The 144,179-nt window shown below is 36.9% G+C and overlaps 2 protein-coding genes across 2 annotated transcripts in view; both read right to left on the bottom strand.

Annotated features, from left to right (window-relative positions):
- Nucleotides 1–16,920, bottom strand: part of LOC145990223 (bone morphogenetic protein 2-like) — a 34,536-nt gene extending 17,616 nt beyond the window's left edge. The window contains exons 1-3 of the mRNA XM_083125897.1: nucleotides 16,550–16,920; nucleotides 15,783–15,936; nucleotides 11,931–12,082 (exon numbers count right to left, since the gene is read on the bottom strand). Of these exons, the coding sequence (XP_082982023.1) occupies nucleotides 11,931–12,082; nucleotides 15,783–15,936; nucleotides 16,550–16,711 (468 nt within the window). The 5' untranslated portion in view covers nucleotides 16,712–16,920. The remainder of the gene's footprint in view (nucleotides 1–11,930; nucleotides 12,083–15,782; nucleotides 15,937–16,549) is intronic.
- Nucleotides 16,921–26,288: 9,368 nt separating this feature from the next.
- On the bottom strand, nucleotides 26,289–97,004 carry LOC145990222 (uncharacterized). Its single transcript, XM_083125896.1, has 8 exons — nucleotides 96,858–97,004; nucleotides 93,434–93,586; nucleotides 73,297–73,415; nucleotides 32,214–32,454; nucleotides 30,877–30,939; nucleotides 28,425–28,561; nucleotides 27,286–27,350; nucleotides 26,289–26,754 (listed from the first exon to the last, which is right to left on the bottom strand). Exons 1-8 carry the CDS (start codon nucleotides 96,928–96,930, stop codon nucleotides 26,607–26,609), a joined length of 999 nt encoding a protein of 332 aa, XP_082982022.1. The 5' UTR covers nucleotides 96,931–97,004; the 3' UTR covers nucleotides 26,289–26,606.
- Nucleotides 97,005–144,179: the final 47,175 nt, after the last annotated feature.

Below are 144,179 nucleotides of genomic sequence, written 5' to 3'. Positions count from 1 at the left end.
ATGCGAGAAAAGTAGGGAAGGCGATATGAGATAAAAGCAGAGCAGAAGGAGGGGAGAGAAGAAGGAGAAGGAGAAGAGAAGAACGGAAGGGACTGAAGAGAAGAGGTAGTTGCAGAACATATCGTCTCAGCGTCAAGAATTGATGCATTGGTCAAATTATCGACATGAAACACTCAATAACATTTTCAAATGTATTGGAGAATGTATTAAATCGGTGCGAAATGCCTTTTGGCTTAGTTCAGAGCAAGGTATAATCTTCCATGTAAGATCTTTGATTTTACCTGCGATTATACCACTAAAATATGAATGTAATTTTAATATTTATAAGAATTATCCAATTTTTGTTAACTTCTCGGTTCGTTGAAATGGAGACTTTGTAATTTAATATTTCCCGCCACCCCATCGTTAATTCCAAACTGAATCATTCCGTTTCACACGGTATGAACAATGAACACAATGGGATACGTCTAAAACTTACGAAAATTTTCTGCCACCGGAAGGTTTGAACCTACGACCATCAGATTGACAGTCCTGAACGTTAAACACTAGCCTACAAGCTCTCGCTCCTGAAAGTAAGTAGAAGGAACTGATCAATGTGAAATGTAGATGCAACTCCCCTCCTACATATATTGTGCAAACAATACTTGTTTGTAACAAAGAAAACGAAGGTAGTCCGACTCGGCGAAAACATTTAATGAAGAATTGCGCATGATGAGAACTTTTCATTCGATATTTGCGGAGGTAGCCTTGCATTGAACTGGAGTGGGAAAAGGTAAAATTAGTATGTCCTGAATTGCCACAAATATAAATAGTTATTTCATTAATATTTGTCAATGTCTTTGAAGCAGTACACAATTAGCGTTAGATTATCATAATTCACGATCTTATACATGAAAATATCCCTTTGAACGTGTGTCAATTCATTCATTTATTTATTTTTTTATGAATTCCATTTGCAGAACAATGTAGCTACTATACACTGCTATTACAAATAATGTTACCATGCTCTTGTTTGTAATACAAGGAGAATGTAAAAAAGAACACCTCCTATATATATATATATATATATATATATATATATATATATATATGAGAGACAGAGAGAGATATTACAAAATAGTTCAAGCGCCATTGAAAAGTCATGATAATTCTATGTTTAGAAAATAATATATTTATAAATTAAATGTTGCGTACTAAGAATTATTATTACAATAAAGAACATGTCTAATTGTGAGTTAAGAAAAAATCAATAACAAAGAGACATTCTCGCATCACGATTGCAGTTCGAAAAAGTCGGGACAGGGATTGAAAGTAACGCACTGTCCTAACGCACTGTCCTGACTAAATCGGTGAATCGGACATCTGCTAGCCTTGCATTATAAAACTAAAACCATCCAATATGCAGCCTGAAGACTTTTGCGCAAGAAACAGATGCATTTATGAAAGAACAAAATTGAAATTTTTACACATTTCTAAAATCGACGATGTTATTTTCGTAGTTATTGATAGGTTCACATTTAAATATTTCAGGGTTCGAGGAGGGCATGCCCCCCATGCCCCCCCCCCTGGGTACTGGCCTGGCGTAGACAGTGGGAGAGAAATTTTGGAGAATATTTCTATTATATTGATTATTTACAACCACCTTATGCTCTGATAGGTTTCTTCACAATCGTGAACTTTTCGTTATAGATAATATTTGGTTTTAAACGACGGGAGAACATTGGTCTAATTTCCTAACTTGCTCTTTTTAAAATAATTTATACTTCTACAATAGCAATCGCGTTCGGAAACGGTGAAAAAAATGACTTGGTTTTCAAAGGCAGACAACCTTTGTAGCGTAGCTTGCTCGCGTTCAAAGTGACTCACTCACGCTATTCAAGGCCGCATCTTATCGCTAAACACTGTGCGTCGATGAAGTGTCTGCACCCAGTAAGTTACAAGTGACCAGAGTCGAATTTTAAAGAGAATATGAAGAATGATAGATTTCATCAGAGGCGGCTAGGGTGGCACTTGCTCAACATGCAATAGTTTAAGTGATAATTTCTGACAACCAAGAAACCGTATTGAATAAGTATTGGGATATCCGCTCCTTTTTAACAATGTAAGCTCGAAGACAATCTGTATTCCATTTGTTTGTATTGGCAACTTGGTCAATCTGAGGTTATTATAAGGAACTATTTCCTAGATGTTCATGTAAACGTTATAAAATTACAAATAAAATATATTCACAAGCTTAGATATACTAACAACGAAGAAATAAATTCAGAGTTAATTTTCAAATGCATGTGTATAGTGTAATTCTAGAAGTACAGAGCTATATCAGAGTATTGAACTTCTTTTTGCAGGATAACGTTTACAATATTGACGCGGCGAATAATTAAGAAGTGTATTGGTTAGAGTTCTTGAAATCATTGATTGCGGTTCCAGGTTCGATCCTCCTTAGGAGGTGTTCTTTTTTTAATTCTCCTTTTATTACAATCAAGAGTAACATTACTTGTAATAGCAGTGTATAGTAGCTACATTTTTCTGCAAATGGAATTTATAAAAGAATAAACAAATAAATGAATTGACACACGTTCAAAGAGATATTTTCATGTATAAGATCGTGAATTATGATACTCTAACGATAATTGTGTACTGCTTCAAAGACATTGACAAATATTAATGAAACAACTATTTATATTTGTGGCAATTCAGGACATACTAATTTTATCCCTTTTCCAACTCGAGTTCAATGCAAGGATACCTCCGCAAATATCGAATGAAAAGTTCTCATCATGTGCAATTCTCCATTAAATATTTTCGCTGAGTCGTACTACCTTAGTTTTCTTTGTTACAAACAAGTATTGTTTGCACATTACATGTAGGAGGAGAGTTGCATCTACATTTCACATTGGTCAGCTCCTTCTACTTACTTTCAGGAGCGAAAGCTTGTAGGCTAGTGTTTAACGTTCAGGACTGTCAATCTGATGGTCGTAGGTTCAAACCCTTCCGGTGGCAGAAAATTTTCGTAAGTTTTAGACCTATCCCATTGTGTTCATTGCTCACCCCGTGTGAAACGGAATGATTCAGTTTGGAATTAACGATGGGGTAACGGGAAATATTAAAGTACAAAATCTCCATTTCAACGAACCGACAAGTTAACAAAAATTGGATAATTCTTATAAATATTAAAATTACATTCATGTTTTTAGTGGTATAATCGCAGGTAAAATCAAAGATCTTACATGGAAGATTATACCTTGCTCTGAACTAAGCGAAAAGGCATTTCGCACCGATTTAATACATTCTCCAATACATTTCAAAATGTTATTGAATGTTTCATGTCGATAATTTGACCAATGCATCAATTCTTGACGCTGAGACGATATTTTCTGCAACTACCTCTTCTCTTCAGTCCCTTCTGTTCTTCTCTTCTCCTTCTTCTCTCCACTCCTTCTGCCCTGCTTTTATCTCATATCGCCTTCCCTACTTTTCTCGCATCTTATCTCCATCCCACTCATCTCCACTCCTCGTACCTCCTTTCCTGTCTTAGATTTCCGACTCCACGCACTTTTCTCCTCTTCTTTTCGTTCTTCTCTCCTTTACTCTACTCTTCACTCCCCTCTTTTTCGTTTTCTCTTCTCTCATCTCGTTTTCCTTCTCTTTTCTCTTCTTTCCTCCATTTTCCTCGTCTCTCCTAGAATCTTTTTCCATTCTCCTCACTACATCTCCTCACCTCGTCTGTCCTCTCTTTCTTCTCTCCTCTACTTTTCCTCTTCTCCTATCGCTTTATCTTTCTCCTGTCCTTTGACACCTCTCGTTTTCTCTCACCTCTTTTCCTTTCTGTAGACTCATCAGCGATGAAATACTAGAAAACCTATTATTTTTCTTTCAGAAAGAATTTTGTCACTTGCGATATAATAGTGATATTTTTAATACTTTTATACACTAATACTTGTTTTTATTTCTTTCGCGTATTTTATAAATATTTATTGTGCATGTGGCAACCCTGAATTTGAGCCTAACTCTACACGCAACCCACCAACACCTTGTGTAAATTGGGTTGCCTAGTTTAAAATGTCGTTATCCTTAAACTTTTGAGAGACACTGTACATATTTTTGAGAATCCAACTATATCAGGATTTTTCTATGTAAGTATATACAAGGTGCGTCTGAAAAGTTCGGTGAATGGTCTCAGAAAATAAAGGAAAGAAGAGTTACAAACAAAATACCTTTACTGGCCTTCAGAGTAATCACGATTAGCTACAACACACGTCTCACATCGGTTGCAACGTCTGCGAAGCGGAAGCCTTTCAGGGCTAATTTAAGGCGGGGAAACAAAAAGAAGTCTGCGGCGCCAAATCTGGAGAATACGGAGTGTGTGGTAGAACAGTCACCTGGCGTTGGGCGAGAAAGTTGACCACGCGGATCGCAGTATGCGGACGGGCGTTGTCGTGGAGGAAAGTCCACTGTCCACTCCGGTACAGTTCTGGCCGAACCCGCCGGATGCGTTGCAGCAGCCGTTTCAAAACTCCCTCGTAAACTTCCGCGTTGACAGTTTGACCCGCTGGCAGAAATTCATGATGGATCAAGCCCTTGCTGTCGAAAAAGGCGAACAACGTCGTCTTAATCTTGGATTTTGTCAGCCGACTTTTTTGCGGAGGCGGGGAAGACGATGAACACCATGCCATTGACTGTCGCTTGGTCTACGGATCGTATTGGTAGCACCAGGTCTCATCTCCAGTAATGCTGGTTTCCAAAAACTGCTGTTTCCGGTCAGACATGTCGATGACATCTCCAGACGTTTCCATCCGAGTTTGCTCCTGCTCGTCTGTCAGCGTGTGCGGTACAAACCGGGCACAAATCTTTCGCTTTTTCAAATGTTCGTGAACAATAGTGCGTACACTGTCTTTACTTATCTGCAACTCTTCTGCGATCATTCTCAACGACAGTCACCGATCATCCGCAAGCATCCGTCGCTCTCGTTCGATGTTGACTGGGATTGTACTTGTCGACGGTCGACCCGAACGCGGCTCATCCTCGACACCTTCCTTTCAGTCTTTAAAGCGTTTAAACCACTCAAACACACACTTTTTACTCACTGCTTCAACACTGTACACTTGCACTAACATTCCATGAGTCTCCGTCGCCGTTTTCTCTAATTTGAAGCAAAACTTCATGTTAACGCGTTGCTCCATTTTGCGCTCCATGTTGCAATGACACGAGTTCGCACACTCACTCCGTTAGCTTGGTCGCAGCGTGCACCACTGCTTCACTTCGGTGATTTGCACGATAGGGGGAGCTTGTTGACATGTCTCTCAATGCGCATGCGCGGGCGCGTCATCCTAACCAGCGCGGCTTTTCAAATATGGGATCATTCACCGAACTTTTCAGACGCACCTTGTATTTATTGATTACTAACTTTAACAGACCAATCAGTAAACGACAAAATTCACTAAACTAAGTACTATAGTGTAGGTGATTGCATGAAAAGTAGAAATTATAACAAGCAAAATATTTCGCTTTTTGCTTTTGTGACTAATCGCGACGCTGGAGATGAATGGAAGGACAAAAATCTTAAGGACTGGATATATTTTACCACTACAGACACCTAGGTAGAAACACTAGAGTACTGATAGCTTTCAAAATTCTGGTTATACTGTACTGTTTCTTAAATATTTTGTGTTTGGCACGCTTAACAAGTTACACTTATATCCATTTCAGGACAAATATTGCTAAAACTCTCAAATTTACTATGTACAAGTTGATATTTCGGCTATCAGAGGAATTAACAACCCTATTTTACAAACAAAAGGTATTGTTTGCACTTTATTTACTTCAATCAGAGACTAATATTTTACAGTAATTGAATCATTCAGCCCTAGTCAATACTTTACTGCATCAGAAAGTAGTAGTAGTAATGTAGTATTTATGAGTATTAGTAATCCCAAAGTGCTGTTTTTTGGTGACCAAGTTCAGATGAGAGTCTGCTATGTGACTTTTTCATGGGATTGCATGTGAAGTGTATGCATATTGAGCATTATTGAGTGTGTTTGCTTCCAAGTTTTGCTGTTATTTTCCTATAATTCTGCGAGACTGTAGAGAGTTCTCCCTTTTCAAGCAGTTTTCTTTCATTGATTGGATACTTTTTGGGAACTTAGCAGTTTTTTATGTTATGAAGCAGGTTGTTGTAGAATATTTTGCATAGTCTTTTGAGATATTGAGTGTCTGCTGTAATGGTAGTAAGTATCTTTCCTTCTTGTGTTGTTGTTGTTTTGTAACTTTCCTATTTTCGGTCAAGTTGCAGTACTTAGAATAATCGCTATTGTCTTATTGATCTATGAAGCTCCTGGTAGGACAGTATTATTAACGTAGAGGTAAATTAGTTCGTGAAAATATGTATTTATCTGATTAACTATAGTCGCTTAGTTGTTCTACCAGGTATAAGTAGTTACTGCTGATGTTGTTAATTTCCTATTCGCAGGTGCTATGTATGATGTAGCTTATTTGGGTAATTATAATTCTGTACTGTAAATAGCCTTGGCTGTCCCTTTTATTCCTATGTTGTTGAGTTTCTCCATATGCATGCCCTGTTTTACTCTATTCTATGCCTTGTTGCTGCTCGAAATCTGAGGTATGTTGCTGCTTCATATCTGACTTAGCTTGTTTGACTACCTATTATTTTTGCTATGGCTGTGGCTATTCATGTCCCTTTCTGAATTCCATGTTGGTTTCTGTTTATCCTTTTTGCTGCTTGTTATCTGAGTTAGCTTGTTTAACTACCTATTATTTTTGCTATGGCTGTGGCTATTGATGTCCCTTTCTGAATTCCATGTTGGTTTCTGTATATCCTTGTTGCTGCTTGTTATCTGAGTTAGGTTGTTTGACTTCAGTGCTATCCTTTTTTAACTTTATTGTTGATTGCTTTTTGTTTATTTCCTTATTTGTTTTTATTTGTTTACTGAATCTATTTGTTTTGTGTCTTGTAATATTATTTACTATAGTAACAAAATTATTTTTAAAAATTGATATTTATCAACAAGCTTGTATATTTCTTGTTCAGTATTTGTCAAAGTTTAACTTATTCAGTAAACAAATAAAAACAAATAAGGAAATAAACAAAAAGCAATCAACAATAAAGTTAAAAAAGGATAGCACTGAAGTCAAACAACCTAACTCAGATAACAAGCAGCAACAAGGATAAACAGAAACCAACATGGAATTCAGAAAGGGACATCAATAGCCACAGCCATAGCAAAAACAATAGGTAGAATAGGCCGGAACCGGGTACCATAATATTATGCACTAATCGAAAACCCTTAAAACCCAGCTCCACGACTGTATAAATCGTCCGTGACTCATATACGGCTGAAACACATATAAAAAAAAGCATAAATGGGAGATGCAAAAGGCCGAAAACGGACTCGATAATAGTATATTTTGTGCACTAATAGAAAACCATTAATTCCAAGCTCCCACGCCAGCCTGAATTGTCCATGATTCATATCCGGCTGTAACGCGTATATAAAGTACAACAATAGTGTTAGGTTAGGGTAAAAAACGGGATACATCATACATCATAGTATCTTTTGTGTACTAATGGAAAACAATTAATTCCAAACTCACACGTGCGCATGAGGCACCCATGACTCATATCCGGCTGTAACGCATATATAAAGTACAAAAATAGGGTTAGGTTAGGGTAAAAAACGGGATACATCATAGTATCTTTTGTGCACTAATGGAAAACAATTAATTCCAAACTCACACGTGCGCATGAGTCATCGATGACTCATCTCCTTCCCCACCCCTGACACGTGGCGCTTGATTAATTAACATAAAAAACCCATTAATCATAATTAAAAATGACAGAATAACAATAGCCGAGCGTCGTTATGAATAAAGAAAATGACGTTAAGTATTTTCAATTCTACTGACAGCCACTAAACTATGGGAAAGACTCTTAACAACGTGTTTATGGAGTCGTGATTTTAAATCATGAATATATTCGCATATACTAATTATCTAGGACAATGAAATTATTACCAATCTTTCCTTATGGAACCAGAAGAGTCCAGGTGATGGAGAACCCAGATCAGAGTACGAAGTAACGGCATCTAGCCAATTGATCTAAGTATCCATGGAAATAGGGGGAAACATACATTCTGGCAAAGGAATAAAATAACAATAGCCATTTGTAACAAACACATTCCAAATGTAAACTTGATCATGCACAAAGGTCTGCACCGTTTCAGTAGTTGGTAAAATGATTTCCTAAGTGTTGGCAATTTCACTGGAGGCAATGTTCAGGCCTCGAAGGAAGACGGGAAGGTAGAATATCGTTCTGCCCATTTTTACACGCTCTTTACGCGAGCCTTGTGTTATACCTCTCCAAAGCTTAGGACCAGCAATTGGGTGCCAAATCTGGGGTGGAAAGGGGGGGCAAGAACAGTTTACTTTGTCTTGATATTCAAGGCTTAAAATTATAGTGCAGGAGCAAAACTAGCAAAAAGTGACAGGGGGTACAATTGCCCCCCCCCCTTTCGCCCCACCTCCTAATCGCCGCCACTGCTTAGGACCTTGTGTCGATCAGGTCGCGCCGTTCACAGAGACTGCCCGATTTGTTTCCATTTTCTCCTCTCCGGTGACATTTAGGAAACGATAAATTCTGACCCTACAACTTATAAGAGGTGGGTCGCTAGACTCGGTGAAATATTTTTTTAGAATGTTATCCTTTTCTGCAAAGTTGTGCAGTTGAATAAAAGTTGTAGTTATGTTTTCGTTCAGGTATTGACAATTTTGCTTCTTGAATAAACTAATGTCCGATGACAAATTAATCAGCAGGTCTAAAAGAATAAAAAAAAATCAAGATGAAACAGCGGAAGTTCGTATTTTGGGTGTAAGGGGTGACACTTTCTTAAGACACCCAAATGTCAACCTCACTTCCACGCAGTACACTCTGGACTGCATTTTGCACATTAACGAGGCTCTGGCGTCTGGATTCATGGCTATAAACCTGTATGGGAATTAGTTAGGTGTTGTCCATACGTGTTTGTGATTGTCCCTTCATCCCTTGTATGTTGTTACCATTCATACTCATCTTCGCGATTTGCAGAAAAGCGAAGTAAAATAAACTAAATCAATCAATCAATCAAGTAAGCAAGTTTGTATCTTATCATATTCATAATCCATGTTCATTTGTAATATCTGAGTTTAGCATGATATGTCATGATATATATAATTAGAAATGTGGTTTAGGTTTTTACACGCAGCGTATGTCCTACGTTTTAATTACAAATGCGTTTTACTTTGTCAAATTCTCTTATTATTCATTGAACAGCCAACGGCAAAGGTGGAAATATTCGAATTATCCATCACATTTGACAGAGGTTGAGAAGATGATAATGAAAATGTAAAGATAGATTGTGCTTATTGCTATGTGTAGATAGATTGTGTTTTGTCTCTGTTAATGTCTTAAATGGAATCTTTGTAACATGGAGTTATAAGTTACAATAAATTATGTTTAATGTACCGTTTTGCCTAATGTACGATATACTCAGCGATTTAGTTGCACCAGCAAAAGTGTCACACAAGACATATGAAGAATTATGTAGCTTGTTACAAGATCATTTTAAGCCTCAAAGGAATGTCATAGTTGAAAGGTACACGTTTGATTCATTAAAGCAAGAAGAGCAAACGTCAAAGTTCTTCAATCACTCTGTTTTCCGAAATATGGGAGCCTTGGATAGAAATGAAAGCTGAATGTCGCACAGCATATAATCGATTGATACGATCACAGTTGACAAATTGTCCATGGCTATTATTTTAACGAATGTGTTTGTGTTGATGCTGAAACTCGTACTGTTTTCTGCCTATTTACTGTAAATATTACCGTTCACTTTATTAACGTAATATTTTAACGTCATTTTTTCTATCCATTTCCAATTTGAATATCAAACTTTATTACTGTACTTATTAAAGTAGCACTCTTAGTAATATTCAATAATTATATTGTTAATAACATTCTTGTAATCTAACAAAAGTTCAATTCGAAAGAACGATTTTTAGAGAATATTTCATAACATTCAATAACAATCGCTATTTTAATCGCAAGAAGCTGAGGTGAATTAACATTCTTGCATTTTAACTTAACTTCTTACATTATGATTTTACACAATGGATTAATGAATAAGGCATATAATGTATTTCTGATTGACGTTAAAGTTTTCATTGTAGTAATTTAGTACAGTTTTAATCTTCCATATTTTTTTAAGTATGGGTCTCATATCTAACACTTTCTACAATTATTACCATGGCGTGGGCCTGGACTACTGTTTTATAGCCCTTCTCCTAATCAACCTTAGAAATCTGCTTGTCTATAAGGCTTAGTTGGCCAGGCCGTGTTCGAAGTCCGGCCTGGGCATGTGTGTTCTTTGTGTGTCTTCATCAACGAAATTAAATGGAACGGACGTTCAAAATGTTTAAAAATAGCACTATTTCCATAACAGATCATCAAGTATTTTTTACCATTGGCCCTAAGAAATATCTCAAACTGACAATGAACGTTCATTGAACTTATTTATGATCGACAGCTAAAAAGTCATTCATTTGCGTGGCTGGTTGATAATCTACCACCAGATAGAATTTACACAATATTTACCCAAAAACTTTGGGTAAAGTCACCTTCACCCCAAAAAAATCCCTTGGTAATGGACTATCGTGTTCTCACAAAAAAAAAAAGTTGTAATTTGGCACAATTTTTCTTTCGCTGGCAAACCTCTTGTAAAGGTGTACTTCAGTCTGTGCAATCAGCCCTTTCCATTTGTGAACAATATACTGGGGAAATCCACTGTCCTTCACTGTTGTCATTGCACTACAAACCCATCGTGATTTAGTATTAGGATATCGCGTAGTGAAGAACTGTTTACAAGCATCGCCCAAACCATTGATTTTCCCCCAAAACCTTTCTCTGCCTTCTTTTTTCTTTTCCTAGCTCTCAGCATGCGGTTTTCTTATCACTTGAGGAAGGGAAGACTGGCCGATTGTGAAAGAAAAAAGGGACGGCCGAGGAGTGAGGAGGGGGGTTCAATAGGAGCACCAGCGGTACAAAGGGGGAAACGGCTAGCGCGACCAGCTTAGAAAAGTCGAAGTTAAAATTTACATACATTGCTCTATATGTCGAAAAGCTACAGCCATTCTAAAGAAAATTCTGTAAGATCAGTTTCATTTCTTTGCTGTAGAAGAACAGTTGAAGCTTTCTTGTGCAATGTTCATTTAAGTTATTACATACAATTGGCGAGCAAGTGAATTTTACGAAATTGAGATAAGGAAAACTACGTAATAAATAATGTATTTAAAAAAAGGCTACGCGACATAACAAATTTCATATTTGATCTTTAACTCAGTAACATTTAAATGCCACACACTTGACTGTTCGAGCACAGAAGGTCGAGGCAAGAACCTATTTTTTCATGAAGCTGCTCATGAAACTTGGCTAACTGATTTCTTCAAATCAAAAACCATTTGTGCTGTGTACGGGGCTAATGCCATATACTGAAAACACAGCAGTTCTACAGCTGAGGCATGGAACTCCTTTGCAACGTTGGCAGATGGTCATTGACAATGAAGGCGACTACATTGCTGACCGAGTGAGTGTTGTTGTGACTGTGTATTGTTAGACTACAATAACAATGTTTCATCTTATCACCTGTGTACTTGTGTTAATTAATTATTGTATTCCTGTTAATGTATGTTATAAAACGCTACGAACTTATGCATCGACCCAATATTTAACTAGATTCGAGCGGATTTATGACATTAGATAAGTGTCTTCATTAATAGAATTGAAAATTAATGGATGTGTATATAAATTAAATGTAAAATGAATTTCATATTACCTGTAAGTCAATGAAAATCAATACTAGCAATACACTGTTTCTTGAACTTACCAAATACTGTGGCGATGATGAAGGAAATACTGGAGGATGATTAGCTCTGAGAGGCGTCCTCACTTTGTAAAGATGTAACTCAGCCTCTAACACGGTTTCAGCGTCCTCCAGACCCGATATGTTGAAGTAGAAGAAGTGAGACAGGGAATTGTCTGCAATGAAATAAATGTACATACGTTAACGTAGAAGAAAATAAGTCATATGGGCCAGATTCCCTCTATTTAGATGTTTAACATTGTGTTTCTGCCCATATAAACTAGTAAGTTAAATAGAGAATAAATGATGAGTAGATGGTTTCCAAAGTGTGTGCCGCGGTTCCCTCGGACGCCGTGGCTAGCTTACAGGGTCGCCGCGAAATGTTTCAATATTTTCACTGAAATGATATGATTGTTCCAAACATAGGAGTAACTTGGCGGGGGCAATGGGGGGCGCTTGCCCCCCCACCCAAAAAAATTAGGTTTATTCAAGGAGAAGCAAAGTAATAAAGAGTAATATTTCTGATCTTGCAAACGTCACAGTTATTTAGTAAATAATCCTGGACGCTGTTTATATGGGATGGAAAACTTTTCGAATCTCTTCCCCCAAAGTAAAGCCCCAGGTTTGATTCTACTTCCTCAAAATTAGGCCCAAGTTTAATTCTGCCCCCTCAAAATTAGGCCCCAAGTCTGATTCTGCCTCCTCAAAATTTGGCCCCAAGTCTGATTCTGCCCCCTCAAAATTAGGCCCCAAGTCTGATTCTGTCCCCTCAAAATTAGGCCCCAAGTCTGATTGTGCCCCCTCAAAATTAAGCCCAACTTTGATTGTGCACCCTCAAAATTAGGTCCCAAGTTACGGCCATAGTTCCAAATATGTGTTTATTTTGTACTTTTTACATATAGAAATGTTTCTGAATTTGAAATATGTGTTTATTTTTTTAACTTACGGCAACCAACCTAACCACACTAACTGACCGTTGTAAGTATTAGATAGGCTTACATTCTGACTTGGGCGCCGCGGCAAAATCTTGAAACACTAAGAGCGACGTGAAACGAAAAAGTTTGAGAACCCCTGGGTTAGATGAAATACCGGAAAGAGCAATAAAGTGGAACACATATGCTTCAATCGCGAGAGAGATCATGAATTGGGAAGTACAAAGACAACTCAAAGCGAAGAGATGGCACTGCCATAAAAGGCTGAAGCGCGGTCTCACAATAGCACAATTCCAGCTGAAGAAAAATTGGAGTTCCGTTTATGCCCCATGGGTACTAACCATAAACTCGCAATACAGATTCTTAAACGAACTAACTATATTTATTTATTTGCTTAAAGTTTCAGATACCGTACTCAAATACCATTTTATACTGAAAATGTAGCAAAATATCAACAACAGCAAAATTAAGGCAATAAGAGGTGACTCAGAAAAAAAAGTTATATGTGCATTCATAACGATTGTTGGAAACTGCGTTCTGACAAGAAAATATCAATATTTGCAGGCAGGTTATTACACAAGCGGGGAAGCGGGAGCCTTGGAGTGGGATTGTGAAAAATCTTTACGTTGAAGGTTTGCCATATGGGTACTCGTATATTTTAATAAACTAATATTTTGTTAGATTTTTTAGTGTCTTTGCATTTGTAGTGGTCTCCGAGTCGATAGGTATAGATTTGTGAATGAATTAGACAAAACAGGTAATGAAGAATATTTAAAATGCATCAAGTTTTAAATTATAGATTACTTAAATAATTTTAGTTATTCTCAGATATTAAAGACTGAAGATATGTTCATTGTTAAATTATTTATTGTTTGCCTCCAATGATACCAAACAGCATGTTTGGTACCATTTATGTTGAAGTAAGACAGTAAGTACCAGCTGCTTCACTAAATGTTATCTTTTTATATTTAATATCGAGTTGAGCTCGTGTTTAAGTCTACTTTATGTAGACAGTAAGGCTAATCGGGACTGGACGTACAGTTTAAAGTGGGATCCGAACCACTATGTGCCTCCACCGGGTATCGAACCCGGAACCCCTTGATGACAAGGCAACGGTGTTATCACTTAACCATAGGGAAAGCCAGACAAAGAGCCTGTGCAACGTACTTGCGTGGATTCATTATAAAATATACATTTCAAAGTTCGTGGCGTCGAAACGAGGCATCACGCAGAAAAGTCTATTGTGAAAGTTGTTTGCATTAATAGCTTCCATAAAGCTTGTGCAGTGACACGTTGCTTATACTATGCTTCTCGAGACTCGAGACGAGAACGAGAGATATTTACAACTCGAGACGAAATCAATAACAGAATATACTTTCTCACACATCCGATCGCCATAAGGGTAATGGAAATAATGCATTCTAGTAAGATCATGAAGCAAAATCAACCACTGGAAAATATCTAACATCAACTGTATTTGCTTTAATACATTAAAAATTGATGTCTCGTCGTTCACCATCTCCATTAGGTACGTCAACTGTTTTGTCAATATTTTGCTGTATTACCTCTCGTACAGATTCCGAAATCAGTTTTCATGAATTTATAATAGCTCTAATAATCTCTTTTGTTGGTTGTCTCCATGACAACGAAACACACTTCGTTTTACTTCGTTCAAAAGTTTTGAAAATCGATCTTGAAGGGTGCTATAAGATTGTCTTACTTTCAAGTTTCCTTCAATTAATTCAGTTCTTTGGTAAGTATAAGATAATGTAGTATATAGGAGTTTGTGTAATAATGGAATAATGAAGTTCACATGGATATATATCCGTGAGTAGACTCACTCTTAGTTAATAAAAAATATAATAGATGAGGTCACTACAGAAACTTTGGGAAAAGGTACTTCTGCATGGAATGGAAGTGGAAAATATTTCATCTTTAACTCGGTGCACTTATATTTGAAGTTCTAAATTCTGACTGATTTGTATTAATACACTAAGAGGGCGATTTTGGCAGTCCTCATTTTCACAGGTGCCTAGCAAAGTGTTTGTCACTCACAGCACTAAAACACACTAAGGAATTATTTTTCTCTTTCTAGTTAGCCTCTTTTGTTCCAACACTGACAATCAACCGACTGTGACGTAGTACAGCTAAATAAATACACACATGTTCGAGTTTTTTTTTATATTATGCTTATCGCATATGTCGCAGTAATAACCTTATCCTAGATTCCAGATTTTGTAGCTGCCTACACACGAATGCAAATATTTTTTAACAAGATACATATTTTAAAGGATTTTTAAAGAATATGTGGCCATAAACGCTGTCGTTCTTCTAGTCTCCGTATCGCTTTTTCTCAAACATGTCACAATATTTCTCACAGTACCAAGAAAGTACGAAACATTCAATGCTTTGATGTCAGTTTCGGCTTTCATTCTCCACTCTCTCTCTTCTCTCCAAAATATCTGAATGTATTCAGAAAAATATTCATTTTCGGTCTGCTACGTTCTGAGCAAGTTTTGAAAAGAAAATTATCGTTCGTCATGTTTTCCTGTGTAACAGTTAATCTCCTTCTTCTACAATGACTACTTAAAAGATGAAAAGATGGAAAAATATTTTTAAAATAAGAATTGAATTCGAACATTTATCTTCATTTTCAAGTAATTGAGATCCTTTGTTTATCACACGTAGACACGTAGCTATGTAAAATACAAATATCAGATTTAATATTTTCATTATTTGACTGAATATCCTCAAGTCAAGCTCGACTGAGGATATTAAAATAGAGCAATGGCCACCAACTATATCCGGTATGAACATTAAGAAATAAAGATTTGGTAAATTATAAGAATCATACTATCTTAAACCATACGAGGCCTAACCCTACAACTTCAATGAGTGTGAACTGCCCTTTTCAAGAATGATACTCAAGATAAAATTTTCTTACCTCTTTCAATAAAACTACGAACGACCTTCGCATTGTAAGGATTCTTCCCACGTGTAATTCCGTTGGAATCCGCGATTGTGTTGTAGAGCTCCATCATAAACTGCGGAGGAACTTGGTGTCGATGGTGCTCCCCTGGGTCTGGCAATCCAAACACCTGTCAATGGAAGACGATCATTAAGCTAGGGAACAAACACCTCATTTTGTAAATCAAGATCAATTGTCACGTTTTGTTCAAGTGAACAAAACTTTACGTGAATTACAGACGAAAAGTTACCAATATAAAGTGAATGTATTTAGGAAACATCTCCGGAAATCTGGTCGGGGATTTAAAATATGGCAATCAACCAATGTAACTATATAAAATTAATTCATCTCCCATATAGCCAACAGGGAAATTATTGCACGTTATAATCGTCTGCATCTCGGTTTTTGTCGCTATTTCAATATTTTTATGAAGATGAAATTATAATTTTGTTGACATACAGTTCTAGGAAATAATAATCGTTCGTTGGGTTAAACAAGGGTTAACGAATACAGCTTTTTCAGACAAAGGAACAATGTGTTTATGTAATGGCATTTACTATTTGATTATATATATATATCACATTTTATCATAATACTTATTACTTGGCTGCTCATACAACATAATATATACAACAACTATTTTCATCATTGTCATGTTTTAATGAAAAATCCTTCTGTAGTCACAACATACATAACTCAAATTGAAGACTAAGAACAACATTATCTTATAAGTTAGTACGAACCTCTTGCAATTTCTCCAGTGCCTTGTCTTTTATTTCTCTTTCCCTGATTTCGTTCAGCAGCTCCTCTTCACTGTCATCGGGCACCACTGAGTGTCGTCCGTGTACATACCCACAGATGCACAATACAACGATGGCAAATGACAATACACGCATTATTACCATCCCTCTAAACGAGATTCAGAAGCCGTTTGTTAATCTGCTCGAGATCTTGGAAGTAAGTCCAAATATAGAGACAGCACAGTCCCCGAGATGCCGGAGCAAATACCAATTCGACGTTCGGCTATCTTCGCAAAACTGTGGCGTGTCTTCTTCTTTAGAGGAACTTAAAAGAAGTGAGGTGGGTGCCGTGTGGCGAGGAACTCCCCCCTTTAGCACCAATCACGTATCAAATACCCTTATTTAACTGTGAATGGAGGGTACCATAGGAGGATGCCAACTCCGTCACCCCCGACAAGGGCTGGCATTAATCAAGACTCTGGGCTGCGTTCCGGCTGTCGACTGGGACATCGTCTCCTCCCAGTCTTGTCGCCGCGAGGAATGCTGCTTCCCCTTCCATATCCGTGAGATATGAGAAGCAGAGGGGCCTCCCGCCCGCGCTCTCAGGCACCGCACATACATCCGCATCTTCGGGACAGGTAATGCCGCCAGTCGCGCGTCTCTAAATAGCTTCTAAACATGGAATGATAACGCCCACGCGTGTATTGACAGGAACGTCTTCATACAAAAGTGAAAGCTTTGCTTGCATGCATGCTCCTTTGGTCCCAAATCCTGTTGATGTCAAATTGTGACACAGGGCCAGTGATTTAGAGAGGGGGCGAACGAGAGGGGGAGAGAGAGGACGTAGATTCCAAAGCAAACACATGTGTTGCCAAGTGAGTCGTGTGCAATGTTACTAATGAATGTGCTGTTTCTAGTTCTTACAACTGTTGCTCAGGGCGACAAATTTGTGTACTTTATTCAGACAAGCTTGTTAATCCATACGAAACATGACTGGAATTGATTTTCTAATATATTTGTCGCTTCTCCACTCATAAATCGTACAGCCATCAGTTATCGAAACCCATCGTTCCAGATTATCCATAAACAAATACTATTTTATTAAGGCCAGGCACGTATGTAGAAAAATGTTTCGGGGGGAGGGGCTCGGAACCAAGTGTCTCAGGAATAATAATAATAATAATGTATAAATTAAAATAATTATATTAAATCAAATTAACACTTATTACAATACATAAATTAATATATTATTATTACACGAGTAGGTAAAAAGACTGTATAAGAATAGAAATATAACAACGCATATTCATTACGTAGCTTACCTGTAGTTAAGATCGGAAGAATATACATAAAAACAAGTGCCCTGGCAATGAAATTAATGTCAAATAGATGAATATCGAATAACAAAAATTACGTTACATGTAGTTGGAGAAAAGTAAGTTTATGATTAAAATTTTATGCATATGATTTTGAGTAGTAGTGTACATAAATCATCTTTGTAATGTCATTTAAAGCCGCATGATCCCAATATAATCCTTGCCTTCTAAAAAGTTCAGAGGAAATTAATATCCATCGATTATGCAACAAATGCTATTATTTTCTTTACTTAATTTTAGTTTGGTAAGTTATTCGTTGGGGTCCGGACCCCTGGACCCCAACCAAAAAAAGTCCTTCAATGTCGTATGATCCCAATATAATCCTTGTCTTCCAATAAGTTCAGAGGAAATTATACAACAAAGGCTAAACGAATATATTTTTCATTATTTAATTTTTGTACGTGATAAGTCTTTCGGGGTGGAGGGGGAGGGGTCCGGACCCCTGGACCCACCCCCTAAATATGTCCTTGAGAAAGGCATAAATTGCATGAAGCCACATTCCAACTCTTCAGTGTTCGACCAACGATCTTGCAGCGAATATTTCCGGTTCGAGTCTTGGTGTGGACCTGGGTGTCGTGAATTTCACCCAATCTGCATTAGCCCATTTTGTTACAAATAACACGGCCTTGTGTTTCTGAAAAAAATGTCGGTTGTTTGCAAAACAAACGGTGATTCTGGAAGCATTTTGAATGCTGATCACAGAAATGACATCCATTTTTTCCTATCACGTCAGGAATTTTTCACATTTTTACAATCAAAATTCTCATATTCCCCATTCCATTACATTTATTGCAGAACGCTACGAAATAAATTTATGCAAGGGAAATGTCGGCTGTTTACAAACTAAAAGGTGATTCTGGAAGTGTCTTGAATGCTGATCACACACATGACATTCATTTTTCCCCATCACGTCATGATATTTCATTATTTCACAATCAAAATTATCATATTCGCCATTCCCTTACACCTATTACAGAACGCAACAAAAGATATTTATACAAGTGAAATTTCGGTTGTTTACAAACGAATAGGTGATTCTAAAAGTATTTTGAATGCTGATCACGAAAATGACATAAATTTCTTCCCATCACGTCAGGAATTTTTCTCTAAGTCAGGATTTTTCTGCACGTCGTTAAGTTCAATCAACCCATCATATTATAACATTGAGTATTGGACATGTTATGAATGATTTTTTCATGATGGATTTCGAAAATAAAACTATATTATCAAAATCCATACAATTTTCATGCCAATGTGTCACGTGAATGAGGATTAAATGTTTACTATTCGATGTGAAATTATAGTTCAGGATTAGAGGATTTGAATGTAAAAAAACAATATTTTACCACCATCTAAACGGAGCCATCTATTGGGGAAATGATGAAACTACACATTTTATTGTAAAATTAGGGCTGCTTTGTGAAAAAAACTAGATGGAATGGTAAAAGTGGATTTCATTATTCGAATCACCATGCTGAAATTATTCGGAGATAACAGTCATCTGCGAGACATCCAAACCCATGTCGACCTGTGTAATCTGAAGAGATATAAAGCGACTTAAAAAATTAAATTTCAATACATATTCGGAGTTTAGTGTTAAATTAGTTTGGTAAAACTTGCACGCATGAGATGGGTTTTGAAAAATAACGAATTCAAACTGCTTACTGTAAGTACAATAAAATCTTAACTCCTTCCTGTGTAACTTAGAATCATGACGTACATAATTTGAGGAAGTCAAGGAATGTAATCGCACAGTGAAACTGTTAGAGCCGCATTTACTACGTAACAGCGATAGCCTCCATGGGTATTTATCAGTGCATTGGCATACTGCAAAAATACTTATCAGCTGGCGGATCTGGACTAAGTTAACCTATGCGAATCTGCGAAAAAATTTGTAACGTGTAACCCTTCCGAGATCTATCGACGGTTCTATTCGGTATCGCAAGAACTCAACCCGAAGGCGATAGGTTTGCGAAAAACCGCCAACTAATTTTCAGCAGAGTATACCGGAAATAAACGTCTAAGTTCTTCCCTCTCAGTTGAAATTAATTTATTTATTGAAATTTCCAGTACAGCAGAAGCCATTTTATACCAGAAAGAAACAACAGCAAGACAATAGACTAAGATTAAAAGCACAAAAAAAGGATATCATAAAATAAACGAAAATAAACAAGCCAAAACAGTACCAAGGTAAACAGATCAGTTTCACAAAAGCATTACTTATGTACATTTTTTCCTATGTTGGTGATAAAAGATGAATATGAACTGAATATATCTATTTGTTTTGAGATGCTATTGAACTGATTCGGTAACTTATGGAATAGTGAACGTTGTATGAGTGAGAGCCTGGGAGTTGCAGTGTGGAAAGTTTCCTTGCTCCGTGATTTATGTCTAGGCACTCTGAGTGAGAGTTTGTGAAGTGGGATGCTGCATCTTAAGTTTCCATTTATGATCTTGTATAGCAATTTCATATCTGCAACGTATCTACGAGTTTCTGGAGTATTAAAGTGCAGATTTACAAGCAGATCTCTATTAGGCAGATGTCTCAGGGCAGGCACTCTATAACGAACGATGTGGAGAAAAAGGTTAGAACAATGTCGATCTTGGAGGTATGAGAATGGACAGCTATGTTCCAGATTGGTGAACAGTAGCTATTCTAGAATGGGGACATATTTTTTTTAAGTAAATGGGAAGTGCTTTCGGGTTATTGATTTCGGTGAATCTGTAAAGTACGCCTAGCATACGCATTGCCTTTTTTGTGATGGTTGATAGTTAGTTTTGAATCTATGAGGATACCTAGATCTCGGTGTTGTGCTTCTTTTGTTAGAGGGAGGTCTGTGAGTATATAATTACCTTCAAGAATGTTTTGCTTCAATGAAATTGTTATGTAAGAGCATTTAGAAGGGTCTGTGGACAGTTTCCATCGCTTACACCATTCAGAGAATCTGTTTATGTCATTTTGTAGAATTTGTATGTCTGATGGCTGTTTTATTTCTCTCATAATCTTGCAATCATCGGCAAACATTAGAATTGTGCTTGGGATGGGGGAATTAAAGAGGTCTGTGAGATCATCCAGATATAATACAGATAACAGAGGGCCAAGAACACTTCCTTGCGGCACACCAGATATAACAGGAAGCCAGTTAGAATGAGTTCCAGGAAGTATAACGCGTTGTTGTCTATTTCTTAGATAGTCTTTCACTAATTTTAACGTGTTTCCAGTGATGTTAAATCTGTTAGATAATTTATGCAGTAAATAATGGTGATTCACTGAATTAAAAGCTTTGGACAGATCAAAGTACACAACATGTAACTGATTACGATTAGTAATGGCGTTTATGGCAGAGGATTGCATAGAAGACAGATTGGTAAGGCATGAAGAATTTGGAAGAAAGCCGTGTTGTGCTGTGTTAATATAAGGGGATGTGAAATTCAGAAGTCTATTTTTCAGAATTTTTTCACAGACAATAGCAAGTGCGGAAAGGAGAGATTTAAAAATAGGAATGATATTTGCTTTCTTCCATTGAGTGGGAAAGCAGGCTTCAGAGAAGCACATATTGTATAATTGCAAGAGGAGTAGCTAGTGAGTGAGCTGTTTTAAAAGGAAAATAGAAGGAATATTGTTTGGTCCAGATGGTCGGTGAGAAGAGGAGGAGGTAAGGAAGTGCAAGACTTCACCTGGTTCTGTAAAGACGGCAGAAAGAGAGAGCAGATAGATTTGATAGGAGGATGATCTAAAATATCATTCGAAATAAAATTATTTTGAAATGTTAGATTGGATAGTTCAGTTCTATAATTACCAACAGCTGATATGCCATTGTGTGTTACTTCTAAAGGGATGCGTTTGGCTTGTCTCCGTGAATGTATTATATTCGGTGTATTTCTGTTTCATAAGGTATTTATGAATTGAGTTATGAATTGTGGCCTTCTATCCTTATGCTTGCTGCGTAGAAATTCTTCATGAATTCACACAGGTGTTGTGTTACTAAGGCATTTCCCCTATAATACATGGACAGGTTATTAAGAAACTCGTTCACAAGAGAATCTCTCATTTTCGCATTGCATGATGGAGTCGATCGACGTTACAAGCACTAATGTTAGAAACGAGACGCACCGGGCATAGTCTCGTCTCCCAAGCATTGTGGTAAGAATGGTCAAGAGTAGATTGATTTTGTCCAGTATAGGGAGGAAATTTGGAAGACATTTGTTGCTGGTTAGGATATACATATATATATACACATACATACACAGTGGCGTGCACAGGATTTTTGAAAGGGAGGGGTTATGTATACTTTTTCTTGGTAGTCAGCTCTCATTTTGTCATATTTTCCTACTTTTGACGATCTTTTTTTTAAGGAATACTGGGCCAAGGGGGGGTTTTAACTCCCATCAACCCCCCCCCCGGGCACGGCACTGTACATACATTTATATATGTGTGTATGTGTGGTGGGGGAGGGTGTTTGTTTGGGGGTGCGTGTAACTTATTGTGCAAGGATTTAATGTGAAAATGACGAAGCTTTGAGAAACTTGTCATGGTGTAAATTATCTCGTCCTATGGACTTTTTCCATTAATATAAGTATATCATACTTATATTATAGCCCATACTAACAAAAACCTTAATATTTTTCATTTCTTGGTAATAAATTGAAACATACTACAGTACAACGATACTTGTATTGTGAACGAGTTAACATTCAAAAATCTATCTTATGGAAATATATGTCTTAAACTCCTCCTCCGTGGTAATATGCGCTACGACGCCAGGGGTCCCGGGTTCGAATCCTGGCCTGGGTATGGATGTTTGTGAGTATCTATTCATCAATTTCATCATATCATAATTGTTCCCTATCTTCGCAAATTAGCCAAAAGTGGCACAAGAAGCGAAGTAAAATAAAGCAAACCAATCAATCAATCACTAATATAGAGGACTAGTACTGTATTATGTAGGAGTAAAATCTCTGATAGAGATAAAAAACGTATCTTTGTTGAAGGGATATTTAGGTTTAATGAAGAGATTCCATTAATTCATTCCCATCAATCTTTCATTTCTATCCTTTCCTTTCATTTTCGGAAGTGCCAAAGGTGGTACCAAAGTGCGCTACGACGCGATGGGTCCCGGGTTCGAACCCCAGCCTTGACTTGTTAGTGTCCCTTCATCAATTTCATTACATCATCACTCATTCTTATCTTAGCAATTAGCCAAAACTGACAGGAAAACGAAGTAAAATAAACCAAATCAAATCAAACAAAGTGTCAAAATATAAAACAATATTTAGAGGCATTAGAAGATTTTGAAGATTTTTGTTGTTGTTGTTGATTATTGAAATATGATTTTTGGGTGTGTGACGCTGGGGTTATTTGCACCCGTCAGATTATACGGAGCCCAGCTCCTTACCGTAACTGATTGACTGATTTATATACAAGTACGGGCACTTCAGCACATGGACTACTGTTGCCTTTCACGTAATACGGTGAAAACTCCTTAAGTAAAACAAAACTGAGGTGAGGCTCGTAACAAAAATATAAAATGTCTGTTAAAAATTTCTTACTTAATTTTTGAAACTAATCCATTCAGTACTATGCAAGAAATAAAACTAAAACTATGCATGACTAAAATCTCCTCATTTAGGTTAAAAGCTAAGGCAGTAAAGGGTCACTCAGCTCATCCAAGGACAAACACAGGATAGCACACAGTTCTACAGAGGATTATTCTCACTGTAGGTCCAGACGCCAGAGACTCGTTGGCCTTCAAGAATCAGTTCCCGGAGAGTACTACGTGGAAGTGAGGTTGACTTCTGGGTGCAATGCCAGATGGCCACCCCTTGCACCCCGATTCTGAAGATTATAAAAGTCAAAAAGGGGAAACCCCTGAAATATGCCCTCCTCCACCCTCATACTTTCGGAGGTATGAGCTTATGCCCTAATACCTGAAAATTAACCCAGGGCAGGGCGTCAGTTCCGCGAATTTTTCACGGACTTCCCAGTTTCTCTTTGATTTATCTTTTATTTTCCCTTTTTTACTTACAGTAATTCACTGTTGCAATGACATGAATGCTCCAGTGTGATGAACCAATTTCTTTCGGTTTTCCTGAACAAAGTTGGTATTACAGCATTCTACGAGGGATAAGTAAGATTATAATAAAGGTTAGTAATAGTAGGAGATAAATGTGTGTTAGTGGTTAACATTAATAATATTTTTGAATACAGATACAAAATCACATAAGTGTGTAATTGGTTGGGTAATGTTTTGTTAGGATAGGTTATATTGTGTGTCGTGTGCATTAGTGCTTATGAATTAGATGATGGGTAGTCATTAACACGCTTCTATGAATGTTAAGCAGGGTATGTAATGTTTTAGATAGCGAGGTATTATTATTGGCTTTGAGGTGTAAGTATTAATACTAGGAATGAAGAAGGGATATGGTGGTTGATGCAAGGATACTTGCGGGAGATCAGCAAGAGTTGGTCGGGCTGGTATGGTCATTGGTACGACGGTTGGTACCTGGGACATCTTCAGGAAGGAAAGGAGGGAGATATTTCCTGGGAAGTATCGGGTACTTTAGTATGTTCGGTAGTAGAAATATGGAGAAGTGCCAAGAATTAGTGAGAGGTGTATGCAGAATGATTAGTAACAAGAAAAAAGAAGATTAAAGGGAGTGTAAGATTACAGTTTTAAAAATCTGCGTCAATCTGTAATTAAAGTAAAGTGCTCTCCTGTGCTTTGCACCACACCATGAAGGCGTGTAGGGAACGTGGAGTTAGGGCCCCACACTTTCTTGATCACGACCGAAAGTGAGTGTTATGTGATCAGCACCACGCCCCATGCCGTCTTTACTCCCCAGAGTTTCCTCCAGGTACCCACTTTATACGACGCTGGGTGGGCGCCGGAGCCGCTTGAACAGGTGGAAAAAGTTCCGGTTCTCCCCCATCGGGGATCGAACCTGGGTCTCTCGCATGGTTATTAGATTCTGAAGACTATATCAACTCTAAAACTAATTTATTTATTAACTCTGTCTACACATTTTTAAACATATTTAATGGGTTGTCACTATACTCCATGAATCAATAGCGCAACAGTGGTGTTTATAAAATAGACGTATTTTGGGCTTAACATTTTGCCTCAACTATCTCAGAAGAATTCTGCTACCTCGAAAATGAAAATGAACGAAGAGGCTCCAGATGTAAACTCTACAGACTTTCGTACGGAAATGTTTTTGACTCCAAACGACTGGAGCCAGAGCTTATCTTGCATCTCAGTTGACACAGTGCGTGAGTTTTCTTCCGTCATTCTAGATTTTGGACAACGACATATATGGCTCTACTCCTCCTCGCTTTGTCGTTTGTCAGAGCACGAGATTCCTGGCGAGATAAGTGTCCAAATTTAGACCCTCCCCTTTTATGAGCTGCATATATCTTGATGCTGTTCAGTGATAAACACGAAACATCTCCAACTTTTTCTAGCGCATTTAATTATAGTTACGAATAAATCTCTTTGACAACATATCACGTAACACTTTCGAGAAACAGGAATTATCTTACAGGTGAAATTCGTTGGAGAGCTATTGACTATGGAGAAAGCTGAATTTCGATAGATTCTTCAGGCAGCTAGAAGCCTTATCCAGAACATCGTTAGGAAAACTGAAGTCTAGAAGAAAATACATTATGCCTGTAATGCACTGAACGTTACATTACAGTTGTATATTACTTAAACTTAATTTTGGAATTTTGAGTTCATCATTTTTTATTTTGTGATTTGTGTGTTACAGATAACCATTATGAGAAGGACTAACCTGTAGATGTCAACCTGGCAACGAAATTCACAAAATGATCAATTTATCAACAATCTCACTATCAAGGTAACTTAGTATATATATTAACAGGATAACAGGGAACCAAAAATCCAATATACTTTTGTACAGAGTCTGAAGAAGACCTTGCTACAAGGTTGAAACGTAACGTTTAGTTTATGTTTAATAATAAAGTAAATTCAGTTTTGGATTTTTGGTTTTCATGGAAACAAGGCTTAATGGTGTTATCATAGGATAACAGGGGTATGAAGAAATCCAGTGTAATACCGATGCGGGCCTTTAAGCTTGTAAATTCTTGTGAGTGAGTACACGAAGAATAAAACTTTTATTAACGTTAATCCGAGAGTGTAATTTACCACGAGTAGTGATTGTCAGAGTCATTTGCTCATTACATTAGGAGCGTAGGATAAATTCCTTGCACAGAGGAGGAGGTACGTAACACGTCAAAGCATATTTTTTTTAAATATATTCATGGTTTATTTCTAGGTTCAATGCTATATTTCCCAAAATATATACCACGTTTATACACTTGAAATTTTATTATAGTTCTTTCCATATACATGTTAAGTGACACCTTATAGACAAGTAAGTAAGTAAGTATGTAAGTTAAAAGCAAAGTTACCTCGTAAATTACCTTACACATAAAGTAATAAATTAAGCCCTATTGATAAAGTATATATATACATGCTAAATAATCCATATTTTTATCTCATACATGAAAAAGATTATTGCAATTATATATTTTAATATACTTAATATGTTATTCAAAAAATGTTATTTAAAATATTGAAGAAGGACATGTACATGAAAATTCTAGCTTCAACATTTGGTTTTAATCATAGTCCATTGATTATAAAAACACGTATTTGTTTCCTTTACATGCAGATGCAGTCCGTGATAGCGATTATTTCCCTTTCCTCGCCGTCCTTCGTCATGTATTTGTGAACTTGAAATTTCGAAGGGTTGCAAGTGGAGCGTCTGGAGTACAATCCTGTCAGGCATTTCGACGGATTTTCCTTGTCCCTGCAAAAGAAAAGACACAGAAATGTCACGCTCAAAATTATAGCAATATGTTTCTGCTTGTTCTCAAATATGGAATTCAAATAATAATGAATATTAACTTAAAAATTTACATGCATGACTGTTTTATTATTCGCGTTTGTTAGATACGTGAAAGCCACAACTGGATGTCATTTATACAAAATCCCTCGCAAAACTCTAATGTGTATTTTACGAACGTATGCTAATGCTGTTTCTTGAAATACATTTCATTATGTGGTAGATAGAGGGTTCATTTTTTATATTTAGTAGAAAAAATATTAATATGACATACGATTTTTTACAAAATAGAAAATAATAACAAAAGACATTTCACAATAGAAAGTATTTAGCCAAAACCATTTATTGCATTGAAAAAATTATCAAAATCGTTGGGTAAAATATTGAATTTTTCTCTACGTATGGCAATTTAGATTCAAATCTAAGTGTTTACCTAATCGCAATTCCAGATAAATATTAGGATTTTTAAGTAAAAAATAATTATGCATACATTACCTAAGAAGGCATCTGTGTGTTTTTCCACTAGTGCACGACCCCACACAGGAGCCTACATCGATTTCCTAAAAAGCAAGTAAATTTCATTATAAAAATGTAGAGCAGAGATTTAAATTATAAAGTAAATATATTTCGATAGTTTAGAATTTCCAAGTACGGTATAAAGCAGTCAACTTCAAGAGAGAGACAGGACAATTCTTCCTAATTTTTAACAATCCATAACAAATACAATTAAGGTGTAGAAATATATTTCTGTACCGGAAAGCTGTGCCCAAATTCTGTCCAAAGTGGTGGTCATACTTTTGAAAGTAGAATTCAATGGAAACTTTAAGTATCGCAATATTGAATTTTACTGTTCATTAATAAGTTCTAAACATGAATAAATTATCTCAGGCTATCGACCAGGTGAGTTCTGGAGAAGTTTTGAAGCTCTGGAGAACTATAGTTTCTACCCTGAGGATGAGAATGGCGTTAGTTCTCGAAATCTTGGAAACTTCTCCAGAACTCGCCTGGTCGATAGCCAGAGAGAATTTGTTCACCATTCGGAATCAGGAAAGGTTCTAGACTCACTTCAAATTTTAAACAGTCACTAAAAATGTTACACACATCTGTGGATATTAGAACATATTACTTGGGGCACTAAGAAAAAAAAATATTATTTATTTTCGAGTTATGTAAGTAATTTTGGAAACACATTTAGTACCTTCTTGAAGAGAAGTCTAGAGTGATAACAAGCAAGATATCCGGGAAAGATAAAATAGGCCTATCATAGTTCTTGTTTCTTTCCATGTACTGGAAATTTCCTGTTCACTAATGAGTACTGGATAAATTTTGGAGCTTTCGAGACCAGGGATTTTGATCCCTGAAGATGCGAATGAGGTAAGTTCTCGAAAATTCGAAAAAGTTTTCAATATCCACTTTGTCAATATCGCGAGAATTTTTCATCCTTAAGATTTGTTAATTCGACCATAATGTGCCATTACAATTCCTCAAAATTGTGAATTCTCGCTGCACATTTATTTATTTATCTATTTCGTCTTCTTTTACAAAAAGTGGACAAAATACACAATGCATTGTTAATGTTCAAGGTTTGAAAGAAAATTATATTAAGCTAAAGTATAATAGCGCCAAGAACTTACCTTAATAACAGGCTCTGAGTTAGTAATATTGTCATCTTCATACCCTTGGCTATAGTCGTAAATGGTTTCGAAGCTGTTCATTCGATAGCAAGAAGGGGAGCATCTACATGATTCCACGGTACTTATGCATGTGTCACCTGTGAATATACGCAGAACATATTTATATTTAATACATATGTATGTATGTATATATACGAGGTGTGACACAAAAAAACGGGATTGATTGCGTAAGTGAAAAACAAAAAGGCGTTGGCAACAATAGTTTTGGTGACGTCATGCGACGCCCCTAGTCTATCTGTGCTGCAAGTTTGGACTCACCCGGTCTCGCCAGTTGGGAGTATTGTGTTATTGAGTGAACACCTGCAATCGTGTTCTGCCGAAAAAAAATGTCTAGTGTGAAAAGTGAACAAAGAATCAACATCAAATTCCTTGTGAAACTTAAGAAATCGGCAACAGAAACATTCCAAATATTAAGTGAGGCTTATGGGGATGATACTTTGTCTAGGACACGCGTGTTTGAATGGCATAAACGGTTTTCGGAGGGAAGGGACAGTGTGGATGACAATGAACGTACAGGGCGCCCACGAACTGCTATTACGGAACAAAACATTGCAAGAGTTCGTGAAGTGATACGAGGTGACCGAAGATTGAGTGTTCGTGCAGTGGCTGAGTTAGTTAACTTGGATAGGGAAGCTGTTCGACGCATTTTAACAGCGGAAACTTCCTGAAAAAAAAAAAAAATAGGAAAAAAAGGCCCCAGTTGTGGAGTGATGGATGGATTTTGCATCAAGACAACGCACCCACTCACAAGGCGCTATCTGTCAAGCAGTTTCTGACCAGCAAAAACATTACTGTGATGGAGCATCCTCCTTATTCCCCAGACTTAACCCCATGTGACTTTTGTTTTTTTATTTTCTAGGGTTAAATCTGGCATTAAGGGAACCAATTTTTCCTCAGTTGACGACTTTAAGGCAAAAACGGAAAAGCTCTTGAAGGACCTTACTGAAACTGACTTTCAAAAATGTTACCAGCAATGGCAGCTTCGAATGCAGAAGTGTGTGAATGCCGAAGGGGACTACTTTGAAGGTGATAACATCGCGGAGAACTAATTCTGGAAGTAGACTGAATTATATGTACAATCCCGTTTTTTGTATCACACCTCGTATATATATATATCTCCCAGCATTGATATTTTTATTGTGTTTTCCCTGCATGTGTTGTAATTATTCATCATTTGTTATAATGATTTAAATTAACGTGGAGATAGAAAAACGACTGTAAGTAGTCAAATACCAACAATACAAACTAACAAAAACTGGCAGCAAGATTTATTTGAGATAAATTCGCATAATTATCTTTTAACTTATTAACGTCCAGGCCTTTCAAACTAACCTCGTTAATCAAAAATGTATACGGTAGTTATATTGCCTTCATATGTATTCCTTGTCTTAATAGTTGAACATACCATGATTAACAAGTAGTTATTTTAGATGATACACAATAATAATGAAATATACAATATGTTGATTATGATCCTACACACAGATACCACAACTATTTACCTTGAACGCAATTCATTTATACCATTTAACCTTTTCACAAAATAATTCTAGAATTACACAAACGGAAGTGTTGTGTGTGATATAGTGGTGGTGTGTATATTTGCAAATATCCAGGCAACAAGAATTTTACTCATTAAATATATAAATTTAACCACCAATGTGAAACACTTAACAGCTGTGTGTGGGTGTGCGTGTAAGGTGAAGATGTGGACAGTCTGCTGCTCAGAACCAGATTGAACGAGGGCTCTTGTCTGCTCGTGAACCCCCTACTTCCATTTTGTGGACCAATCACCTGGTAGCATCACCTGAAGCCATATGCGTAACTTGTGAATTTTACCTTCAGCGTTCGCAGTACATAAACATAAAATAGGTTTAAATGATTGTAGTGATTAGGGTAAACGTTCTGCATTAGAAAAAACAATTAATTTTATTGGCTATCATACAAAGGATATATGGAAAATAGACGGAGCTTATAACTTTAAGAAATAAGATATTATATATGTATATAATTATAAGATATACTGTATAATGAATTCTATTGTAGTGTAGTTTAAACCAGAGTGAAGATGTTAATGATCACTTAGGATGATATATAGAGAATAAGAAGACTGTGAGTTAGAAACAGAGACAACTACATTATTTTAAATAGTAGCTAGCTAAGTAACTTGTTCAACTAAGTAACTGTAACATTAGCTTAGTTATTTTTACTAGGTAACTTATCGAACAATGGTCAGGAGAGAAAAAGAGAAGTTTTTTACATGTAATAAGTATATAGCTTTGTCTCTTTTACTTCTGCAAGACGTCACGATTGTATATAAAATACAAGTCTCAAATACAATCAACAAAACAAAACTATTTGTAGTGTCCTACACAGAAAAAAATGAACTTACCATTAGGTCCAGGTATGCTTATTGTTCTATTCCTTAATGGTCTGCAGGCGTGTTCGGAATTAACTGAAAAATAATGATGACAAATTATGTTTGTTAATGTCAAGGGTAATATTTTACAATAGTTTATTATTTCCCTTCAGGTTAAGTATGGTCGCAATTACGTTATATTAAGGTTGTTACGTCAGGGATTAATTACTTAAATTTAAATATGTTTAGTTCCCTGAGAAATGAAGATCATTAAATGAAATGGGATACAATGGGCAATACTATTGCTTATCTCGTAACACCAACTCATTTCGACTTCGTACTGAAGATTGAAGATTGACTCTCATGCTTTCACCCGTCTAATAAAATATTCATCACTATTTTCATATTATTCATGAAGTCCTTGCACTATTTGAACTTAATTCTGATGAATATACGACGGAAAATACAATGGTGCTAACACTTTACCTACCAGCAAACATTTGTCAAATCGATGGACTGCGACATTTTGTACTAAATATGCTTGAAACAAGTTAAACGTTTCTTGATATATTACTATTATAATACAATAATCTAACCTAGCTTTCCAATTACGAAAGCCTTAACATTGAAAAATGTATAACAATAGAGAAAGAGAAAGTACTAAACCACCCTTCTCCTTCTACATGCTACTAAATTCGAACATTGGTAGTATATAATTGGCTCTTCTCATCACCTTCAACGTCCAAAATGAAGTCCACATTCATACATTTACTTTCCAAGGCTAACTGAGTTTTGCCTGATAAATCAAAGTTATTTTGGTAGAAAATATTTGTGGATACTTTTTCACTATGTTTTTCTATACATGAGAAATGAAATGAACTTGAGATGAGCTTTAGAGTAATTTTATGGCATTATGGCGAGCTTTGTGATAAGTCCCTAGTGGTTAGGAACAATATGTATTTAATCTGTTTGAAACAGGTTGCTGAATGAATTCGAAAATATTATTTCAGGAGTTATAACAATATGAGAACTATATGAAAAGATACGCATGGGACCAAACAACTACGGCATGGTGAAGACTATGAAATGAAGAGAGCTACAATATCCTTTGTACTGTTAAATTTTTTTAATAAGTTAATGGAAAAATATACATTATTGAAATTGACTTGGAATCCACTTTTAACTGCATAAGTTGCTATATGAATCTACGAATCAAAATATTATTAGTGTATAGCTTTAAATTTTTCAAAATACTTTTTGAGACAATTTCATGTTATTTTTAACAAGAGACAAGTTAGTAATTTTGTACTGTATTAGAAACGTGAATTTGTAACAGCTTTATAATATAATTTTAGATTAGCCACACTCACCAGATGAGCACCCTCCTTGACACGTTCCTAAGTCGACGTGTGTTTCGAATGGAGTACCGTGGAAGAGGGACACAAGATGCGGCACCCGTTGGCATGCCTCTGGCTCCGCACGACAATGGCAGTCCTCAACTATGGATACTTCCTTCACTCCATTCAGGGTAGACACTCGCTGGAATTTACTTTTGGTAGCCTCGCAGGTCATTGCCTCGGAGCAGGATCTTCTTCGCAACATCGACGGGAGCTGAAAATTAAGACATAAATGCTACTAAACATGTGACTAAATATTACACACACATACTACAAAGTATAGTCAGATACGTATATATTCACACGGGATTCTTATGGGTCGATCCAAGTAGAAATATTGAACAAAATTCGATACCACTAGTAGCATGTCTTGTATGGCCACGAATGTGAGCAATGCAAAGCTTTCTGATTTTGCTTAATATCCACAGCAATGCAGCTATATCTTAACAATGAGACAATTTATAATGTTGGTCAGCAACACAATCTTAACGTACGGCAATGAAAATAGGCGGCTAGGCAGAATTGCGCTGGTGCCACATGTGGGAAAAGCAAAGAGAGAGCGGGACAAAAGATGCTCGTTCCCGCGCACTGCGTTGCCCGTTCGAGCGTCAGACCGACCTCTCTCCGGGGCATACATTTGTCATCCTTTACCTTTCGAGCAAATAATGTCAGTTTGTATCACATGGATTACAAACACCAACTATACAACGAGATCTTTCATTCCGACTAGGCAAGAGCACGAGCATCTGCCACCCGCCTAATTTCATGGCCGTGTGTTTAGTTTAGTTGAACGTCTGCATACAATGCAGGTAGCCGAATCATTGACGCTACTGCCTATCCTACGAGCCGACTGCCGTTTGATCTCCAAAATTGGTGTTGATAAAACATCCTGACGATGTTATTTAAAAGTTAGATGATTTGTGTCTCAAGAGCTAGATAAAAAAGCAGAGGTGGGACTCGACACGCTGACCGCGTGTCACTCAATGAAAAGCCGCTTGGTAAGCCAAGGTCCTCAAATACTCAAGTACGTATAGAACATTAAGGCGAACACATGTTCTCATTTTTTTCTTGGATGTAACATTGCGATGTTAGGAGCCCTAAAGAAAAGGGAGGGGGCACTTTATGTATGAAACCACTCAGCACAAATTTATGATTGCCAATAACATTTATTTTTTCTGCTCAAAAATGTACTAAAAGTTATTGCTTAAGATGTGCTTCTGGCATTTGTCTTTGAAGTTTATAGGTAAGAGTAACGTTTTAAACCGGTTACTACTCTGTAGTCAAAGGCTGCAGTGAACTTTCAAACGGTTGGCTCAATTCAGATTGAGTGGTATAGGTCTTTTCAGTTCTTATGGCGGGATCTCTAGAAGCTGGCAAGGGAAGTGGGGAGCGGGAAAGCGACCAATGCAGCGCGATAAGAAACGCAACAGCCTGTAGATCGAGGTTCACGTAGTATTTCCGCCACGTCGTATCTCTCGGCGCCACCGCTGTTGTCTGGTTTGTCTGCGGCGAATTCCCCGCTCCCCACTTCCCTTGCCAGCTTCTAGAGCGCCCGCCGTAAGAACTGAAAAGACCTATAGCAACACTTAAGGTAAACACAACAATACTGCAACGAACACCAATTTAAATCATGGTTGGATACTTGGGTTCGAGTTCCGGATAACATGTTATCCAGGATGTGATATCACTGCAGATTGGTGGAGGAGGGAAGGAGCAGGCACCCCCCCCACATACACACTATATATAATATTAAATAATCAAATTATATTATAAAATATGCAGTATATTATATTGACTGCCCTTCATTTAAAATTCGATTGCAAATTGAAGATTTTAATATATTACTAATGCTATGAACATGAACAATGATTTAGACCTCCCCGATGGCGCAGTGGTAGCGTCGTCGCCTTGTAACCAAGTTGTCCCGGGTTCGATTCCCGATGGAGGCACATGGTGGTTCGGATCCCACTTTAAACTGTAGGTCCAGTCCCGATTAGCCTTACTGTGCATGAAGTGGACTTAAAACAACAAATCAATCCAATCCAATGAACAATGATTTGCGTGACTAAAGGAGGAGGGGAAAATTAAGAGACATTAAGAAGATAATAATTTCCAATAAAAAATCACATCTAAATGCTATTACATTTTTTATTAATGTATTTATATACTTTGTGGTAGCTGACGAAAGGTGATGAGAAATAGAGAAGAAATTACATGTTGGACTAATTTCTGCAGAGATGAGGCTCTTTTTTGTCCGCTCTTCGTGTATATATTTCGATATCATTCCAGTAAAGTATATCCGACTTCCAAACTAATTGTTCATGTTTGTTGTTAGAACACAAACTCCCCCCCCCCAGAAAAGTTTGGTGCTTGGGAAATTCCAGGACAAAATCTTTGGTGGGGGAATTCCCCCCGTCCCCCCTGGGATTTCGCACCCTTGTTGTATCGTTGCTTTTTCATTCATAACGTGGCTTCTGATTCAACTGTAAATAAGCAATGGGAACATTCAGCTGTAGATGAGTTGTATCGTTAATTAACTAAAATTCAAACACTTGCAAGCTTTGCTTTGAGTGATGCATTATCAGAGTATTTAGTTTCATTGTCTCTGTATACTTGTTTTTCAAGGCTGGGACCTGCTACCCTTTCTTTCTACTGGACCCAATTCACGTACCAATACTGAATCAACATCGAAAACTTGGAGCTCCACTTGGGATAGAAACTGCTATTAGTGTTGAATTCAGAGGGTGGGTTGGGGGGGAGAAATCCCCCTTTGAAATTGATAAGTCCTCCCCCTCCAAAAATTTCAATAATCTGGCAGAGCATTCGGACAATAGCTAAGAAACGTGGTAAACCATGTTCACTGGCTTTTTCAGTCATTTTAACTTAACGTAGAGCATGCGTTTCCTATGTTTTCGCAATAATAAGTTATGTTTCGGTCCTGTTTAGAATTAAAAGTCAAAATAATGATTCAATTTAAATTATTGTCCGTTTTGATAGCTCCTTACTAGTAGGATATGATGAAATTCCATTTCATTGAAAGCCAACAATGGACAATTGTAGAGTGGCAGGGCTGGTGTATAATGTAAGCTTCTGTTGTTACAAAAAAATCAACTTCTTACAGCTATTTTAACGGTTAGTCAGTCAACAGTTTGCATTAAGAGTGAAAACGTTAACCACTTTGGCAGAAATAGTAAGATTATTTATATATTAGTTTTAAGATGAAAATGTTTGTTTGATTGATTTGGTTTAATGTACTTCGATATTCTGTCATTTTTTACTAATTGCGAAGATGAGGATGATTGATGATATGATGAAATTGATGAATGAACACTCACAAGGAACACCCATGCCCAGGCCGGGATTGGAAACCGTAACCTTTGTAGCTCAGGGGTGCCCACCCCACCCCGAAGGCCCCACCCCCCAAAAGTAGAACATTCCCCTTCACCCCCCCCCTTTTATCCAGAATTATTTTCTCAAATTATTTTGGTCACACAAAATTTGCGGAACAATATAATACAGACATATTTAATTAAGCAATGTATGTTTACTTTAGGTACTTTAGGCTCGCTTTCATGTTTGCTAACATAAAACGCTCACTGCCATTGTTAGTGTACTGAACCTTATTCTTAACAGTTTGCCTGCTTGACTAACTAACTAACTAACTAACTAACTCCCTAGCCCTCTTAAACCCGAAGGTTCGTGGCTGCAGCAACACAGGCCTTCCATCTTTCCCTATCTTCAGCAACATCTATATACTCTTTTCCATCCCTACCGATTTCTCTTAGGTCCATCTCAATGTTGTCCCTCCATCTTCGTCTTGGCCTTCCTACAGGTCTCTTACCATCAGGTTTCCCAACAAGAATCCTGTAAACTCCTCTTTCCTCTCCCATTCGTACCACATGGCCTGCCCACCTAAGTCTTCTTGATTTAATTATTCTGATAATATCTGGACATGAATACAAATTATGTAGTTCTAAATTATGTAACCTTCTCCACTCACCTGTCTCCTCATCCCTTTTAGGTCCAAAGATTTTCCTAAGGATCTTATTTTCAAATACCCTCAATTTCTGTTCCTCTTTCAATGTAAGGGACCAAGTTTCACATCCATATAATACTACAGACAAAATTACTGTTTTGTATATTTTAACTTTTAGTTTCTTAGATATTAAGCGAGAAGACAAAAGTTTATGAAGAGAGTAGTAACATGCATTTCCTGAATTAAGCCTACTTTTTATTTCCTCTTTAATATAATTTTCATTTGTTAATATTACTCCTAAGTATTTGAATTTGGAGACTGGTTCAAACGAGTTGTTATCAATAATTAGATTTTGATTATTACATAACACTTGGTTTCGGCCTGTAAGCATATATTTAGTTTTGTCTTTGTTAACTTCCAAACCTATCTCTTTAGCAGTTTTGAAAAATATTTTAGCATTACTCTTAATTGTAATCACATCATCCCCCAGTAAGTCTACATCATCTGCATATGCTAACAACTGAGTCACACCATTTAATTTTAGTCCTTCTTTAGTCTCTTTTACGTTCCTAACAGCATATTCCAGGGCAAAATTAAAGAGCAATGGAGATAATGCATCTCCTTGTTTTAACCCATCTTGAATTGTAAATTTGTCAGACATATTAATACCCACACGAATTTTACTTTTTGTTTCACTGGTGCATATTTTTATCATACTAACAAGCTTCTTAGGTATTCCAAATTATATATTATATAATTTATCTCTTTTGACCGAATCATATGCTTTTTTGAAATCAATGAATAACTGATGGACATTTTGATTATATTCCCATTTTTTTTAAGTGTCTGTCTGATGTGAAAAATTTGATCTGTAGTTGATCTGTTACGTTTAAATCCACATTGATAATCACCTATAATTTCATTAGCATATGGGGTTAGTCTTGTTAAAATAATGTTAGACAATATTTTATATTTTGTTGAGAGTAGAGAAATTCCACGGTAATTATTGCAGTTCATTTTATCACCTTTTTTAAACACAGGAACAATTATGGATTGTTTCCACTGATGAGGGATTTCTTCTTTATTCCATATTAAACAAATTAATTTATGAATTTGACATATTAATGAATTTCCACCATATTTAATTAACTCAGCTGGTATTAAATCAATCCCTGGTGCTTTGTTATTTTTTAGTCTTTTAATAGCATCTTTAACTTCAGTCAAGTTAGGTTCTGGAACTAAAGGTTCTGCTGTGTGGACTTCATTTACTTCTGATTTATCTCCTACATGGACATTTAAAAGGTCATTAAAGTAGTTCTTCCATCTATTTAGAATATCGCTTGGGTCAGCTAGAAAATCACCGTCTTTATCTTTTATCAAGTTTACTTTAGGTTGCCACCCCTTTCTAAATTCATTTACACCTTTATATAAATCTCGGATATTTTTATTTTTGCTGTTTGTTTCAATTTCGTTAATTTTGCTTTTCAAGTAATCTCTTTTTTTACTTCTAAACGTGCGGTTAACTTCTCGCTTTATTCTATTATAATTGTTTAGATTTGTATCATCAGAGTTATTTAACAACCTAAGTCTAGCCTGATTTCTTATTTCTATTAGATTATGACATTCATTATCAAACCATGGCTTACTTTTTCTCGGTTTATGGTATCCTATACTTTCTTTAGCTGCTGATTCTATTGCATTACGTATGTGCTCCCAATTCTTATTTACGTCTGTTTCATTTATACTTTCATCATCATTTAAATCCTGCAAAACATCAAATCTATTTGACAGTTTAATTTGGTAATCTTTCTTAATTCTTTCATCAGTAAACTTTCCTGTATCAAATTTTAGAACTTTTAGATTTTGTTGCTTATGATTTATCACTGAGAGTCTTTCTCTTAATTTAGCAATTACTAAATAATGGTCACTGGCACAGTCAGCACCTCTATGTGTACGAACGTCAATTATACTAGTATGCCTTCTCTTATCAATGAGAATATGATCTATCTGATTATGAGTTTTACCATCTGGAGAAGACCAGGTATATTTATGGATATCTTTATGTTTAAAAGTGGTACTTTTCACAATTAAATTCTTTGAGGTTGCAAAAGTAATCAATATTATACCATTATCATTACTTCATTCATGAAGACTTTCTTTACCAATCGTGGGTTTAAATGTCTCTTCTTTGCCAATCTGTGCATTACAGTCACCTAACAGAATTTTCATATCATACTGAGAAAATTTATCAAAGACCTGTTCTAACTCTGTATAAAAATCATCTTTAGTATAATCATCTTTATCTTCCGTTGGTGCATGTATGTTTATTAAAATAATTTTACACCACCTACCCTGTAAAACTGCATATCATATCCTATCATTAATAAATTCTACTGTTTTAAGAGCCGAGATAATTCTATTATTTATGAAAAAGCCTGTTCCAAAATTATGATTTTCAGTACCACCATAGAAAAAAGTATAATTTTTAGTTTTACAATTCCTTTCTCCTGGCCACCTAACTTCCTGGACAGCTACTACATCTAATTTATACTTAACTATCTCATTAACTGTACACTGAAATGTCCCAGGCCGGTAAAGGCTCAGAACATTCCAGGTGCCTAATTTAATATCCTTATTCCTAACGTAGATCTTATCCTTAGTCCAGGGACCTCCCAAAGTAGTCCCCACCCGGAGATCCGAACGGGGGACTATTTTACCTCCGGAATATTTTACCTTGGGAACATCCATGGCCTTATATTGCTGATTCTTGACATAGTTTTTTACAGTGCAGAGTTGTCAGCTCTACGCCTAACCCCCAATATGAATGGAGGAACTACTACACAAGACGAACACAAACACATTAGACAGCACAACTACTATACAAGACACACACAAACACATCACTACTATAGCACAATATAAACACAAACACACCACAACTACTACACAATATAAACATAAACAAACTACACACCACAACTACTACACAAGACAAACACAAACAAATTAGATAGCACAACTACTACGCAAGACAAAAACAAACATACTAGACAGCACAACTACTACACAAGACACATCACCGATACTACACAAGACAAACAGAAATACATTAGACAGCATAACTACTACATAAGATAAACACAAACACACTAGACAGCAGAACTACTACACAAGACTCCCAACCACACTAGACAGCACACCTACTACGCAAGACAAACCCACATACAAGCACACCACAACTACTACGCTGAAATAAGTTAAATGGAATCGTTCAATAGATAATAATTTAAAAAATTACCAAGGGAGGATTGAATTACCATTTTTTAGTGTTTTGCCACTGTGAAACGCTGGTATAACAAATTTAATCGTGGCCGCCATTCGCTCACCGACGAGATTCGCGAAGGTCGTCCAAAATCAGTTCTTGTTCAAGAAAACATTGATGCTGTGCAAAACCTAATACTGCAAGATCGTCATGTGACATACTGTGAGATTGAGGCAACCATAGGCATTAGTTCCACCAGCATATATAAAATATTACATGATCATTTAGCTGTGAGAAAGGTATGTTCTCGTTGGATCCCACACAATTTGACAAAAACTTAAAAAGACGCTCGCGTCAATTGGTGCAAACAAATGCTCAATAAATACAATCGTGGTGCTTCAAAAGACGTATATAAGATTGTAACAGGTGACGAATCATGGATATATGCATATGAGCCGAAACCAACACAATCAATTATTATTATTATTATTATTATTGACAGACTTGGTCGGATCCCCTCCCAATTTTTATATAGATACGTGTCTGGTAACACTGTTTCAAACTTTCCAATGGCTGGTCTAAACAGCGCCTGCAGTGGGTCTATAGAGTAGCTGCTTTCTTAGAACTGTTAGGTCAGTGAACCAAGAAGCGTCATCTATGATGTGTCCCTTGGACTTGTATCTTAGGCATTCAGGGGAAAGAATTCACCGCTACTGTATCTTCCAGGTAGACAGTAACCGTGGGATATTCTTGGCAAGAAAAGTCTCTTCATTGTCCTCGCAGTTTCACCCTTGACTTTTGGCAAAAGAGGGTGCAATAAACCGCCACTCCTTGGGAGAAAATGTATTTGAAAAATACCTTATAAGGGAAAATGTATTTCAAATTTCCCTCAGGGCAAGGGAAACTTTCCCTCAACCTCGCAACACCGCTCCGAGGCCTGGCAGGGTTCAACGACACCTCCTCCCTCGGTGGACACTTTTATGACCCCTGGCGAAAATATATTCGCTGAAAAAGTCTCCTAGGTATTCCAAACTCGACTAATATATTATATAATTTATCTCTTTTGACCGAATCATATGCTTTTATTAAATCAGTGAATAGCTGATGGACATTTTGATTATATTCCCACTTTTTTTCAAGTGTCTGTCTGATGTGAAAAATTTGATCTGTAGTTGATCTGTTACGTTTAAATCCACATTGATAATCACCTATAATTTCATTAGCATATGGGGTTAGTCTTGTTAGAAGAATGTTAGATAATATTTTATATGTTGTCGAGAGTAGAGAAATTTCACAATAATTATTGCAATTCATTTTATCACCTTTTTCTGATTTATCTCCTACATGGGCATTTGAAAGGTCATTAAAGTAGTTCTTCCATGTATTTAGAATATCGCTTGTGTCAGCTAGAAAATCACCGTCTTTATCTTTTATCAGGTTTACTTTAGGCTGCCACCCCTTTCTAAATTCATTTACACCTTTATATAAATCATTGATATTTTGGTTTTTGCTGTTTGTTTCAATTTCGTTAATTTTGCTTTTCAAGAAATCTCCTTTTTTACTTCTAAACGTGTGGTTAACTTCTTGCTTTATTCTATTATAATTGCTTAGATTTGTATCATCAGAGTTATTTAACAACCTAGTCTAGCCTGATTTCTTATTTCTATTAGATTATGACATTCATTATCAAACTATGGCTTACTTTTTCTTGGTTTCCTGCTTGACTAATCTTGTATTAATGCGAACAGCATGCCCCCCCCCCCCTTTCCAAACCGATTCTAAAGGCATAAGAGGTGATGTTTCATTTCAACCCCATCGCCGCGATCACCCACAGGTAGGTAGAAAAAAACTGTACGTAATAACCATAACTAAAAATCAATAACAAGTCAATCAAAGAAACGATCCCCCATTTGCGTGTGAAGATATATAGAATTGGTATAAAATCTTGTCCCCCCAAAAGATTCCCATGAAGCAAGCGCGTCATGAATCCCCTCTGTCGCCCCTGTGACGTTCCGCTTCGGAGGTTGTCGACAAAAAATAGTTTACTTTCAGTGAAAATAGGATACTTTCATGTTCTAACATTGAGACTTATCCCTGTTGCGATGGCAACTTGCTAAGGCTCGAGAACAAGCAAGAAAAAATAAACTTGTACGAGAATCCTCTGACGTTGAGTGTTGAGGTCGAGCTAGGAGTGACGCCACGGTTCTCTTCCTGCAATTGCCTTTGACGGCGAACAGTTGTCATCGCAACACGAGTTCATTATAAACCCTCGCTAATAACGATCTGGGAGGAGAGGAACGTATCATTTGACGTCTCCTGGCGCCAGGGAGCTGCCTGAGCTGGATCGAGTCCCCTTCGGAGGCAGATTCCCCGGATGCCTGCGTGTCGCAACTCCCGCGAGCGACCATCCATCTCGGCACCCACTTGGCCAGCGGGAGGTCGATGAGGACCACGTTAATCAGGCAGCCGTGGTTCTAGCGGCCTTGGAAGGACGAGCGCCGGCAGTGAGGTGCCATGAAAGGCAACGAGGCTTTGGGGGAACAATTATAGGTTAGCTTTGGCAAGCGTGGCAAAGATTAGGAATAACCCTACAAGGAGAAGTTCAACTTCATATAAATATATCAAACTTTTTTTTTTTGGTTAAGTAAACTTTATTACTTTGATTCTTGTTTTATTTAGCGCCATTTTTCTGCTTTTTTAAATCATGACGATAAGGATGATTGGATGAAATTTATGCAGGAACACTCACAAAGAACATCAATGCGCATACCATGATTCGAAACGAGGATCCTTGGCCTCGTGCTAGCCACTCCTCCACCAAGGCCGACGCATGATTACTTCATAGCAGCTATAACTACCTACTGTTCTCTATGTTTCCGCTATGGCGTTCCGGTAACCTCGTCGCCTTGTAATCAAGGGATCCCAGGTTCGATATCCGGTGGAGGTACATAGTGTGTCGGATCCCATTTTAAACTGTAGGTTCAGCGCTGATTATCCTTACACTACATAAAGTGAACTTAAACACTCAGGAAAACAAACTCACATAATCTGCTACCGGAACAGAGTCGCCTGATATTTTTTTTGGTTAATCGTGACAATTGTGAATTGCTGGAAAGGTTTATACCAGAGTCCAACCAAGTTTTGCAATGTCGTCTGCTAACCACTATAAAAAAAGTAAAGTGCTCCCCTGTGCATAGCACCACGCCATGAAGGCGTATAGGGGGTGTGGGGGTAACGCCCCACACTTTCTTGATCCGGTCGTGAGTGGGGGTGATGTGATGCTTCCCGCTAACCACTATACCAGGGAGAATTCGAATCTTTTGATAGCGTAGGAAAAAAGCAAAATATTAAACTGTCCTCTGGGCATTGCACAGTTCCACAAAACACGCAGGTGCTATGGAGGTAGGCTCGCACATTCTCGATCTCGGCTACAATGATAATTATATCATATTTATTGTAATGTACCATACAATCAATTGAGCTGTGCGTATCATACAATATTTGATTTGATTTGATTTGCTTCATTTTACTTCGCTTTTTGTGCCACTTTTGGCTAATTTCCGATGTGAATGTGGGATGATATGATGAAATTGATGAATGGACACTCAGAAACATCGATGCCCAGGCCAGGATTCAAATCCGAGACCATATCATACAATATTGTGATCTATCGGGCCTTCAACATTAAGATTACCTTTACAGTTCTGTTCCTTCCACAACGATTAACCCAATAGTATGAAAAAAGATTAGGCCATAGTGAAGTCAATGTGATCAGCACCACGTTCCGACCAAGCAAAATGTACGCATATTTGCTTATATTGGGCAATCCTGAAAACCATCTTGCCCTTATTTTACATTTTTGTAAAATTTCTTACAGCAACAACTCATGCCATTCTTAAAGCAAATAAATAGTGTAAAATTCTCAATTCAACCCAATAATGGAAAGACTTGAAGTTTTAATTTTTAGGCCTAATAGCCCAGCCATTAAAGGGGAAAGGCGTCTAGTGTCGGTAATAATTCCCGAAAAGCTATTTTTTTGTCAATTATTTTCAGACCACTACTTCGAGTGCAAAATCCCAAAAGTCTAATCCCCTCCCCTCCTCCTGTGCTTTCCGCTCCCCTAACAGCCCATCAACCTAAGTTCCCGACTTACATCCCCATAACTTATGGTAGTAAGTATATCAACTTTTTTAGTCATGATCCTCATTAAATGGACTACAAAAACATTCTGTTTGACTTTTCGTTAACGTGAGTGGTTTTGCCGTAACTTCAAAAAAAATCTTAAAAAGGCAATCTTTCATTTAAAGTTTTTACTCTATAACTCTTTGTTACATAACGAACTCGGTCGTTAGGGCTTCTGACTAAAATACGAGAGACTCGGGTTCGATTCTCGGCGGGGTTCTCTTTTGTATAAATTAAGCCACAGGAAATTATTTGGAATAAAACTTGTAGCCTCATTTACAAGCTTTGAATTGATACAAGTTTTAATGTATTTTAATCAAAACCAACATTTTTAAAAAATCACCCTAATACACATATTACATATCATACTTCATATATTTACATTAAAACTGATTACGTAAATTCTGCGCAGATGTATTTACACTCCCTTTTAGTAATTAATTTCGCAACCTGTAGCCAGGCGCAATAACAAAATGTATTTTTTCGATAAAAAATATAACTGTCAGTGGCAACCGTCAATCTGTGACGCATGGTTTCATACGTACATTGAGGAGAGAAACAAGACCTCAATGCGCAAACGTATAGAAGTACGTTGTTCTCCGCGCAGTGTGAACGCTAGTAGTTGTTGTACGACGACACCCTGTATTTAAAAAGTAATAAAAAACTCGAAGAACACAGAGCAAGATATTTGCAGTTTTACTAATAGAATATTTAGCGATTCTTCTGTGATAGATATATTTGGTACCCTTTAGGGTTGCTATATTTTTACTATGACAATTCAAGGCAAACACTGAACGGGAATGTAAAAACCTGTTATAATTCCATTGGTTTAGGTTTTTGCTACAGATAATATGATGAAATTTGTGAAGGGACATTGACAAAGAATACCTGTGCCCAGGCAGGGATTCAAACGCAGGGCACCTGACGTCATAGCGCTCTGTGACGGAGGTTAGCCCTGATTTTATTATATTATTATATTATTACATATTGCTATTGTTCGTTCTCTTCCTGTTGGTGCATTCCTTTAGTATGCCGTGATTGAATAGTAAACACACTCCATTTGCAGTGTTGGGATGAGTCTTCTATGCAGCTTAAAACAATTCCAAAACAGGTTCTAACGCCATCTTTGCCTACCAACAAATAACAGGTTGTCATCCAAAGGAAACGAGCCTCCTGCACGCCGAAGAGATGCCACGGCCAGCACGCTTGTCCTTTTTATGGTCGGGAAGACAGACCGAACGGTGGAGCTTATCTTGGCTCTTGTGTCACAACGCTTAGTATGCAGAAAGGCGGACGAGGTATCTGGTTACCCACTACGTGGAGATGCAAGTGGCAATTTGTTTGAATGAAACGGCTACCTGCGAGCAGCGTATGTCACGGCGTCTATTTTGGGAAGGCCTGTGATTGTCGTGGGTGGCTCCGAGACAACCTTGGCCACTTTTAGACATCCTGGATGGAAGAAATTTCTCCCGAGAACTCGTATCACGAGTTAAATCCAGAAACGAGTTTTACAAGAAAGGAAACATTTGCTTCTCTTTATCTTTATTCCCCGTGCTTTATCTCTTTTCTTGGAAAGGCTTTCTATCCCGCGACATAAATTTCATTTGAACCTACGTTCACGAAAGTGTGGAACGCCCTTTTCTAGCAACCTTTGCCTTTTCTCAATTGTAGAATCAATGTGAATACTTTCTCTAGAAAAATATTATTATTTACGTAAGTATGGATAAAATCATTGTAACGCAAAGCTCACAAGAATCAGACAGAAATTACAGAAGGTAGTATTATAATATTTAATTTACATTTACAACATGTACACACACACACACACACACATTACATCCACTTCAGCATCTACCTCTCCTGCCTCCTTTCCACCCCCTTTTTAAAAATTAGAATGGAATAGCACAATTAATATTATTTTGTAAATGCATGTATGTGTGTATATATATTCCAGGCAACAAAATATTGATTGTTTAATAACTGCCCCCCTGGGGATTGCATCAGTGGGAGCAGAGGGGGTAGTGTCCCCTTCCCGGCCGATTCGTCTGCCCACTTACTGACCTCCAGCGAACAAGAAAAACTCCATCAATAAATCCTATTTTAACCCTAATATGCATTTCGTATGACGTTTATAGGTATATTAAATGTGACTTGCCCAATAGAAAATATTTTTAAATGAAAATTAAATTATTATAAATATAGTTTTACATTCTATCACGGTTACTTGTTTCACAAATTGACTTTGATATTAAGATGGGATAAATTAAAAAATAAGTGATTATTTAGCTTTAAATATTCCACCAGTAAAGAAGTTAAGATCACATTTATATCAATATACATAGAGACAGAATTCCTTACCCATAATTTGACATTAAGTGAATGGCGCTAATAATATATGTACTAGATATATAATCTACATTGGGACCGTAAACTTATTTTCTCATATAAAAATGAAAAATGAGATTACATAAATTCCTATTCCACTATTCAAAAAGTATAAAAAATTATAACAAATAAATTGTTAACGCAACTGAATAATGTGGCCTCCACATGTGCCCGGTGGAGGTACATTACACAGTAGTTCGGATCCCACTTTAAATTATAGGTCCAGTACCAGTGCCGAAAGTGGGGTTAAAACTCAAACTCTAATGAATAATACAATACTATCGTACAGCAAAGAGACATTCTAAACCAAGAGCCTCTATGAATTTAAATTTTACGTCTCTGGGTTAAATCGCCATTTGAGGATGAATGATGAAATAGATTATGGGAGTAGCACGTGTCTTCTCCAAGATTCCAAGCTTGGATGTCTAGTTCTTAGCGAGTTTCTACAACCACTGAAAAAAAACTATGAAAATGTGTAACGTAAGAAGCATTGTGTGTGAACATCTGTACGAATAATTTTTAGCCAAACTCCGCAGTACATATTTACTATACTTTGGCAAAATGGTAGCGGTAGCACTAAAAGGACAGATACTTCCACAGTCACTACACTCTACAGCAGATCATTGAACCTCTACTGTACTAACAGAGACAGTCTTGCAGACTTATCCAACTCACATGATGCTCTGTCAGTAAGATGTCTCTGGTAAGGATGTCGAATCGACCATTCCTAATACAAATATGTATGATACATCGTTGGAAAGGATATGGAAGAAGGATTCCAGAAATGTAGGATTTATGGCGAGGAAACAATAGGAAGTGTAAGAAAACATAGTTTTTAGTTTGAGGGATCTCCATTAAAAATGAAACATAATGACCCTAATTTGCGTGAAGATGTAAGTTAAATGCCTGAATTATTATATAAGGATTGTTGGGTTTAGTTATCTAAGCATACAGAATACATTTTCAGTGTATTTATGCTAAGAAAACCAAACCTAACGGACCTAACCTAACAACGTAGGCATTTATCGAGAAACGTCACAACCCAAGGTTGTTCTCACGTTGTGCAATAAAAAGGACAAGTGAAGTCAGGGTCTCCCTTATCACGATCAGACAACCTTGAACAATAAATTAACCAAAAACCATATATTTCCCAAACAAATTGAAGAAAAACCATTTAAAATAACAAAAATAATTTACAGCTAATGAAAAATAGGAACTTCAATATCCAAAAATAAAATGAAAACCATAAATACGGATGGAAACACGAAATAAAGAAAGTTGAATCCTAGTGGAAATTAGCATCTATATCAACGTTAAAAACCAAAGTTCGACCTGGCAATACTGTGTATTTACAACATGAATGTGGATACAGGAAAGAAGCTATGGTAAGTAATGTAAAAAAGATTGTATTATTTCACAGAACAGGAACATCTAATTGAAAAATGTACAGTGCCAAATCGAAGCTCGAATTAAGTACTACGAGTGAACATATATTTTCTTTTACGCCAAAATGGTAGAACACAAGGGTCGATTGTGCAGTATAGCCTATTCTCTTTATCCGTAGTACCCTACATTGGCGGTGTGAGTGTACTCTGTGAATTTGGTTAGCCACTTCTACACACTTTAAATTACGTATTGACCTCAACGGTGAACTAGCAAGACGTCTATAGCGAATACAAAATGCATGTGTGCGCTTTATTTACAATATCAAATACTTTGACCACCTGACCCCGGTTTTCAAGAACCTAGGATGGTTCGACCTTTTCACTCGCCGCCGCTTCCACGCTCTTACAGCGCTTTACAAAATAGTAAACTCACTAGAACCCTCCTACCTACTTTCTCGATTTCATCCCCTAAGCGCAGGCAGCCTTTCGCGAGACAACTCTCTGCTGACCATCGACCATCCCCTCGCACAAGACAACGTTTTATAGAAATTCCTTCACGGTTACTGCTTCCAGAGCGTGGAACGACCTCCCAAATAACATAAGAAACTCTTCTTCTCTCGGCCAATTCAAATCAAAATTAAGAAATTATCTTCTTGAGGCAAGTTACCAGTACTGAAAACTGGGAAATAAAATAAATTGAAACCTTCGTGTAAACTTGTGAGACCAACATCCGCTGACTTTTTCTGTAATTTGAGTATGTATGTTGTGTGTGTGTCTTTATGTTTTTCGTGTATTTTTTTATTTTCTTACAGTGAATATGTATTTTTCTGTGTTTTTATTATTTCTTTTTTGGTATTTTAATGTTTTTAGTTTTTATATATTTCACAAACAGTTAGCTACTATATTCAATTTATAAAATGTAGAGATGGTTAAGTGTAAGTAAAGCTTGTGCCTTAACTTCGCCATCCAAAACAAGAAAGAAAGAAATAAATAAAAATAAATACAAAAGGAAAGCATCAATCAAAAAATAAATACAAAAGGAAAGCATCAATCAAAACTATTAGTGTAATATAATACTCACATTATTTAAGAAGAGGATAGACTCGTATAGGAGGAAGACATGGTTTCTGTTTATGTACAAGTAAAATTAGAGGTTTATATGATCCACCATTTGTTTTTTGTTTTTTCAGATCCGAGATGAGGAATGACGTCATGTGTGCCAACAGCAGTTGCAGTAGTCATTGGAAATATCGTATGATGAAAACTGAAGCGTAGTGCATCCACCTGTCCCCATGGGGCTAGAGTATACAAAATGGCGGACAAAGGATGACTTACGACGGAACAGCGATCAGCAACTGCGCTATTTCTCACCGAAACAAAGAGCATTGTGGCGACTCAGAAGTGCTTTCGTGCACATTTCCAAACTCGGTGGGCCCCTCGAGTAAAACGATACACAAACTGCATGAAAAGTTTCAAGTGGAAGGAACGATACTGGAATCAAACCATGATCGTCGTAAACCTGTGCGTTCGCCTGAGAATATTGAAGCCGTCCGCGTCGCTGTGCAGAGAAGTCCTGGCAAATTGACCAGAAAAGCAGCAACACAACTTGGGATATCAAGACGTTCTGTTCAAAGGATTTTTAAAGGTGATCTCCACGTGTATCCGTACAAGATTACCGTGGTGCAAAAACTCACAAATGAACAGAAACAGAAGAGATTGACCTTCGCTAATTGGGCCGAGGGTAACAATGCAACACTGTACAACGTGTGGTTTTCTGACGAGGCGCACTTCCATTTGGATGGTGTGGTTAACAAACAAAATGTGCGCTTTTGGGCAGCTGAGAATCCACGAGTGCTTCATGAAAAAGTAAGCCATGCACCGAAGGTTACGGTCTGGGCCGCTATCTCCAGTCATGGTCTGATCGGACCCTTTTTCTTTGAGGATACAGTAAACAGTGAACGTTACTTGACCATGCTCCACAATAGTTTTATTCCACAGCTTCTTGCCACAGCTTTACTGTTCAATACGCAGTGGTTTATGCAAGATGGTGCAAGGCCACACACAGCAAATATTGTGCTGGATTTTTTGCACATTTTCAATCTTCGTGTAATTTCAAACAGATTTCCTGATTGTTTCGCTGGTGGACAATCCTGGCCTGCATATAGCCCTGTGATTATTTTCTTTGGGGTTTTTTGAAGGACAAGATTTTCGAAAAAAAAAAAAAAAAACTCAAGATTTAATGCAACTGCGAAGACTTATTGTTCAGGCTTGCAGTGAAATTACGGAACCAATGTGCCGTAGGGTAATTGGAAATATTAGTGTTCGCTTAACTGAGGTTAAAAGTCAAAACGGTGGCCATATTGAGCATGTATTTCTGTAGTACGTTTTTCCAAAGTGCAACCTTTGTGTCATTTATGTCTCATTGAGAGATTCTTTATAATATAGTTTTTATTGAAAAGCAAAATGGTGGATCATTTCGTGCGCCACCCTGTAAATAAAAATATATTTTGTAACCTCTCAGCTGTTTTTCTTTGTTTTTTTTTCAACTTATGTTAAACATGTACAAAGCGCCCATCTGGAAACACTGGAAAAGTTTTGCAGTGTGACGATGGCATCTAGCCGAACATTTTTTTTTTATTGTTATCTGATTGAATCCTCGCTTCGAAGCTTTCAGAGAAGCATTTTACTGTATATAAGCAACCGCGCAGCACTTTCACAGTTGACACTGACGTATTAACTTTGCAATTACAATAAGCAAAATATATATTCTTTCTGTGAAGAAACAAGAAAGCACACCGTGGGTATATCAGAATAACTTGCATTTTAAAGCCGTTTTGATTTGCTGAAATTTTCAACTTTAAATAATATATATAAGATATATTCTAGTTTACCAAAGTCTCAGCCTCGATTTTTGTCCCTAGTGTACTTATATATAGATAATCGTAATCGTGATGAGTTTACATCTAAAAGCACATATTTGCCGAATTTCTGCAGCATATCTGACTTTTTAGGAGACACCAGAAACACGATAAACAAGGCTCGTAACTGTCATTCAGGAATTCGACTGAAAGGGAAAGTGCCATCCAGAACACCTCCATAAATATCAGCTGGTCTACCTGCTGTTTCGCATCTCCTTAAAGTAAAGAAGTTTCTCCGAATTGACCCTGTTCTGTCTTTTACTTTTGGCTTTCGTGTATTCTAGCAAGCTACTAAATCGCCACGACATTTGTACGAAAATTAAATTGATTCGTGCCTTCAAACAGATTACAAGTCTAAATGAATCGCATTAACTGGTCTACCATGTTTGAGTTATGGATGTATTGTCCAATGGATGGTCCAGGTAAAACATCAAATGTCCATTCATCGTTGTTTTTGCACTGTCTCCCATAGGAGTGCGCAGACCCTATGATTAGGGAGGGGGACAAAATCGGAGAAAGATAACCTTATTCCGTCTCACTGTTTTATTGTATTGATGAGTATGGAACAGAGCGAATATAGAGTGTGTCCGGACCCAACGAAAATCACTCTATTAGAAGAATTCAAACCTCGGTGGCACCAATGTTCTCCTCCCCCCTTTCCTTTATTCTTTTCTCTATGTGATTCAGAGACTATTTTACATATAACATGATTTCGTACAGCAGATTCAAAACAATTACATATAATGCATTCGATACCCGGCGGAGGCACATAGTGGTTCGCATCCCACTTTAAACTGTAGGTCCAGTACCAATTAGAAGACAGATTTACTTTGTATGAAGTGGACTTAACACACAAACTCATCAATCAATCAAAACCAACAGTAGCGGCGATTAGGGGAGGGGTGTGGGGCGACGCAGTTGCCTCCCACACTTATTGCCACTTTTGGCCTCTTAATGCTAAGCCATGTCTACAAAGAGAAAGTAAACTGTCCTTGCCTCTCCCACTCTTGTCACCCAATCGCAGCTACTGATTTCCAGTGTATGAGCAATTTATTCTGCAAATGCATAGAGGAAACACAACTAACGAATAAAATGTGTAGGAGTGTTAATAACAAGAAATTCACTAGAGAACGAAGTTGGATAGTTTAATTTCATAGGAAATAATGCACCCCTTCCGTAGTTGTTTCGAACTTTCGTCGGCTTGAAAATACTTAATTTTTAAAGAGATGATAACGGTGTTAAGATTCCAATAAACTAAATTTTGAAGTGAGAGTATTAAGAGGGCAACTGCCCCCTATTACCCCTCCGTGCACACGCCTATGATGTCTCCAAGAATTGTACTCATTCATGTTCTCGAAATTCATCTCGCTTCAAGTCCGCATCTGAAATCTGTTTTCTACACAGTTTCATAGATGGCATGTTTTGTTCTTCAGGTACTGAGTATACCGATTATTACTTTGATTGTTTCATCTGTTTATCCATCTAACGTAACATCGATATTCACCTCTGATATATCAAAAAGTGTGTACGAGGTCTGTTCGGAAAGTAAGAACCGTTCGTGAATGTATCAGCTTCAGATGCGTTTACGAGAACACCAAACAGCGATTACTTAAGACAAACAAAACCAATAAGTTGCTGACCAAGGCAGTTTATTAAGGTAAAAACACTTAGCACGTAACGTTTCGACCCTGTATCAGGGTCTTCCTCAGACGAAGAACTAAACTAAAATGATGAAATAAACTACACACAGAAAGATTACATACACATAGCAGGGTCACAAGCCACACAACAACAAAACAAGTTGACAGTCCTTATCTAGGAAGATTTCTACAAAGGAATTAAACATATCACCTCCTGACAGTTGTTGACTAATGGGTCTACTACACTGACAGGTGATTGGCAGGTCAAGATCAGCAAGAGTCTAAGAAACCACCTGCTCACCACTCCCCCACCCCTCCTGCCTTTCTGGTTATGGGTGAATACCTCCTCCTCTGGTCTTCTTCTTTTCTCTTCTTTCTTCCTTCTTCATACTTCTTTTTTCTTCATTCCTTTTCTTCATCCTTTCAACTTTCTCTAACACACTCTTCCATTCCTTGTTTATCTTGAGCCCTCCATTCCAATTCATGATGTCTTCTCCTTTCTTTTCTATTTCTTTGGCCTCCTTCCATTTTCTCACTAGTTCTCTCTTCTCTTTTCCTATTCGCCTAGCCGAATCCCATTCAACTTCATGTCCTGTTTCTCTAGTGTGTTTGAATATGGCATTCCTGTCTCTCTTCAATCTCACATCATCCATGTGTTGCTTTAACCTGTCTTTAAGTCTCTTCTTCGTTTCCCCTATGTATACACTTTCACATCCTCTGCACTTCACCTCGTAGATAACCCCTTCCTCTTCCTCCTCTCTCTTTTCTTCATTCTTCTTGCTGGCTATACTTAAAATAGTGCGTCCTCCCTTCCTGTAAGTTCTTATGCCCACTTTCCTCAGCACTTTGCATATCTTCTCTGTGGCATCGCCCATACTTCTTATACCAAACCATCTCTCTTTTTCTTTTTCTTCCTTCTCTTCCAGTCCTCTCTCTTTTATCTCTTTCCTTCTTCTGTTGATGTTGTGTCTGTCTTTCTTTTCATAGCCATTCTCTTCTAGTTGTTCCCACAGGCTATTAATCTTGGTTTCTTCTTCCCCTTTATCTGTGCATATATATACCGAATAAAGAAGATATGCACAGAGAAAGGGGAAGAAGAAACCAAGATTAATAGCCTGTGGGAACAACTAGAAGAGAATGGCTATGAAAAGAAAGACAGACACAACATCAACAGAAGAAGGAAAGAGATAAAAGAGAGAGGACTGGAAGAGAAGGAAGAAAAAGAAAAAGAGAGATGGTTTGGTATAAGAAGTATGGGCGATGCCACAGAGAAGATATGCAAAGTGCTGAGGAAAGTGGGCATAAGAACTTACAGGAAGGGAGGACGCACTATTTTAAGTATAGCCAGCAAGAAGAATGAAGAAAAGAGAGAGGAGGAAGAGGAAGGGGTTATCTACGAGGTGAAGTGCAGAGGATGTGAAAGTGTATACATAGGGGAAACGAAGAAGAGACTTAAAGACAGGTTAAAGCAACACATGGATGATGTGAGATTGAAGAGAGACAGGAATGCCATATTCAAACACACTAGAGAAACAGGACATGAAGTTGAATGGGATTCGGCTAGGCGAATAGGAAAAGAGAAGAGAGAACTAGTGAGAAAATGGAAGGAGGCCAAAGAAATAGAAAAGAAAGGAGAAGACATCATGAATTGGAATGGAGGGCTCAAGATAAACAAGGAATGGAAGAGTGTGTTAGAGAAAGTTGAAAGGATGAAGAAAAGGAATGAAGAAAAAAGAAGTATGAAGAAGGAAGAAAGAAGAGAAAAGAAGAAGACCAGAGGAGGAGGTATTCACCCATAACCAGAAAGGCAGGAGGGGTGGGGGAGTGGTGAGCAGGTGGTTTCTTAGACTCTTGCTGATCTTGACCTGCCAATCACCTGTCAGTGTAGTAGACCCATTAGTCAACAACTGTCAGGAGGTGATATGTTTAATTCCTTTGTAGAAATCTTCCTAGATAAGGACTGTCAACTTGTTTTGTTGTTGTGTGGCTTGTGACCCTGCTATGTGTATGTAATCTTTCTGTGTGTAGTTTATTTCATCATTTTAGTTTAGTTCTTCGTCTGAGGAAGACCCTGATACAGGGTCGAAACGTTACGTGCTAAGTGTTTTTACCTTAATAAACTGCCTTGGTCAGCAACTTATTGGTTTCAATATGGAAACAAGGCTTAATTATATTACAATAAGACAAACAAGTGTGACCTGCCGACTACAAAGTATAGTCTACAAGTTCTATTGATGTAAGGTAGGCCTGTTTGAAACAGGCTAGCATATGTCGTTTTCTGTAGGGAGTCTAATTTATGAAATCTAACTGGGCAGCACTAATTCTTTTACAAAGAACAGCGAAGTAAAATCAAATACGTGTAGAAACTAATTCTATTTCTTTTAATTCATTTATTTTTGGTATATTATTAGTTCAGATCAGCACATGGAAAATATATTAAAATTTGGTTATTGAGTAATCTAATTCTACTTAAGGAACTAAATAGCACTTATTATAATATAATTTTTCTGGTTAAAATTTCACAATAAAACATTCACTGATTATTTCCTATAAAAACATATTTTTTCAATTCCACTATATTGAACCCCATATGTATATTTCGATTTAGAAATAATGTAATCTGTAAAGCTATAGATTTAGCTCTGAACACATTCATATTTTCGAAATGTTATACAACTTTTACCTATGTTCACGATGACAGCAATTTCCCTTCTCTATACGCAGCACAGAATCGACACTAAAATGCGAGTATTTGTAGGCTACTCAATTACTATTTCAGAAAGTAAGCTTGCACATGTATTGAAGGTACCTTGGAGATGCAGAATCATTATTTAAATGTGTAAGAGAACAATAAGCTGATTGTCGTAATAGTTGGTGAAAATTATTATTTTGATAAAATAATTCATATACCGCTGAGCTTGGATAAAATACACAACGAAAATGTTAAAATATGAACCTCGAATTTGTTTCTATCTAATTTGTCGAATCTTTTTCTTTCTTGAATTTTGGGGTATTAATTTGTGTCGTTCTTCTATTACTTTTAAGTATTCGCAGGCTGTGAAGTTAATTAAAAAACATTAAAAAGATAGATATACGTGGTTCATTGGAACATAAGTACGCCGGCGTAGTAGCTGTTGCTCTAAGCACTTAAAACCACAAAGGCCATATTTATCAGAGTGTACATGCATTTAAAGTTTCATATGTATAAATATGAAAACGAGTCGTTAAAAAAAAGTTGACATTGATTCGTGAATAACTTCTCACATGCTGTTTGACTATGTTAGATCATTCACGTTTCATGTTCATTCATGTTTTTGATTATCAGTATCAGCAGACTCTAAACACCCGTATTGTAATCAAACGCTAACATTTTCTAATATCATAGTACACAGAAGAAGCCACTTGTAAGTTTTGAATTTTCAATGCAACTTTCAATGGACACTAACCAACCAACTAAGAATGGGAAATATTAAAAAAAATATAGTAGTGTGATTTGTGGTACAACCAGGACCACTTACAGGTGTACAAATGATGAGCTCATATAATTAAACAGCCCGATTTGCCCACACTTAAAATTATGCCAAGATGCCCTTATTCCCCAATTCTTCAAGTGTGATATGCTCTTAATTCTAAGAATTTTGAATCCTAGTGTACAAATGATGACCCCCCTCAGATTGATTTGCCTACACTTATAAAAGGCACTTCTGTGAGATTGTTGTCCATAAATTTGTTAAAAATATGCCCCTCTTGATATTTTTTTTGCCCACACCTAAAACTACGCCAAACGTACTAACACACACCCACACCCACCCCCCCCCCCACACACACACACACACACATATTTACTTCCGGTTTAAGTTCAATTGGACACCAGCCTCAATTTGTTTATCTAATATTAAAACAATGTAATTCTTCTAGAATTGTTCTGTGACTCTCTCATTTCTTACATCATAAACATATTATTTTTCACCTATGAGAATAACACTACATATAGTGTCATCAGGGAGTGTATTGTGGAATTCACAGATAATTTTAATGTTTGTCCTGTCATTAACCACAACTTGTTTCCTTTTTGAAGTGTTGATGACAAACATGGGTCTCTGTGCTTTGAATTCATCTGGTGTGTAATACATGTCAGTATTGCCAGTAGTGACCCTTTTGTATGCTGTAAATGCTTCATATAATTTAAGGAAATCATCCTTGGACATGTCTAAATTATAATTTTCTCTAGGGAATACCTCATTTCTGCCATTTTTAAGATATATGTTCTTGATGTTGCAGCTATCAAATTTACTTGAATTTTTTTCCTGATTATTGTGTCTTCCAGTTTGAAACAGTACCACCACAAAATCCGGCATGTCATATTGTATACTGGAGAATGAATTTGTAGCATCAAACTCATAATAAGTACCAGTTGCAGGCTTCTGTACACATTGATATGTATAAAATTGTAAAGGAATCTGTGGATTTTTTATTATATATGCTTTGTATTTAAGAGCCTAACTGGCCTCATATTCAACAACTGGGATTCTTAGCTCCATAGTCTGAATAATGCATTTGCCTTCATCAGGTAGGGTATTGGGCAGAGCTTCCCCTGTAGAGTTTAATGTGCTGTACCTCATCAAAGCATTATTATCATTGGCAGCTCTTCTAAATGTGATTCTTAAACCACCCTTCCACATAATATCTTTGTAATCTGAGAAGAATCCTGGCAACAGGCGCATAGGGAACAGCACTGTGTGGCTCTTGGTTAATATTTTATCACCAGCCTCAAATCCACCTATTTTGTAGTAAGAAGCCTCGGTTTTGGATAATTTTAGTGTGGCCAAAGCTGTGGAGGTAATGCCGGGATAATCCACTCTGTTTATAACAACACCATGCTTTTTTATCTCAATTTCAGAGAACAGATGCGGCACAAAATTATCCACCAATCTTATATTTGAATTTGCCGGTTAATCTGTTCCATCGAGCTTTACAACATCAAATTTGATGTATAGATCTGCTCTGTGGGGGTGTATAAAGCCATCCCCTACATCAAGATTAACCTCAATTTCTGTGTTGGGTTGATTTAAATTTGCAAATGTCCTCCTGTTTGGGGGGAATGATTGTAGCTCATAACTCTCAATATTTTCCATTTTTTTTGTATGTATTTTTATTTAAATATTAATCTCTATGATTGCAGTTGTTGTGGCTCCAGCAAAATCAACTAATTCTTCTTTTTCATTAGTGACCATCAATTCAATATTATCTATTCTGTTATGACACACAGGAAAATATAATATTGGGGATGGAATGTAGATGATTGGCTCCATAAATTCAGAATTAGGTTTGAATGTTGCAATGATGTCAGTTTGTTTGTGAGTGCCTATGCCATTTGATTTGGTGATCATACCCTCGGCCACATTACAGTGGATATTTAGAGTCTCTATGGCTAAGAATTTAGGTATATTAATAGCAGTGTGTTTGATGGCTGGTTCAAGTTTTGTGTTGTTCTCAAAGCCTAACAGCTCTCCTATAGTACCCAGATCCACTGTCTCTGTAGCAGATACAATCTCTACTCTGTGAGTGACAGAATTTTGAGTTAATACTATACCTCTGGGTAATTGAGCATTTAGAGTGGACAGATTATATTGCCCTGGAGTGATGACAATTTTTTGATCCCCTACTGCAATTTTGTTGTTGTGGTGTGTAAAATTAGGGATCAAGTACATGCCATAAAATGCTCTGAGAGCTATTGTTTTGGGATACACTATATCATCATGTAATTTGAGTTTCAATATTGAATTTTGGCTGGTGAGATGGAATACCCCCATGATGTTTTAAATACCACAAGGCTTTTTGAAAATTTTCAATTGATGGTTTATTTATTTGAGACATATATCTAAGAACAGATAAACACAAATGTCCACAATTAACATCTTTGAAGTTTTGAACACGGGCATTATTGTAATAAAGATTAGCTGATTTTAGATATTGTACTAAATTTTCAGGTGGAACACCTCCAAATGAATCAAACACAAATGCATTATTGTTTAAATATTTAAGATAACAGATCCAGTGAGTGCCCTGATTTTTGTACTTATCCAAATTAACAATGCCACACTTTTTGTTGAGTGGTTGCTCTGGTAAAGAATCAGACATGTACACTCCTCTAAAATTTTTGATGCCCAGTGGCTTGATTAAAGCTTCAATATCTTGGTTTGTAAGCGGTTCTTGTTTTTTTTAAACTTATTCATGGCTCTCTTAACACCTTTGCCTTGTTTCTCCATGGCCAGGTTATGGCGCTTCAATTCATCTAATTCTGCCCTATTCTTCTTGGCATCTATTACTGTTTTTGCTATGACAGCTGATCCCCCAGCCAAGCTCCCAACAGCCCCAAGTGCTGCTAAGATGGCCGGGATAGTAAATATGAAACCCCCTACATGCGATTTTTTCTAGATTGTTGTAATTTTTTTAATTGGGGGGTACTAAGCAACAATTTCATACCATGGCCCTTGGCAATACAAGAGCTTTTTTTCTTGCGCTGCTTTTTGGTTAAAAGACTATCAATAGTTTTAAGAGATTTAAGACCTGCATAAGGTATTTGATACATAACACCCTTGGCCTTCATTCTAGGTTTATTATATACATATTCACAACCCCCACCCAAGTTTTTGCTTGGTGTTCATAGCTATGGTGGTTCCCAATGCTGCTATTTTTTCACTTAAAGAAGCATCTTTGCTTACAAATCTACCAAATGCAGCCTCTTCTAATTTTTTGTCTGCAACATGTCTCTTGTCAAGATCAGAATATGTGTTGTATGCTATGTCATGGTCTCTACAAGCAGCATCTAGGGGATTAACACCAGGATCACCCCTGTTTAATCTATGGTCCAATTTTGTACCGGGACCACAATACTGATAGCCTGGAATATGTAGTTCAAATGGCAGCTTGTTTATAATGTCATTAACCAACCCCCGGCCCTCAGAAATATTCCAAAATTTAGGTGGTAGAGTATTAATAATTTTTATAAGATATCCAATCCCCTTAGTGTCATTCACTATAAAATTAGACAATTTTGTGCTTATCATGTCCATAATTCCAACCTTTTCATTGTAAAAATTGTGGTTGCCAGCATTTTCCTCCCCAGCTATCACCAATAACCTATCTACAAGTTTCCTGACATCATCAACCCAGACAAATTCTTTAGGCAGGGTGTTGTATTGTTTGATTCCACTACCTGTCTTGATTTGTGACCATATGGGCTTGATTAAATTGTTGTATTTTGCTCCACTGCTAGACTTGACTCTTTTTTGTGTGGGATCATTGTTCTGGTATAGAGCATCTGATTTTATTAATATTTCTTTGTAGTGTTCATAATCTTGATCTGTATAGTTGCCAGGCCTTTTCCTAGTCATCAGTTCCCACAATCCAGGTGTGCCGGGATATTTAACAAAAGCACCTCTTTCTCCAAGATGAGATTCTGAATATACAATAAGATCATCTCCCATAAATGTTACTCTGAAATTGCCAATTCTATGTATGATGCTACCATCACGCTCTGTCAGCATATAAGCCAAAGACCTCATCTTTGTTGTCTTTAGGTGTGCTTAAATATTTTTGAGCAAGAAGACCCAATTCAATAGGATCCAGAGTAGCTTCAATTCTTCGAGGAGCAACAGGACTAGGTGTATGAATACTGGAAAGTGGGGTGATTGGATAATTTAATATGTTCCTTGCAGCTACAGGTACAAGCTCTGTGATCAAATTTTGATTTTTCTCTGTAACAGTTTTGATATTTTTACCTAATTCACTAATAGCATCAATAATAGGCTGTTCTGTTTGTTTGTGTTGTTCATAAATTTCTCGGTTCTGTGATTTCCATCCCTTAAATCTTTTTACAAGATAATCTCTTCATTTAAGATCATCAATGATTGGCCTTTTCATGGTTATTTATATATGTTTCAATGTCTAGAAAATTGTTGATTTTATTTCTGTATTTGCCACTATTGGGTTTTCTTGTCATATCAATTGTGACAAACCCATAACTGTCCTGGTTCCAGCACCTACTGCAAAACTTGGAAAAATTATTGTAGCTCAAGTCCCCACCTACATATTCATCATGTATGTGTTTGAGGTTGGTATGATCTTGATGAAACACACATATAAAATTGCTGTTGTCTCGGATCAGCTGCTTCGGTATTTTAGAAAAAGTCTGTGCCAGGTAGAAGCAATCAATGTTTTTGTGTCGGCCCTGTGTAAAAAAATTTCTAACCTTGTTTTGATTATCCAGTATAATGTCATCAAACACAACAACAGAATTATCGAGACATTCATGAAGTGGTTTAACATCTGATTCAAAAGTGGCAATATCCAATCCATCATATAGCTTCATCAGCTGCTGATATTTTAATTGTTCCAAGCTCTTAGAGAAAACATACAAGTGCCTGTTTTTCCAGTCTAACCAGTTGGGTGCCAATAAAAAATTATCAATGATTAGTGTAGTTTTACCACAAGCTGATGGCCCAACAATAAGACATCTAATATTATCAGTCAGCAACTTGCCATTTCTCTTAATCTGCTGTTCAGGTTCTGGCAGCCTTTTTATAACATCCCAGGTGCTCATATTATTATTTTGTCTGCATCGATCCAGCTGTGTTCTGGAAGTCCTAGCCATTTGACAAATAACTTGTTGCCTTTTCTGCGGATGATTTTTTCTATGAGATATGTGTCAGGCTGTTTAGTTTTGTTGAGTTCTTCTTCATAGAATCGGCCTTTGAGAATTTCTCCTCCGTGATCTTTTATTATATATGTGTTAAGGGTCCCAGGTTTAACTTGAACCACTGTAAATAATTCAGTGCTCCAGTTTCTTGTAAAGCCTCTTTTGAATAAGTGCTTATATTTGCTGATTCTTACTTGATCACCCACCTTGTATTTGGCCTTTCTTCTTGTTGGCTGGTATCTAGGATAATAAACAGTCCTGATCAATTTTTGCTCATCAGATGAAGTTACTTCAGAGGGTTTCATGTTGATTGTGGAATGAACCGAGTTGTTATATTTATGTAGAAGTTCTGGAAGAATATTAAGCCATTTATAATTACCTTGAAGTGTAAATTGTTTATACATAAGATTTTTTAGAGTTTTGTTGAATCTCTCTACAATTGAGGCTTTGAGATCACTGTAACTCGAATAATGTTGTATTGACTGGCTTTTAATAAATTGTTGGAACACAGAATTATAAAATTCTTTGCCATTATCTGTTTGCAAATAGCGCGGTGATCTTCCACTCTGATTGATGATTGTCCTGATGGCTTCTGTAACACATTTTCCAGTCTTGGATTTGAGTGGTACAGCCCAGGCAAATTTTGAAAATGTATCTATGACAGTAAGTAGATACTTGTAGCCCTTGTTGATTTTGTCTAAGTTTTTCAACTGTCCACTTGCCATCTCAATCAAGTCCCCTTGCCATAAATCATCTATGCCTTTTGTGACTACTGGCAGTCTCTTATAATTATGTCTGGCTTGTCTGTGTAATTCATCAACAGTAATTTGTCTAGACATAATATGAAAACAAGAATATTGCAACTATGGGGTGTTCAGCAGCTGATACTGCAGGATTTTCTAAATACAGTTTGTCTCCTATTTGTATATTAAATTCCAGAGATCCATCATCTTCAGCATAAGATGTTTCTAATGTATTGGGATCTGTAAAATCCTCTAACTCTACACTGGTGATTTTTGGTTTGTTGACAGCATTTGTTATTGATAAGGTGGGGTAGTGGTGTGCATGTGGTTGAAGCCAATATTTGATCTTGATTGGTCTCAGTGTGCCCCCAACAAAAAACTGGTAATAAAATTGAGCAGGGGACAGCATATATATTTTGCCACCTGGTGTAAATGGTGAATCATATTCTTTGTTGGGGATGCTGTACAATTCAAGAATTACTGTATGTTTTGGATTCTTGATTATGCCTGTTATTTCTTTTTCTGCTGTACGCAATCTGCTTGTTACAGATTCAAGATGCTCATTGATGGTCCTAACAACATCATCATGGCCTGGCTTGATTTTTATGTCCACAATAAGTTTCTTGTATTGTTGCACAATCTCTTGAAGCTGGGTGGCAAAAACAGACAGAGCATTTGCTTGATTGGATTCCATGGTCCCTAGCTGTTGCTTGATATTAGCTACAATTTGTTGCAAATTTTCAATAACTGCCAATTTTGAATTTTGAGCAGTAAGATCATGGACCTGTCTTCTGATATCCTCAAACAGGGCATGCAGTTCATTAATATGTTGATTAGTTGGTAGAGTGGCCACTGTCTGAGTAAGTTGTTTGATCTCTGTCTGGATATTCTTGATATCTTCTGATTTCAATATGCGATTCACAGCTCTCTTAATATTTTTAAGTTCCTGTGATGTCGGGAGATTTGATACAGTATTTTGCAAAGATTCAAGTGCCAATTTCACATTATTTAATTCAGAAGCATCAGCCACATTTTGCATAGCATTTTGGAGCAGGGCTATATCTGCCTGAGTGGGTGTTGATTGTTGTAAAATTTCAAGCTTTGTTTGGATATCATCGATCAAGTGATGAAAATGAGATAGTTCAGATTCAGCGTTGAGGTTTTCAAGCTTTGTGATCTGTTGCTGGACACTGACAAGTGTGTCTACAATACCAGGCAGGCGGGATTCTTGTACATTTCTCAAATCACTTTGCACTGCTGCTATTGTACCCTCAAGATGGGTTATGGTACTTTGAATTTTTCCAAAATCTTCATATGTTTCAAGTTGCAGCTTAATGTTGGCAACACTCCGAGTTATTGCACTCAAAGCATCAGAAGATGGCAAGTTGTTCATAAAATTTTCAAGTGTCTCAATTTTTTCTTTAACCTCGGCTATGGCATTGTTCAGAGGGTCCAGATTAGGTATTTGGAGTGATTGAATCTGTTCTTTTAGAGTGGAAATCACTAGATCAAAATCTTCTTGTGATTTTATGCTTTTGACAATTGTTTGGAGCTGTGTCTGGACATTATTTATCTGCTCTTCCAATTGCTGTTTCAATTGCTCAGAGTTGGTGGCCTGGGTCTTAAATTTGGCTTGAAGAGCTGCTACAGCTTCTTCTAAACTTTGAAAATTATCTAATGTGGCCAGATCAGTATATTTCTGAAGCAATAATTTGAGTTCAGAATCAATTTTAAGAAGAGGGTCCATGCATTGTGATTGCAAATTTGTAATTTCTAGTTGAAGACTGGCATTGAGTGTGGTTTGTAAAGCTTGTAAATCACTTCTTAATTTCTTGACTCTGACATCAAGCATCAGAATCTCATCACTGTGATCTTCATGCCTTGTATGGCCAAATATATCATTAGGCATTTTTGTTTTAGTGGTTATTTATTATTGAATATCTGATTCTTAATTCTATAAAAAAAGGTATAAGCTTGTCATATGACCCCGGGACCTCAATATATAAGCAGTCACCAACAGAAACAGTATATACAGTGCCAGAAATCATGTTTGAGTGCTAAATTCTATAAATATTTCTCCCCACTGAAATCTTGACATTACCCTCAGGGGTTGTAATAAATTGCAATTGACCACCTACAGGTAATTGGTAATGATTTAAATTATTGTTAAATATGTACAATGTTTTACCTGTTTCATCATCAACATCTGTAAGTATGCTGTTCAGATGAATAATTAACAAAGCACTTAGTTTAGATATTATATCAGAAGAGGGTTGTGCTGTTGGCAGGTCCATAATAGCCTGTTTTTTGAACCCAAATAAGTTCATAGGCATGTTTATTTATTTCAAATCATGCTCTGTAATTGGGCATTGATTGCTATTTTTCAAATCACAATGACCCCATGGTAGAGTATGTATGCCACATGATAAAATGCATCTCTTATCATCATGTGGGTCCAGAGCCACTTTTCTTACAATATTGCTAGTCAATAAGTGATCCACACTCTGAATTCTATTTTCTGATGTTCTGATTGTTCTACATGATTTGAGACAATTTTTGTAATCCTCAAATTCAAGCTCTTTGTCAACAATTACTCTGTCAATGCCCTTGGCCTTTTTGGCAACAGCGCCACTACATGTTTCAAAACTGTACATCTTGGCCCTTAACCCAGCAAATGCCACAATAACATCACCAAGTGTCTCATCTTTTAACTTGCCAGGCACCTTTTTGTTGTGGTGTTGAATCTCTGTATGTTCACTGGTATCAAAATATTTAAACAATTCAGGCTGTGCTATATCTTTATAAACATCTTCTGTTTGAATATCAAGAACAAAACTATCTGTGTCCATGTACATCAGTTTTACACAATCACCATAAAAAGGCTTCAACACATCATAATACAATTTTAACATGTGTAATTTGGCCAATTCCAATATCACAGCCCCTACATAAATAGGCTTATCAAATTTAATTTTTGTTTTTTTCATGTTGAAGAGTGCCATATTTTCATCATAAATTCTTCTATAATTGAAATTAGGCTTTGCAATAATTTTTTTGCTCCAATATGTTTTCTGACATTTTCAATTGTTTTGCCATACACTGAATTGACCATCAATTTAAACAAGGTCTTATCAAATTGGCTCATTGCAGATGTTCGAAGCTCTGTGTTTGTATCAATATATGGTTTCAACCATCTTGAGTGCCTGAACCTCAAAACTTTTCCAACTTTGGTCACTTGAACACCATGATTCATCAGGAACTGGATGACATAATCCTGTTTCGGCTCTAGAGTCATCATCAATTTCTTTTGTTTAGAGCCAGGTGAGCACTCAACCTCGGGAATTGGGGGCAGATCAGAAAATGTGTTGTGTAAATCATCAGAAATTGTCAGATCAACCTCTAAGAACAGGCCATAGTTACTGTCATCAAAATCCTTAAGATCTTCAATATTGAAATCTTCAACCCACTCAAGCCCTGCATATGGCAATTTATCCATCATGGCATAACCATAGAGGCTGTTGGCATCTACATACAGTATATAATTTGATGGCAGTGCTGGATCATAATCAGGAATATATTTGTTATTTGCTCTGGCATATCTCTGAGAACATTGCACCATGCCTCCTCTTATACATTGTTCCATAAACAGATACATATCTTGATCCTGGATCAGATCCAATTGCATTTTAGTGTTTAAAAACATTGCAGACCATGCTAGGCCTGGAGCACTGTAAAAATACATTGGATCCAGTTTATAATTTTGCATGGAAGATTTTCTGAATGCCTGCAATATATCAGCTAAGAGAGTGACATCAAGTTTTAAATAAGCCTTGTGATAATCACCAAATGTCTGGCATTTTAAATTGTTCCACATCAACTGGGCATGGTGATAATCTTCATCAGTGATTCCAGATCCTCTGATTTTGCTGTAAAACTCTTGTTGTGGTGGCAGAGAACACTCATCAAATTTAGAAAAATCTGTAACATAATCATATGGATATACATCCTTCCGCCTAATTAATTTCAGGTCCTGATTTGGAAACAAAGCACATGTGATTTTGAATTGATCATCAGATAATTGAGTGGCCAGTGTAGCCAGGCTAGCCGATAAAATTCTGTATGAATCAAGAAATCTTAAGTGAATAGAAACACCATTAACTTTAATTATTTTGCTAATGGCAATATATTTTTCATTATTTTCTGCTAAAATATTTAAATTCTGCTTGTCAAACCCCTCGTACCTGATCAAATGATGAAAATCATAATTGGATGCACCATGGCAAAATATAGGGACAAATTTTGGTCTCTGGATCTTAATATTACAGCTATTACACAGGGCCATTAAGAATTTACCATCTGTATGAGAATGGTGTTTCACCTTGATATTTGTATCTGAAAATTCAGAATCACATACCGGGCATTTTTCTGCTTTGTTGAAATCTTCAATCTGTTCCTCTGTTAAAGGCAACATAGGTTTTGATTTTAATAAGACATTAGATGCTATGTCATGGCACTCATTTTCTATTCTATGTGCAAATTCTTTGATGGCATCTGCTCCCATGTATAAATATTCTTTACTAACAACACCATCCTGTACAACCACATAATAAAAACTGGAAGGTTCATGTAATTGATATGATGTAATTGAAGGTTCATCAGGATCTGGGCTGCAGAATGCAAGGGGTTTGAGATTTGATTCAAAATCACAGACTATATATGCTGGGTGTTCCAACAAGGCTTCAAACTTTTTGAATTTTGCATTTTCACTTGGCATTGGCATCACCATATGAACAGGTTTATGGTTGCCACAGTATTTCAGATGCTCAATTAACTTGTTTTTAGCAATTTCTGCATTCTCTTCACAAACACCATTCACCATTTTTCTACCATCAAATACAGACAAACATCTTCTGCACAACTTGAATATTTTATGAGTTTTGTCTAGTTGTGTTCTGACTAAAGCTTCAAGATTATGTATCAGAGTGTAATGATTTGTGCCATCCCCTTTAATTAAGAGCAGATCAATCGGAATAGCAGATTCATCATCAAGTGTACTGATTCTGAGAGGATCTATCCAGCAATTGCCACGGCCAGTAGAACAAATAAATACATTAATAGATAATTGTTTATCATTGATATTCCTGGCCTTTTTTTCAAATTTATCAATATTCTGAACAGGCATTGGATATTCTAAACCCTCCATTGCCTCATCAAAATCATTTTCATGTTGTTTATAATAAGTTATTCTCTCAGGATGCCTTGAAACTGGATACAAAGCAGCTAAAATACACCACAAAAAGCATTTCTGGTCATTATTTTTTATATTAACCACGGCTCTTTTGTTTTTGATATTGGCAGGTAATGGCACATAAGTGGAACCTTGTAATGGGCTGAATTCATAAATATTAACATATAACTTGTGTGAAGTTCCGCATAGGCTCCATCCAGACTCTTTTGCTGCAAATTCAGAGTGTTTAATATTCAATTGATCTATCAAACTGCTTATTATTTTGTCTGAATTTGCATTTGAATATACCGGTACAGTTTCTGTTATGTGGGGCTGTGTAAATTTTGTGCCATTTGGCTTCTTATATTGTGTAAACAATTTGAGAGACAGCTTATAAGAGCTATTTTGTGCATTTAGAATTGCCTGCACATCTGGATTTATACTGTTCAAAAAATTCTTAATGTCACATCTTGGCTCTGATACAAAACGGTGATCCCTTAATTGGCCATTAAAACTGCTATGGATGGGTTCATAGCGTGGCTGCTTTGCTGGTCCAGCATTAACAGGTGTTTCGTGCTTCCTTTTCAGACCAGATGTAGATGGTTGAGGGGGCAATGTTGATAACTGTGCAGAACAAGAGCCCACATGTCTATTGAAATATGCCTTGCTAAATATTTTGTGGCATTTAGGACATATTTTAGTGGGAGTTCTATATTTGCCTGGGTCACAATTCTTTTAATATCTGGCCCAATTGGGGCTGGATATATTCTTTTTACACTGATTGCAATATTTTTGATTTGGCATTTTTGTTGTTGGTTTATTATATAAGATTTCCTGGGGTTCAATTCAAAATTTTGTACTTAATATATATATATATTTTGTTCAGCTGTGTGCTTTGTTTATTTCTTGTGTATATTTAATATGTTAATATTATTAATTTTTATTCTCAGTTTATTATATAAAATTTTTTGGGTTTTAAACCAAAACTCTATGCTTATTATGACAGGTTGTAAAGCTAATAGCCTACAAGTGGAAAAAGAGAATAAATATTGATCTACACTGACCTTCCGCAAATGCCTGCACAGACATGCATGTCCTAGAAAGGCAATGACCTAGCGCTGAGTGTTATGTATTGATTTTTGTATAACAGGCTGGGACAGATATAAGCCTGACTCTAAATAAGAGTGGATTACAACAAACAAGCTGGATGCAACAAATATCAGATTTTTTATACAAAATATAAGCCCTTTTTGTTCAATATACCAGAAATATATTTAATATGAATTATATATTAAACCAAACAGGCCTGTAAGTATGAGAAGCACTGTAACAACACATCTGTACTCTTCAACAACTCTTACAATACTGGCTGATATGCAATGCAAAATCTCTTTATATAGCCTAAGCACAGATCGCATTGAAAGCATCTGAAACAATAAGCCAATCAGAATAAAACACATCATCACATTATGTCTTAACCAACCAATCAGAAAACAACACATGTCTAATAATTTATTGCTTAATATTGGGTAATAATTTGTTGCAAAACATGATGCAATATAAATAAACCAGAAATAGGCCACAAGTGGACCGGAAGTAGGCAAACCGGAAGTGGACCGGAAGTGAACCGGAAGTGGACCGGAAGTGGACCGGAAGTGGACCGGAAGTGGACCGGAAGTAAATATGTGTGGGTGGGTGTGGGTGTGTGTGTGTGAGGGTGGGTGTGGGTGTGTGTTAATACGTTTGGCGTAGTTTTAGGTGTGGGCAAAAAAAATATCAAGAGGGGCATATTTTTAACAAATTTATGGACAACAATCTCACAGAAGTGCCTTTTATAAGTGTAGGCAAATCAATCTGAGGGGGGTCATCATTTGTACACTAGGATTCAAAATTCTTAGAATTAAGAGCATATCACACTTGAAGAATTGGGGAATAAGAGCATCTTGGCATAATTTTAAGTGTGGGCAAATCGGGCTGTTTAATTATATGAGCTCATCATTTGTACACCTGTAAGTGGTGCTGGTTGTACCACAAATCACACTACTAAATATACTTTAGAAACAAATATGGCGTTACTGTGGGCTACTACAACTTGTATACGTGACATCACTCAGTATGTCTCAATTTACTCGTGGCAATTTCATTCCCAAGTAATCGATCAAAACTCGACAACCGTTAACGTTAGCTAAAATCTGATTGCAGATTTTGAAAGATCATATCAATTTACGTATTCTGTACAGATCTATCTTGTGTACTTCGGAAATGGCAGGCGTGAAAAGAGATATAAGAAGTGATATTGTTGAAAAGTTTCGTTAAACTTGTAACAATGTGTATATAATATCAAAATAACTATATTATAGAGTGAAGTCCCCTGATCAGGGGTGCCCACAGGGGGAGTATTATGGCGCATCTCCATCGAGATTTTTGCGGGAGATTTTTTCCCTTCAAATAATATAAATTGAACATTTACATAGTTTTCTAAAATATATCTAAAAAAATTACTCTTTAAATGCACCATATTTAATCCATTAGATGAAGAAACGAACGTATTTAGGGCAGGTGGACGTTGGGTCCACCCAACTTGGGGAGGGGGGATTTTTATGATAAAAATTTGACGTGAACAATACAGTATTGGTCACAAGTTACCGTTGCTGTTACATACATAGCAATTGGTAGGGTTCCAAGGAAATTGAAACGCGTAATATGTGCTATCGGGGTGAGGAGGGGGGCAATATCCAACTCTTACAAATTAGGTCTTAAATTGACACGTGCATTATGGGGGGTATTGAGAATTAAACTTTTTTGGGGGGGCAATATTCAACTCTTGAATATCAGTGTTAAGTCTTAGATTGTGGCGGGTATTTAAGTTATTTTAGTTTAATTGAGCATTAAATTGAGGGGGTATCCCATCCTTGTGTATTACTCTTATCTTACACTGTTCTGGTGACTGAGAATTATTTGTTTTGAAGGAGACAATATCCACTCTTCAATATAAACAGCAAGTCTAATATTGGGACGGAAATTTTGGTGGAAGGATTGAGTATTAAATTTAAAGGGGAAGATATGAAGCTCTTGATAAAGTGTTAAATTTTATATTGTCAAGGGATTTCTATAGTGGAGAGAGAGTGAATATTATATTTCGGGGACTATTATTAGCGAAATGGTATTTACAAGTTTCTGGCACCGAACGTGCGAAAAGAGAAGCTGAAAAAAATTAAATATCACGGGATCCTAAGAAAGTATTGACAGCACATTAAATTAATATTCTTCAATGCCTGCAAAGAAATGGATGTAAATATTTTCTTGCTAGCTTCACTCGCAATGATTGCGGATTTTTCCTCCTGAACCGGAATTGATTTTTTTTTTAAATTGTTGGACATTTAACAAACCTGATGCATTCCTCTAAAACTAAGGAAATGTTTACTACTTATTGTTTTTCCGTTTTGCTTATCTTCTTTATCTGTCTGTCTAAAGTCCCGTCAGGCATCATTACCCTCTTAGCCTATGGACAGCGTTGTGTTGTGGCTAATGCGTAGAATTGTAATTAAGGGATCCCGGTTTTCTCTTGTGTGACTCAGCTGTTAGCATATGCAGATGATGTAGACTAACTGGGGGATGATATAAATACAATTAAGAATAATGCTAAAATATTTTTCAAAGCGGCTAAAGAGATAGGTTTGGAAGTTAGCAAAGAGAAAACTAAATATATGCTTACAGGCCGAAACTAAGTGTTAGGTAATAATCAAAATCTAATTATTGATAACCACTTGTCTGAACCAGTTTCCAAATTCAACTACATTGGAGTAATACTAACAAATGAAAATGAGATTAAAGAGGAAATAAAAAGCAGACTTAATTCAGGAAATGCATGTTACTTTTCTCTTCATAAACTTTTGTCTTCTCGTTTAATATCTAAGAAACTAAAAGTTAAAATATACAAAACAGTAATTTTGCCTGTAATATTATATGGGTGTGAAACTTGGTCCCTTACATTGAAAGAGGAACATAAATTGAGAGTATTTGAAAAGAAGATCCTTAGGAAAATATTTGGGCCTAAAAGGGATGAGGAGACAGGTGAGTGGAGAAGGTTATAAGTTATAAGTACATAATTTGTATTGAGGTCCAGATATTATTAGAATGATTAAATCAATAAGACTTAGGTGGGCAGGCCATGTGGCAAGAATGGAAGATGAAAGAAGAGTTTACAGGATTCTTGTTGGGAAACCTGATGGTAATAGACCAATAGGAAGACCAAGACGAAGATTGATGGATAACGTTGAGAGTGGATAGATCTTGCTCAGTATAGGGACAGATGGAAGGCCTGTGTTGCTGCAGCCATGAACCTTCGGGTTCAAGAAGACTAGAGAGTTAGTTAGTTGGTTTTCTGTTGCCGGTCGAGGCACATTACACATATATTCTGATTCAACTTTAAATTGTAAGACGATACTCGAATATGTGCATAAAGTGTACTCAAATGAAAGTTAGCCATAACCTTTTGCTCTTTTGCCAAAATACTGAGAAAATATGGTAAAATATGGGAATGGCTGCTTAAAGAGAATATGTAACCTCCGCTCCTACCCTCATATTTTCCGTACGAAATCCATAGGAACTCCACTGTATCTGTCTCTTTACAAAGAAAACATGTCACCTTCATCCTCACCTCTTTTTAGCAACGTTACTTGGATATCTCATTCTCGTTTGAAAGATATTCGTTGTGTTTATCTACTGTTGCTTTGAGATCTCGAGACTTTGTCCAGGTAAAGCACGCTAGAGACACCTGGTGTACAAATCGTCGACGACTTTATTGGCCTTTGTAGTGAGCTGCCCTCTTCAGGGCGTTTTGTTAACTGACTCAATGGAGAATCCGTACTCAAATTGATCTACAGCTTTGCTTTGTATGAGAAATTTCTAATCGCCAGATTCACACAGGCTTGTACCTTGAATTGAATTATTCCTTTATATAAATTTAACATTGATATTAATTGATTAATGTGCCTTAACCTTCGAATCAAATACATTTATAAATCAGTGTCCATTTTAGCAAGGACCTTTTAAAAAAAACATTTCTAACTATTTTAGAAATCATGATGCAAATTTTCCATCTTGTATGTTTCATTTGCTCCATGATCTCTCTAGCGATTAGTTTAATAAATTTTTAGATCGATGGTATTTCGGCGTGTCGTAATTCACACGCACACAAAAAGAACACATTAGATTACTTTGAAAATTATCACCTCCCAATCTTCACTCTCCACTCTGGTTACTACTGCTGTAACCTACGCAATAACGCTATATTTGTCCCTGAAAATATTTTACCTCTATCGGTTGCTTCTACACCCCTAACAAGATATGTGCTATCTTCTATATTATATACTTGCTTTCAATTAGATGCATGCAAATACGGTACTGAAGTTCAAAAATTGAAACTTGAAGCCGGATGTTCTTTGTGAGTGACCCTCATCAATTTCATCATATCAACACTCATCTTCATCTTATCGATTTGCCGAGCAGGGGCAGAAAGAGCGAAGTAAAATTAACGAAATCAATCAATCTAACTTAAAGAAGGTAAATCGATATCTATAATGCAAATTCTAAAGAATAAGGCAATTATTTGTTATGTGTATATTACCTTAAGATTTCTCTTTCGAGTGCCGTTGGCGTAAAGTTTATAGATGCAATAATCACGATTATATTATGATATATGAGACGGAAGCGTAGTTATCTGGCCGACATTTTGAAACCTTCGTAGTTGGTCCACGCAAACCCGTATCATCATTCATCCTCATCTTCGCGATTAGCCAAAAGTTGCTGAAAAGCGAAGTGAAATAAACCAAATTAATCAAGCACGCAGGCAACATGAAATTTTGTGGAAATTTTCAGTAAGTTACTCATATTCAGGGACAAGAAAACTAACTCTGCGGCAATTTTAAAGTTTACCCTCTATTTGGTAAGGTATAAACCTAAAATGACTTACGTATGTAAAAACACAGTGGTCATCGTTCCAAGACTAGGCGCTGACATCGCGTCGCTTAAACGCTATCCTTCATTTTCCAACCAAACTTAGCATGTAATGGAAAAAAATTAAAGTTCTTTTAATGATCTTTCCCCAAGTGTTGAATAGTATTTTCGCTAATTAGCCATTTATGTGCAAAATTCTTTGAAGCAAATGTAATTTCTTTAGAATTTCGTTTTCAACATTTTTATTATCTAAATATATCTTTGAAAGTGTATTCCAACATAAGGTGGTAAAATAAAGCTTCATGAAGGATTTTGAAAATTTGTTATTTTGTTCTGTTCTGTTCTATTTGTTGAGAAGCTGACTTTAAACAGAGGAAGGAAAGAGACCAAGAATCCAATGGGCGTCGTGTCCAATAAAACGACGATAATCTTTGGACCCTACATCAAAAATTGTTTTGACCGTGTGTAGATAAAGTGTAAAACTTTCATGCTTTTTCCCCACAAACGTACTATTTTCTCACTAATGGCGTTACTACTGGGCTAATGTTTACATTGTTTTGCATAGCCCAGTTATATATACACGTATGTTAGCTATATCTGCTTGCAGTTTCAACAACATTGAGTTCATATCTTAATGGTAAAGAATATCATTCACTACTGTTTTCTAGTATCTCCAAACCTGTCTTGTCCCCCTGATTCTGTGATTTTCTTCGGCAGGGGAAATCCACGAATGATCTTGTCTTCTACAGAACTTTCGACACCGTCCAACATCCACTTCAACCATCTCACCAGACATACCTGTCGAAAAATAAGTATATTGTTAGAAATACATTTTATATATGCATGTGTATGTAAAGTATTATTCAATTACAGAAATGAAATGTTCTTTTGGAATAGACAACAACAGATAGCCTACTAGTGACCAAATCTGGCCCATTTCTTCAGAATCAGCAAATAATATAGTCAAAATTTCAAAATTTAGTAAGATCGAAAATGAATTTTTGTTTTTGATAAGTAAAACCTCACATTTTTTGTTAATCAATTAATTAGATTCCTTTGGCAAGTTCCCGGGTTTGATACCCGGTGGAGGAACAAGTGATTCGGATCCCACTTTAAACTGTAGATCCAGTCCCGATTAGCCTTACTGAGCATAAAGTGGACTTAAAATACCAAATCAATTAATCAATCAATCAAAACCTCTGGTAAGTTCATTTTTAAAATTATTTTTAGAACATTGTCAGTGGGATATGTAAACCTACATAGTGGATATCAGGATATCAGAATTGTTTGAAACATGATTATCGGTACTCGTCGCAACAAATAAACTACAGCACATGTCGAATGAACGAAGTTCAAGATCTGATATTAATACAGGGTGATTATAAAGTTTCTATCTATATTTGTGAAAACGACTGATTTCTTCTTTCCATTGTACATTATATGAAAGTTGCTGACTAATGATGAGAGAATAGCTGAGGTGTGTGGACGTATGCAGGGATTAAGCTTCAAAAAGGTTCACATAACTTTCGAAAGGAAATTCCAAAAATGCTCCAACCAAGGATATTGGTTCAAAACATTTAAGCGAATAGGCACTGTACTGACGCTAAACATTCTTGTGCCCAGCGTAGCAGCCGACACAGTGCAACGGGTAGAAGATGCCAACACTAGAAGTTTAAGCAGGGAGCTGTTGTTTCCACAACCGACTGTGTGGAAGATACTCCGTTACAGTATAGAAAAACGGTCAAACTACCTTTAGGTGGTGCACATGTAAGAGAGGGAGGACTGTGCTGGTCGTGATACAATGTGTGCAGAGCTGTTACAGGCAGTGAAGGAGGAAGCTTTGATCACCCCTTTTCAACACCTACGCCAACGTATCCAGACGTTGTGCTCAACGTGACACCGGCAATGGTCTTAAAGGTGTTTGGTGAAACGATGAGACGTTCAGATTCATGTGTAGACATGCAGAGTGCTCATGTGGAAGTACGTTGAGGTGACACTTTAATGGATTTTCTTCTGTACACCACTTATCACGTCCGATATTTTTTCTTTCAATCTTGATTATGTGTTACCAAATACTAGAGAGTTCATTCAATACATTTGTTTTAATCTCTAGCCTCTTTTTCTCAAAAATGGATCGAGACTTTATAATCACCCTGCATATAAAATTTACTAATTTGATGCAGTCGATTATGTTGATTATTTCATGCATTGATAAAACACATCCAATTTTAAATCACCTGAAAATGATGTTCATGTAATCCCATACGTAGGACTGTTTATTATTTTGATGTTCATTCGTATAACTCAAAATTATTGGGATGCAAAAAAAATCTCGATATATGAACGTCCTTACACTAATATTATTTTATTGCAATGCAAAAATTTATCCATTTTTAAAAAAATATTAAATAAACATTTATATCTTGTTATTAAAAATTAAATATAATATTTTAAAATATAATATAATTATTTATCAAAATGCTTTAAAAATGATAAAATTATCATTCATTTTTAACATATCCTGAAATGTCTAATGTTTCCGTGAAATGGATTCTCAAATTCAAAATAGTACTTTGTTTTGGAAAAGTTATTTTTGTACGTTAAGGTTTAATATTCTTCATGTCATTTATTTAGTTGAAATTAATCTACCTCATTAAATTAATACTTGATTAATTGCTGAACCATTTTAGGAATAGAGTGGTTTTATCTAATACTAGGAAAAATGTTTTAATGCTTAACACATATTATGATGTAAGATAGAGATAAAATAAAGTAAATTTTTATGACCTTTCAAGGAAATCTAAAAGTGTAGAGCATAATATGAATAATGAAAATACTTTATAGCAGCAGACTATTGCAGATTTAAAAGGAGCATTTTACTGCCAACACAATGGGATAATTAAATTCAGTAGCTGTTTTAAAATGATTCATTTACGAGTTAAAGCAAATTAACTTTGGCTGATATTAAATACAATGTAGTGACAATTTAGAAAATTATCCAAATCAACGAATTTCACAGCTTTTTCTATTTCTGGTCGGAAAGAGAAGACAATGTTATGTTGTATTTACCGAAGCATGTAAAAAGTTTTTATGTTTTTCATTAAAGTAATGAATAAGTAGACCATACAAATCTTCATATTCTTTGTACGATTCTAATTTGAAGCGCGAATGAAAAGCATGAAAAACATTTCCTTTTGCATTAAGCAACCAAATGTTTACAAACTTCTGTGGAACTGTACGAAAAAATCTGTGAGATTTTCAGCCACAGAATCTATATCCAAGCTGATCTATTTTTAGTAGTTGTTATGCTTATTCCTATATAAACGTCAACAACATCAAAGAAATAGCAACGGACGTACTGAGTCAACTCTCAACGATCTTTAACCTTCTCCTACATTTCTCCCTTCCTCAGAATCCAGAAATAGACGCCCTAAACTATCGGATTGTGCGTGAGGTTTCCCTAATTTATTGCGTGTTTCCGCGTCAGGCGAACAGACGCCTGCCCAACAGCTTCTATTTCTCAGCCAAGTAGGTGAAACCCACTCGAAACTAAAAATGACCTAGGGTAGGATAAAATTAATGTAACAACTCTTGGTCAATGTTTATTTTCGTACTTTGAAAAACGTTCGCAGTCTATTGAACAGATTTTCAAACATGTGAACATCATTAATTACATTTTGTTTATCCTATTGCTGATAAATATGAACGTGCCACTATATTTTATGTATATTTTTGGAAAAGGAACTGCAGCTTCTCAAGTATATGTAAAAAAGAGATTTATAGTAAATACAAAATACAATAATAGGTGTAATTGCTAAGCGGAATTTGAGACCAATACCGATAGAAATATAATTTTACAATAATCAAAAATAGTTAACGGTTTTATTTCGGAATTGAATTTTTTATCATTGACAGGAAAAGCAAACAGACTCGTTCCCACAATAGGGTCTCCCCGATGACGGAGTGGTACCGTCGTAGCCTTGTAATCAAGGGGTCCAGGGTTTAATACCCGGTGGAGGCACTCACTGGTTCTGATCCCACTTTAAACTGTAGGTCCAGTCCAGATTAGCCTTACTGTGCATAAAGTGGACTTAAAACACTAACTCAATCAAAATAAATATTAATTAAATTGTGCTGTTATCTTATACATGAGCTCAAGCGTAGCCGAATAGTGTCGTCCAAAGTGATGTAGTGGATATCAGAGCGCTCTACAACACCAGAGATCCCGGGTTCTAATCCTGGGATATCATGTCCCGTCCGGTTTGAAGATAGCAAAGTAATAATGACTAACAGAAATTAAGGAAAATATTGAGTTATGAATGCAAGAAAATAACAGGAGTTTTAAGAAGGCAATAGAGCATTAAGCTTATTTAAAATTTCGTTCGCATTTCGGCCCTTGGTGCGAGTGGTCCCGGGTTCGATCACCTGTAGCGTGTCCACTCGATCCAGCATCGTGAGGATAATTGAGGAGCTACTTAAAGTAATAGTAGCCGACTCCAGACAGAAGATACCGGATTGGACACTCGACGCAATGACAACGCATCGCTCATTGGCAAGTCGCTTAGCGAACGATAGTGATAGCCTATATGTTAGGCTACCAGACAGGCACCTATCTAGAAATATATTTCTGGGGTCCCAATCAAGAGTCTCATAATAATAATAATAATAATAATAATAATAATAATAATAATAATAATAATAATAATAAAACAACCAGTAACGTGCATTTAAGGAGTAGCTAGTCTAGCAGAGATAGATAAATCAATCTCACATCTCTAATTATTTTCAAATCATAATATTTATTGTCTTGTTGAACCCACAGTTCATATGCAATCCTTTTTTTCACGCGCTTCTAGTTCCTCGGTGCGATCAGGGGGAAGGCTGGAAGGAGCTACTCTAGCTGGCTTCTCCTCCGCCTCACCAGTTCTAGGTAGAAACAGACCCCGGAAGGGAAAGAGAAGATTTTTGCCTCTACCTCCCTTGCCCCCTCGCCCCCCGCTGCAATGATTGAAAGGTCGTGGTTTCAAGTGCCCCAGTCTATCTCCTATAGGAACACATAGGGGATTTGTTTCTCCTCGATTCCTTTGTAAATCATCCAAGAACTCAAGGGGAATATTTCTGCAGTACGTATGTACTTTTTTTTTTAAATTTATTAAATTTTAGTTATTTTATTATTTTAATTATTTAATTTTAGTACTTGGTAAGTCTTTCTGGGGTGGTCCGGACTCCCTGGACCCCCAATAAATACGTCCTTGCTGCCAGATGCAGTTTCCCCACTACGTTCGTGAACTGTCCTTGTCTTGATTTCTTAATAGTAAAGATTCTCAGCGGCCAGTCTTTCAAATAATTCATAGCTCCATTAGGTATCAAGAACTTTCTCTTGAGCCTTCCGATGGAGCAGTGGTAGCGTCGTTGCCTTGTAATCAAGGGGTCCCGGGTTCGTTACCCGGTGGAGGCACATGATACAGTGGTTCGGATCCCACTTTAAACCGTAGGTCCAGTCCCGATTAGCCTTCATGTGCATAAAGTGGACTTTAAACACCAACTCAAACTCACAGAACTTTTTCTGCTGCATCACTCATACTACTGTGTCAGCTAAGGTGTTGGTATAAAATTTAAACAATTCAGCTATATTTCGTTGCTAATCAATTTTAAATTTTAAAAAAAATCATTGTCACATACTGCAGTGAAAGCAGTGTATTCTGATTGATTGAATTGTTGTTTTAAGGCAACTTTATGCACAGAAAGGCCAATCGTTGATTGATTGATTGATTGATTGATTTAGTTTATTTTACTTCGCGTTTTGTGCCTCTTGGCTAATTTGCGAAGATGGGGATGAGTGATGAAATGATGAAATTGATGAATGGACATTCACAAACAACCAAGCCCGACCAGGATTCGAACCCGGAACCCTTGGCGTCGCAGCGCGATGTGCTAACCACTCGGCCACAGGGTCGAGAAAGGCCAATCGGGAGTGGGCCTACAGTTTAAAATGGGATCCGAACCACTGTGCCTCCACCGGGTATCGCACTCGGGATCATTTGATTACAAGGCGACGACGTTACCACTACGCCATTTGGGAGGCTAGTGTGTTCTGAATTCGAATTCCAACAAGAGTAACTCCGCAATAGCAGTCACAGTTGTACAGTAGCGTTGCTCTCTTTCTACAACCTTGTAGGTATGCAACCCAAATAACACTTCAAATTGGCAGGATTACACATACCTAGGTAATTTAGGTAAGTAACTTCCAATAGAACAAACATAACATGTATGTGTCGCTTTATATTAAATCACTTTGGACTATAACTGTACGTGATCATCCAATATGTAATTCTCCATAATTTATTTATTTATGCAGCACAAAAATTATTTCTAAGCTTTGTAAACTTGTTTAGCCTTCCAAAAAATACCAATTAAATAATAATTTGATTGATTTGGTGTTTTAAGTCCACTTTATGCACAGTAAGGCTAATCGGGACTTGACCTACAGTTTAAAGTGGGATCCGAACCACTATGTGTCTCCGCTGGGTATCGAACCCGGAACCCCTTGATTACAATGTGACGACGCTACCATTGCGCCATAGGGGAGGCCTTATTTTGGGAACGAGTCTGTCTGCTTTTCCTGTCGAATATTACAGACTGTACTGAAGCACTGAAGTTTTGTTTTTACATTCATTTCATTCACAGATAGTCTAATCGGGAAGAGCTCCCAGCCAACTCCATCTCTACCTAATCATCCTCATTCCCAAGCACTCTTCTTCTTTCATTCTTTCTTCGAAAAGACCCGCAAGAGAGCCAAGTTTTGCGCGTACTGTATCTTCGATCTTCACCTGGCAACTTTGCAGGTCTAAATTTCACTTCCTTTTCCACAATTTCTCTTTCCTCTACGACTGAAGATGCGGCCCGCAGCTGCGAAAATTTAAATGTTTCCGGTGTGTGGTGAATGTTTCTTATTTGAAAATTGTCTACAATAAATGTGACTACCCTTTCTCCCAAAACTACTCTCACTTTTTGATAATATGATAACATCACTTTCAATCAGGAGGTCTGTGCTTTTCATAATATTCAAATTAGGAGTTTGTTTTCCTTATCACGGATTTGTCCAATGTCCGATTTTTATAACAAATACGTATAATAATGTGCCATCCACATTGAAAGGCTGAAGATATTGCTCGCTACAGTAATTCTCCACGATAATTAGTTGGCATCATTCAAATTTTTGTAGCACAAATGATTGTTATACTAAACTGAATATCCTTCATGTGTAAAGATGGTTGAAATTAAGGGATTTGAAGGATCTGTAAATTATATTTTTGCCACTGAACTTCCTGTCCCAAACATACACTTATGTTTCAAAATACCTACGAAAAATTAAAAATGAAACAAGGAGATGTAAATTAAAGATGCTTCCAAACATATATTCAGTTTTATCTGTAATCTACATAAAAAAAAATTAATGCAAAATCTTTGATTTGAAGAAATATAATACTGGGAAGAGTGTGAAATGCTTCTAGACAATTGACTCTTAAAGGTCGTCCTCATTAATTTTAACCTCTCCTGATAATATTCTATAATGAAGGTGGTAAGACAATACTAGGAAGAGGCTCTGTGTATGTTATGGATGTAATGCTTTCGTAGGTATATTTATTTGTAATTCTAACTGATGGAAGTGCTTCTGAAACAAATTTCAGCGTGTCACCAAATACAAGAAATACATTATCATCGTCATCCATCGCCCTGCTACGACTACCACAGTGAGATAATATCAGAGATGAAATAATGAACAAGAAAAACTAGCAATTACAAAGCAGCTGTCTTACTCGATTAATGCAGAACTGCTACCTTAGCCATAGTTTGTTATTTGAATTCATTCATTCCTTTATTTTGGACCTAACAACTTTTATGCCGTTTTTGTCCTTTGCAATATACATATAAAATATACATAATTGTTTTACATTAAAATTATCAGTCTTTCCCGCTATTTACAGATATTAGATTAGAAAAAGAAAACACTTTGTCTTTTACAATTGTACGTTACACTTCATTAAATATGTTAACAAACTATAACCCATTTTTACATATGTATTGACAACAAAACTTGATAGATTTATTGGAAACTGAACCTATAAAGTTTTATACAAGATATTTCTCTCTCTATTGGGCATTCCAGTATTATATGCAGTTTTCCAACCACATTCACATCTCTTATTGTTCGTTATTCCAATTCTGGATAAATTTTGCCTAGTACACAAATGACCCGATCTCAGTCTATTATTTAAAACAATGATATTTCTTGTACCACTGACATGATGAAACCATGGTTATTGTTGTTTGAATTAAGCAAATGGTCTGTATGATTCTCCAACTGTTACAAGTTCATTATGACACCAATCAAAGCATTCATTTAAAATTTTATTCTTTACTCTAGGGAGAAGATCAGTATAGTATAATGATATGTCCATAATACACTGCCTTCCAAAAGTAAAGCACGCAATTCAAATTTTCAAAAGAGTATTTGAATTTGAGTAGCTAAAAATTTCTGCGGATGTAGATGTCAGTTTTTATGTGTAGCTTCCTTTTTTTAAGTAGAAAGTGAATTATTTGTACCTACGTGCTTAATCTGTGCTCTTGAAATAGCATAAAAGCGAGGATTTCGTGCAAGAAACATCACACTTTCGTTGAAGACGCTAGCATTCTGAAGGGTTTGAGGTGCATTAAAAGCTGATACAAAGTGTTTATAAATTTTGTAGGATTATTTTTTATAATATTCGTGTTTCTATGGCTGAAAGAAGACGAATGACAGATAGTAAGCGCTGGCGTGCTGTCGGACGCATTGAAGCAGGACAGTCAATCGAAGATGTCGATATTTTATTTGGCGTTCATCATTCGGTAATTTATCGATTATGGAAACAATTCCAAACAAGTCAAACAGTTGTCCGGAGAACTGTGCCCGGTCGTCCAAGGGTTACCGTCCCCTCTGATGATCGATATATTGTTATAGTCCCCAAGCGGAATCGACGAGCGACCTCCACAAATGTTACGTCCATGCTTGCAGCGGCACTTGGTAAGACAATATCTGCTAGTACTGTGCGCCGAAGGCTCCACATGAAGGAATTGTACGCCCGAGTACCACGTGTTTGTGTTACACTAACCATCCAAGCCAGAGGGGCAAGATTAAAGTGGTGTCGTCAACATGTCAATCGGACTCTCTCAGACTGGTGCAACGTCCTGTTCACGGACGAGTCCAGATTTGCCCTGGAATCATATGATAAGCGTGTAAGGGTCTGGAGAGAACGAGGCACACGCAATCAAGCCAAGAACATCATCGAACATCACTCATTCAGAGGTGGCAGCGTCATGGTGTGGGCTGGAATTTCAATGGGATATCGCACCGAGCTGCACATCTTTAAAGGCGGTTCTGTGACGGCTGCGCGGTATCTGGACGAAGCCCTAGACCCCATTGTGAGACTCTAGTCTGCAGTAGTTGGTCCTGATTTCTTCCTTATGGACGATAATGCCCGTCCCCATCGAGCAAACATCGTTGACGATTACCTGAAAAGTGAGAGCATTTCTCGTATGGAGTGGCCGGCGTATTCCCCCGACCTTAATCCCATTGAAAACCTTTGGGATGCAAACGGACGTTCTGTCTCTACATGTTTACCTCCTCCAGCCAGTCTCAGAGAGTTGGAAACTGTCCTAATGGAGGAATGGCCATTGTTCGCACCTGCGATGGTTGATCACCTCATTGCAACCATGGAAAATCGTTGTAAAGTTTGTGTGAAGGTCCGGGGTGGTCACATACCGTATTACTGTAAGTTTTGTTTGGTTTGTTTGCCTTTAAACATCATTATGTTAATGATCCAAATGTGACGTCATCATATAACTTACGAAAAGTACATTTTTTTTCATCTTTGTACACAATTCTTGTTTTCTTTAATGCATAAACACATTTGCTACCTTCATGTGCAATTTTGTGTTAATCAATGCTTTACTTTTCCATTTTTCTTGATTTTACCATCGCGTGATTAACGTTTGGAAGCGTGTTTATATTTTCAAGGCACGTTGCTTTCTTTGCACACTCATCAGAATTGGAATTGCCTGTAATATTACTATGTGCTTTAATCCAATAAAACTCAATGGTTTTTCCAGTTTTTTTTAATTCGTTGTTAAAATCAATGAAAAATGTTTCCATTGTATTTCTTAACAATGGCCTATCTTTCGTCTTAACGATTGTCTTGATTTAGTAAGTCCATGTATCCATGGAAAAATATTTATGAATGCCAAAGCATAAATATTCGAAATGCTCTTATTCGCTTTTGCTTCTACCAGTATCTAGTTCCCTACCTTTACAATTGCATCGAAATATAACAGTCAAGCTTCAATTTTATATAGTCAAAATAATCTATAAATGGAAAATGAGTAATTTGGTTTTTCTGGCTAAGATGTTCAACAGAAGGTACGTACAATAATTGCAGAAGTCTGTAGTTTATATTAAAAATAGGTGTAAGATAAATATTATAATAATACCTGTCTACTAAAAACAGTCTATAATTATATGCTTATATTATTGTGACGTCAATAATTTGAACCAATATGTTATAAATTCTATGCGTGTTTACAAAACACACGTAAATAACTTAGGGGAACCATATTTTGTACCTGAGTGATACACAATAATTTCAAATTAATGAATTAAATAAGGGCAACTAAAGAGTGAACATAAGTTTAGGACAATTGCAATAGCTCAGCTCATGTATGGCACAAAATTGAAATGTTGATGATCCGAACTGACTAACACTAAAACGTAATAATTTAAAAGTCCGAAATATACAATGAAAAGAACATCATAATAATGTCTGTACTTTAGCAGAAATATACATGTTTTTCGTTTATCTTACCTTGTTTTTCTCTCATAATATTTGGATAAATTACAAATATTACAAATATTACAGCGGTACTTATGGCTTTGACACATTCAAACATCGAACATGTGTTTTCACTTATACACCACTAAGGCTGTAATTATCTTGAAAGATAAAAAATTATGTTAATTATAATATAATATTAATGAAATCAATTTTGTGTATTTGTTATTAACCAGTTATAGACGACGATAGAAATACCATTATTTAATTAACCGCGTTTCGCCCTTCTTGATCAGTCTTATAACCAAAGATTTTCATGTATAAAAAAGACTGAAAGCAAAACAAATAGGTCCAGTAGAAGAATGACATAAAATTGCCATATACATTTGTGTGTGAGTGTGCGTGTACACAATTTTGTGAATCCATATTTCTAGCATTTAGAAAGACCCCAGTCCACCTCACAAATTACAAAATTAATAGTTTGTGGAAAACAAACATGTTTTGCTCCCCTCAATGAAAGTGTTGTAATACCATCTATAATTTAACCAGCACTTAACACTTATAATTAGTTATTAATAAATTTTACCTGGTTTCAAATTAGTTCTTAAATTTTTTTAAAGTTTACAGGCAGGTAATGTTAATGAATAGTGCAAATAGTATTTCATTTCTCCATTGCAGTAAAAAATGGAAGGTTTTATTATAAATTGATGAGATTGTTTTATTATATAAGTCATTATATTCACAATAGTTTCTTTCGTGGTTTCTATTCTTCTCTTTAGAATGAAAATGAATCATAACTCAACAGGTGATTTTTTTAAAGGCGTAACTTACTGTGCTTCACCTCTTGGTATTGATGTGTTTAGAATCTAGGCCTTCATTGGGAGATACTTCAAATCATTTCTACTTCTTTCTCTCCTCCTTTAACTACGAATTATTTTTCTGCTCTTCTACGACATCATATAACCGCAACCAGGTTTGTCTCCCACCTGGTCAGTTTCCTTACTTATGAATTTGTGGTTTTATCTAGGGACATTCTCTTTAAATGCCCTAACTATCAGTAAAAGCTGATAAAGGTACTCTATGCGACGGCTCTCTGTCTGTCTGCCCTTGTCTGTTCGTCTGTAACAACTATTTGCATCTCCAAAACTAGAAGAACTATAAAAACAAAATTTGATGGACCGATAGACCTACCAAATAATAACTTAGCATATCATAAATGAACCTGATGGATTCATCTGTCTAGCCTGTAGAGACAATCCATCAAAGGGATTTGTCGATGGTTTGGAATAAGCCAAATGTAAAGCTCTACATTTGTCTACAAATTAGGTCGTAGTAAACGCTAGTTTAAATCAACATAAATTACTTTGAGGGTTCCGTTTGTATGTCTATGGAGTCAAACAATTGAAAGTAAAAGATCAACACTTTTTTATGTTATCTCCGAAAACATTTGTTTGTAGTTTCCTTCCAGGTATCACCATGAAAGAAAACTAGCACCTCTGGGGAGGACGCCATATTGAATACCTTACCATAGAGCTGGAACAACGGATACAGCAACAAATTTGTATATGATACAAGTCCTTTAATTCACTTGGCATTATACAGTAATTAAATGCGTTTGCACACTGATAAAATACACTAAAGCCCACATCCGATAGGCTAGCTGAAAAATGTCCTTCCCGCTGCCGCGAGCCGACATGCACCATGCCGCTGTGTTAGAATATCACACTCCCAGAATTCCGCATCCTTACAAGAAGCTCCCAGCGGGAGTAAAATAAAAACAAATGAGGAACGGAAAGCAATACTATATACAATCATCAACAACATTCGAGTTATAAATACAAAATTTGGTGAGATCAAGCATCTCTGCATTATCTAAATTATGCTCTATACCCTTTCCCGTTCGACCCATCCATTTGTCTGTTCAAGTCAACAATCAAAACAAACAGATACATATAGATTTCTCACAAACTATATTTCTCACAAAAATAAAATATTGTGTAATAGAATCGAGTGGCCGCGGTGGCTCAGGCGGTAACGCGTCTGACTACCATGCTAGAGGTCCCGGGTTCGATCCCCGGCCGGTTCAAATCCGGGAACTTTTCTAACGGTGGAAGCGGCCCCGGCGCCTACCCAGCGTCGAATAACATGGGTACCTGGGGGAAACCCTGGGGGGTAAAGGCAGTCAGGGGCGTGATGCTGATCACATCACCCCCACTCACGATCGGATCAAGAAAGTGTGGGGCGTTACCCCCACACCCCCTATACGCCTTCATGGCGTGGTGCTATGCACAGGGGAACACTTTACCTTTTTTTAATACAATCGAAGTCAAATGCGAATTAATTATCGTCATTATTATTCTCATTAATTGTTAATTATAAAATGTGTAACCAATAAACCTGCATCGTGCCACCACAATCGTAACTCCAGGGTATGGAGCCACGAATTGGCAACACACCGCTCCTTGCTCCGGCTGGTCAGTTGGAACCACGAGTTCTCACCCAGGGATCGGATTAAGACGATCCCCAATCTTCCAGGAAAATAACCACCGAATTGCGACACGTCGCGGCAAATAAAATCCAAATACTTTAAGATTAGAATGTCCAAAAGTAGTTTTATCAACGATCGCGCGCGTACATACTTATTCGCATAAATTCAAAATATAATGTGTTGGTTCCTGCTCGCTCGTATGCAGTGATAAGTAACTTATTTATCACGACAGAATTCACGGACCGCCTTCATCGTTAATAGCAATACCTCAACTGCTTACCTCAAACGCGAGGCACAGTATAACACATTCTTCTTTCTTACAATACTACAAACTCATACCATAAAAATAACCAAGAAAATCTGATAATGTATATGTCAAATTAATGCTAATTAGCTAATTAGATATTACTATCTAGTAAGCTTTGGTTAAGGTTGGCAACAATTAAGAATGCCAACGTGGAACTTTTGACGTCGCCATTTACACGTTGCATCATTCCCCACTCCTAAAATAAACAGCCAATAGGATAACGCTATATTATTGAAAGCGAGGGAGAATTGCTTTGCTTTCATGTTACAATATTAAACTAGGAAAAAGAATAAAGAAATAAAGAAACTGATTTTATAAAATAACTCACATTTGCCCTTGCACATAAAATGATTAAATAAAGATTTAGTTTACGGATTTATAACGAAGACTACATTACTTCAATCTTGTCTATTGTGACATATCGGTATTAGCAAGAAATGTATTTAGCTTTTGTTTAAACAACATTTGCGTGAAAGATAGCAATAATCCTAGCCATCTTGGATTTGACAAATAAAGAAAACGTTGCATATACTGGATAATTATTAGCCTATAAAATATTAATTAATGTTGCAAAAATACGCGAATAATATAATAACATAAGATAAATCATAAATATATACATAAATTATGAAAACAATTAATTATAAATAATATAAAGCAAGTTATTAACTTGAAAGTATACGAATTAGATATATTCCAATAGACGAGTGCAATTTTACCCAAGTAGGATTTCGTGGTTACGTAGTAAATGCAGCTTCAACTTGTTTATTAATTTTTATATACAATATTCCTGATTTTTCTTGTTCTCCCAGAAACCCACAATCTCCATATTCGTATGCTTTTTCTCCGCTAGTACTAAGGCAACAAGACTCCGAGACATATGCAATAACTGGTCTAATGACTGTTCTGAATATTCTGGTCTTTATTCGTTTACACTAACGATGATTTCAAGATTGTTTCGTGAGAAAAACTACTTCCATCCGAGTTTCAGCATTCTCGAACAAATATAAATTAGCCTTGAATAATTGCGTGAATCATGTGTGTTATGGACTCCACGAGATTGCGGAGGTATGCAACATTGATTTGCAGTCACTATCGCCTCAGGATGTCCAGACGTTATTTCAGAGTACGTAGATGCCTGTTTTGATGTTTTCCTCGCTGTTCCAAATAGTCTCACAGATTCTTTGTGGGATTAAAATGTTGGAAATTAGAGAGCCAGTCGAGATGAGAAAGTGTTGCGGAATTCTCGTCATGCCACTTAGAAACAGTTCGAGACTGGTGCACACAGTTGTCCTGGAAGACAGTAGTATTCATATTCATTTTTTATAAAGAAAAACATTTGGTCATTCAGAATGCCGAGGTATCCGTGTTAGTTCAAGATCTCGGTCACTTGTACGAGAGGGCCCAGTTGACGGTGCAAAAGAACCACCACCAGCACATCGCAACCCCCCCCCCCTTTCCCCCACGTCCTGCTTGAAAAACACCTGTAGCACAATCCAAATTAATGCCTCTTTGGAACTACCGTGTGCTCGCATTATGGAATACAAACCAAAAGAGATTCGTATGAACCATATTACAAGTTTCCAGTCCTTCTGAGTGAAGTTTTGGTGCCGCATAGCCAGCCCATGTCGAACGTGCTGCTTTGTGAATCGCTGCTAGAATGAGCCTCTTCCGTGGTAGTCTTTTCCGCATGACCATCGCATGCAGTTCCCTTCTCAACGTCCTTTACGAAATTTGCTAGCATTCTTTGACTGTCTGGACACTGGAGCAGTTCCTGCAGGTTTGAAACCGATTTCCAGCTACTAGGCGTGTTCCACCCAAACACAAAGGCTTCTTTTCATCACTTCGTCAAGTCTGAATTTCGACCCACAACTGCTTGCTCACAACTGAAGAACACCACCTCTCCAGATTAACTGTACTAGACTTCTACAAGAGATCGCTACTCGTCGTCACCCGTCGTCGCTATTTGTTGGTCAGGAAAGAAACTGTTGTATGTTCTACCAGGAGTGACTTTATTTTTGTCCGGGGAGTTTATTTATATTGTCACTATCTTCTATTCCCAGTGACCCCAGATATTTAAATTCTTTTGGTCCTATCAATCAGATATTATTTTCAATATTTATATAACTAAATTTATTTATTGTACTACTATTACTGTTTTTTATTTCATTAAATAAAAAGGCTTGATTATTTGGTGTCTGCTTCTAGTTGTTTAAATGGATTTGCCAAAGCTATTACGATTCGCGAACTGAACTCTGTTAATATTGTAGCATTTCTGCTAGATTCTATACTACCGACAATCTTTTCTATTAGTTTGTTAAACAATTTCACTTTATTCACGTTTCATTACATGTCATTTTATTCAGGTTAAAAATTGCATTGTATACTTTGTTTCTAATAACCGTTTCTACAAATAACTAGAGGACCGTTGTATTGATTTCATGGCATCTTTTCATTAACTTTCCTCGAACTGAAAATTTGCCCTTTTTATATTACTGTTTTGCTGGAATCGCTCTGGTAATCTCTCAAACTCTCTTCAATATGTCTTACTGGTACTCTTTAGTCTTTTGCAAGTCATGTTGAATGGTGCAGTCTGTTTTATCATTCTTTTTGTGAAGTGGATATCACAATATAATTTTCTTATTTGTCCATATTTAAAAAACTATCAATTCAAAGAAAATTGCCCTTCACATTTTATTATTTCCGCTGCCACTTTATTCTCTGGCACCTTGTTGTTTTCCATTCTCTTTACGACAGATATCACTTCAGCTGCTGCACTTGATTTTTCGATACACTCTCTTCAACACAGCGTTGGTCAGCTTCCTCTGCTGTTTTTTACAATACTCTAAAATATTGTGCCCATCTTATCGGCTAACTCAAATGCAAGCGCGATTACTGCTTTAACAAAAAGATTGATCTTGGATCAACCTTTCATTAAATTTTCCGCCTCTTCAAGTACTTTCTTTCCACTCTCATTTTTTCCACTTTCTTACTGAATTGTTTATTGAATTGTCGTTTAAGTCCACTTTATACACAGAAAGGCTAATCGGGACTGGACCTGCAGTTGAAAGTGGGATCCAAACCACTATGTGCTTCCACCGCGTATTAAACCCGGGACACCTTTTTCATTTTATATGGATTTTATTGTTTCTGGAAGGTTTTTTCTGATGCTAGAGGATTTTAACTTTCCAGTTGCTTTCATAAAACTGTATATCTTAAAAGCAGGGTCTTTTTACCTTCAATTGAGTTTGTACAGGTTCAAATATACTTTCGATAAAATACACGTAGCCTACAGCTACATAAATTAATAATTTGCATCTATTTTGTTAACTTGACACTCGTCATGTGTTATTTAGTCATCTAATTGTCACTTTCCTGGCCACGTCCTTATCCAGGTATGAATATATCTGTAGAATATTTAATCTTCCATCATATTTTTCATTCGCTATTCGCTTACACTCATCATCACAACATTTCTTTTATGGTAGCAATCATGAAAATGTGGTGGTCATGTCAGTCGATGTGTGTCAACAATCAGTATCTCAAAATCTACTAAAACTAAAAAGACAAAATTGCATGGGATGATAGTCCTATCATGTAATATCTAAACGTATTGTAGCTAATTATTTGTCTCTGTCGTGACGTGTGATACTCGATTTCACTTTACATGTAGACATCAGACATTGTTAAAGCTAAACAGTGAGTTTTAGGACCAAGTAAATGCTGGCGTAACACTACCTGAACTATCTCGTCTGAAAATGTGAGCGAAACAATCGAAAGTCAACTTTGCAATATCTCCTTCATTATCAGATAAATAAGACCATTTATGAAATTTGCCAAACTGAAAGAACTGCAAAATTCCAACTTGATCTATCGCATTGTTTAGTCAATAATTGAAACCAATCGATACAAATCAATTACTCAGAAGCTATTAAAGATATGTAGAAGCATAAAATTTGTGGACTGGAACACGCACTTAATTCTAACGGTAAGTCAACAGTCGATATATGTCTTGTCTATCTTTAGATATCGCAGAGTTAACAAAAGATGCAACATGTAATATAGTATACCGAAAGATACACAAAGTACTAACTTGATTCTACAAAATATTATTGATTAATCGTTTATGAAAAGTTGCATGGAAATATAGAGGTTTATTCAAAATTATGACGACAACTCTAAACGTTTATTGCAATAGAAGATTATGCTAGTTTTTAAATGAATATAAGTATGAAATGGAAGCTTACGCTTACAAACTATGTGTGTTACAGGGGTAACCGTTAAGGGTTAAGACGATAGTCAGATACAACCCATACGACTTGTGTGAAGGCTTTAGTTACGCGTCCTCGTATGTCTTCTAAGGTGGCAATCTATTTTACAAAATCTCAAAGGATTTTACTGATGGTAGAGCCATGAGCGTGAGGTCAGATCTTTCGAGTGGTCTCAGTAATAAAAGAAGCTTTAATTAATAATTTTTCCACTTGTCAAACCAATTCTTTAATAACCCTGTAAACAAGTACAAGTAAGTACGAACATGGATAATTAGCAATTAAGTCTTGTAACCAGTAAATTTACTCTGCTTACTTTCGATACTACTCGGTATCTGAAGATACAGTTTACAAGTTCCACCGTACATTTAACTTACTTTTTATTTCATGTCATTCCACCAATTCCAGATGTATTCCAAATTAGTTCATGCCAAATAGTTTTGGAGTTTCAAATTTTAAGGATTTTCTATATTGCTTCTGCGTATAGTCTACAGTCGAATAAGTTATTCGATAGTGTGTAATGTATGGTGCCATGCGCTTTTCAAGTAAATCTTAGGTGAATGATTTTGAATTTGCTCTAACTTCGTTTGATTGGTTAAATTGCTTCTCATGTCGCTTCGGTCGGACTTCTTTCATAAATGTGTACTCCAGCTACCCAATACTATGATGTGATCAGAAATTAATTACAGATGTATGAGAATGTCTGCATATAACTTTACAAATAAGGAAATACGGAAAAAGTAATGGTAAAATATTTATTTTTCCTTGATTAGTTCAATATTTAGTGGCCGCGGTGGCTCAGGTGTCAACCTCCGTGGCGAAGTGGTTAGCAGAACGCGCTACAACGCCAGGGGTTCCGGGTTCGAGTCCCGGGTAAGGCATGAGTATTTGTGATTGTTTGTCCTGAAAAGTACTGAAATAGAAATTTGAATGAAATGATATGAGTGAATGAAGTGTTATGGGGAAAGCTTCCGCTTGGGGCTTTCCTTAAAAAGAAAAAAAAGTCGGTAAGGCGTCTGACTACCATGCTCAAGCTCCCGGGTTCGATCCCCGGCCGGTTCAAATCCGGGAACTTTTCTAACGCCGGCGCCCACCTAGCGTCGAATGACATGGGTACCTGGGGGAAACCCTGGGGGGTAAAGGCGGTCAGGGGCGTGATGCTGATCACATCACCTCCACTCATGACCGGACGAAGAAAGTGTGGGGCGTTACCCCCACACCCTCTATACGCCTTCATGGCGTGGTGCTAAGCACAGGGGAACACTTTTTCTTTATTTAATTACTTGAGTATTCAACATAGGACTGAACTACTAGAAATATTCCTACGAACGCCCGAACAATGCTAGAGGAAAGCATATGTTTTACCGTGAAATAAAATTCAGAATCGGTGTGCCAACTGTCAAAAAATTATACTTCAATTATACGGCGTATTTAGATAATGTTATTGTAGTTTTCAAGATGTAACAATTCCAAATGTAATTACCGCAGTGAAATCTGTATAATCGTACAATTGTAACCGCATTAAGAACTCGTAAGGAAATTAATTTCTATTAATGGCCAATGGAAAGCAACATTTTTGAAATATAGGCTACAATATATCTTATGGTGATATACATGCTCGAGTGTTTTTGCATGTTTTATGGAAGAGAAAGAAATAATTCTAACATTAAAGCCAGAAGTATCTAACTCAATGCAATAAAAATGTGTATTTGTTGGAGGCAAGAATGACAAGACAATTAGATGTTAATACCATGGCAACTAATGTCATTAATCTGTTTATTTGGCAAAAAGGAAGGTTTGCAAAACTCGAGGATCTGTGTAGATTTCTGAGATGTATGTATTTATTATTAGGATGAGATCTGAGTCTCCAATTTCTTATGTGGAAATCGGTAAGACCCTGTTTAATATTTTCTTCTAAATACATATGATGTAATTCTTAGTTTAGAATTGTCGAAAATTGATTAAAAATGTACCGTAAAAGTAAATGAAGTAAAATTATTATTATGTGAAAGATGTCCTGTTTTAAGGCACATAAGAATCAAGCTTCATTCATAGCAGTGCTTACTGGAAAATGTAAGTAACTTCAACGAACTTAATTATCTGTGCCAGTGTTCTCTTCTTTGCATGTACTGAGCGACATATTACACCATAACTGTAGATAGGAGTGGTACTTTTCTTACTTTTTCTTTCAGTTATTAATAAGCCCTCTCCACTATTTTAAAGCCATTTTGAAGGTACATTTATTATTGCATTTTCCATTTTGTACATGGAAATTAGCAAGTGACTCATCCAATTAGGATTTGAAAAAGAAATGCTTCGTTTAAGTGGAAGTTTTGTACCTTCCATTAATAATTGGGACCAAATATAATTTAATAGTCACAATAGCAATATTCTCAGCTTTAATTTTATTTGGAAATAAGTAGCCGAGTAATTGTTCTACAGGATCGAAATGCAGTGTTGAGGAATAACGAAACTAGTGTTTGGCAGGCTATTTCAAGTACTTGACGTAGATGAAATGATTTGCGTCTTTCAGCCTTAAAATAACATTTGGAGCCCACCACTATAGCAGAGTGGTTAGCGTGACTAGATTCGAATCGTGGCTAAAGAAGCATGGATGTGTCATTGTGTATGTCCCATACGTTTCATCTGTTTATCTGTCATAGGCACTATTAATCCAAGAGGTATCAAATCGACACAAAATAAACGCGTGTCGAGATTTTATCATATCACTTAAATTCCTATCTTAAGTAGATAAGACAATTCTTCCCAAGCGATTCTTTAACTTACGACTTTTCTTGCGTATTTAATTTAAATATATGTATATTTAATTTTTATGTAGTTAAGTATTTAAAAAATTAAGGAAAAATTGCTTAAATCGACCTACTTACCAAAACCAATGGATACATATTTCTCTTCACGACTGCAACAACTGTCAGATTCGTCTTCGTTTGTTGTCAAAGTTGATAAATTCATGTATCTCTCTTCAGGTTGAATCAGAGCGTTCCTGTGATGCCTCAGGTTGTTGGTGGACATGCTTTGAACTGTAAAATTCAGTTGGTCGTTAGGATATCATTATATGAAGCACTTAGATACAATCAAAACGAATTAGTAAAGACAGAATTAAAGAAAATTAACATATCTAATAACACTAATCTCATTATATACTCGACATATAATCGTTAAAATTTAAAACAGTTTGTTTGTAGTAATGAAACAAAATTCAAAGGAATAACAGATTGGACCCTAAGGGTCTGGTGCTCTAATCCCGGCTTAGGGATGGGCGTTCTTTGCAAGTGTCCTTTCATCAATTTCATCATCATCACTCAGACTCATCTTCGCGATTGTCCAAAAGTAAAATAAACCAAATGAATCAGTAACAGACTGGAGATGTGGTCACTGTGAGCAATCACTATATAGACACTTATAAATATCTTACAGATGGGCAAACTGACATATCGATATATTCCGCGCGTTCCGAAATTTAAGTTATACTATAGTGCCTTTAATATATTGATGATAGTTACTAAATATATATACTGTATTTAATGCTGAATGTAAATTATACTGTTAAAATTGCAATGAAAGAAAAAAAATGGTCTGTCTGTATGAAGAGCACAACAGTGAGAAAGGTTGATTTGTTATTCTCAATCAGTTTATAGTTGTAGTTGTTCCCTTGAAAGGATTTCATATTCTGGTTCTTATGTTTATTAAAATTCTTATATATGTGATTTTCATGATGAAAATTTGTTATACTTACCATTTCTTTAATGTTTGTTGATAAAATAGTAATAATAATTTCATCATTGAAACTTAGTGCTAGCGGATTTTAAAAAATGAATTTTTTATTACTTTAAAGTAGCACGATCACTCTTTTTATTGTATAAAACATCGCATATGGAATTAGTAGAATCGGTGCGATCGGTGACGGAGCAACTACTTGTACTGGAAGATATTGTTCTGTAATGAATGATAAATTTCTCCCTCCTTTCACGTATTGGGGTCATGCCAAATTAACTAGGATCTCTACCTCATATTTTTTGATTTCTTTAAAATTTGTCATACTGAAAGGACCCCCTGAGGTAGGAAAATATGCAAAGTTACAGATCCATATATTTTGTATTTTCGTTATTACAGGGGTGCAAATGTGCGATTTTGACAATTTTTTTTTCAACATCTTGTTAACTTTAAATTGCAATATTTCTGCAATTAGTGCACGCACAGAAGTGACTAAGACCCTGTTGGAAAGGTCTTGAAGGGCTCTTTCACGAGGAACATCTACGCTTTGAAAGACGATATGAAGCATACTGTATTTCCTTACCTATTTAAATACTGAGACATCTGCATAGATTATATTATTTCGATTGCTGAGAAAGACTCGCAAGAACAGACAGATAATTCAAACTAGATATTTACATGCTGTAAGAGTGGAGTGTTAAACCTAAACGGGTATCGCGGATGTTGTTTCATTCAGTTGATAGGCTGAACACTTTGTATTAACATTATAGGTACAAGAGAGCCTGAAATATGAATATATCGTACGACATGCATATAGGCCTACTGGCTGATAAAGAGGTATTTTTTTTTCATAATAAGCTCGAAATGAGTTCGAAACCAGTCTGGAATGTTAGTAGTTAGCACGAACGGAAGGAAAAATGCGATTGTTGCTGAAAACGTTCGAAGCTCTATTCAAATTCTTAATATAAGAATATATGTCGTGGCAGTTGGAGGTGCCTTAGAGTGTATGTAAGAATTTGCTTATTCCCCACGAACAATCCATATAGGGTGCGTATTAACGAAGATAAGCTAGAGTCACTAAAAAAATTATCCCAGGCAAAAAATGTAAATGCTCATTCCCATGAAGCATCAGTTGCTATCCTGCGTAACAATATAATTGTTTTTTTTACTTTATTACATATTCATAGTTTTCATTTCAGTTAATATAAAATTGACTGTAAAACAATTCCTTTAAAAAAGTTGAATATACTTGAAGACTATTGTGATATACATACACACATATATGCTACTGTATTCCATGCCTTAACAAAGCTTAATTATGATAAGTGACAACTACTGACATAAACGTGTAAATAAAAAGAATCATACTGACTCGAAAAACGCATAGGCTAAATTTGTTAATGAGGATTGTAAAGACGTGTATAATTTCTTGTATTTGATAGTAATGACGTTTTTATTAACTGGTTGACATATTAGTCACCGTATATGGAAATTATGTTTACTGAATGATTTACTGATATGACTATCAAAATATTATTTTATTTTGAAGTGTTGCAAAAGTAAATGTAAAGTTCTACCAAACGTGTGTGCCATCTTTATACAAGAAAGAAAATATTGCTGAAGTTAAAGAAGTTACTCTATTTGAAAACATTCTCTTCTTTAGTTAAAAATTAAGGCTTTTTTTTATTCAAAAGTCGATTAAAACTCATGTAGGGATATTGATTTAAGGTACAGTCACTTCTATCCCATTGAGAGTAAACGAGATTTTTGTAACTTCAACTGTATAGGCATGAACTATTTTTCCCCTGCGTATTCTTATGTTCGCCTGTATTATGAACTGCTTCTGAAAACAGATTATAACTTGATAAAATACAATATAATCTTAAATACTAAATCGAATTTGATGGTTGATATTTGTAGTACATACTCTTCTTAATTCTTGGAGGTATATTACCCCAAAGTTGCAATTAAGCATGCTTCAACCAAATTATATAGAATTAAATAACATCTTTGGAGGTTAAGACAAATGCTCGCTAATTTTTCACGAAAATATTCCACTACAATGATCTTGAAGCAGGGTTGGTCCTGCTGTTTTGTGCTGCAGCCTAGTTATCATGGTGTCACGTTCGGACCAAAAGTTTCCATCATGATAAGTTCTGTGGCGTTTCTATGAAGAACTGCAATGCACAACAGTGTTAGCAGAACTTTATAATTCCTACTAGAGAGAAATTTGCAAAAAGGTTCAAAAAAATATGTAGCAAAAATTGGAGGAATTTTTGTGCATGTAGATAAGTGCGAATTGGTAAAACGTTTCACACTTCAACATTTGTTTTCAAGGGTCTGGAATATGCATAATATTTGACTATGATTCGAATATCTTGTGGATTTTGAACTTCCCTTTCATTAACTTACTCAAGTATGAAACAAGGCACTTATATTTGAATTTAGTGATTCTGAAGTATCCATAGTGCACTAAAGTAATTAAATAATAGCATAAAATACTTAAAAGTATATCTCCAAGACAATTGAACATCACTAGCAGACTCTGGAACGGAAAACGTGAACGGCGAAACCTACCTAAACAGGTGTTTACCAAGTAGATGACTAAGAGGCAGCTGAGGATAATCCACCAACCTCTGGTCGATCTCATGGCGAAAGGTGAGAAGGAGGAAGAACTTTCCTGGAGAAGACCGACCCCGGGGAAGCTGTGCTGGCAACTGAGCGCCCAGGGGAACCGTCCCCCTCTTAATTATCTCACGGCTCCCGGCTCATCCACCTTCAAGGGGCTACTGGTTTTCCCTTCGGGAGATGGGGGGAGGGGGGAAGAGGCTGGCTAAGTGCGGACGGCAGCAAATCAGACGCCCGAATGGCTCCTTTGACGTGGCTTGTCACGGCCGCTCATTGGAACTATTACGGATGATGTCAGCACATTGTTGAGGTGATTTTCGACTTTAAATCATTACAACGCATCTGTAGCGTGTGCTCTCTCACGAATCCTCCGCTATTTACACGCGCAGGGTCTGCCTGCTGACAACTTTATTATCTCCGTCCCTCGCACGAAAAGGCGCGAAAGGTAGCTTCAGTGTTCTTTTTTATGTCTTACACCTCCCTAAAAACCTGCCTTAATTAATAATACCTAATTATATAAGTTTTTTCGCTTGCGATTTTAATTAAAGGAAAAACATCCACTTTGTAATAAGTTATGTATTAATTTCTTATAATTAAATCTTTACTTACCTTTAATTAATACTTCACAAAAATACACATTTTTGTAATGTACTTTTACCTGAACGTTTATTGTTTCTAATTTTTTTTGTCTGTGTATTGTTTCAACGAATATCTTATGGATTAATTTCCTTCTGAGCACTAATGCACAGGTTCAATTCAAAACACACATATTGTTACATCTAAAGAACCTACACTCTCAATTTAAAATATATGTTATTATGCCATACAGCAATACATATTTCTTAGAGACTTCACATTTAAGTGCTTTTTTACATATTCCTCAAATTAAACTTCACAATTTGAATAATATTATCAACAATGACTTCAGAATTCAGTGATTTCCAATGACCCTCTTGAAAGTTTATGAAGGTAGTGTAAGAATTTATGTCAATGACATAATGATTAATTTTAGAGTTGGTTTTGCATTCCTTCGGATTTCCTTACAGCTCAAACTCCTTCTGATTTATACCATAATTAGGAAGTGCTATGCCGTCTTTGCTTTTTTTCTGTCGTGGTGGGGATGCCCAGAATTTAGGATTAATTTCCATTCAAGATTTCATTGTATAATTGAATTTGGTGTCTACTTGGAACTGATGTATAAATGGCTTTCCGTACACCGCGTTGTTTGCTTTTTACGACATAAAACCTTCTTCCAGCTATCTCTGGAACAAGGCCGCATAGCGGCAGAGTGGGGGGGGGGGGGGATGGGCAGAGCGTAGCAGTAGACGCTGCTTGGAAGGCTGCTGTCAGTACTTGCGCAGAGACCTGTTTTCGTTCGCCTGCTCCAGAGAAAGCTGAGGCAGAGTGTAGGTGTTAATTTATATATTTTTTAGTACACTATGTAAAATATCTTACTTCCTATTTCCAGATAGGCCTATCTAGTTATCTATTTCATTCTTTCAGTGTCCTTTATGGTGCCTGATTCCATAAAATTGTCAGCAGATACTTATTTAGTAATCTCACTGTCTCAGCACCTTTAAATCCGTTTATTTTCTTAAGTACAGAGTGTCCGAAAAGTCACGCAACCCGGTGTTTACGAACGTATAACGGAATAGCGAAACGGAATGAGAAGAAACGCTTTCTGCCAAGAGAATGCCCTGTATATTGGGAAAATTTAGAGAGACAAACATATGTAAGAACATGCATGTTTTAATAACAAATAAGCAAAGTGTTGCCAAAGGCGGAAAAAAAATATTTGCAAATCGTGTATATTGATGCACAGAACTCACGGAGGTAAATTATTGCAACATTTCACAATACCAACGAACAATTTGGATGGCCATCTAATGAATTTGACAGAAAAAGAAGTTTGACGAAGTTTCAAAAACATTGCAGAAGGGAATAAATGGGCTGTTCCAAAAATCGATGTTATCACGATATTACGAGGGACACTGGCAACACTGTTGGTGTCACGTGTCACTAACAGACGTGTTTCACCTCAGGCTATCACACTAAGGCACTTTTAACGACAAAGGAGGAAGTTGGTTGTTCTCGAACATATGCAATAAATTACATACACCTTGCAACCCTGAAATGTGGGTATCGCTACAAATTAAAGCAAATGTTTGAAGTGTCCACCATTTTCTTGGATACATAAGTTGGTTCGCTTGATCATGTTCTCAGATACCTTCCTGAGGGTTGCAGCACCGATATTATCAATTTCCTGTGTAATGTTTCGTTTCAGATCCTCCAATGTTCTGGGTCCAGTTTGGTATACTTTCCCCTTTAAGTAACCCCACAGAAAAAAATCTCCAGATGTTAAATCGGGCGAGCGACTGGGCCATAAATCCTTAGATATTAATCGATCACCAAAAAATTATCTCAGCATACGAAGAGATTCATTAGATGTAGAGCAAGTTGCTCCATCTTGTTGTAGCCAAACATCACGTTCGTCTTCTTCCAGGAAAGCAACGAATTGCATTATGAGATCCCCGTACACAGCAGTATCCACTGTTGTCTCAAAGAATAACGGTCCCACAATACGACGTCGCGATATTCCACACCATACACCGATTTTCGGAGAGTGCAAGGGTAGTTCATGCAACTGATGTGGGTTTTCTGTCGACCAATGCCTGAAATTCTGGCTGTTGACATTCCTATCCAATTGAAACCACATTTCAGGGTTGCAAGGTGTATGTAATTTATTGCATATGTTCGAGAACAACCAACTTCCTCCTTTGTCGTTAAAAGTGCCTTAGTGTGATAGCCTGAGGTGAAACACGTCTGTTAGTGACACGTGACACCAACAGTGTTGCCAGTGTCCCTCGTAATATCGTGATAACATCGATTTTTGGAACAGCCCATTTATTCCCTTCTGCAATGTTTTTGAAACTTCGTCAAACTTCTTTTTCTGTCAAATTCATTAGATGGCCATCCAAATTGTTCGTTGGTATTGTGAAATGTTGCAATAATTTACCTCCGTGAGTTCTGTGCATCAATATACACGATTTGCAAATATTTTTTTTCCGCCTTTGGCAACACTTTGCTTATTTGTTATTAAAACATGCATGTTCTTACATATGTTTGTCTCTCTAAATTTTCCCAATATACAGGGCATTCTCTTGGCAGAAAGCGTTTCTTCTCATTCCGTTTCGCTATTCCGTTATACGTTCGTAAACACCGGGTTGCGTGACTTTTCGGACACTCTGTATAATAACATTTGGCTGATTTAATGACACTTTTGTTGTTTCCAATCCATATTAAATTATCTTACCTCATTATTTCATCAAAGTTATTATGATCAGTATGTTATTCTTGCTTTTTTACATATGCCTTTTTGATCAAACTATCATGAAGGAACAATTCACAAAGTTATCACGGAATATAGGATGTTTAAAAAATTCCAAGCGTCAAAATCTGACAATTCTCTTTCCAAGAGTCTGAAAGATATAGTTCGCAAGTATTTTGACAGGTAGTGACTTCACTATGATGACGTAAAATGTGTATGACATAGTTTTGTGCCAGCTAGTTCTAGTATTTAACATAGCATTTTGCAAAGCCACACATGCGAGTAAGGCATGGATAATACTCACCTTGAGTAAAATATGGATAGATTTTTAAAATTCTATTTCATTTACTAATATGCGAAATGAAATGAAAAATGATCTTAAAATGATTTCCATTGTTTCCAAAAACTATAGAAAAGTACCTACTGGCTTAACTATACTGTTGTTTTTTTTTTCAGGAAATGAAATTTTGATTTTAAAGGAAAATCTCATTTAGGATAAAATTGCACGATTTGGCGATTCACTCTTTCTCGTTATTGTAGAATTAGATTTCCATTAACTATGGATTTCACTCCTTAATGCTCATGCTCAGTGTGAACAATATTCAGAATTAATTCTGACATCAGGTGGCAGTTGCTGCACAGTGATTTCCTCGACCCCAGCGCCCCCTGGGTGACGACATGGCCTTCATTGTTGGCCGCCATGGAGGGAGCGGGAAAGATTAATCGCGCAGCAACACCTGTGCTCTCGCTCTTTTCTCTCTCGTAGCCGTGGACGTATATTTTCTTCCGACATTTTCTCGCAAAATGAGCCTGGAATATTAAACAGCTTGGTTAGGTAGCGATTAAGACATCGTGGATTCTAGCATCACCTGGAATGTAGATTCCGTCTACTTTTCAATGATACTCAATTCATATTTAATAAGGGGATTGTTTCTTTGTTGAAATTTATTTACTATCGTTGGGAATATGGAATAGTTTCGTTCCAATTGATTTCAGAAGGTGTAAGCGGTGACCTTCTTAAAATTACCAAAGTTCTACCTGGTTACAAAACTGGACAAAAAAATGACAAAATTCGTCTTTCAGTGCGAAAGCATGAGTTCTTGTATAAAAAAGAAATTTGATGAAATGACAGATTAAATGTGTCTTAAGGGCTCAGTTCTGTTTGAAAATATCAAAATTCTCGATACCTTTTATCTGGTTTGGAAACTGGGAGAATTTTTCGTTCATGCAGAAATTAGTGATCAACGGCTACATTTATAGTTTCCGGTAACTGCGATCTTGAAGCCCAAAGAGGTTCTGACGCATGTACCTTTGTGAGTTTTAACCAAATCAATCTGACTCATGTACCTGTATGAGTCTGTGTGTTGATGTGTGTTTAATCCGTTTGTGGGCTGAGTGTTTCTTTACACACTCAGATTTTAGCATAGGTATGGAAATCTTAGTACTCAAATATTTTATTGCTTTTACTCCAGGTAAGGACCCTTGTCCTTCATGTTGCTATAGAAAGGGGCTTGTCGACCATAAATTAAAAACAAACAAACAAGGTTTCACTTCAAACTAATAATAACCTAAAGTAGAGCTATCCCTACTCTGTACAAAATATCATCGAGGCATTGGGGGGATGTGGAGGTAAGGCCCCAAACATTCACATTGTCCTCCGTAAAGAAATTCATTCCTCTATGATTTTCACATTTCATATTGCCTCATTTTATATATCGATGTTATTATACTGATTTGTCAATCTTCTGGTATTCTACTCTCCTTCCGTTACAGGTTGATTAATTGTAGCATCATTTGTTTTCTTTCTATTCACATATATCTTAACGTCTCTGGTGTTATCATGGCCTGCTGACTTCTCTAGCTTCATCTTTTGATAACCTCATTTAGTTCCCTGTGGTAAATACACTTTGATCCTCTTCCTTTTTTTACATTTTCACCATTTCTCAAATTCTCCTCTTGCTTGCATTTTACCGTTTCCTCATTTTGATCTTCTATGATCAAAACTTCTTCAAAGTATTCTTTCCATCATCTCATTATTCTTTTCTCGGCGGTTAATAGGGTGTCATTCATCCACTTCATAAATTTCAATGGACACACTATATCATTTCTTGCAGTCTTTAATGTTCTGTAGAACAGTTTTTGGTTTTTACTGAAATTCAACTCCATTTTCTTACCAAAGTTTTTCCAAGAATTTTGTTTTTTCTAGTTTTCCCATTTCTTGAACAATAGTACTTTGTTTCATATAATCTTCGTTTGGTTTGTTGATCTCTTATTCAAGTATTTCTTCAAGAGTATTTCTTTTCTTTTGATTTGTTCTCTGATTTCGTCTGCCCACCATGGTGTTCTCTTCTTATTATACTTTCATATTTCTCCATGCTTTCATCGTCTAAGTATTTGGAGTACCTTTTATTTCCTGTATCTCCTGTTGGATTTCTACATGGCATATTTGTCTCGTATTCTTATCCTTCAATTTGTGGTTCATAATTCTCTCTCTTACGTTCTTTCTGTTTGAATCTGTCATAACGTTTGTTGTTATTACTGTTTCATTACTAATAGGTGGGTGATCAATTCCTATTTCAAACCCTCTATACAATCTAACATCAAGTGCATTCTTAAATAGCATTTTCTGGGGTAAGATGATTTATTTTTATGTAATCAATTGAATGCAACAGGTATATTACCTAGTTATGGCGTCCATTATACAATAGTTGAAAAACATTATAACACAAATTAATGCAATACGTACATACATACATACATAAATACACACACACACACACACACACACACACACACACACACACACATATATATATATATATATATATATATATATATATATATATATATATATAAAAACAAACACATTTAATAAACATACAAAGTCTCAGGTTCTATTGTTTTTATATGTTTTAAAATTGTCCTTTTTCAGTGTTGAGGTCTGGGAAACTATTTTCCCGTTTAATAATTTCGTTAAATGCCATGCGGTATTTCCAGTGCATTGGTTCTACTGTGTTGGAGGCTGAAGAGTTATTTTCTTGGTCGTAACTTGCTCGAAGGGACGTAGAAATCCAGCTGTGGCAGGGCGAATGGAGTTTTAATGTGATTATTTAATATCTTATGAAGGCAAATGAGCTGGCGCATGACTTGTTTGCTTTTAAGTGTTGTTAAAATATCTGAGAAGGCTCTCACGGGATTCCATTTGTGGGTAACTGCCACCTACCTAATTTGTATTTTACGAGTACCCAAGAATTTTGTTTGAATCCGTTCTATTTTCATTACTTCTTGCTGGGTTTGAGGGTGCCACAGTACACTCGCGTATTCGATCTTTCATCTGACGTAAGCATTATAGAGCATCATTAAGATTCCGACACTTTGAACTCATTGCATGTACGCATTATAAATCCTAGAAGTTTGTAAGCATTGTTTGTTACAAAGTTAACGTGTGCGTGAAATGTGAGTTTAGAATCAGACAGAACTCCTAAATCTTTGATTGTTTCTACTTGTTTTAATTTTTGTTTTTATGCAATATTCGTATTTTATTGATGTAATGTTTTTAGTGTATGACATTTGGTAACATATTTGGCTATTTAAGATTAGTTTGTTGTTTTTGTACCACTTCACAAGGTTAATGTTCTCTTGTAATTCTGTGAGGTCACTCTAACTACATATTTTTTGTATATTTTTAAGTCGTTCGCAAATATCCGATTGATTCGAATGTTCATGAAGATCATTTATATACATAAGAAAGAATAAGGGACCGGTATAGGGTTTGGGAACTTCGGATGTAGCTTCGAATTCATCGGAAGTATTTCCCTGAAACGTGACGTACTGTTTGCGGTTTGTTAAGTAAGACTGGCATAGTTCTAACATCGTAAATTTGATAGGTCGTAAGATTTCAATTTTTCTATTAAATTGAATGATTTACAGTATCAAACTCTTTCGAAAAATCTGTATATATATTGCATCTACTTGAGTTCCGCTATCCATCGCTGTTGCTATAAAATGTGTTATTTCTGATAGGTTTGTTACAGACAGACTTTTTACTTAAGAAACCATGTTGATTAGGAGAGATGACTGCTCGTATGTGACGAGAAATGTGCTTGTTAAGAATTTGCTCTAAGAACTTGGCAGGTGCTGCCAGAGTTGCTATCGGCCTATAGTTCTCTATATCATTTTCCTTATTTGTTTTTGGTATCGGGGCAATGTTTTATAGTTTCCAAATATCTGAAAAAGTTGAGGTCGAGTGAACAAGATTGAAGAGCGTTTGCATGGGTTATTTGAGTATCTTACCGCATCCTTTAATTATGTAAGATACCAATTGATTTTTTCGGTTTAAATTTTTTATAGCATCTTCCATTTCTTTAAGATTGATATCTGATAAGTTGAGTTTATCGATTTCACTGTAAGATTGAATGTTCAACGTATTACTTTTCCCGTCATCTTGCCGGTAGCTACACCGATTAAAAATATTTAGCAAACGCTGTAGTTAGTTCTAGAGTGTCGTGTCAGAAAGTACTTTGCTCTGATATTGAATAGCTTCTGCACTTTTTTTATTTTTCATATTTTTGGTAAAGCTGAAAGTGAGATTAGGGGTATGAAATATGTTACATTCTGTGCTTGAAATATAATATATATCATTATTGAATCTCTCGTTTAACAATAATCCGAAGTTCTTTGAATTTCTCTTAATGGTATTCAGGGTTGGAAGGGTTCTTTTTCCATTTTTTCCTATGATATGCTGTATTTTTTATATTCTTTTATAATTTTCCATGAGAACCAGCTCGGAATTTCATAAATTTCTTTGGTTGAATTTTCGTTGCGGGTACGCATTTATTAAATATGTCATACAACATGTCATTAAACTTATCAGTAGCGGAATTAATATTTGTGTATTTCTACAGATCATCCCAATTTACAGCTGTCGTAAGATTATACAAGTACATTAAAAAATGCATTCTTAAAGTTATAGTTGTATTCTGTCTGAAGTAAGTTTTTCATGATAGGTTTAAGTTTAACCTTGGATATTTTAATATTTATAGCTGGGTGAATACTATCTTCTGACACGAGAGGATCGGATTCCCTTGTAATTGCTATTAATATTACTTAATACCAAATCTAACGTCCGTTCGTTATCATTTTAATGATGGACCTCCCATGGAACGGGGTTCTTCTTTTGTGAACTTATGAATATCTTTATGTTGAAATTTGATGTTGACCATTATTAGCCCATTACGGACACAAATCAATTATCCTTCTTGCATTATCACTCTGTCTATTATTTTTTGTAATTCTTCAAAACAAGCATCCTTTTTTGGTGGCATTTCATCCTAGTTTGGTCTATAGCTAATTCTGTGGTAATCTTTTCTATTAGACCCTCCAGTTAGTTTCATCAGTCTCTCGTGTATACTACCAGTTGATATCCTTCTAGTATAATTATACCTACTCTTGGTTTAGATTGTTGGTTCATGCTCATTCCTGAATAGTATAAAAGTGATGTTATTTCCACATCCTGGTTCCATCATCTGTTCACGGCCTCTTCCTTTTCTTTTACTTCGTAGGACTTGAGTCTTGTCTTTCTGTCACAAGCTCATATTATTTTTCTATATGGTCATATTCAGTGGCATAAAAAGAGAAGAATTGATATGGACTGTATCAGCGTTTTGGCCCCGACTTTCTACAGAAGATAACGTAAAATATGTGAAAAGTTTGTAGAATATCGTGCTTAGAAACCAAGTCATATATCCCTAATTATGGGCTTATCTCGCACCTGACAAAATATCGGAATATTAGCTCACATAGCTTTGGCTTTCCATATTTTTCGAACGCTCCTACTTCTTCTTTCCTACAATATGCGTCCCTCCCATATACGAACCCCCATCCAACGAGTTCCATATCGAACTTTATCACCTACGACCTCCGCCACTGAACTGTACTTAAAACTATGTCTCTGAACTTACAGCCCCAACCACGGAGACTATTCGGAACTCGGAACCGGAGAGTTTCGGTCTCTGTAACCAACAGCCTCAGCCTCAAAGCTAACATTAGACTCTACGTAGACGGCCTTACCGTCCAAGCTCCAGTTGGGACCATGTCTAGTAAGGACTCGAATCTTTACTAGATAGTCTACCTTCTATGTCCTTATCTTCTTTGTTCATTGAGAATTTTTTTCAGATGACCTCAAACTAGATGCTCTATTTTTAACATTGACTGCGACAGTCTCTGTCTGCGCACTCCACTTGGGATTCTACCTTTGTTGACGTGAGTCCCTGATCTGGAATTGGAACTAGGCCTGGAAGAATCTCAGCTTAGGAACCCCACTTGGATTGAACCTTCTACTAGTGTAGCCATGACCCATAAATTCCACTCATAACTCACACGGCCCTGGCCCAACTTAGGTTGGTACTCAGCCTTCATCGTACCTAAGACCTTAACTCCGACGGTGGTAGTCTAGGAATTCCACATAGTACATGACTTAGATGGCCTCAGTCCAGTAGAATTTCTAAGGATTCTGTTTTAGATATCCTAATTCTAACTTCACTTGAGATTTTCTCGCCCACAGCTTCAATCTAGGAACTTTATTTGGGACTATGAATATGTCGACCTCAAAGTATGAACTCTATTAGGAACTCTGCCTCTGGTGGCAAAATGCTAATAGTTTCACTTAGGATTCTACCCAGAACGACCTGATCCTATAATCTCTACTTTGGACTCTACCTCCGACTGCTTCAGCCACTTGGGACACTTGGGACACTGCTTCCAACGGGTTCATCTTCTGAGATTTTCTTGACACATTCGCTCAGATGGCCTCGCCCTAGTAACCTTGCGACCCTTGTGACCCTTGCGATCTTGCCTCCGATGCGCTAACCCCAGGAACTTAATCTCAACCTGCCTTCGACCAACAGAACCTAGGAGTTCCACTTGGGACTCGACTTCCGACAACCTCTTCTGGAACTTCATTTGAAACTTTCCCCGCCGCAACTAAAGAACTTCACCTGGCGCCCTACCTCCGACAATATCAATCTAGACAGTTTACTAATGATCCTGCCTCACATGCCTTAACCTAGAAACTCCACTTGAAACTTTGCCTCCCATAGCTCGGACGTAGTAGATTTGCTGAGGTTTCTGCTTCTCACGGCATATTTTCCAACATGGGACTTTCCTTACGAAGGCCTCAATCTAGAAACGTAGCTTTCAACAGTCCAAGCGACGGCCTCATAATAATTACTCCACTTAGGACTGTGCCTCTGACGGACACACCAGGAACTCAACTTGTGATTTTTCCTCCGACGAACACCCTAGGAACTCGACATGTAACTTTGCCTCCGGCGGACACTTTAGAAACTTAACTTGTGACACCTCCGTTGAACACCCTAGGAACTCAACTTTCACTTTGCCTCCGACGAACACCTGAGGAACTCAACTTTTACTTTGCCTCCGACGAATACCCTAGGAACTGAACTTGTGACTTTGCCTCACTTGGACATTCTAGGAACTTAACTTGTGACCCTAGGAACTCAACTTGTGAATTTGCCTCTGACGGACACCCTATGAACTCAATTTGTGATTTTGCCTCCGACAAATACCCTAAGAACACAACTTGTGAATTTGCCCCCGACGGACACCCTAGGAACTCAACTTGTGAATTTGCCTCCGACGGACACCCTAGGAACTCAACTTGTGACTGCCTCCGACGAACACCCTAGGAACTCAACTTGTGACTTTGCCTCAGGTGGACATTCTAGGAACTTAACTTGTGACTACCTCCGACGAACATCCTAGGAACTCAACTTGTGACTTTGCCTCCGACGGACACCTTAGAAACTCAACACGTGACCTTGCCTTCGTCGAAAACCCTAGGAACTCAACTTTTACTTTGCCTCCGACGAATACCCTAGAAAGTTAACTTGTGACTTTGCCTCTGACGGACACCCTATGAACTCAATTTGTGATTTTGCCTCCAACAAACACCCTAAGAACTCAACTTGTGAATTTGCCTCTGACGGACACCCTATGAACTCAATTTGTGATTTTGCCTCCGACAAATACCCTAAGAACACAACTTGTGAATTTTCCTCCGACGGACACCCTAGGAACTCAACTTGTGACTGCCTCCGACGAACACCCTAGGAACTCAACTTGTGACTTTGCCTCAGGTGGACATTCTAGGAACTTAACTTGTGACTACCTCCGACGAACATCCTAGGAACTCAACTTGTGACTTTGCCTCCGACGGACACCTTAGAAACTCAACACGTGACCTTGCCTTCGTCGAAAACCCTAGGAACTCAACTTTTACTTTGCCTCCGACGAATACCCTAGAAAGTTAACTTGTGACTTTGGCTCTGACGGACACCCTATGAACTCAATTTGTGATTTTGCCTCCGACAAACACCCTAAGAACTCAACTTGTGAATTTGCCTCTGACGGACACCCTATGAACTCAATTTGTGATTTTGCCTCCGACAAACACCCTAGGAACTTAACTTGTGAATTTTCCTCCGACGGACACCCTAGGAACTCAACTTGTGACTGCCTCCGACGACCTCAGCCTAGGAACTACACTTGGTTCTCTGTCTCTTACCATTGAATATGAATTCCACTTGGAACTCTACTTTTCACAGCTTCAGAGTATAGTAGATTCTCTTAAGATTCTGCTTCCGACAACATCCTCTTCTCGATTCACTTGAGATGGCCCCTCCGACGGCCTCAACATAGGAACTTTACTTTCGACTCTGCCTCTGATGGTCTCACTTACTAGCTCTGCCTCTGACGATCTTCAGCTAAATCCTAATTTTGGACTGTTCCTGCAACGGCATCAGCCTTCGACCTTTCCTTGGCAGTCTTTCCTCGATTGCCTCTGCCTAGAAGCTCCACTTTGTACCCTGCCCTGCCTCTGACGCCTTATCCTAAGACCTGCACTTGTAACTCAGAATTGGAAATGTACTTTGGACTCTTACTTCTAAAGGCCTCAGAATAGGTGCTTCTCTTGGAACTTTGCTTCCGACGCCGTCTGCCTTGGATTTCCTCCTGGGATTATGCTCCAGACGGCGAGAACCTGGAAACTCTATTTTCAACTATGCATGTAACGGCCTCAGCGTAGGTGCTCCACTTGGTACACTGTCCCCTGAAGACCCCAACTTATGAGCTCCACTTTAGACTCGAATCTGCATCTCAAAATTATGAAGTACTTTGTGGTGCCTGCTAATAAATGAAAATATACATGAGTATGATGGCATAGCCTGAATGCATGAAAAACATTACAAAAATGTGGTACGTATGAAGCTTTAAAATTATGCAAAGTAAGACTTCATTTGTCTGTGAAGCATATAGGCTACAGATGATAATATTTTTTGTGTGAAATATACAATTAAGAACAACAATAACCTTCAGAATAATTCATTTTGTTATCAACATGGAGTAGGATCACTTTTCGTGGAATGCCTCAACTACACACATTGTTGGCCGTAATCCATTCTTGATTATTTCATATACCTTCGCATTTGTGCGTACGAGTCTCAACAAGGAACTGATCCCTCCACACCACCTCAGAATCTATCGAAAATCGTGAGTGCAAATCGAGTATAATATAGTACCAAGAAATTTTGTAACTAGACAGATATAAGCATGAAGTGGGTGAATATGGCTTGGTTTATACGTAATCAGCACCAGTTTTACCATATTTTCACATATTTTACTTGATCATTTGTAGGAAATCGGAGTCAAAAGACTGCTATAACCCCTATCTATTCTCCGCTCACGGTATTGAGTAGGCTCATGAAGAAAAATACTAAGTTAGGAAAATCATTGTTGACATTTAATTCTAACAACTATTTTAAATGTTCTGCTAATCAGTTGGGCCACGAATAAGTAACCCGGATCCACAGTATCCCATGCCAGTGTTTATTGTTCATTTAAATGGAGACCATTTCCAGCATCTCTTATGAGAAGTGAGTATGTTAACAAACCTTTATGTTGTTGTTGATTTAGTGTTTTAAGTGCACTTTATGCACAGTAAGGCTAATCGGGACTGGACCTACAGTTTAAAGTGGGATTCGAACCTCCACCGGGTATCGAGCCCAGGACCCCTTGATTACAAGGCGACGACGCTACCACTGAACCACGAGGGAGGCCCTAACAAACCTTTAGAAAAGAAGTTTATTGTAATAACTGTAATAATGGTAATAATAAAGAAGTAATGGTACTTATACATTATCCACTTGCTCGTTGTTTCAGTATGGGACTACTTTTTCGTGGATATTAGAAAAATGAATTCAGTTGTACCTGTAACTGAACCCCGCTACATGGAAAAAAAAGTAACTTAAAAATATGGTTGTAATTACTAATATAAAAACTACAATATATAATATTTTTTTTGATATGTGGATAATGCAACACTTTTATGTGAACTTTCGGGGGTTAGATTCACTTGATCCCACGATTCGTCATCAGATCACATGCATTCTGAATAAACAAGCTTAAGATCCAAACTTATATAATTCTAATAACCTTGAATGGAAGTATATTTTCTAGTTGAACAGAAATATGCTAAAAATGAAATTAATGTTAATTTGATTCAGATAATTTGTAAGATTTATGTATCTTGTTACTTTGAAAACTTTTGCCCTTTTGATAAATCATAGGGCTACGAAATTCAAAACGCGAGTACACAAACCCCAAGATTTCTGTCTCGTAGTTCAGTCTATTTCAATAAGTTTATAAGTCTCCATAACCGTGTTGTGATTTTGGTCTCTCTTTTAGCTAATAGGAGCTTGGCATAAGTCGGTTCGTCAAAGGGGTGAAATCCATCAGGAAGGGCTCAACCACGGCCGTCTTTATTCCAAGGTAGGTCGGAATCCTGAAATTTGGCAACGCTGTTTCGCAGGCTTAAAAATCAAGCTACATAACACGGGCGCGAATAGCATAATTGATGTTGACTATTAAAGAAACAAGAGAGTCTGAGTAAAATCTTTTTGTTTTGCCAAATCTGAACAGAAGATCGACATTACGAGGCAAGTGGATAACATACAGGAACAATTGAAATATAAATTTGCCGTTAAATAACTGGAAATAAGCAGAAAACACAAGGTCAACTTTACATATCATACGCAGCATGGAACTTTCCAATAATGTGTATTTTTCCCTTATTTTATTTGCTAGCATTTCGGAATGACATTCGAATCTCTTTAACAACTAAATATTTAAATGATGGAAGATCTAACACACTGGCTTTAAGTTCTAATAGTAAAACAATAAACCAGCATGGGCGACTATTACAGTCAGAATGTAAAAGAAATCTTATGTACATATTTTTGTACGTCTTCATTTTAGCAGTCTATGGCATAATTTGCCAAGATTTTGTTCAACAGACAATACATTGTAATTACGATGTGCTGTGTACAAATATTTGCTTTGTGTGCACATAGCCCATATGTACAAGGCTAAAATAATGCCGAACGTTGGTGACTATGTACTCCCTGCAAGAAAGTGGATGATGCTCTTGCATGGTTTAGAAATTAGAAGGTGTTACATTTCCGTTGTTTTTCACTTGAGGAGATATGTTACAGTTAAGGAATTAGTGATTTTGTGTTCTACTGTTTTTGTTAGGTTAAGAGTAATTGTTATTAATTGCTTAAAATTGGTTAATTGAAAAATAACTATTCATTTTGTATTATTAATTCATCCAAATAATATAAAACATAATCATATTGTTAAGGGTTGTTTTTTATACTCTTACAGGTTTGTTTGAGTTTGTATTGTTTCCCGAATTCTTGTTTGAGTGTTGTAGTTTAACCCTTGGTGCCTCATGCACACAACTTTTCTCAGCGTGGAATTTGCTTCTTGCGTAAACATATTTGAAATAATTCTGTCTCTATGGCATGGTTATAGCTCTTCGACGTCGCTGATTTATTTTGCACATGATAATTAAAATCTTAATTTCATCAATATTGGATACTTATTATACTTGATGATTCACCCAATGTGAAAAGTAGCCTACGAAAAGCTCCATGAAATGCTGATATGTGGTTCAGAAAATCCAATGTATATTTTTTAACAACTTAATAACATACTGCTTTACTTATGAAAACTAACGTTGAATACACTAGCGAATACAATTTGAGCGAATGAAGTAATTACGGGATAAATAGGTTACAGAAAATAATTACTTTTCTGCGTCTGTTCATTCTTGAATGTTTCTTCGAGTAATATCGGCCGGCTGATGTCACATTTTACAGGGATGCCAAATTGAAGACTCCGGCCTCCCTCGGAATAAAGATGCGAATCTTTTTCCCATATATCTCGTACTCCAGCTACGCCATTGTATCTAAGTACGTACCAAAGTGCGTCCCCGCCACTCATTTGGATCTTATATGGATGCGTCCGCAAATGTCAACTCGTAACATAAACAGAACATACAGTGTAAAAATGCAACAATCATACTTTATGTCGTGTCACTGATGAATTCATTGACATTATACAGCGAGTGAAAACTGAGTTGCTACAAGAAAAAGGAACGTTGGTCAAAGTAGACAGCCTTTTGTTGACAGGGTCAAAACAAGGAATGGAATGGAATGGTTACGCAGCAAAAAACATAACAAATACCATTTTCCTTGTGTATATGCAATTACTAGTTAAATGCTAAGGATAATGAAGAAAATGGGAGGACTTTGTAATATGCATAGTTTTACTCTAAAGCTTTTTTGTTTAAAACATTTTCTGTCCAGTTAGACGTTTAGGAGATAAATGTAAGTATGTGCATTCTACTGTGAAAATTTGGACTCAAGTTTGTATCCGTTATTTTAGATCTTCTGACACATATTTCAAGGTGGTATCAAAGTTTATATTCACATCTTTCATCAGTACGAAGAGAGTGACGTCACTGAATGTACATAAAAAGACATGGGGCGAGTCAAATATCGATATTTTCAAACTTCGTGGTTCCCTTAGGAAATGACAGAGGTTCCTGGAGAATTTTAGATACATAATGGAGTCAAATAGCAATTCGTTCGACCTTTCTCTCAATTTCAAACAGCTTTTCAAGGAAACATATTTTTTTGCATGAAATAGGCTACTATATTCGGCTGGGTGCTAATGTTTTTCTTGACGTCCACGTCGATCGTTCGGACAATTTATTACCTATTTTGTAACTATTAGCTCGTTACTCAGATACAGACGCATTCTGAATATGCACACCGATATTGAGTAGATTATAAGGCAATCGGTAAAATAAAGTTTTCTGTCCTCAAGCCGTATGTACATGTGATTTAGTACAGAATTGTCTTGGAACTGTCCCCACAGGAAAGGCGTAGGAAGTGCTGACCAGCGTAGGCGCCAGCACTTCTACCTTATGTGTCCATTTTTTTTCGCGAGAATTGCGTCAGCGGAACACGGATATAAGCCGAGTGCGTCTGCCAGGTTCTTCTGCGATGAGTCAGAGGTTGTTGCGAGCGACCTCCTGCTGTATATACAACCACGACGTCATGTTGATATGTGGCGGTTGCCAAACGGGAGTAGAAAGATATATTCGCTGCCAGAAGCTGAAAAATCATTCCATAATTACGAGAATGGCCTCCTCGGATATTATGAAATGCCATTTATTTGGAATGAAAAAGCTGGTGCGTTTAGAGCAGGGTTGTTAAAGTTCCAGGAACCCACAAATTCTAAGGGTTCTATTGGGTTCCTCAACAGGACCCGAACCTTCTTTCACACATAATTTAAATCAGGTCCATGTTGCGTATTGAAATGAAGCAATATGCAACTTGGACCGAATTTAAATTGATTCCGAAAAAAGTTCAAGGACCGTATTTATATTTATCCGGAAAAAGGTTACTGAATCATACATAAATTGATCCGGAAAAAAGGTTCCTGGACTGAATTGAAATACTTTACAGATAAAAAGGTTCTTTACGGTCCAAAACCCATTTATGCTTGCTGATTTTCTCTCCTGAACCGGAATTGAATTTATTTAATATTCATGGACCTTTAACAACCCTGGTTTAGAGATTTGATCCTTGCTCACTAATCAGAACAATAAATATTAGTCCATTGGTTAATGATCGATTGATTTGCTTTATTTTACTTCCCTTTTTGTACCACTTTTGGCTAACTTGCGAAGATGGGGGATGAATGATGATATGATGAAATTGATGAATGGACATTCACAAACATCCATGCCCGGTCCGGGATTCGAACCCGTGACCGCTGGCGTCGTAGCGCGATGTGCTAACCTCTTCGCCATGGGGGGCGGCTCCATTGGTTATTGACCAGACTCGTAGTTACAGGAAGTTAGAGCAGAATTTTCAATCAATAGGTGTACGTTTTTCTTTATGCGAATATAAGGGCAATTTAGAGCCAAAATTACCATAAATTAGGCCTTAGTGAAACATTTTAGAGGGTGTTGAGGAAATTAGGGAGTGTTGTTAGGGAGTGTTGGGGTGTGGGAACAAATCACCGGGCGAGGGTGTGATCGACCCTGACTCCGAGGCAAAGAGGTCACCTAACAAGCATAAACAGGAAAAATTGCAAAAGAGCAAGCAACTCGACGCCCAGTTAAAGTATTAGAGCCTTGATAAATTAATAATTTTAGTATCAGGTACAAAAAAATGCCTGCCAAAACAGATAATTTTATCAAGAGCCCCAACACAGATATTGGACCCCGAAATTTTAAAATAAGAATTTAGTATCCTGCACAGACTAAAGTATTTACGTGGCAGAGAATCGTCAAGTCTGTAGCTTTTAATCACTCGTGTATCTCCACAAGTCAAATTACAGAATTATTGATCTCTCCATTCCTAATTTATTATTTTTTAAATAATAAATGGAAGTCTGAAATTATACTGCAACAATGGATGATATTCAGCGAATAACTTCCCCCACAATTCATTGCGCCATATTTCGGGCAAACAGATTAGATCTTGCGTTGGAAACATGCCTGATAAGCATTGTGCATATGGACTTTGCCGAAGCGATCCAAGGTATGAATACTGTATGTGTGCTTTTTACCTTTTCCGAAGCTCTGTAGGAACCGTGAAAAGTGTGTAAAATGGTTAAATGTAATTTTCTCGCTATTAATTTAAGAAGACACCCAAGTCTCAACCTCACTACCACGTAGTATGCTCTGGACTGAATTTTGCAGACTAGCGATGCTATGGTGTGTGGAACTGTGGCCAGTTTATCCGACTATGGAACTTGTGTTGTGTCCTGTCCATAAGTGTTTGTGTCTCTTCATCCCCTTCATCTTATCATCATTCATCCTCAACTTCGCAATTAGACAAAAGTGGCAGAATTCAAATTTACATTGCTTATATTGTAGTTTCTCCTAGGTCTGTACGAGGGAACATCAGCTGACATAGTCCAATTTCCGCAAAGCTATGAAACAGAAAAAAATACACGCGCAGTAGAAGAAAAAAAGCCGCCACTTTAAAAAAAAAAAAATTAAAAGTTCTAATAACACTTCACAACAAAAAAAAAATACTTTTTTTGTGCCTTGGTTTTTAGGCCTGTTCCTGGAGTTTTGGGGGGTGTTGATTCCGAAAACTGCATTGGATATGCTGTATCGGCTCTAGTTTCTTAGTTATGGATATGATATGATATATATATATGAATGTATACAATTTTAGTCCGCTCTTTAAGAGAGATCTCTTCTGCAGAATCTGGATGTCATGACAAGCTTTCTTATTTGACTTGCCAATTATTGTATTAAAATTATCCAATTTTTTTAAATGTAATTGACCTTTGCTTCACAGCTATTCCCATTCATATCCTTTCATTTTGGCGGATCGAATACCGTAGACGTTATGGCTACTTCAAGGCGGAGTTGCATGAATCATCAATACGTATTTTGCTATATTAGAGGCAAAACCTATTTCCGAGTTTGTAAAAAGAGCATATGTACGTTATTTTGTTTTCAGGCTTGGAGATCAGCATCAGCCATGGGCTCCTCATATTGTATGCAAAACTTGCACGGAGCATTTGCGCCAGTGGACAAATGGAAAGAGAAGCTGCCTGAAATTTGGAGTACCAATGGTGTGGAGAAAACAGAAAAAACATTTCGATGGCTGTTATTTTGTATTGTTAATATCACAGGCACCAATCGAAATAATCGCGATAAATGGTCTTAGCTAATCTGCCTTCAGCCTGATAGAGGCCTGTTCCGCACTGTGATCTTGTAGCCGTTCCATCTTTCCGTGAACTACTACAGCTCTCGGAGGATGAGTTTCACATGTATGATATAGCACAAGGTGAAGAAAGTGGCGGCAGTGACAGTGATTTCCAAACAATTTCACATAGTGAACGTTTTGACCAGAATGAATTGAGTAATTCATCACGTACTTAAATCTTTCCTAGGAGTTCTCGGAATTGCTTACCTCCAGACTAAAGGAACAGAAAATACTTCAGCCTGAAATGAAAATTACATTTTATCGAACGAGAAGAAAAAATGATTTGCTGCCGTTCTTTACCGGAGACAACTTGGTATTCTGCTTATTTATTGTTTATTGATTTGTTGTTTTAAGTCCACTTTATGTACAGTAAGGCTAATCGGGACTGGACCTATAGTTTTAAAGTGGGATCCGAACCACTATGTGCCTCCACCGGGAATCGAACCCGGGAACCCTTGATTACAAGGCGACGAGGCTACCACTGCGCAATCGGAGAAGCCCATTGGTATTCTGCCTTCTGAAGAAAATTAGTCTTTCGGAATATAACCCAAGTGATTGGCATCTTTTCATTGACTTTCAAAACGTAGTTTGAAATGTGTTCTTTTAAATAACGGCAATAAACATGGTTCTATTCCAATCGGGCACTCCATCAGGATGAAAGAAAAGTACAACACTATCTCTTTAGTCTTGGAAAAGATAAAGTACGAAGAACATCAATGGGTGATTTGTGCAGACTTGAAGATGGTTACGAATGACACACATTTCATATCATCAATGAATGAAATCGAATCATGTGAATCAGCAGGTCAAGTATTCCCAGAATCAGGTCTAACATTTGAGGCATCAAAATGTGTGTTGGCCAGTGTAATTATTAGAAATCAAAGTAGACATATTTCAAACTACTAATATACCAAGGTGATACGTAACTCCACGTCCCTACTATGAATTAACCCTTCGCTCCTGCTGTGAGCAAAAGATTCTGATTGATTTAACCTTAATAAAATGTTTATTCCTCGTATACTCACAACGTTTTTACAAGCTTAAGAGACCATGATTAAGAGTCAGCGTAGGTATTTTTTCTCGGCTTCTCCATTCTGATAATACGTTTCCACAGATATTTCCAGACTGTTGACAAGTTGATTGTTTACGAAAGAATTTCAAGTAAATCCACCTACCTCGAATTTAAGCAGATGGAACTGTTCAGAATGAAAACTTACTGTTATTTGTACCTAGGTATATGAAGATCTAAGGCTTCTTGATATATACATATATGTGTGTGTGTGTCCAGGGGGTGCCAGAAAAAATGTATACACATTTTAACAGCTGATAACTCGGATAATTTTTTGACCTATTCATGTTTAATCAATTTGGTTCCGAAAGACCGCGGACATCGATAAACCCCACAAAGGAAGATTGATCGATTTGTTGTTTTAAGTTCTCTATATTCACAGTAAGACAAATCGAGACTGGCCCTACAGTTTAAAGGGGGATCCGACCCGGGGCCCCTTGGTTACAAGGCGAAGACGCTACCACTGCGCCATCGGGGAGGCCCTCCCACAAAGCAAGGAAAGTTGATGGAAACGTATCGCCAGAGTTCAAAAAAATCTGTGCGGCAAATGGGTTGTGAGATAGGTATTTCAAAATCAATCGTCTCTTTAATTTTGAAGCACCGGTAATGGAAGATTTACAATCCAAGATGAGTGAATGCTGTCGGTATTGTTGGTGTGGACCGGAGAGTGCAGAATAAATCGCTATTTGGTGGTTTAAACTACTAAACTACTGAAGCAAAGGGATAGAAGCAGTTCAGTGCTAATTTAGTTTTCTTTATTTTTACTTAAAGCTTACGTTACATGCACTGCAACTTTTTTGTAAAAATCGTTCACCTCCTTTGAGAATGAATCTTCCACGATACAGTAGACGGCCAGCAACTGAATACATTTGTGCTTGGCATACAAGATTATATCATCTTTAATATTGTGACTAATTTTATTTTAAAAGCACAGATTTTGGTGATAACAAAGACTAACAAGGGAATCTCAAAGTAGGGTTCACACAACGTATCTTAAGTTTGGAGTAGGAAAAATAAATTTATCAGAATTAATTATTTAATGCATTGCCAAACTTGAAAATGATAGTTGTGCTTTTCCATTGACCATATATTCATTTAATGACGAACTTGCTAAAAGGACCATGTCAGGAAATTTAAATCTACAAATTATGCTAGCAAATCCATTTAAAATTCACGAAACCACAAGGAAGGAGAAAAATTAGCCTTCAAATTAAAGAAAATGTAACAAAAAATGGCAAAACTACTGAAAATGACCTAAAAGCCAAAAGAAGGCCGGCAAACGCAAATAAATAATGTTTTCTGGTTCTAGCTGAAGCCAAACGGACTTATATTTGGTATAGCATTGTTGTGTAGGCTCAGAAAAGAAGATGATTCTTCATCAACTTCCGAGCCATAGTCAGCACATTCCTTGTTTGACCAAATACTATCTGTTGGAATACGACAACACTTTAGGTATTTTTTGAACCAAATTGTGAATGTTAGTGCCAGAAAGAAGAAACTACATTGAGCTGCTGGAAACATTTGTCGATTTCAACACCGAATTAGTTTTTGCGAACATTCTGAAACAAGATTATTCAACTTAATTACTAAACTCAATGCTCAATGTATCTGATGCCTTACTTACAAAAATAACAAAAAAAAAGAAAGAAAGAAAAAAATTGGAGCTCTTTGGATTTGAACCCGCGACCCTTAATTCTTTGGAAAAAGAAATTTGTGAAGCGAGTACTTTACCAATACTCTACTGCATCGCTTGTAGCAAATACTTTGAAACGTGTTGATGATTGCGCAAGCTACCACTTTTCTATGCGACGAACACATTTTTGCAAGATTCCTTAATTTTCGCTCATTGCACTGTACTTTGCAAGGTGTTGTTATATTTTATTTGCACAAAATATTCGTAATTATGCCCTTTATGTTCAAACTTGACAGCAATTTCCTCGAGGTGTACCACGAGCTAGTACAGTGTTTCTAACCTCACAACAGTTTCTCTGATTCCAAGTTTAACATGCCGAATCTCAAGTATTCTCTTAAATTATTCCACATACTTGAGTTTTCCGTTTTGTTCTCTATTAATATGTTGGGCGAATATAGTTTTATGACTTCTTGTTATCAACAATAATGTAAATGTTACACCAGAGGGTTTCTCGCCTAGTAGGGGAACCTGCAGTAACGTTAGCTACTCTCTTCTGGTTCTCAAGAGCTATGTTTCCAAATTAACGATTTCTGGACTTAGAAAACTTTCAGGGCGGTCAAGTAACATTTGGAGAAGTGTACAATGTTTTAAGATTTAACACAACGTTCTTTTCGCTTTAGCAAGTTTTTTGATGCAGTTATGGGCTGTAATTTGCCTTCAACATCGTGTAAAGATGTCGCCAATGACGACACTTTAGTCCAAAATAGATCAGTAAACATGGTCAAGTAATCTAGTGCATTGTTTCTGAACCGCCGGGTCGTGACCCGATACCGTGGCATCGTATCAACTATACTGAGCTACGAAAGGTTCTGTTGAAAATGGTTGACAACTATCATAATCCCAATATCATATTTGAGTTGTGAATTTTTGTTTTTAAAGTCCATTTTATGCACAATTATACTTATCAGGACTCGACCTACAGTTTAATATGGGACCTGCGCCACAATATGGCTACCACTAAACTAACTAACTAACTAACTAACTAACTCTCTAGCCTTCTTAAAGCCGAAGGTTCATGGCTGCAGCAGCACAAGTCTTCCATCTGTCCCTATCTTGAGCAAGATCTATATACACTTTTTCGTCCCTACCGATTTCCTTTAGGTCCATCTCAACGTTGTCCCTCCATCTTCGTCTTGGCCTTCCTATAGGTCTCTTACAATCAGGTTTCCCAACAAGAATCCTGTAAACTCTTCTTTCATCTCCCATTCGTGCCACATGGCCTGCCCACCTAAGTATTCTTGATTTAATCATTCTAATAATATCTGGACATGAATACAAATTATGTAGTTCTAAATTATGTAACCTTCTCCACTCACCTGTCTCCTCATCCCTTTTAGGTCCAAAGATTTTCCTAAGGATCTTATTTTCAAATACTCTCAATTTATGTTCCTCTTTCAATGTAAGGGACCAAGTTTCACATTCATATAATACTACAGGCAAAATTACGGTTTTGTGTATTTTAACTTTTAGTTTCTTAGATATTAAACGAGAAGACAAAATTTTATGAAGAGAGAAGTAACATGCATTTCCTGAATTAAGTCTACTTTTTATTTCCTCTTTAATATAATTTTCATTTGTTAATATTACTCCTAAGTATTTGAATTTGGAAACTGGTTCAAACGAGTTGTTATCAATAATTAGATTTTGATTATTACCTAACACTTGGTTTCGGCCTGTAAGCATATATTTAGTTTTCTCTTTGTTAACTTCCAAACCTATCTCTTTAGCAGTTTCGAAAAATATTTTAGCATTATTCTTAATTGTATTCACATCATCCCCCAGTAAGTCTACATCATCTGCATATGCAAACAACTGAGTCACACCATTTAATTTTAGTCCTTCTTTAGTTTCTTTTACCTTCCTAACAGCATATTCTAAGGCATAATTAAAGAATTAAAATTATCGAATCCGGCATCACTTAATTACAAAGACACGACATTACCACTTCGTTATTCATATTTTTATATTTGTCAAAAATTCTACACAAGTAATCAAACTATTATTACTCTTTATGATTATGAGAGAACGTAGTTATCAATATTTAATTTCGTAGATGTTAATTCATACATTAACTAACTAACTCCCTAGCCTTCTTAAACCCGAAGGTTCATGGCTGCAGCAACACAGGCCTTCCATCTGTCCCTATCTTGAGCAAGTTCTATATACTCTTTTCCATCCCTACCGATTTCCCTTAGGTCCATCTCAACGTTGTCCCTCCATCTTCGTCTTGGCCTTCCTACAGGTCTCTTACCATCAGGTTTCCCAACAAGAATCCTGTAAACTCCTCTTTCCTCTCCCATTCGTGCCACATGGCCTGCCCACCTAAGTATTCTTGATTTAATTATTCTAATAATATCTGGACATGAATACAAATTATGTAGTTCTAAATTATGCAACCTTCTCCACTCACCTGTCTCCTCATCCCTTTTAGATCCAAAAATTTTCCTAAGGATCTTATTTTCAAATACTCTCAATTTATGTTCCTCTTTCAATGTAAGGGACCAAGTTTCACATTCATATAATACTACAGGCAAAATTACGGTTTTGTGTATTTTAACTTTTAGTTTCTTAGATATTAAACGAGAAGACAAAATTTTATGAAGAGAGAAGTAACATGCATTTCCTGAATTAAGTCTACTTTTTATTTCCTCTTTAATATAATTTTCATTTGTTAATATTACTCCTAAGTATTTGAATTTGGAAACTGGTTCAAACGAGTTGTTATCAATAATTAGATTTTGATTATTACCTAACACTTGGTTTCGGCCTGTAAGCATATATTTAGTTTTCTCTTTGTTAACTTCCAAACCTATCTCTTTAGCAGTTTCGAAAAATATTTTAGCATTATTCTTAATTGTATTCACATCATCCCCCAGTAAGTCTACATCATCTGCATATGCAAACAACTGAGTCACACCATTTAATTTTAGTCCTTCTTTAGTTTCTTTTACCTTCCTAACAGCATATTCTAAGGCATAATTAAAGAATTAAAATTATCGAATCCGGCATCACTTAATTACAAAGACACGACATTACCACTTCGTTATTCATATTTTTATATTTGTCAAAAATTCTACACAAGTAATCAAACTATTATTACTCTTTATGATTATGAGAGAACGTAGTTATCAATATTTAATTTCGTAGATGTTAATTCATACATTAACTAACTAACTCCCTAGCCTTCTTAAACCCGAAGGTTCATGGCTGCAGCAACACAGGCCTTCCATCTGTCCCTATCTTGAGCAAGTTCTATATACTCTTTTCCATCCCTACCGATTTCCCTTAGGTCCATCTCAACGTTGTCCCTCCATCTTCGTCTTGGCCTTCCTACAGGTCTCTTACCATCAGGTTTCCCAACAAGAATCCTGTAAACTCCTCTTTCCTCTCCCATTCGTGCCACATGGCCTGCCCACCTAAGTATTCTTGATTTAATTATTCTAATAATATCTGGACATGAATACAAATTATGTAGTTCTAAATTATGCAACCTTCTCCACTCACCTGTCTCCTCATCCCTTTTAGATCCAAAAATTTTCCTAAGGATCTTATTTTCAAATACTCTCAATTTATGTTCCTCTTTCAATGTAAGGGACCAAGTTTCACATGCATATAATACTACAGGCAAAATTACTGTTTTGTATATTTTAACTTTTAGTTTCTTAGATATTAAACGAGAAGACAAAAGTTTATGAAGAGAGAAGTAACATGCATTTCCTGAATTAAGCCTACTTTTTATTTCCTCTTTAATATAATTTTCATTTGTTAATATTACTCCTAAGTATTTGAATTTGGAAACTGGTTCAAACGAGTTGTTATCAATAATTAGATTTTGATTATTACCTAACACTTGGTTTCGGCCTGTAAGCATATATTTAGTTTTCTCTTTGTTAACTTCCAAACCTATCTCTTTAGCAGTTTTGAAAAATATTTTAGCATTATTCTTAATTGTATTCACATCATCCCCCAGTAAGTCTACATCATCTGCATATGCTAACAACTGAGTCACACCATTTAATTTTAGTCCTTCTTTAGTTTCTTTTACCTTCCTTACAGCATATTCTAAGGCAAAATTAAAGAGCAATGGAGATAATGCATCTCCTTGTTTTAACCCATCATGAATTGTAAATTTGTCAGACATATTAATACCCACACGAATTTTACTTTCTGTTTCACTTGTGCATATTTTTATCATACTAACAAGCTTCTTAGGTATTCCAAACTCTACTAATATATTATATAATTTATCTCTTTTGACTGAATCATATGCTTTTTTGAAATCAATGAATAGCTGATGGACATTTTGATTATATTCCCACTTTTTTTCAAGTGTCTGTCTGATGTGAAAAATTTGATCTGTAGTTGATCTGTTACGTTTAAATCCACATTGATAATCACCTATAATTTCATTAGCATATGGGGTTAGTCTTGTTAAAAGAATGTTAGATAATATTTTATATGTTGTTGAGAGTAGAGAAATTCCACGGTAATTATTGCAGTTCATTTTATCACCTTTTTTAAACACAGGAACAATTATGGATTCTTTCCACTGTTGAGGGATTTCTTCTTTATTCCATATTAAACAAATTAATTTATGGATTTGACATATTAATGAATTTCCACCATATTTAATTAACTCAGCTGGTATTAAATCAATGCCAGGTGCTTTGTTATTCTTTAGCCTTTTAATAGCATCTTTAACTTCAGTCAAGTTAGGTTCTGGAACTAAAGGTTCTGCTGTGTGGACTTCATTTACTTCTGATTTATCTCGTACATGAACATTTAAAAGGTCATTAAAGTAGTTCTTCCATCTATTTAGAATATCGCTTGGGTCAGCTAGAAAATCACCATCTTTATCTTTTATCAAGTTTACTTTAGGTTGCCACCCCTTTCTAAACTCATTTACACCTTTATATAAATCTCTGATATTTTTATTTTTGCTGTTTGTTTCAATTTCGTTAATTTTGCTTTTCAAGTAATCTCTTTTTTTACTTCTAAACGTGCGGTTAACTTCTCGCTTTATTCTATTATAATTATTTAGATTTGTATCATCAGAGTTATTTAACCACCTAAGTCTAGCCTGATTTCTTATTTCTATTAGATTATGACATTCATTATCAAACCATGGCTTACTTTTTGTCGGTTTATGGTATCCTATACTTTCTTTAGCTGCTGATTCTATTGCATTACGTATGTGTTCCCAATTCTTATTTACGTCTGTTTCATTTATATTTTCATCATCATTTAAATCCTGCAAAACATCAAATCTATTTGACAGTTTAATTTGGTAATCTTTCTTAATTCTTTCATCAGTAAACTTTCCTGTATCAAATTTTAGAACTTTTAGATTTTGTTGCTTATGATTTATCACTGAGAGTCTTTCTCTTAATTTAGCAATTACTAAATAATGGTCACTGGCACAGTCAGCACCTCTATGTGTACGAACGTCAATTATACTAGTATGCCTTCTCTTATCAATGAGAATATGATCTATCTGATTATGAGTTTTACCATATGGAGAAGACCAGGTATATTCATGGATATGTTTATGTTTAAAAGTGGTACTTTTCACAATTAAATTCTTTGAGGTTGCAAAAGTAATCAATCTTATACCATTATCATTACTTAATTCATGAAGACTTTTTTTACCAATCGTGGGTTTAAATGTCTCTTCTTTGCCAATCTGTGCATTACAGTCACCTAACAGAATTTTCATATCATACTGAGAAAATTTATCAAAGACCTGTTCTAACTCTGTATAAAAATCATCTTTAGTATAATCATCTTTATCTTCCGTTGGTGCATGTATGTTTATTAAAATAATTTTACACCACCTACCCTGTAAAACTGCATATGATATCCTATCATTAATAAATTCTACTGTTTTAAGAGCCGATATAATTCTATTATTTATGAAAAAGCCTGTTCCAAAATTATGATTTTCAGTACCACCATAGAAAAAAGTATAATTTTTAATTTTACAATTACCTTCTCCTGGCCACCTAACTTCCTGGACAGCTACTACATCTAATTTATACTTAACTATATCATTAACTGTACACTGAAATGCCCCAGGCCGGTAAAGGCTCAGAACATTCCAGGTGCCTAATTTAATATCCTTATTCCTAACGTAGATCTTATCCTTAGTCCAGGGATCTCCCAAAGTAGTCCCCACCCGGAGATCCGACTATTTTACCTCCGGAATATTTTACCTTGGGAGCATCCATGGCCTTATATTGCTGTTTCTTGACATTTTTTTTTACAGTGCAGAGTTGTCAGCTCTACGCCTTGTTAATTCATACATAGAATCTTTAATACTGTAAAGGTAGTATTTACGAGGAAAATTCTTGGGCTAAGGGCAATGACTTAAAAAAATACCGGGACATGGTGTCACGAAGATTGAGAACCATTTCTCTAGCGTTTAGGTATTCACTTTATCCAGTTTGATGTCAGTGCATATAATATCTCAGTTTTCTCATGCACGACATGCCTCTACCGAGTTTCAATAACTTGCACAAATTTTACAATGCGATTTAGATGCAACACTGTCTCTTGCTACGTTTTTTTCTGGTGGCTAAAAAACTGATTAATACAATTATATCGGCATCATCATGCGAACTGAGCAAAGAAACAAGTGTTGCTTGCATCGTGTCGCGTGCATCTTGTCTGTCGGGCAGGGTTGGCATTTTTTTTTAAAGAATCAAAACAAACAGTTTCTTTTTTGTTTTGGACATGTTTTAAATGTTTTAAGCAGTGTTTCAAACAAAAACCGAAAAAAAATGTTTTAAACAAATAAAACGTTTAAAACATAATGCAAAGAAAACTTTTTTTCTAAGAGTAATGATTAATAAAGAATCTGTTAATCATCCAAGGAAGGACTGTGTTCCTATTATAAAATAAATACTTGACTAACTTATTAAAATACACATGTATTTTAGTCTTAAATCTCGCATGTAGGCTTCAACTTTAACTAATCAATCCACAGTTGCCAGACACACTGAGTCTACGTGGTAGCAACTCTGTCTTTTTTGTTTTGTTTTCTTAATATATTTTATCGTGAATGCGACTGACATTATCAACAATGCGCACATTTTGCAGTGTGTAAAGTGAGGAACAAAACGGTTTCATTCATGTAGTATTCAATTTTTAAGATATTTGAAACACCTGTAAAAACATCCAGGTGTTTTAAACATGACCTACGGGTATTGATCACGATGTGTTTCTTTGTTGATTCAATATACATTTTCAGCCACTGAACAGATTCCTATACACAATAAACAGAATACCACGCATTGAATGGAAGGCATAGTTAAAAAACATGCCAATAACCTCAAACTATCAAACACGAAGTATCAAAATGTGTTTTAAACAAGTCTGAAAAAAACATGTTTAAAACACTTTATTTTAAACATTTGTGAAAAACAAAGCCATGTGTTTTAAACGTTTAAAACAAGTAGTTTAAAACACTTTTGTTTTAAACATGTCAACCCTGCTCTTTGGTGTGAAATTCTCGTGTCTCGTGTCGCATGTCGCGTGTCTCTTCGGTGTAAAACTCTCGTGTCGCATGTCGCGTGTCGAGTGTCTCTTCGGAGTGAATTCTCCCTAAAAGAATACCCTCTGCATACACCAGACTTTTTGTAGTACAGGGGTACATAAAAGATAAAGTTTACGGTACAAAACCGGCACATTTGACGGATCGAAGACAGCGATTAAACGAGAATACGTAAAAATTCCTAACGAAATTATCTTGATGTTATTTCTTCGCGTATCCAGCAATCCCTGGACCAGAACGGTCATCAGTTTGAAAACAGACATTGACAAGGAAAATTATTCACATCTGTAGATTATTTTAAATTTTGAAATGAACTATGTTTTAATAAACACTGACGTTGTAATCATTCAAAATGTGAATACATTTTTTGCCATCCCCCGTACATAAAGGAGATCGTGACGATGGGAGTCGACGATTTGAGCAATCGTCGCTCAGCAGAAACTAACTTGACAGCCCTTCTACCTCAATGGATACTTCCACGTAGTTGTTATTATATTATTATTATTATTATTATTATTATTATTATTATTATGCTCACTTATGAATCATTGCTGTTTACGCTACAGGATTGCCCAGTCTTCAATAACTGTAAACACATCAAAGCGTTTCTCCATGTCCTGTCTGTTCGTAAGAATGAATGGGAAGAGCGCCTACTACGCGAACGAGAGAGATGAATGATCGTGTCTGGAGGCCTCTACAAGCGCTTCAAGTTCCTGTGTAGCGTACAGGCAGACTCTCCCATTATTCGCCTCCAAAAGCAGGTGGTGCACTTGGGTCAGACTGATCGGGTGTGGTCCGCAGGTGTTGAGCTTTCTAAGTTCGGAGCATTGAGGAAAACAGGGTCAACTTTAATTAATGGTTATTCCTATGGATACGTAAATGGACACCTCCCTCCCAATAGGAATCTTCGCCATCGTTATGTACACCAATCACGCTTTCAGATGGCTATCCTTTCTGACTGAAATTCATCTCTAACAGTTAATAGTGTAGTACAATATCTTTCGCAATATAAAATTAACAAATGTACGATAAAACCTAGTGAACTTCATTAAAAAAACACGGAGTGGAGCGTTCGTCGAGCCACTCGCACTCCATAAATGATCGGTTCCACTCGATCTTTCAAGGCAGAGTCTGACAGTAATGTTATTGAAATTGAACCTTTGCAAGAAAATACTAAAATGAAATTTGCAGGAAATCAAGACAAGAATGCACTTCGACGAAATTTCGCTCACATCCCTACATTTTGAAACAAACCCCGTATAAAAATACATCTTGGATAAAAATGTGAGAATTTCGTATATCGGGCATATCCCACCTGGTCCCCTAATTGTCACCAATCGAAAATAATGATCCCATCTCATAGTACGAACGTGTAGTCACAATTCACCAAAGTTTCACTTCCCACCCTTCAAAAATAAGGTGACGGCAGTGAAAGAAGGAAAACATTTCAATTAGGATAAATAACCTGGTATTTCCTCATTTCTTTCCAAAATATGCATTTTACGGGCTTCTTTCAGATATGTGGCAACGAGTCGTCTTCCATGGCGATTGGCGATTACCTACAAATTTCACATGCTCAGATTCTGTCACTTTGATCCAGAAACTGGAATTACCGACATTCCAGACATCGTGTGGTGCAGCGTATCATTCTACGGCTAGTGCGATTGTGTGCCAGAGCTGAAGTTCGCTTGTTAGATCCCTAGTCACGTGGGCATTAGGGGAACGTTCTTAACCCGTGGCAAGCTGAGTGGAATGAGATAAGGGTAATCGAGCTTCGAGCTGTCAAGCACATCACTCGTGCTTGGCGTTCCTCGTCCCGTCCTTTCCGCCGAGAAGAAGTCATCTTAACGCGGCTCCGAATCGGACACAGCAGTCTCACACGTCGCCATTTGCTGTACTTGTGCCGTACTTGCAACATTGTCTTATGTGTTCGACACATTCTTCTTGAATGTTCCGCTTTTGCTTTCCTCAGACAGATTGTTAATCCTCGTAGCTGCTCGTCATTCCTGTTGGGCGATGACAACAGTGTTTTATCAAATGCTTAGGTTCTTGAGAAGAGCTGGTATCTTCCGGTGTCTGTGACGAAGGTTTTAGTAAATTCTTACTCTTTAATGTTGTTTTTGTCTTGTGCAGGTCCCCTTTCAACCTTGCATTTTTAATTTTTCCCAAGAAGCTTTTTACAGCCCATGTTTTAACTTTTATAAGTAAGAATTTTAGGTAAGGCGATATTTCCCCGTATACATTGAAGGGTGCAGGATGGTCTAAAGTGCTGACGCATCCAAAGTTTAAATTCAATCAATCAATCTGTTTGCGATCGTAGGGCCGATCCTACAAACACTGTTTGTCAGCGCGAGGTGCATTATACATTTTGGTTATTTTTTCCAAAGAAATCTTTAACAATTTTAATGAGACTTCGCACGATTGTAGGATTGTATTTTTCATTCATCTTCTGAGATGTTTTGAGAAAATATCAAGTTTCTTCTTCTTCTATTCTATAACTTTCATCATTGGGATTAAATGCGGATAAAATACACTTCTGTTGAGAGGATCGTCATTCAGCAGAATGACAAAACCAACTTCAACTCTCCACGACAATCAGTTCTCGTGCAAGGATTTCCTTTGTACCTTGCGGCACATTTGAAAAGCGCTTCGATTTCCGGAAACTGAAAGTGTCTGAAGAGCATGCAGGTACATTGATTAGCTCAGTTCTAGCCTACGTGATGAGTTTAATGATATAATCGGAACATACCTGTATAATGTCAAAACTACAATCAGAAGAAGTAGGCATATGGATTAAGAGAGTCTCGGCGAAATTAGTACGTCTACTTGTCGTATTTATGACTCCATCTGACTCCTGTCATTTTAAAACAAGCTGGGTCAGCTGGCATGTAACGACAGTGCATAGAATTTTATACTTAAAAGCAGTGGCGGCGATTGGGCTCTAAAACAAGGGGGCAAAGACAGTTTACTTTTCATTGGTACATAAGGGTTAGCATAGTTCGGGACAAAGTGGCAAAAATGAGGGGGCAACTGTCTCCCATCGCCCTTAATTGTCGCCACTGCTTAAAAGTCTAATTTCCTTGCAAAATTATTATTTAGGATTTCTCATCTAAATGTGTGGCCAACGCTTACACACATGTTGCCTGATTCTGCTGACAAATTTTCGACCTGCTAGTGTCACCAGCTAAGACGATATGCCCCTAAAATGGTAGCTACTTTTCACTTAACACATGTAATCGCCAGTCTCTAACCCATCGAATAGTGCACATGATGCATATTGTCTCAAATGACATGGCATCAGTCATCGAAAGTCTAATTATGACCCTTTGAGAATTTCTTACATATGGTTTTTACCTATAAGTGGCATTCGGAGAAAAAAATTAACGTTGACTTAAACAGTTGATTAATTTATAGAATGTTCTGTATGGAATAAACTGATAATGTTAAGCATTCACAAATATTTCAACGCATGAGGTTTCATAATGAAAAAGCCCGATGTAAATATCTCACACGGTTTTCATGTTAAAAGCGATCAAAGTTTGGGTTAATCGATTTTGAACGACACTTTAGAATCTTTTTTCTGTCAGAGGGAAGCGTACGCACGATGAATTTCAAAGTAAACATGGAAAAAATTATGCTTTTCGGCTCTGAATTATTTGTAAAACATGGAAGGAATTATGATATTTTCTTCTGAATTATTTGATTATCGTATTTTTTGATTCTGTATCCCATTTTAGTAATAATATTTCACTAGGAAATTGGTCTATTGGATTTTGGTCTGAAATTTTGAAATTTAGGGCTTTGTAATTTGTGTGCAAAATGAGCAGTGATGTGTGTAAATGTTCGCATGAATTTGGTTTCACCTTACACATAATCATGTTTGTGCATGTAAAACAGGTTATTGTGGATATCTGTGGGATCTTTATTAATTTCTTTTAGAATATTTGCAGACAATTTTTGTTAATTATGTTAAGCAGTTAGTAACTTTAGTGCATAACAATCCCAACAACTAATCATCAATATCATCTTTATAAACGGTCTCTATTCTTAAAATACAAGTAATTGAAATGAAATAATATTTCACTACCCATGATTACAAATTATATTAGCCAAACACGCAAGAAATAAGGGTGTAGTATAGACGGCAATTTCTTCAATTCTTGGAATTATGTACCTAGGTAGAACATTTGTAGGCCGCGGTGGCTCAGTCGGTAACGCGTCTGACTACCATGCTAAAGGTCCCGGGTTCGATCCCCGGCCGGTTCAAATCCGGGAACTTTCCTAACGGTGGAAGCGGCCCCGGCGCCCACCCAGCGTCGAATAACATGGGTGCCTGGGGGAAACCCTGGGGGGTAAAGGCGGTCAGGGGCGTGATGCTGATCACATCACCCCTACTCACGACCGGATCAAGAAAGTGTGGGGCGTTACCCCCACACCCCCTATACGCCTTCATGGCGTGGTGCTATGCACAGGGGAACACTTTACCTTTACCTTTAGGTAGAACATTGCTTGCCCCAAGGGTATTAGTAGGGTTTCAAATCATAAAATCGACCAAATATACAATTTTCGGAGTATGTTTTAAAACTTTACTGCATATTTTATGTACATATTTTGACTGTTTTAATTCATATTTGCATGCGTTGGACTTTCTTGTGTGTATAAATCCACCTTATAGTAATTACATCAGATATTTTATCTTACTGCTAAGCTGAAACACTTGACAGTTTTGATATCACATATGTGTCATTGGTATGGAAGCTGGATGTGGCAACGGGATTTCCACCATACAATTATTTCAATTATATTTTATTTGACCATCCAATGACGGATGATTTACAGTAATTTTGATTTCACACTCACAATGCAACTTTGTACGACAATTAAGTGCATACATTGTACGACATCTATAAAATATCAACATTAGATTTTCGCAAACTTGAACCAAAATTTAACATATCTCTACCAGCGGCGTATACTCTGGGTCATCTAGGTAATCGCAGATGACCCGGCTGTATTTCTTTTATATATATATATATATATATATATATATATACTTCTTCGCAATATTCTTCCAAACCAAATTCGATGCATACATTTCCTTGCTTCCAGCGAGCGAATGCTTCCAATCGTTTGCCGCCGAATGTCCGGGAACCTTTCTCCAGCCCGTGGAATGACTTCAGGGAATCTCACCCTGACGTCATTCCTCCCGCTTTCCTTACAACCCTTGGCGAGGAGGGAGGAGAAAGGAAAGAGGGGGAGGAAACACTGCTTCTCAGGCGTGGTGATTCCGTGCCCAGGGGAAGCTCCTTCTTGTGAGAGTTCACCGGTCGCACTCTCAACCTTCAGAGCCTTTTTCCCGTTCCCTCCGCTGAACTAGGGAAAACACCCGGTAGAGTGCGAAGAACAGGAAAACTGAATAACATGGGCAAACCAATTCTACTCTAATTTTCACTTTACATTTGCTTTTGTCTTGCTGATTTCTGTTACTTGAACATAAATTTATCAAAAGGGAAATGCTTAAATATTGAAGATGAAGAAAACTGAATTAAAATTCAAAGCTTAAGCAATTAAAGCACCTATTTGCTGACTACCCCATCCTTGTATTTACAAAAATAGTGATTGTTTCTCCTCTCTAATCTTCAAAAGCAGCGATAATACTTCTTTCAAAATTATATATATATATTAGTTAATTTAAGTTGTTATATTCCGCCTGTTTAGATTAATAGTGATGAAGATGAACGAATTAAACATAAAACGAAAAAAAACACATCAGGCACGTAACCAGGTGGAGGACTCGGGGGGGGGGGGGCTGAAACTCCCCTCCCCGAAATCCTACAAATATCTAATTTAAAAAGTGTATAGTGGTAATTAATTTTACTTCATTAGCAGGATTAAACACTTTGCATAATACGTTGTAATAATCTGAGATTCATCTTCAGGACTTCTAACCCCACTGTTTCAACTTTATGTGGCGGCTGCTAATAAGGGATGATCCCCATCCCGAAATAAAATTCTGGCTCTGACCTGCAATGATTCGAACTTTTAAAAACCTGTCATTTCGAGCTCGGAAAGGGATTTTTTTTATCATTCATAGCGAATTTCATTCTGAGCCAGGAACACAACAACAGAAGTTTGGCGCGTGAAACTGAATGCGTGTAGTCGTTGGCTTCGTGCTGTGCTTCGTGTTTATTATTTATTTAGGTGTTAGTGTTTGTCGTGATAGTGCTGTGTTAAAGGGTAATGGATGTGATACAAGATTTGCTGGTGAAACCTTTTGGAACAAGATCTTTTCAGGAGAAGTTGTAAATTGTTAATACAAGTAGGCCAGTTTCATCGCTTGAACTTATTTCTACACACAAAGACAAAAATCGGGAATATGTGAGGCATTTTCGCAAGCAAATTATGACAAAACACCATGGTTGACAGGAAGTATAAGTGTTAATAAGCTTTGCATTTTTGTTAGCCGTGCTTACTTTTCGGGACTGAAAAGAATGTAAGGAAGCGTGGCTGATACTGTAATCTTTGCAACACTTGTGCCAAACATGAAAAATCCAAAAGTCACATAACTTCCTTTGTTAAGCTGCAATCTTTCGCACAGACACGTATTGACGTGAACTGGACAAACAGCGTTCTTTGGATGTGGTACGGCACAAGTAATCGGGTCCTGGAGTAAGTTGAATTTTGCACTTAAATTAATATTGCGGGTTTTTATTTCACTAGTGCGCGTCTTTCATTTTATATTTCACAGGCTGTTTTTTTATAGCTTTATAATACTGTCTTGTTTTATTATTTGAAATTCTACACGTATAGTAAACTGCAATAACGAGAATTTATTGATTGTGATCGTAGCAATAAGACAAACATTCCGACACAATATTCCTAAATCCAATATGGAGCTTGACATAAATTGCACGGAAACTTTTGGAGTTCGAGGATCAAAAGGTCGGAGATTACCCACTCGTTAGAACCAGCATACGCCACTGATCTCTACAATGAATAAATATTGCATATTTTCCCTGCATGAATACTAAAATACACAATTATTTATCTCTATGTCCCTGAGGTGTTCGCACACATGAAATACTCTAGAGTCTGATGGGTTACTAGGTCATTAGGATATGACGATAAGGGGTTGAAGACGAAACAAACAATATTAAATAAACCTCAAGATATACAGATAAAATTTATACTAGCTGCGAGTCTTCTGTTCACTCTGTGGTAGTAGTATATCTTGAGGGTGAAGGCTAAAAATATCAAGACATCCATATTTTCTGCAGCAGATTGGGCAATGTACTTCGAGGGTACAGCGCCTAGAAGTCTAGGAATCGTGAAAAACAACAGGTTGCTGGACCTTCTGGCTGGTCCACTTCGGGATGATGATGATTGATGAAATAGGATAAAGGCGCCGGTGTCAGTCGTTGTACAAATACTTCTTGAAGGAATTGTCTTCTCGGAATGGTATTAAACAGGTTTCCGTTCCAGCGTCTGATTCTTTTCCTTGGAACCTTTCTATCAGGGGCGTGCCGTGACCTTTCGTGATAGGCAAGCGATGGGTGAATTTTTCGTTTCGGTTAACTATAACAATTTCAAATATAATATAGGCCTAGACACATCCCCATTTACAATAATGTGCGTAATGGTGAAGTATCGGGCTTGAGTGTGTGATGTGCATACATACCGTAAAATCAAATCTTCGCTGCACGGTTTTTAAAGAAGGAAAACAGCCTTTCGATATAACTTTTAAATTCCAACCTTGAAGAAAATTATGATTTACCTGATATTTGAGGGCAACTATAAATTAAATTACGTTCTTCTTTTACCCTGATAATAAGAAACATCCTATTAGCATAAAGTTTTGATATTAAATAAACGGTCGGGTTTCAGTTTCTTACTTGGCTAGAATTATGAATCATGAATTGTCTTCAATTACTGAATGCAAGCGCAGATGTGATTCTGCGAACGTTCATGTCTTTGCACTGCATTATAAAAATTACTGAAGTCACTCACCGTAGCCTGGATAGTTCCATCAGTGGCGTGCTCAGGATTTTCGAAAGGGAGGAGTTATGTATACTTTTTCTTGGCAGTCAGCCTTCATTTTGTCATATTTTCCTACTTTTGGCGTTCTTTTTTAGGAATACTTGGCGAAAGGGGGGAGGGGTTATAACCCACATCAACTGCCCCCGTCGGGCACGCCACTGAGTTCCATGGTCCTACATTTGTATTGAATAAAACGCATGGCCAACAAAATAATTTATTAAGATCATTGCTCAGTGACGTGCGGTGACGTCGACACTTGTGGTAGCAGTCAGTAGCGTGCTCAAGGGGGGGGGGTTTGGTGTGAGTCACACTCCTCCTCCCCTAGGGCCAGTATTCCTACAAAAAAGAAGAATGTTAATAACAGGAAAAGATTGCAAAATTATTAATGAGTACTAGAAAAAAGTACACGTAACCCCCACCCACATTCGAAAATAAAAAGACTATTTGATTTGACTCTAAGCCAGAGATCCTGGGTTCGAATCTCGGATTGGCCATTTGTGTTCTTTGTGTGTGTCCCTTCATCAATTTTGTCGTACCAAAGATGGCGGAAAAGCGAAGTAAAATAAACCAAATTGAGCAATCAATCAATGATTTCATTTCATTTTTGTTACTTAGCGTCACTTTTTTGTCACATTTGGTTAATTGCGAAGATGATACGATGAAATTGATGAAGGGACGAGCACAGGGAACGCACATGGTCGGGGTTCGAACCCGGAACTCCTGGTGTCGTAGCGCGCTGTGATAACCACTCACCCACGCTTGGTTGATTTGGTGACAGGTAACAAAACACAACACACTTTTTTGTAGTTTCTTCAATGATATTCATTTGACTTTTTGAGTTCTGATATACATTTTTCATTCCAAATTATTTCATTATTCACTGCAACACATAGGACAAGAATGCGCACTCATCACGGGTTCGAATCCTGGCCTGGATTGTTCATATGAGGTCCCTTCACCAATTTCATCATATCATCACTTAATCCTCATTTTCGCGATAACCAAATGTGGCAGAAAAGCGAAGTAAAATAAACCAAACCAACAACAATATGAACACACGTTCTCTTGCCCAAATAAATACATCCGTATTTATGACTGTTAGAGACCAAGAGTAGTATATTTATATAAAACACTACTAAGTCAGAGAGAGCCTGAGCACATATTTGTAATTTAATCATTATATATTCCATATTTGAAAATGAAAAAAGAAAGAAAGCATAACATTATTGTCTGCACATAACACGTTTCCATTTCATAAATAATAAAACTACATCTCATATTATACATCCGCACATATTGTACAACGTGTAAAAGGTTGTGTAAATACAGAGAACATAAGTACTGCAGAAAATTTTACCCTGAGTTCTTCAGAGGATTTACAAAAAAATGTATGAGAAACCACTCCCCTATCTGTCCTATAGGAGATAGACTAGGGGACCTGAAAGCCTGGGCTTTCAACCATTGCAGCGGGGGGGGGGGCGAGGGGGCAAGGGAGGTAGAGGTAGAAATATTCCTTTTCTTTGGGCCGGCCGTTTCTACTTGGAAACTGGTCAGGAGGAAGAAGAGCGAGCTAGGGTATCCAGCCAGCTTTGCCCGCGGAGAACACCGATGGACGAGAAGCGCGTGGAAAAGAAATTGTTGCGTATGAGCTGTGGTGGCTTTAACAAGACAATAAATATTGTGATTTGAAAATAATTAGAGATGTGAGATTGATTGATCTATCTCTGCTAGACTAGCTACTCCTCAGTGCACGTCACTGTCATTGCTGCCAGATAACCAGATAATATTGTTGTACTGAGATGTTTTAAACTGCCTAATGAAAACTTTCCCATCTTTCTTAGTTGGTTTGGTTATGAACAATTCAGGACACGGTCGCTCATGGTTCACAATCTCCAACCTTTCACCTTATGTTCTCGAACTGAATGGTTTTGAAAGAAGGCCCCAAATAATCAAGTCCTTACCTGCAACACTGCAAATCGATGGCTCGTCTGGTATGTCAACCATGGCGGAAATTTTCAATGTAGAATCATACTTTTACATCAGGTACAAAAACACTACACAAAGGACAGAAAAACACAGCACAATATCACAGTAAAAAACAACACGCATCCGCAGCACCCACGCTTCTTCCGTTTCACCCTACATGCAGTTGCAGTGTTACATACCCTCCATATTTCCGAGTAACTGACTACATGACGGATATGTTCAAGTACCGGCTGTGATTTTATTTCTTATAAATAGCACACGACTGGTGATCACTGGCTAGCTTCAGAATGTAATTTGTTAATTACTATAGAGTTTGAAACACGAAAATCGTACCGCGTGAGGTGGTGCTACGGATGCACAGAAAATTCTGGAAATTAGCAACACTTGTGGCCCGTGTGGACGAATTCTTTCCAACACCCTTGCCAAAGACAGATGCGGTCTTGGTGTTGCTTGCACTCGGCCTTTTTTCTTCGTGAACGGGGATCGACAGTGACCATGCTAGAACTGCATAATGCACACTTCTTCTAACGCGGTCAGTCCTGCCGCATCGCATCGCATCGCATCGCCCAGCGTCGTCAAGGGTGCAGCCAGTTTATGTTTCAAGCCAATAGAACAGGAAATAGGGGAAATGAAAATTCTGTAATGTAAATATCTTATAGTAAATAAATTCCATTCTAAGGTATATAAAGGCATTGAAAAACACGGACTTAAGATATCAAAAGTGTTTTAAAAAACAACGCAAATCCCGCCTTTCCTTACCGCACGCTTCTGCTTTCTATGAATGCAAAAATTACTATATTGGTACAATAGTTGATAAGATATTAAAGAGCATTCTGAATAGTCGACTATGTCCTGCTAGTAGCGACTTCTGCCTAGTTACTAATGCACACCCAAGTAAATCTGTAAATTTGTAAATCCCTTCTCAAAATTATCATCCATCCTTATAGTCGCAGTTATCCAAAGTGGCATAAATGCGATACTTAAAATTATTTTGCAAGTACGTAGTTTTCAATGGGATATATCAATCATAAAACATGGTTTTAAGCTCAGATTTTAGATTTCAGCAAGACGTTCTCCATAATACTGTACTGGAAAGCGTTTCGGAAAGACAATGTAAGAATAGGAATCCAACTATTGGTGATTAATTATTATTTATTACATATAATTATTATTAATTACACAGTGCAACAAATTTGAACTTTGTGTCTTGCCGCGAGATGAAAGAGTGTGTTCTTTACTAAATCAAATACGCTGATTACGAAAATGAAATCAGAAATATCCCATCACGTACCAATTTTTCTGGAAAATATATGCTACAAGTACCACTTAGTCTATATTTCATATAGTAAGCAATATATTGTAATTCGTGAAAAGTATCAACTTTCGCGACACTTGGAAACGACTCCATTACAGTACAGGAGGAACCTGTAGCTGCATAAAATACAGATCATGGAACAAAATTAATTGTTTGTATTAGAAAACATAGAAAAGATACGAGAAATCTGCAAAAAGCTTGAAATGTATTTATAAGTTAGAAACATGTCCTGGAAACTTTCCGTTTGTGGGTGGATGGTGAAACGTCTTGTAGGAGTGTCCAGCAGTAATTTGCCAAAAGGTTTGATGACCATCTTCCCTCATATCGACTTTCCATGGCAGCGATATCTTGCTGAAATTGCTCACCATGTTCGTCACTCGCATCTCCGAGATTAGGCGGGGAAAAATCCGAATGAGAATGCAGGAAATGTATTTTCAAAGTCATCTTGCACCTCATAGCCTTGTAACACTCCAGCATGTGTTCCGTCAGATTCCTGTAATTGTCAGACCTGACGTTACCCAAGAAATTGTTGCATACATCTTTGAAGGCAAGCCAAGCTGCCTTCTCAGTATCTGTCAGCAACTCTACAAAGGTTACGTCATTCATCAAGTCACGAATCTGAGGTACCAATCGCAGGAAATTTGGATAGTAAAAATTTAAAACCCCTGCCATCTTTGTCCATTGCTTTCACAAAATTCTTCATGAAACCCAATTTCAGATGGAGCGGTGGTAACAGCACACTGTCTTTGTCAACAAGGGGTTCATGCCAATTCTGCCTGTGACAATGGCTGTGGTTGGGGCTATGATGTAGATGGCGTGTAATCAAGACCTTCGTGATCTATTGGTTGGTCACTACCATAGTTTGTTTCATCTTCCAGTGTCCATAGTGTCCATTCCGTTAGTGGTTTTGGAACTGGGAGAGAATCAGAATGCGGAACTGGGCGCACTGCAGATTCCAAATTTGGATATGAAACTGTTTGTTTTGATTTACTTGAGATTCCAGTTAGTTTCGTTAAAGAAAAGTAGCAATCTGTTATGTGGTCTCTAGTTTCCCTCCACAACTGTGGTACGGCAAATGGCATAGATTGGTGGGTTCCATGCAACGAGCCTCTTAAATAGCAAGAGCAACGTGAGCAACAGTTCTGTGGTGCCCAACACTTACCCTCATCTACCTTTTATTCAAAATACAACTCGTACGCCTTTTTGACAAGCGGGGAAATGGGATGCCTTTGGGACTTCGTCGTAAACTCACCACACACATAACAGAAAAGGTTTGGTAAATTAACACACTTCCTAGCCATCGCTGAACACAAGAAACACGCGAACACGCACAAACAGCAGTAGCGTTGCGTCCTAGTACACCCATACACCCGGCGTTCCCGATTTAAAATTTTAAAAATGCGTAAATGCTGTAAATATAAAGTAAAACGTGACTAATTATATACATGTTTGAGCATTATGGCACTATAAAAGCTATTTTTCGCGATCCGTCTACAACGCTCCACTAACAGCTCTCCTTGTAGCATTTCTCTAATGTCTTTGTTTGCCGGACGCCGGCTAGGTTTGGCGTACAGGACCATGCCTTCCTGTAGGCAGAGAGGAGGAGGGAAAGCTTGTGGCTTGGATCTCTACAGCACGGGCGAAATGCTCTCGCCATACGCGGGCGTACGGAGCACCTGATTGGTTCTAGGGGCCATGTGACCTTTCCTGCCTTCCGATTCAAGGCGCTGTACTTGCGATGCAGACGACAGAAGTAGAATTCCTACCCGGTTTTTCGCGCTCGTGCCTCTGCTCGTGCTGTGTGATGCTACAATACGCAATATTGACTGACGTATCTTTAATGACCACTGCATTGTGTACTTTATCGCAAGAACAGTGAAGTGTATTAAAATATAAAAGAACAAAGAAGTTTTTGTCAAACAAGTTGATAAAGTCCTCGTGGTAGAAGTTCAGCCTGTGGTTGCTCTACCACCTAACCCACGAAACTATTTATTTAAAGAAATATTTTTTCGTTAGTATCTAACTGCTTAATATTCTGCCAGTGGAAATGTTTAGCATTCGTTTCAAAACTCTTAACATCGTATGATCTCTTGACAAAATTATTTTAAAATGTTCATCAGCATTCTCAAGATACAATAAACAGTGGTCTGAAACTCTGAATTACTACTAATCGGCACTGTTACGTCAGTAGAGTGTACGATTGTTGGATCATCCACCCACCTTCGTGTCAGAGTGTTTTGCACAGCGCGCTAAGACGCCAGAGGTTTCCGGTTCGAATCCCGGACTACGCATGTTTGTTCTTTGTGAATGTCTCTTCATCAACTTCATCAATATCATCACTCATATTCATATTTGCGATTAGCCAAAAGTGGTAGAAAGCGAAGTAAAATAAACCAAATCAATCAATAGTTGTACCATCCACAACAATGAAATCTACTGTTGTTCTAGAGGCGCTTGTGATTCAGGTAGGTTTTTTTAATTACTTGCGTCATGCCGAAAGGTTTGCTTGATTATAAAATACTGTTTTGCTACATATGTGTTACGTGTGGAGCAAAATACTCCGAATGGCGTGCGGTGTTTCTGACTTGAGCAATCTAATTAAAAATGGTATAAAACACCAGTGCTCCAAGCATTTATTGCACACTGAGGCATCTTATTTTCTAGATAAAACAAGCATGGATCATGTTTTATCGGAACCCGGCTGACTTAATGTAATAAACACAATGAGATTGTAATTTTAAATAGATAATACATATGTCGGCTAATTCCATAAGTAAACTCTTAAGCAAAAAAAAGGCCTACCCTTCCTTCGAACTTGGCGTTCCCATCCGAAATGCTCATGCTACGCTACTGACAAACAGTATTTTTCAGGTTAGGGGTTTTGCATGACACACACTGCAGGAACAGACACTGTGTGATCCCACTAGCAACTGACTGATGCAAATAACTGCAACTCCATTATACCTTACTATACCTCAATCTATGCCTTCTCTCTCCAACCCCCCCCCCCCCCCCCTATGCACTGTCGAGCCCTAGTAACAGGCTGTGCTGATAAGTGCCGCGACAACAATAACATGCAGTCATGCGCTGATAAAATTGCGTTTCCAGAGAAAAGTTTAGGTGATAGCGGAAAACGGTTTTCACTATCGTCGTCAGGCACTGAACTCCATATGAATCACATGTATTTGTTCTGCGGCAATTTTCATTGTCGCACAAATTATTAGGGATCAGTGTAGTAATAATTTTTGGAAACTCAAGGATATACAGAGAGAATTAAGAAATCTGCAAAATTCATAAAACTCGGAATAGAAATTGTGACAAGTTGAAATTTGTATTCAACTTTTTCGCATATAAAGTTTATCACCACCTATTAAGAACTAACTACCTGTATCCATAGTTTTCTAAGGAGTAGTTATCAGACATTTTATGAGGTTGAGAATATTCATAATATATTCATCCAAAACATTATCCAGAACTTCAGGATGTGATGAGAGAAGTTGAGGCAAGGGATTGGCAAAGTGTTTAAATATCAAGATTAATTTGTATCTCTGTACTGTACATGAGGGCGTAACTGTTGTCTTCGTACATGAATATTGCAAGTGTTAGTTATGTTGCAATAATCTTTGGAGAGGAACTCCTGTTTCATAGAGGCGAGAGCCTTTCGCGTCACATTTCATTCAAGGAAAACTTGACAGCTAGATATAGACACGTTTGGTGAATGAATGGACGTAGTACTTTGCAGCCTTGTTATCCTCGAAGCGTCCTCCATGTCTGTGGCTCGAGGCACAGTGACCGGGATCGGAACGCACCTGGCCGCTCTGCGTGACCCCGCTGGTGCCTGGAAGAGATGAATGGCACAGGAAAAGCCAGACGGCGTGGAGCCGTTCCACAAGGCGGCCGGGTAGGGAAAGCTATTCCATCTTATGTTGCAGGAAACTGTCATGTTCACCTCTGGCGTCACCCTGCACGTTGAATATCTACTAGATCCCATCAGTCACAAGAAGGTGTGGTCTCCGGGGAAACTTACAGTTCCGCCAACATAGAAATTTTCCTGTAAGTACTAGACTCGTAAGTTGAATGGAGGATAACTTAGTTCATAAAACGCAGTCTGGTTTTAATGTCGAGAATGTACATGTAATATATTCTTGCAGTTAACATTTGCTGTTCACATTAGGTGACAGCGTGGGACTAACGACCCACTTGTGTCCATTGTGAATATCTAAACAATGTGAGTCATTCTCCATTACTCTACTGGTATCCATTCAACGCTAATCCTTCTTTAGGTTTTTGTTCCTTCCTGACCGCATATTCTAAGCTATGGGCGTGCGCAGATCCTCTTTTTAGGGGGTGGGAAACAAAAGCCTTGATGAAAGTTCAGTCGAGGAAAGAAACACCTCATTCTATCTCACATTAAGCGTTGGTGGATACAAAACAGGGAGGTATGTAGTGTGTGTCCGGACCCACCGAAAATCACTGTACAGGGTGATTATAAAGTCCCATGACATTTGTAAGAAAACGTTAACCGATCTTATTTCTCTTTAGAGGTACCAAAATGTCGACATTAGAAGAGCGTATAGCAATTGTTTCGGAGCGTCTAAGAGGTAGAACGTACAGAGAGGTTCGGGATATGTTCGAACGAAGGTTCAGGAAACCAGCTCCAGCACGAGGAAATATCCAGTTACTGGTAAACAAATGCATGCACACAGGATCCGTAGTGGATGAGAAACGCTCAGGTGGGCCACCCATATCCAACGAGAAGGTGCAAAATATCCACGATGCCATTGAAAGGGAGTCCTCGCTCATCCACCCGCCGTTTAAGTCGTGAACTTGAGATACCACAGTCGACTGTCTGAAAAGTGTTGCACTATACCTTGAAAAAAAAAAGCATACCGCACTGCACAAACTGGAAGCTGAGGATTATGCTGCACGACGGGCAATGTGTTTCGATCTCTGTGAGGCTGCACATCAGGAACAGTTCACGACTTGGCGGGTGGATGAGCGAGGACTCCCTTTCAATGGCGTCGTGGATATATTGCACCTTCTCGTTGGATATGAGTGGCCCACCTGAGCGTTTCTTATCCACTACGGACCTTGTGTGCATGAATTTGTTTACCAGTAACTGATATTTCCTCGTGCTGGAGCTGGTTTCCTGAACCTTCGTTCGAACATATCCCGAACCTCTCTGTACGTTCTACCTCTTAGACGCTCCGAAACAATTGCTATACGCTCTTCTAATGTCGACATTTTGGTACCACTAAAGAGAAATAAGATCGGTTAACGTTTTCTCACAAATGTCATGGAACTTTATAATCACCCTGTATTAGAAGAATTCACATTTATGTTCTCTTCCCCCCCTTTATTTCTCTTCTCTGTCGTTCAGAGACTAATTTACGTATAAACATGGTTTCGTACAGCAGATTCAAAACAACTACACATAATTTATTTATTTCCAATGTATGGGTAATTTATTATATAGACCCATGGAGGCAAAACAACTAACGAATGAAGTATGTGGGAGTGTTAGTAACAAGAAATTTGCTAGAGAATGAAGTGTAAGAGTTCAATTGCATACGAAATAATGCACCCTCTCCCCCTCCCTAGTTGCATGGAACTTTCGTCGGCTTGAAAATTTATTTTTTTCTTTAAGAGCATAACATTGTTCAAGAACGGCTATAAAATTCTTCTAGACTCAATTTCTAAGTGAGAGTTTTAGGGGGGCAACTGCATATGTTTTAAGGCTAAAGTTAAAAGGTAAAGGTGATAAAGCTTCTCTTTGTTTTAGCGCCCCATGAATTTTAAATTTTTCTGACACACTGTTTTCCTTCAAGAATTTCACTTTCTCTTCTGTTAAAGCATATTTTTACCACATGAACAAGTTTCTTAGGTATTCGAAACTTCTCATATATGTTTTATGATTTCTCTCTTTTAACAGAATCATATGCTTTTTCAAAGTAAATTAATGGTTGATGTACATTTTGATTATTTTTCCATATTTTTCAAGTAAGCTGCCTAACATGAAATACTTGATGATTGTAGTTGATACGTTACCTTCAAACCCACATAAATAATCACCAATAATTTCATTACATGCGGAATTTGTCTTGTTTAAACAATATTCGACAATATTTTAT

This window comes from Lepisma saccharinum, chromosome 7 (genome assembly GCF_977018435.1).
Source record: "Lepisma saccharinum chromosome 7, izLepSacc3.1, whole genome shotgun sequence".
Taxonomy (NCBI): Eukaryota; Metazoa; Arthropoda; class Insecta; order Zygentoma; family Lepismatidae; genus Lepisma; species Lepisma saccharinum.
Note: the sequence above shows the minus strand (reverse complement) of the source record. Positions and strands in the feature narration are given on the sequence as shown.

Coding starts and splice junctions, on each gene's coding strand:
- LOC145990222 (XM_083125896.1), bottom strand. CDS start 96,930: ATGAGATCGACCAGAGGTTGGTGGATTATCCTCAGCTGCCTCTTAGTC. Junction 28,562..30,876: donor AAGCATACCTGGACCTAATG/GTAAGTTCATTT, acceptor GTATATTCACAG/GTGACACATGCATAAGTACC. Junction 27,351..28,424: donor ACTCAGAGCCTGTTATTAAG/GTAAGTTCTTGG, acceptor CTTGCTTTTTAG/GAAATCGATGTAGGCTCCTG.